This window comes from Canis lupus, chromosome 26 (assembly GCF_003254725.2).
Source record: "Canis lupus dingo isolate Sandy chromosome 26, ASM325472v2, whole genome shotgun sequence".
In the NCBI taxonomy this organism is placed as follows: Eukaryota; Metazoa; Chordata; class Mammalia; order Carnivora; family Canidae; genus Canis; species Canis lupus.
The window spans coordinates 17,617,265-17,752,000 of NC_064268.1; the positions used below are offsets into that span (position 1 = coordinate 17,617,265).

Genomic DNA, 134,736 nt, shown 5'->3' on the forward strand with positions numbered 1-134,736 from the left:
TCTGCCCCCACCACTCTGCAGACTGATCGCTGGCCACGGCCCAGTGGCCTTCGGCCTGTGTGCTAACGTGACGGCGTCCACCTCTAAAGAGCTGGCAAAGCAAGTGGGGCACGGAATGCCCAGCAGTGGGTGCCAGGAGCTCCCGGCCGGCTTCCTCGGGGCTCTGTGCCCGGCCAGCGCGGGAGGAGGCAGCCCGTTTCCCTCCTAAGGGAAGGAAGGAAGGAAGGAAGAACAAAGCGAGAGCTACAGAACAATGCCACAGCTGAGACACCATCTGTGTTTTCCTTCTTTTTTCTTTCTCTTCGTTTTTAAAACAATATAGTGCAGACTGCACTTCTCACAGTAGAATATAATGGTCAATTTTAGTATAAAAAAAAAACATTCTCAGAGATTTGTAAATGCACTTAGTGCTTGAACAGGCCTTGGAGAGATACAGTACCGCTTCCGGAGTGCCAGAGGGGCCGGGGTTTGGGGAATTCGGGCCTGGGGGATGTAACAGCGGGTGAGGGTTGGGGGGTGTCCCTGCCTGCCTCCCCCGCCCCTACCCTCAGTGGTGTGCAGCAGGCCTTGGAGGGCAGCTCGCAGGAAAGGAGTTGGATCAAGTCTCCCAACTAAAACCAGTAGGTTGCCTCCTTGCTGGTTCCCAGGAGAACCCTTGAAGAAGGCAGGGTAGGGTCCCTCTGACTGGTGTCTAAGATGGCAGGCCCACCGTTAGCCCCTGTGGTGCCTTTGTGCGAATAGGGGAAATGGCACCCCTTCCTCAAGATTCAGAAAATTGCCATAATAAATATACAAGTCTAGGATGCAAATGGTGTCTCCTTGGACAAGGTGCCCTTGTGCAGTGCACAGCCTGTACAGCTGTGCCCAGCAGCCCTGTAAGATGCGGAGAGAAGGGGGAAGGTGGTAGTACAGGGTTTGGAGAGATTGGGGACGGGGGTACAATTCTGTGTTGGGAAGGAATGGGAGGAGGGGAGGGAGGATCTAGAGGAGGAGGAGGAGCAGGGGGCCTGGTAGTCCTTGGAGCCTCTGTTAGAGTGGTCTTCACCTGGATTGGCCAATGGGGGACACTGTAGGCCCTGTGACTCCCTTTACCCTCTCTCTGCTCCTTTTCCAGGAGACTGGGGAGCTCGTGGGGGCAGGAGATGTCTGACCCCCGGGGGGCTGCTCTGACCCCACCCTGACTCTAGACCGTCACCTGTCCTCCTGTATCCCACCCTGGCCTGAGCCCCTCTCCTGGGAAAGCCAGAAAGAACCATTCCTGTTTTAAAGTGGTTTCTCTCTCCCTGCCTCTGCCAGCTTGGATGGAGGAAGTGGTGGACGGCAGTGGCTGCCCTGGGCCCTCCCATGTCCTAGGGCAGCCGATGGCAGGGAGGGGCTTAGGGGAGCCAGGTCGCCCTGCTGCTCCCCATCGGGTGGCCGCACGGCAGCGGCGGCCAGCCTGGCTTCCCTGTGGGCATCCACGGGCACTCGGGCACAGGGCGAGGTCGGGTGCCCCGGTGCGCCGCCCACCCTGTTCCGCGGCCTGCCTCCCCGCTCGGCGCCCTGTCCGTCTGTCCGTGCGGCCGCCGGGCAGGCCTTATCTGTAGACGGGCAGGCGGATGTGGGCGTGCTGGTGGTCGAGCAGCCGGGGCACAGCCACCGTCTCGTAGCCCTTGCCCAGCATCTGCTCCTTGATGCAGGGCGGCCGGATGTCATTGATGAGATACTCCAGCGACTGCAGGCTGCTGCTCAGCACGGCCGTGTTGCACACGCTCTTGCTGGGCAGGCCCGAGAGGGCTTCCACGGAGGGCCCCGCCAGCTCCCGGGCCGCCCCCGGCCCCAGCTCGGTGACCGCCACAGCGGCCGCCGGGTTGTAGCAATCGCTGGTGGGGGTCACCAGCACGCTGTTCCAGGGCGCGGCGAAGTACTGGCCCACGGTGAAGCCGGTGGGCAGCCCCATGCCGCAGTTGAGGGGCGACCCGCTGGCCCGCTCGTACACCCGCCCCCCGCAGGCCTCGGGGGACTTGCTGGCCACCGTGCCGCCGCTGTAGGCCCGCAGCGGCTGGGGCGGCGGCGGGGGCGGCTTCTGCGGCCACAGCAGGTAATCCAGGCCGCCGTCCGCGTAGCCCGCGGGCTTGGTGGCCGCAGCCAATGTCAAGGCCGCCGCGCTTCCCTGGCCCAGCTCGGCGCCCTTCCGGCAGTCGGGCAGGCCGGTGGCGGCGGCCGAGTAGGCCATGCCGGGGAAGCCGGGCACGGGGCCGTGCTTGGCCGGGCTGGGGTGGGGCCCGGCCACGGCCTGGCAGGCGGCGGGCGCGGCGCCCGGGGCCTGGCACTGCTGGTTGAGCTGGTACAGGATGCTGTGGATGGAGGGCAGGTTGGAAGGCGGCAGGGGCAGGCCGCGGCCGGGCAGGGGGATGACGGAGGCGGCGGTGGCGGCGGCCGCGGGCAGGCCGGGCGGTGGGGCGGGCGCCTCGGGCGGCTTGGGGTAGCCCAGGGGCCCCAGAGTGCTGGGCGCCGGGTAGGGCGCGATGCCCACCTGCACGGCCGCCGGCGACAGCTTGGTCCGCTTGCCCTCGGCGCTCTTGAGCACGCTTTTGGCGGGCCCGGTGGGCGCGGTGGCACCAGAGGAGGAGGAGACGGCGGCCTTGACGATGGCCAGCAGGCCCTGGTAGCCGGCGGCGTGCTGCGGGTAGGGGCTGTAGCGCTGGCCGCTGGTGTCATAGCCGTTGACGGTGCGGCCCAGGTGCTTGTGCTGGGGCACCCGGATGTTGGTGGGGAAGATCTTGATGGACAGCGGGCTGTTGGCCACCTTCTCGGCGTAGGCGTCCAGCTCGGCCGGGCTCGGGTAGCGGGACGAATGCATGGAGCTGGCCGCCGTCTCACCTGTCGGGGGGACAAGCCGGAGAGGAAAGTGCAGGTGAGAGCTGCCCCCCTCCTGCCCCGTGACCCGGGGAGGCCTCGAGGCCGTGCCCCCCCCCCCCCCGCCCCACGGTGCTCACTCTGCCCCTCCCTCCGTCAGTTCCCCATCCATCCCCTCGCTCCTCCACCTGTTCCTTCACTGCGAAGCTCTGGATCGGGTGTAAAGTCCGGGAAGGCAACCGCACACATCATAAGCTGAACTTTCACTGACGGAACACAGTCCTGTGACACCCCTGCGGCCCAGAGATGGGATATTCCAGAGTGTCCAGTCCCCCAGAGTCCCCCGCGGCCCCGCCCAAGCCAACAGCTGTCCCGACTTCTGACGCAGTGTCTGTAGGGTGGGGATGGAATCCGGCCATGCGTCTCCATCGGCATCGGCCTCTGCCACTTAAGGTAGTCTGTGGGGTTCGCCTGGGGGGCGGTGGGTTGTGCTTTCTCACTGCTGCGCGGTCCTCGTGTGGGACACTACGTCACAGTGTACTCATCCTTCCCACCGTTGATGGCATCTGGGCCGTTTCCAGTTTGGGGCCGATACACACAGCACCACGCAGTCTGGTGCACACAGATCCGGTGCGTTCTGTTGGGACTATGCCCAGGAGGGGGATCCGGGGCAGGGGAACATGCAGCTTTAGGAGAAAATGCCCCGCAGTTTGCCAAAGAGACTGTGCCAGGCCACACTCCCCTTACAGTGCAGGAGCTCCAGGGGCTCCACGTCCTTAGGGAGGCCACTCCTCCTATTTCTTCATTATCCTCTCTGTGCCCCCCTCCCTTCCCTCATCTGTAAAATGGGGCGATGATGACGTGCCGACCTCTACGGGCTGGTTAAGTGTGCAGCTACGTGCACAGAGCCCAGCACAAGGCCTGGAACGGGGCACCCGGAGAAGGCAGACAGAAGCGCTCTGCAGCCTTCCGCTGGCTGCTCAGAGGCCCTTGCTCAGCCAGGAGGCAGGCGAGGAGGGACTTCACCCACCTTGGCTGCTCAGCCCCTCCCCGAGGCTGCCCATCACCTGCAAGGCCAGCGTGGTGATAATCACTGCTTTTTCGGCACGCTGTCAGCATGGGGCTGAGGATGCACTTTGTGTGACAGGCTGACTGTCCTACTCTTGGTGGCACAACTGGCCCCTGCCATGGGGGAGGAGGGTTGCTGGTAGGCAAACCCCCCCTCCCCCACTTTCTGGCATCCAAAGCCCCTCCCTGTGTAGGGAAGGGAGCAGGGACCTGCATGAGATAGAGGGGAAGACCCCGGGCTTTAGAAGTGGTCGGCTGCATAGAATCCTGTCTGCTTGTGGCACTTTGTGGCTCTGGGCAAATGGCTTGCCTGGATGAACCTCAGTTTCTCCACCTGTGGAATGGGGATCATGATTGTGCCAGTCCTGTGGGGTGGCCTGAGGGAATGAGCAGAGCAGAGGGCGTGAGGCACACGGTCAGTATTGGAGGGTGGCGGGCTGTCTGGGCCATTGAGCGAGGGAGGCCCTCAAGGTCTCCACAGCACCTTGCCTTCCTCCTGCCCCATGAGCACCCCTGGGGCCCACCAGTGACCCCCAGTGCAGGGACTTGAGAATGGGGCTTCCCCACTTTGAGCCTCAGTTTCCTTATCTGTAAAAAGGGGGTGATGCTGCTGGGGACATTGCCTCCCAGGGTGGCTGCGAATTCTAACAAGTTGTGCATGGTGGGGTGTGTTAGTAGAAGCAGGTGCTCTCTACGCTGGGAGTGGTAACACCCTCCCCATCTGCCTGGGACAATGGTATCCTGGGGAGGAAGGGGCAGGGGCTAGCGCTATCTTTTTTTAAATTCAATTAAATTATTTGAGAGAGACAGCAGAGCAAGAGAGAGAGCACAAGCAGTGAGGAAGGGGCAGAGGGAGAAGCTGAGCAGGGAGCCCCAGCGAGGCTCAATCCCAGGAAGGCAGATGCTCAACCAACTGAGCCACCCACATGCCCTGGGCTGCCCTTCGTCTGACCAGCACAGGTGGGCCTGGCATTGTGGCTGGGGCTGAGGGCAGACCCCACCACCTTCCTCCCCATTAGTTGGAAGGCCTCACCCCACATCCCATCTTTCCAGAGCCTCACCCCCAATCCCCTTGTTGGGCTCAGCCAATCTGAGCAAAACGTGTGCTGCAATAGGAAGGCACAGGCATCTGGGGATACAGCGGAGCCTCATTCAGCCAGGCTTTGGAAATCAAGACAGCTTTCTAGAAGAAAGGGCATCCCAGTTAAGGCAATGTTGAAAGGGGTGAGGAGAGAGCAGAGAAACCTATTTCAGGCAGAAGAAACAGCAAAGGCAAGGGTCCAGAGGTGAGGAAGCATGTCCCGAGTGGGAACTGTAAGTAATTCAGAATGAGAGCAGATGCCCAGGGCAGACATGTGGAAGAAAGGGCCTGGGAGGGCATTGGGCTGGTGCAGAGGGGGCCTCTTCACTGTAGGGCAATGGTTCTCCCCCCGAGGGCACACTGGTCAGTCTAGTGATGTGTTCCATTCTCATACTTGGGTCAGGGGAGCCTCCACCCCAGCTACTGGTATCCAGTGGGTAGTGGCCAGGGATGCCACTGAACATCCTGGGGTGAACAGGAAATCCTCTCCACAAGGAGTGTTGGAGAAGCCCTGCCTGGGCCATCGGCAGCCAGGCAAGGTTTTAAGCAGGGGAGGGGTAGGGGCAGGGGCCGGCATGAGTATTAGAAAGGTCCTTCCTTGGGATCCCTGGGTGGCTCAGCGGTTGAGCATCTGCTTTTGACTAGGGGCATGATCCCGGAGTTCCAGGATCGAGTCCTGCATCGGGCTCCCTGCATGGAGCCTGCTTCTCCCTCTGCCTGTGTCTCTGCCTCTGTGTGTGTTTCTCATGAATAAATGAATAAAATCTTAAAAAAAAAAAAATAGAAAGGTCCTTCCCCTATACCCTGAGGTGCAGGAATGTGGTCTGACCTGGGCAGGGCAGCAGGCAGAGGAGAGGTAGGCAGCCCTCAGCCTCCCAAGGAGCCCAGGCCAGTGCCCCTCATCCCTCTGTCCTAATCCAGACCTGGCAGGTGGAGCTGACCCCTGGCGGGCCACAGGCCTCTGTCTTGACCCTGCTTGGGGCAGCCCCCTCCTAAGTGGCCTAAAATAAACTCAGTGTGGAGAATGGAAATGTCACTTTGGCCAACGGGGGAATCTTTCTCCGAGATTGGATTTAAACTACATTATACAAGCAATTTCATGGGCACTTAGCACCGCTCGGAGAGTCCCGCAAAAAAGGGACCAGCTCTTCATTTACCAGCCATAAATCAGCAGTTGCTATAATGAGCACAAAAATGTCACTTTTATGCAATTTTACAGATGAACAAAACTGGTGAAATTAACTGTGGTAACCTACTATAGTCAGCAAAAGCGGCTGCCGGGGAAAAAAAATATATCTGTATGTATTTTTGTTCCTCTTAAACCCTCTTCCCAAGCAGGTTTCTGCCATTGTGGTGTGAAAACTCATTTGTCCTCACCATTATACTTTCATTTGGAGTTTATCTTGAGTATCCAATGAGCCACCAACTGTGAAAATGATTAAATCTACAAAATCTATCTAATGGATGGAATAAATTAGGTGTTTAAAACCTTTAAGAAGAAGAAGAGAGGGGGGAGAAAAGTCCTGCCTATTACTGGTTCCCAGTTGCTGAGAGGAGACCGTCTGGGCCCCAGTGGGTCGGCAGGACTCCATGGGGGTGGGTTGGGCCCTCCGGCATTTGTGGGAGCCAGTGGAGGCTGCCCTGAGTATGAGCCAGGCTCTGCGTCCACAGCTTTTCTTGACGTCTCTTGTTTGGAGCACCTGACCACTCTGAGAGCCAGGGGCCCTCATTTTACAGATGAGGAAGTAGACCAGTTAAAGCATCTGGCAGGCAGCCTCCAAGGTCTGCCACACCCCCTTTGCAATCCTCCTCACCTCCTGGTACTCGTGCCTGTGTGCAGTCCCCTCCCAGTCCAAGCAGGGCTGACCCATGTGGCCTATGAAGTCCCGTGGAGGTGAAGCAATGTGACTGTCATGGAGGCACTGGGTTTTCCCGTCACTCACACGCTCAGATCACTTGCTCTGGGGGAAGCAGCCACCACAGGAGGATACAGAACAGCCCATGGAGAAGCCCACAGGAAAAGAAATGGGGTCTCCCACCCGCAGCCGTGTGAGGCAGCCTTCTGGAAGCAGGTCCTCCAGCCCCGGTCAAGCCTTCAGATGAGTGCAGCCCTGGCATCCTGACTACAGCTTCACGGGAGGCAAAGAGCAGAACTAAGCCACCCTGAATCCCTGACTCACAGAAACTGTGAGAGATGCTACGTGTCTGTGGATGTCTTAAGCCACCAAGTTTTGAAGCAAGCAGTTACACTGCAGTAGACACCTAGACCAGGCCCCCGGTCTACAGACGAGGAAGGGCACTCAGAGCTTCGTGAGACCATGCAACTGCTGGGGGGCGGAGCTGAGATGTGGCCCTGTTTTGGCTTCCTGCCAAGTCCCCTTCACCACCTGCATCCCCAGGAGGGACCTTAAAGTCTGCCTGGAGGCTCAGAGAGGTGGGAGGTGACCCGCCAGAGGCTGCAGGCCAGGCAGCTGTCATTCCCACCCTCGGCCTGCTCCTAGAGCCTGCCAGCTGGCTGCCCTGGGCAGGTCTTGCCTGGGCATGTGCTCAGGGATCTTCAGTGTTATGAATTCAAGTGCCTCTGTGTGGGGCATGGACCAGCCCCTGCAGGTCGCTGGAGTCCCTTGTCTCAAACCTAGCATGGGTGTCATGTCACTGTGGCCCTAGGAGTCTACAGCTCCTACTCTATGCCTTGTTCCTGAAGGGCTCTCTAAGCAGTGGTGAGGATAGGCGGCAGTGCTCACAGAGCTGATGTGTGGCAGCGAAGCGGGGGGCCTGTTGGGGAAACCCAGGGCCTATCTTTGATGTGACTCCCTCCCTGCCCAATACCCCTGGCTGGACTAGGGGACCCCACCAGAGGTTCCAGCAAGCACCTGGACTTGGTCACGGCAGCAGATTCTGATTGCCCTGGGTTTGTCCTTCTGCACCCCCAGACTTGGGCTCCCTGAGCTGGCCCACTCACTGCTGTGTCCCCGACGTCTACAGGACACATAATAGGTTTCCAGAAACATCTTACTGGACAACAAGGCTGTGTCCAAACAGACCCATCCCGGCTGTGGGCCTCTGTTCACTGCCAGCCACACTTGGGAGAATTAGTCCTTGGAGGAACCAAGCCAAGGAGACAGCCCCAGGAGAGCCGCTCCCAGAAGCCTCCCTCCAGCCTCGCATCCAGATGTCTTCCCGGGCCCTTGGCTGTGCAGGCTCCGCACAGGGCCACGGAGAAGCAGCCCCAGTCAAAGCAAACCGAAGTCCCTGCCCTCATGGAGCTGACAGTCTAGCAGGGGCGACGGTCATATATAGCACGTCAGGAAGCCACAGGCCCTGGGAACGAGGGCAGAGTAGGTGTGGTCGTTTTAAAACCTGCCCACAAATTCTTCGGCACTCCTGCCAGACCGGGGAGGCGGACTTTCCTTTGCACAAACAGGGAAGAACAGCAGCTCCGTTCTACTGAGGGGGATGTGGCAGACGTAGTGCCACGGGCTGTCCTGGTCCTGGCTGCGTGGTTACAGGCAACGTGGCTTCGCATGGAGACCCAGGTGGGTCTGTCCGTCTGTCGGGTGTCCGTCCCTGGAACCCAGCCAGTGTACTCGGGGAAGCCCGGGCCCCATGGAGAGGCCATGTGTGGGTGCTTGAACCAGCTGCTGGCATCAACCACCTGATGTGTGAGGAGGCAAGCCTTTGGAAGATTCCAGCCCCTGGGCCTTCCCAGCCCCACTCCCAGCAGCCATACCCCAGCGCTTGGCGAAGGCTCCCGACACCCTCTGCACTGTGCCCTGTCCGTATGGCCGGGCACAGCAGATGGCTGTCGGAGGCCACTGAATTTGGGAGTAATTTGTTATGCAAGCACCATAAGCAAAAGAGCAGGGCGTAGGGGGCGGGGAGGGACCTGACAGAGGGGTGCCTGGTGTGAAGGTGGCGTCTCTGAGAATGTGGCCCTTGAGGAAAGGCTGCAAAGTGGCAGAGTGAGCCTTCTGGCTATCTGACGCAACGGCGGTCTCAGCAGGGCCAGAAAGGGACCAGGTGTGTCTGGGGAAACCGAGTCAGCAGGGAAGGGTTGTAGAAGAGGGGGGAGGGCTGGGGCACCGTGAGGACCTGGGCTTTTCCTCAGGGGCCTAGGGAGGGACATGACCTACTCTGAGTTTTGATGGGACCCCTCTGGCTACTGGGTTGAAAACCGGGCAGGATGAGGGGTCTTAGGAAGAAGGCCCGGGAGCAACCTGACTGTTCCCACGAGACAGAGCACCCAGCAGATCCACAGCAGAAATGTACTTCGCTGGGCACTAAAATTTGGGTTCCAGAAGTCTGACGAAGCGGGCAAAGGTGTACAGTACAGGTACGTGGACAGAGAGAGGTTACAGGGGGGCCGTACCCACGAGCCCGCGGTCCCCCTCCCTTCCTCTCGAAGGGGCTCAGACCGAGGCTGGAAGTAAAAAGCCTGCGGTGCTAGCAGGGCCCGGCTGGTGAGGGCGTGCGCTGTTTCTTCTCTGTGCTTTTCTGCAGTCGCCAGGGCCTGGCGGTGACCGTGTGTGTCGAGCGAGGCTGGGGAGGCTGGGGATCGGGCACGCAGCTCTCCCTTCTCCCGGGCCCCGCCCTTGATGCCTGCGTCATGCCGCCTGCTTCAAAGCTGCTCCTCTTCCCTGGGCCTTGAGCAGCCCGAGGCCTCCCTGGCTCCTTGCCTGGGCCCCGACCACCACCGTCAGGCCGCCTCTGCCCCGGAGCAGAGCACAGAGGGCGGTTGGCAGCCTTCTGAGAAGGCATCATGGTGAGGGGGGCAAATGTGGGCTGAGCTCAAATCCCAGCTCTACCACACGCTGTGTGGCTTCAGGTGGGCCGCTACCCCTCTGTGAGCCTCAGTTTTCTTGTGTGTAAAATGGGGATACTGATGCTGGTCTTAGAGAGTTTTTATGAAGACCAAAAAGGGGCCTATTTTCAGGGTGCCTCTCTGTAAGACACTCCATTGAGCCCCTGTTTGTGTGAAGTCTGAACCGCTCAGGATGGCATTTGAGGTCTTGGTCATGTGACCCTGAGCTCCCTCTGCAGCCCTCCTTCCCACAGGCCCCTGGACACACACAAGGTGTCCCCTGGGCCAGGCACGATGTCAAATCCTTACAGCCCTGCCCTTCTGATGTCCTCACGGTAGCCTGGGATGTGGCCCTGGGTTCCAGAAGGGGAGGGGTAGACATTCAGGTAACAGGGTATCAAGTGAGGATTGCATATGTGATTCCCTGCATGTTTTTGCTGAGAACTGGAGGACAAATGGGCTGGGAGTGGGCCAGGGAGCTGTGCCCTGCCCAGAGGTGTGCACCCTTGAAGCTATGCTCAAACACTGAGCAGGGCAAACCACACACCACCAGTCTGAGAGCTCTCGTGGTACAGAAAGGATCCATGAGCCAAGTTCTGAGCCCCATCGTCCATTCCCTGGGCACCATGGATGCAATGGCTCCGGACTGTTGTCTCACACTGAGAAGCTTCCCCTCGGTAACCAAAAACTGGTCCTTTAGAGCACAGCTGGAATGATGCCTGCTTATGCTCACCTCAGGCAGACACCCTACTCATTGGTCTGTGTCCATCTGTCTCCCACACCCTGGTGGGAAATCCCCCATCTCCAGCTCCCTTTTCCACCCTCCTCCCGCAAGTTCCTGATCAAGAGTGATGATTCTGGGCAGCCTGGGTGGCTCAGCAGTTTAGTGCGGCCTTCAGCCCAGGGTGTGATCCTGGAGACCCAGGATGGAGTCCCACGTCGGGCTCCCTGCATGGAGCCTGCTTCTCCTTCTGCCTGTCTCTGCCTCTCTCTCTCTCTCATGAATAAATAAATAAAATCTTTTTTAAAAAAAAAAAAAAGAGTGGTGATTCTGAGGTTGGGTGGAGCTGTCCATACAGTGCCTGGTACACAGAAGGTGCTTGAATGACACGCTGGGAGAACGGAGCAAGAAGTGTTGCTCAGAGCCACCCCGGGCTGCTGGCTCTGATGCTCCACATCTTAGTGGGGATGTAAAACTCCCCTTCTGCCTGAGGCTCCCAGGCTGTAACTGTCCGTTGACTTCTCTTCTGGTCTATAGACCAAGGGCAAGCCTTGCTTTCTCATCCCTGACCCCTGGAAAATTCTGGAACCACAGCAGGTGCTTGGAAAGTGCTGCAGAGTCCAGTGAATCCCTGTTCTGAGGCCTCCAGGAGGCTGCGGGGGGCGGCAGCAGACAGAACCTGGACTCCCGAGCAGCAGAAACCGCAGCACCCGCCCTGTGAACTGGGCTGTCCCTGCCCTGTAGTCCCCATTAAAGTCCTGTCGGGAAATTTAAAAGCCTGGCTGGAAGCGCAGATGAGCTGTCACTGCCATTACGTTAATGTTATGGGCTTTTTACAGGTGCGTTACAGAGACGTGGTTATTAACGAGTATATTAAGCCAATTAAAAGCAGCCCTTTGAGTGGGATTTAGTGTTGCTGCAGGGAGACAGGAGAGCGGGACTCGGTGGCACCCCAGCAGGAGGGGAGAAGTGTGGGTGGAGGGGCAGGGGCTCTGCTGGAGAGACAGCGCAGGTGCAAAGCTCGGACTCTGGCTGGAGGTGGCCAGGGCAGACTGATGCGCAGCGTTGCCACATGCGGTGGGTGACCTTGGCCAGGCCACTTAAACTGACCCTCAGTTTCTCATCTTTAAGGGGATGAAGAGGTCACAAATCACAGGTGGCTGAAGTCCGTGTGATACTCTGCCCTGGAAGGCCTGTGGTACTCGCTCACCAAGGGGCAGGTGGAGGAGGGCATGGTGGGGGAAGATGCCAGCCCGGAATTCCTGCTCCCACGCTCTGGGCTTCTCCCACTGCTGCCCAGCTGAATGCCACTGGACACTGGTCTACAGAAGCTGTTCCCTCGGTGAGCCCTGGATTTTTCTGACTCTAGGACAGAGCTAACTGTAGCTTTCCCACAGGAGTGGCAGGACTCAAGGTGTGCCAGGCACACAGTAGGTGTTCAGCAGATATCATTTCTTATGCGGCTGCAGATTTTGCCTGTTGCCTCTTCCCTTCAGGCTGGGGAAGCCACAGGGGCATGACGCTGCTGAATGGGGGAGGGGTGTCCCTGGCTGCTCCAGGGGATAAGGGGTCCCTGAGCACAGGACCTGGCCCAAGCCCACAGGGAGGAGCAGTCCGCATCTGCATTCCCCTTTGCTGCCGACACTCTGCCCTTGGAGGTGGCAGCCTCCTGAATGCTCAATTAACGTGACACTAATTAGCTGGTGGCACCAGCAGAATCCCTAATGAGGCCGCCCAGGAAGGGGGTGGGGGAAGGCGGCTGGGCCAGGGCAGATGCAGCTGTCCTCTGGCCTCCACTGGGAGGGATGTGCGGAGGGACGAGGGTGGCTGCCAACAACCCTGACCTGCGCCCAGCCCACTGACCGGGCTGTGAATCCAGGCGCCCTAGTGACCAGCGGGGGTGACCTCAGGGAGGTGACCGCAGCTCTCTGCCCTCCATTTGCCCTCAGAGTATAGAGTGGAGATTAAGTGAGAGAATGCGTGTCAGAAATCTTGGTACATCACAGTCGCTCAGAAAAGGCTGGCCCCCTCCTCCCAGCTCTTTCTGGACCAGACGAGGCAGTGCAGGGTAGTGGTTATGCCTGGGCGCTGCAGAAAGGATCCTCACGTTCTCCAGCCCTGTGTGTACATGTGTATGCAGGCTCACGCGTACACGGGCGCAGATGCTAGGGGCGCAGCGTGAAGCCACATGTGCCCAGATATTCAGGGCCATCCTGTATACGAAGACCAGCAGGTGCTCACAGGCACACGTGTGTATCCACACATGCCTTCCAGGCCCCGGAGTGCCCAAGGGGTCCCTGCAGGCAGGGCTGGGGGCACTTCAATCCCTCTGCAGCCTGACCTTCCTATCGCTCACCTGTGTCTCATCTGCGTCTCACCTGCTCTCTCTTTCCCTTACCTGCTCCCTGACGGGCCTCTGAAAGCCTGCTCCTCACCGTCTCCCCGTGCCCAGCCTGCTGCACCGCCTGCCCGCTGCCCTTTGGAACTGCTGCCTCATCCCTCCTTTGCGCCTCATCCCTCCTTTGTCTCCATCCACCACCGTGTTGGTCTGACTCACCTGCTCTTTCCTCCCCGTGTGCCCTGCCCCCTCCCACATTCCACCCCTCCCCATTGTGCGCATATGCTCACTTGTGTGCGTGTTCTCTCTATCTGTCGCTCTCTCTGTCTCTCTCTCTCTTTCTCTGCAGCCACCTCCCTGGCTCTGTACTGGATGCTGGTCCATTGCAAGCGTGCTGCAGACACACTCTCTCAATTTTTGGCTAGTCCTGACTTTTTTTTATGGAGCATTTTGCCAAGCTGCAGTTTTTAATTTTAATGCGTTCCAATTTGTTTCCTTTGAGTTTTCTTTTTTTTTTTTTTTCCTTCCCCCTTTCCGTTTGCAAATCCTTCCTGGTGGATATTCCTCATAATTTGCTTCAAAGAATGATAATGGTTTTTCGTTGCAGGGTACCAGATTTTTAGTCTGTCTGGAATTTCTTGTTGTGTGTGGTGTGAGGTAGGGCTCCAGTGTCATTCATTCCATGTGGCTAACCAGAGGTTCCAGCAGTACATGTCCATCCCCACAGGTCTGAGAGAACTGCTCTGTCCCAGACTGAGCTCACATTGCACACTGGTCCATGCCTTGGCTCCCTCTGTCTCTGTACTCATCCCACCACCTCAGCCGTAAGCCAGGGCAGTACTAGCCTGGTCCCCTACCCTTATACTTCTTTGTCAGAAGTACCTTGCCCATTCTTGGCCTTTTGTTCTTATCAACTTCAAAGTCAGCTTTTCAAGTTACACACACATGGTCAGGATGTAAGGACTGGATTGATTTTTCCCCCTACTGAATCTCTGTCCATGTGCAGGATATATATCTATGTTTATTTAGGTCTTTTAAAAAAAAATCACTGAGTAAAGTTTTCTCCACAAAGGTCATTTACCTCTTTTACCAATTTATTTTAGTTCCTTAATGTAATAATACCACAACTTGGATAAAATGGACAATTCCTAGAAAGACACAAACTACCTGACTTATGAAGAAGTGGAAAATCCGAACAGACCTGTAACCAATAAAGAGGTTGAGTCAATAATCAAAACACCCCTGCCACAAATCAAAACCACAGTGAGATACCACTTCACACCTAGTAGGACAGCTAGAATCAGAAAGCCAGGTGGTAAGTTTTGGTGAAGACGTGGAGAAGCCAGAACTGCATACGCTGCTGGTGGGCACATATAACAGCATAGCTGCTTCGGAAGCTGTTTGGCAGTTCCTCAAAAAGTCAAACAGAGAGCTGCCATGTGCCCAAAGAATACCATGCTTAGGTTTACCCACAAGAGAAATGGAAACCTAGGTCCCTGCAAAAACTTTTTTTTTTTCCTGCAAAAACGTATACTCAAACATGCACAGCAGCCTTACAATCGCCCCAAAGGCGGAACAGCCCAAACGTTTGTCAGCTGATATGTGGTAAATAAAACATGATGTAGTCCATGCAAGGGGAGATTATTCAGTGATGATGAGGAATGAAGTATGGATACAAGCTACTTGGTGGATGAACCCTGAAAACACGGGAAGTGAAAACAGCCAGACACAAAGGGCTGCACGTCGTAGGATTCCATTTATACAAACTGTCCAAGAGACGCAAATGCAGAGAGAGAGAGACTTGGCAAGTTTAGTGGTCAGGCGGTGAGGAGGCCAGAAGAAACGGGGACTCATAGTTAATGGGTGTGAGGTTTCTGTTTGGGGCGGAGGAAATGTTCTGAAGTTTAATGGTGATGACTGCACAACCCTGAGAATTCACACTACAGAGTATTCACTAGTACGCTTTGAATGGCTGGAGAGCGTGGTACGTGTTACCATACACGTAATGCTGTTTCCATAAAAAAAAAAAAAAAAAGGTAATAGTATCTTTTTTAAAAATGCAATTGCCAGCCTTTTGTAGTTGGTGTAGAGTAGGAGCCAGCAAACCACAACATACAGGCCAAGCCTGGCCTGCTGCCTGCTTTTGTAAATAAAGTTTTATTGGAACACAGCCATGCCGATTCTGAGTGTCTGTGGCTGTTTTCGCGCTACCACCCGGCAGAGTGGAATAAGTTACCATAGAGACTGTATGGCCTACAGGGGTGAAAATATCAGGAATGTTACAGGAAATGTGTGCCAACTCCCGTTGTAGGGGAACACGACTGTGTTTGTATGTTGGCCTTATGTCTGCGGGCTTGGTGAATTCTTTTGCTGGAGTTTCTATGCAGCTAGTTTTACTTCTTTCTAATCCTTACAACTCATTATGTATTTTCTCTGTCTCACTGAGGTGGCCAGGACCTCTGCACAGTGTGGATAAGCAGTGACTTGGATCTTTGTCTTGCTCTGATTTTAGCAACCCTCAGGTTGGTTTGTTGTGGATTGCCCTGTAGAGAGGAAGTTGCCTTCCTTCCTAGTTTAAGAGCTGATTTTTATTTGTTAAATCATAAAAGGGGGCCAACTCCAGCTGGCTCTCTCCCAGCCCTTCATCTCTGAGCTGCTGTTCCTGTGGCGGGGGTGGCACTGGACCTTCCTTCTGTCCCCAGGCTGCACTCAGCAACAGCTATGTAATTGAATCTGCTACCAGAGGTTTGTTTTTAATTTTATTGGAATTTTAAATTGCTTTGTTTCTTCCGTATTTTATTAGTGTCAGTGGAAGCAGCTGCACCTGCAGGAATGCTCGTGGGGCTGTGGCTCCAGCCTTTTGGGGTCAAGGTTGGTGGGTGAGGGGTGGGAATTGGGGAGAAGAGCCTCCCCCTGCTCCTCCCGGGTTAGCAAGCCCTTCCTCCCCTGAAGATGGGAGGATGGGCGGGAACCTTTGGTCCCTTTGTGAGTATGGGAAGGGGGGGTTCCCTCCCTCAGTGGGACGTGGGGCAGATAAAGTGTGTGAGTCTGCTCCCAGGCCTTGGGGGGTTCTCTCTTGTACTTATTCTCACATCACAGTGGAGTTAACAGGCCCAGAGAGGGAGGGCCAGTCACTCACGTGTGCAAGACCACACACATGCACGTGCACGCCCCATTTAGGGCACAGCCAGATTTGACCCCCAGACCATCTCCATCTCAAAGCCTGTGCCCTGGAGGCTCATGGGCAGGAAGGGAGGGTGGGCATGCTACTCTCAGCTACAGAAGAGCAGTCTGAGGCAGAGAGAGGCTGTGCCACTTACCCAAGGCCTGGCAGAGCAAGGGTGGCAGCTCACACGCAGTCTCCTGGGGTGGCTGCCTCAGCTCTTCCCTTCCTGGATGGCAGATCCCCAAATGCCTCTCCCCAAGTCCCCTTGGTGCCTCTCTGGGGCTCTCTGCATAGTCTACACTTAGAGCAGCATGGACTCAGAGTTTATATATCAACACCATGATGAGAAAGTCAAATATTTATTAGGAGGGAAGGTCCTGAGCAGCTGAGAAAAACAGGCTTCTGTCCCAGGTGTGGGCAGGTCCTGTTTGGGACCCTGGGACTCTGGTCAGCTGGGAGTAGTCCAAGATCTTAGGCCTGAGGTAGGGGAGGGGAAATGGACTCCCCCCATACACGCACACACACCTTTTTAAATCGTTTTTCTCTCCAAGTCACTTTCTCTAGCCACCAGGAATAGGCTACAACAGTCAGCTGCCCAGGCTTCTGGACATAGGACCACTCATACTCCTGGCGCCTCTATCTGCCTGACCTCAGATCCCAGAGAGGTAAATTGTAGCCTTTTCTGGTTTGCTGGACATGTTCTGGGCACATGGGGCTGCTATGCCTTGTATAGCCCTGTGTCATCAGGCTGCTCTGATCCCACTTTATAGGAATGGAGGGAGGGGATCTCAGACTAAGCCACGTCTTTCCTCGACCAGGCTTTTGACATTACTGTCATAGGTGGTCAGAGCTGGATGGCTTCTTTGGTCCACCTGACCCTATCCCTTGCTTTATAGAAGGGAGAACACTGGCCCTAAGAAGCTGCCCAACTTGTCCAAATCATGATACACATGGCCCAATTGAGACCTCTCTCCTGTGGTAAGAAATGCAGTGCAGCCTATGGTCTGGTGGCAAAGCTCAGGGAGAGCCTTTCCTGTCTCAGTTATGCCTGAAGGCCACAGGCACAAGAGGGCGGGACTGCCCCAGAGTCATGCCCAGGAGGAAAGGGCAGGAGCCTTCTCTGCCAATGTCCAGGCCTGGGCCAGCAGCAGGGCACCCAATTCAATTTGCTTATCTCCCTTCCTGCCTCCCTCTTTCCTGTGCTCTTCAATTACAGGCAGAGTCACTATCTTTTCCAATAAGTGCAAAGATGTCAAAGGGCCTGAGTGAGCTGGAGATGCAGGACGTCCTTGGTGGTCCCCCACACTGTCTAGATCAAGCCTAGGAGCAGAAAGGAAGGACTAGTCCAGGTCGGTCATCATGCCCAGCCTCTGCCTCCAACCAGCAGCATAGGAGCAATTAAAGGTTAAAACACACAGATCCTTTGAGCCAGTAAGTCCATGGAATAATGTTTTTTGCACAAATATACATACATGTACAAAGATTTATTACAGCACTGTTCGGAATAGGAAGAGACTAGAAACAAATGTCTATCAACAGAAGGATGGTTTAAAACGTTATTCTTTATCCATGTAATGGAATACAATGCAACTGTTAAAAAGAATGAGGGTGAGATGGATATATTGGTAATTAAAAAAGGCAAGGAACTGAAGGGTGTGTGTGTGAATGTTTATACAAAAGGTATTTATTTTTAAAAAATTTTATTTATTTATTTATTCATTCATTCATTCATTCATTCATTCATGAGAGGCACAGAGAGAGACACAGCAGAGGGAGAAGCAGACTGCCTGCAGGGAGCCCAATATGGGACTCGATCCCAGGACCCCAGGATCATGACCCAGGCCAAAGGCAGACATGCTCAACCACTGAGCCATCCAGCCATCCCACAAAAGGTATTTATTGTTCCTCCTGCATGTGTGTTTTTTTCAGGAGGGTATTTAAGAAACTGCTAACACTGATTTCCTCTGGGAAGGAGAGTTATTTTTCATTTTAAATTCTCATGCTTTCTGAATTGGGGACCATAGACAATCTATTCAGTGAAGTACTTAATTTAACAAAAGAGAACATGTTCTTCCTGAAGGTTATATAAAGGAATGAAGGGGACTATGCATGAAAAATAATATTCCTTGAAACCAAAGCCCCGCCCCCAACCAAATCATCTGACATTGTTCTGTTTTTGATAAGGTAGACAAATATTTTTCTATACCCCTATCTCTGAAAGAACACCAATAGAAGACTTCAATTTTGAGGAATGTGGATATAATACCTTCTTTTCCTACAAATGCCCCAAAAGCAACATGCAACAAAAACACTAGTTCTTCCATTTTTTGGCAAAACTAGGAGAGTGCTAAACCCATAAACAACCATACATATACAGGGTGTCCAAAGCAACAGAGATCAAATGGAGCTGAGGGAGGAAGCATAAAGAGGGTGCCTAGCTGTACATTTCAGAAAGAGCCAGCTGCATACACTTCCTAAGTGTTATAGATATCCCTTTTAGATTTGTATAAATTTAAACAAAATCTAAACCCCCTTTGCTACAGTAAAACCAGGGATGTATCAGCTGGTTATAGACCTTCCCTATGCCCACTTGGTTCTGAAAAGCAAAGAAGGTAGGGCTAAATAAGAAATCCCCCAAATAAGCCATACTTGTAGGAACCAGTTTGTCTCTGAGGCAACTGGAGGGAAACAGCTGGGCTGAGAAAAACTCATCTCCTCCAGAGGTGAGTAATAAAATTGAACTAGCATGGTACTTAATTGAAAGGAAAATGAGAAAGAAGGCAAATTCTAAGTAATGGCTGGAAAAGCAAAAACAAAAAACCAAACTACAATCCACTTCCCATCAGAAAAATGTAGCCACAGATGAGATGAAAATTATAGCCAGATAATTTCATTGTGAAAGAAAAAAACTTTACAATTGTTTCTATATAAAAAAAAAAAAACACCACAAAGCAGATATACAAGAGTAGAAGGAAAAAACTCATAAAAGCAAAAGGGGAAAATAGAATGTACAAGAAAAACAAAAGGTGCAAAAAAAGAGCAAAGTGAAAGGGGTACACAGGGAAGACAGGCAAAAGACAGCCAATCTGTACTTAAACTAGAGTCCCCAAAGAAGGAAATTAAAATAATACAAGCCTTGGATCTGCCTGTCAAAAGGGCATGGTACTGTGTTCCAGGGAAAAGAGACTCTGAATGGCCAACCCCAGGACACATGCTAGTAAAGTAATAACATGAGAGACATGGAAAGGTCAAAGTGAAATATAAAGAAGGAAAAATCAGGCTTTAACTTCTCCATGGCAACAGTCAACATTAGAGAACAGAACATGGTCTGCAAAGATTCTCAAGGAAACAAAGTGACTTTCTGAACTTGTGGGAACTCCTGGAGTGCTGTTCACTTGAGGCCTTAAGCCATATGCCAGTGGACCAACTTTGGATCATGGGAAAAGAAGGCACAAGAACTGGTGGTGAGCACTGACCCTATTTCTCTAGGAGACAGAGAAATTACTGTGATCATGTAACCAGCATTACAAGTCCTGGGAACAGAGTAAGGGTATCACTAATAACAGAAGAGGGAAGGGGAAAGAGAAGGATGGCAGTAGAAGTACACAGATATCCTCGTATTTAATAGTTGTGATCAAAAGATATATTTTTAAAGTTTATTGTTATTTTTTTTAATTTTATTTATTTATTCATTCATGAGAGACACAGAGAGAGAGAGAGAGAGAGGCAGAGACACAGGCAGAGGGAGAAACAGGCTCCATGCAGGGAGCCTGACATGGGACTTGATCCCAGGTCTCCAGGATCATGCTCTAGGCTGAAGGCAGCACTAAACCGCTGAGCCACTGGGGCTGCCCTGTTATTATTTTTTAATAATCTTTTTTTTTTTTTTTTTTTTTTTTAAATTTTTATTTATTTATGATAGTCACAGAGAGAGAGAGAGGCAGAGACACAGGCAGAGGGAGAAGCAGGCTCCATGCACCGGGAGCCCGACGTGGGACTTGATCCCGGGTCTCCAGGATCGCGCCCTGGGCCAAAGGCAGGCGCCAAACCGCTGCGCCACCCAGGGATCCCTATTTTTTAATAATCTTTTTAAAAAAGAGAATTAAAAAAAATTTTTTTTTGTAATCTCTACACCCAACGTGGGGCTTGAACTCACAACTCTGAGTTCACGAGTAGCATGCTCTACTGACTGAGCCAGCCAGATGCCCCAAAAGATATCATTTAAAACTGATGTCAGGTAGGGACACCTGCGTGGCACAGGCAGTTAAGTGTTCTCTTAGTTTCAGCTCAGGTTTTCATCTCAGGGTCTATGAGATCAAGCTCCACATTAAGGTCCATGTCCATCATCAGGCTCAGTGCTCAGTGTAGCATCTGCTTGAGATTCTTTCTCTCCCCCTCTGCCCCTCCCATTTGTGCTCTCTCTCTCTCTCTCTCTCTAATAAATAAATCTTAAAACTGATGTCAAGTAATGGAGGCTTAGGGATGCCTGGGTGGCTCAGTGGTTGAGCATCTGCCTTTGCCTTTGGAATTCCGGGATCGAGTCCTGCATCGGGCTCCTGCCTAGAAGCCTGCTTCTCTTCTCTCTGCCTGTGTCTCTGCCTCTCTCTGTGTCTCTCATGAATAAATAAATAAAACCTTAAGAAAAAAAAAAGTAATCGAGGCTTAATAGGAAGGAGATAATTCTAAGAAAATGTAGAGAGAAAAAGGAAATACATTGATTTCATCATTTTGTTCATTCTAGGGACAGTAATAGATACTGTTCCAAAGAAATAGAGATCAGGTATTCTTTAAAGTCACACTAGAACAAAAACGACCTCCTTGGGATCCCTGGGTGGCTCAGAGGTTTAGCATCTGCCTTCAGTCCAGGGCCTGATCCTGGAGACCCTGAATCAAGTCCCACGTCAGGCTTCCTGCATGGAGCCTGCTTCTCCCTCTGCCTGTGTCTCTGCCTCTCTCTCTCTCTCTCTCATGAATAAATAAATAAAATCTTAAAAAAAAAAGACCTCCTTTATGATTAAAGGTACACAAGCACAGATCACACAGACCTTTTTATTTATTTTTTTAAGATTTTAATTATTTGACAGAGAGTGAGCAAGAGAAGCAGACTCCCCACTAAGCAGGGAGCCCAATGCAGGGCTTCATCTCAGGACCCTGGGATCATGACCTGAGCCAAAGGCAGACGCTTAGCCAACGGAGCCACCCAGGCATCCCAAGATAGACTTTTCAAGGCATTAAAATAAAGCACAAAATAGATCAGACACCTGTCATATCAATAAATGTAAAAAGAAAAAATTGTTTAAAAGTCATTCAGATTGTTTCACAAAGCTTAATTCAACTCTACTGTATATGAATCACATCTAAGTAATTCAGAAAGGCTGAAATGAAAGGACTGGTAAAGTTTCAAGGAAAATGTGAATTAAAAAAGCAGAGATTACCTACCATCTTAGATAAAACTGAACCCAGGTTCAAAAGTATTAAATATGGCAAAGAAAGTGCAATTCACTACAAAGATTTAAGATATTAATATCTCTGTGTTAAATGACATTGCATCACCGTGCATAAGGCCACAGCTCTAGGCGCTGCAAGAAGAAAGAGCCTGGAACATGTGAGTAGTAGGTGTCTAATTCATTTCTCCATCCATGACAGGTAAGCAAGGATAAGGAAGACATAACTAACATAATTAATGGGGGAGACATAATTCGTATACACCAAACTCTGAATCCCCCAAACAGCCACATTTCTTTTCAGGTCTCATCTGAAAAGTCTGAAAACTCACAAAAACTGATTACATCACAAAGGAAAATTCAAGTCCAAAAGAGTAGCAATCATGCACAACAATTCTCTGATCATAATGCATTATAACTAGAAATAATTAATTGCAGAAGCACCTACTACCTGAGTGAATAGATGGAACTCAAATGAGCCTTAGGTCAAAGAAGAAATCAAAACCACATTCCAAGAGATTTAAAAAATAATAAAAATATCTTCTATTAGGACCTATAGGATACAGCTAAAGTAGTGCTCAGAGAATTCATAGTCTTAATATTTCCTTTTTTCCCTTGTTAATCAGTATAGGGTTAAGCCCCTAACTCAGATTTTTAAAGAAATGAATACAAAGAATATTTTAATAAAAATAAAAGCATAAATCGGGCAGCCCGGGTGGCTCAGCGGTTTAGCACCGTCTTCAGCCCAGGGCGTAAGCCTGGAGACCCAGGATCGAGTCCCACATCAGGCTCCCTGCATGGAGCCTGCTTCTCCCTCTGCCTGTGTCTCTGCCCCTCTCTCTCTCTCTCTCTCTCTCTCTCTCTCTCTGTGTCTTTCATGAATAAATAAATAAAATCTTAAAAAAAAAGAGGGTCACCTTTAAAAAAAAGCATAAATTAATGAATTATAAGGTAGAAAAGGGTAATTACTAATAAATAAATCCCAAAGATGTATCTTGGGGGAATGGGAGGTTGGTAACCTCTTAACTAACTTACCCAATCAAGAAAAACAGGGTGGGGTGGGGGAAAGAAGCACAAAATATACTAGAAATATAAAGATGAAATTCTTTAAAAGAACTGTAAATTAATTTGTTCAACCTCATGCAAGTAAATTTTACAACTGGATAAAATAAATACTTTTCTAGATATAATTTACCAAACTCATTCAAGGGGCAATAGAACAATTATAACAGATCAATTATTACAGAAGAATCAAAGAAGTACTCCCCCACCCTAAAGAAAGGCACTGGCCCAGACTGTTTCATGGAGGATCAGATAATCCATTTCTACTTAAACTGTCACAGAGTATAGAGAAAGGAGGGAAGCCTCCATTTTCTTTATGAGGCAAACAACACTGATCATGAAACCCAACAAAAATTGTTCCAAAAGACTGAAGACTAATCTCACAGATGAAATTGCAGCAAACTCTTAAGTAACCAAGCCAATCCAGCAGTAGATAGAATTTAAAATATATGTATATATGTACATATATATGTATGTACATATATACACATATATAAATAAAATTTTTATATATGAGAAAGAGAGAAAGTGAGCGAGAGCACGAGTGGAGGGGGAAAGGCAGAGAGGGAGAAGCAGACTCCCTGCTGAGCGGTGAGCCTGATGCAGGACTTGATCCCAAGGCCCTAGGATCATCACCTGAGCCAAAGGCACACACGCTTAACCAACTGAGGCACCCAGAAGCCTCAATCCAGCAATATATTGAAATATGCACCATGACCAAGTGAGACTCAACAAGGAATGCAAAGATAGTTCAATGTTAAGGGACCTCTATCAACATTCCTATTAAAAGATCAAAGGAAAAAAATAAGATCGTCTTCATATATACTGAAAAGGCATTTGGTAAACCTCAACTTCTTGATTTTTTAAAATTCTTAATAAAACCGGAATACATGGGGATCCCTGGGTGGCGCAGCGGTTTGGCGCCTGCCTTTGGCCCAGGGCGCGATCCTGGAGACCCGGGATCGAATCCCACATCGGGCTCCCAGTGCATGGAGCCTGCTTCTCCCTCTGCCTGTGTCTCTGCCTCTCTCTCTCTCTCTGTGACTATCATAAATAAATAAATAAATAAATAAATAAATAAATAAATAAATAAATAAATAATTAAAACAGGAATACATGGACACTTATTTAACCTGATAAAACATCTGCCCCTGAAACCAGCATTTTGCATGATGGGGACATTCCAAAAGCTTCTCATTAAAGTCAGGAATGAAGCAAGAGTGTCCATTATACTATGAAATAAGACAAAGAAATTAAGGTATAAAACTTCCAAAGTAGGAGGTAAGATTACGATTTGCATGTGATAGAGTAACTGGAAAATCTAAGAGACCAAATGGAAAAACCATTACAAACAATAAAAGAATTCAGACGGGGCAGGAGTTAATAGCTTTTATAGAAATAACCGCCATTTCAGAAAGAAAAGACGAGCCAAAAAAAGGGTAACTATCTAGAATTAAACTTAAAATGTGCAAGATCTAGATGAAGTGAATATTAAAACATTCCCAGGGACACAAAAATATCTGAACAAGCCAAGGGTTTCTCATGGTCCTGGAGGCCATCAACATAAAAAAATTTCTTCCTGAATTACAAATTTCATGCAACCCCAGGAAAAAAACAGGATTTTTGCTCTTATTCAGATGCGTTGATTCTATAGTTGATACAGAAAATTTTAATAGCCAGGGAAGTTGTAGGGGAAGGGTGGGGACACAACCAGGAACAAGAAAGCACCACCAAATATTAAAAGGTGTTATGTGTGTGCTACGATACGAATAAACCTTGAAAACGCGGTAAGTCAAAGAAGTCAGTCACAAGGGGTGCCTGGGTGGCTCAGTTGGTTAAGAGGCTACTTTCAGTTTAGGTCATGATCCCAGGGTCCTGGGCTAGAGCCCCCCCATTACTTTGGGCTCCTGCTCAGCAGGGAGCCTGCTTCTCCTTCCCCCTCTGCTCCTCCCCCTACTTGTGCTCTAGTGTGTGTGTGTTCTGTCAAATAAATAAATCTTTTTTTTTTTTTTTTAAAGCCAGTCGCAAAAGGCCACATACTGTCGGGTTTCTTTCCTTTAAAGTCCAAAATAGGAATCTATAAAGAAGGGAGAGTAGGGGGTCAGGGATTGACTGCTGATCAGTAAGGGGTTTCTTCCTGAGGCGATAAAAACGTTATAAAATTGACTGTGGTGATGGTTGCAAAATTCTGTAAATATACTAAACACCATTAATTGTACACTTCACATGGGTGGGTTTTATGGTATGTGAATTCTATTTCAATATAGTTAATATATTTAATGTATTATAACTAACAATTAAAACAGCATTGCCCTAATGACTTAAATATGATTGGATCCATACCTCACACTTTATACCATGTATTTTAAAAATTAAGCCATAGGGCAGCCCTGGTGGGTCAGTGGTTTAGCGCCGCCTTCAGCCCAGGGCCTGATCCTGGAGACCCGGGATTGAGTCCCGTGTTGGGCTCCCTGCACGGAGCCTGCTGCTCCCTCTGCCTGTGTCTCTGCCTGTCTCTCTCTGTGTGTCTCTCATGAATGAATAAATAAAAATCTTTAAAAACAATAAAAATTAAGCCATAAAAAAACTAAATAATGAACTTAATAATCTCAGCATGAGGAAGGACTTTCTAAGTATGACACAAAATTTCCTTTTAGGAAATATAGATTTCACTTCACAAAGAAAATTTCTCCATGGCACAAAGACAAATGATAAACTGGGGAAACCATATGCAATTCAGATGACAGACAGAGGTCTAATTCCATCATATACAAACAGCTCCTGTAATTCAATAAGGATAAAAACCACCCAATTGAAAAAAATGGACCAAGGAGATGAATAAGTTCAAAGATAAAAGACTCCAAGATGAAAAGCTATTCATCCTCATTCATGTTAAACTTAATTTAAAACTACACTGTGATCCTGCTTTCACTGACAAGGTGACCAAGCCTAGAAATCTGCTACCATGCTGTGATGGTGAGCATGTGGGCAAACAGGCTGTCTCAGAGTCATCTGAAGATGTCACTCAGACCACATCTATCAAAATTACAAAGGTACAGACCTTTGACCCAGTATTTCTGCTTCTAGAAATTTATCCTGTAGGTTAATTCACACTTTTGTGACATGTACATGGTTGTGTATCATCGCACTACTTATAAAGGCAACAGGTCAAATAACACCCTTGCTGTGGAAAACTAAGTGGCAAAAGAAGGAAGAAGCTCTTTAGAGGCCGACCTATGGGACGTATGGCTAATTTAAAAAGGGATGCCCCAGGTGGGCTGGGTCATGCAGAGAACCATCTGGAAGGACACACAGGACAACACTGGCTGCCTCTGAGAAGGGGAGTGGGCAGCTGTGCAATAGGATTGAGGTGGAGACCTTTGTATAGCCGTCCATTCCTTTTGTACAGTGGACCACATGAATGTCCTATCTTGTCTAAAGATAAACATGTATTAAGAAAGGAAAAAGATGGGATCCCTGGGTGGCTCAGCGGTTTGGCGCCTGCCTTTGGCCCAGGGCGTGATCCTGGAGTCCCGGAATTGAGTCCCGCATCGGGCTCCCTGCATGGAGCCTGCTTCTCCCTCTGCTTGTGTCTCTGCCTCTCTCTCTCTCTCTCTCTGTCTATCATGAATGAATAAATAAATCTTAAAAAAAAAAAAAAAGAAAAGAAAAAGAGTGAGCAACAGTGCAAGTCCAATGATGAATGGCAACCAATCCTGTGCTCCAGGACAGAGCCAATAGGCAGCTGAGGGGGGAGGAGGAGAGAGAGAGAGAATCTTTTTTTTTTTTAAGCAAGAGAATCTTATGCAGACTCCATGCTCAGTGTGGAGCTGGACATAGGGCTCCATCTCACAATGCTAAGATCATGACCTGAGCTGAAATCTAGAGTTGGATGCTTAACCAACTAAGCCACCGAGGCACCCTGATTTTTTTTTCCCCCGAGAGACGTCAGAAATCCAGATTATGATGCAAATTTCACTGTTTTCAAATGTTTCCAAATACTTCCAATTTTTTAAAAAACCTATGGTGTCTAAAAATAATCAGATTAGATGGTTTAGTATTCCTGTCCTAGATGGTCAAGAAAGAAAAACTCTTGGAGATTACCAAGTCCAGCTCCCTAATTAGACACACTGAAAGAGCAAGGCCCAGAGAAGGGAAGGACAAGCCCAAGATCATACAGCAAACTGGGCCCCAAGCTGGGATCCCACTGAGGACTATTTGCTCCCACATTGTCCTCCTCTCGGCTAACAATGCAAGAAAATCATGGTGGGTGAGACAGACCTGGTACATTGTGGGGTCCCAGACAGGGGGCTGGGGTTGGGGGTCACACCCAGTAGGAGTCTGCTAAAAGGGGTGGGTGCTGTTGTGGAGTAGTGGTGCAGGACAGGCAAAGGCCTAGAACACAGCTCTGGGCAGAGCTGAGGTGGGCGGACGAGCTGGGGTTCAGATGGCATTACCTGCTGGGATCTGCCCCACAGAGGCCTGAAGTGGGAAAAGCTCCTGTGGACAGAGAGCAAGGAACAGAGAGCAAGCCCCTGTGCACTCAGTGGGCAGAGGAAAGCCAACAGGGGCGGGGGCTGGGGAGGCACGGACAGGGAGAGGGCATGCACTCACACTTGCGCAGCTCCAGGCTTTTGCTCGGGCAGGCCAGGTGTTGGACCGGTGGGTTCTGGGTCCTCTGGAGACAGGCCAGCATGGCTGAGCTGGGAGCCCGTGGTGGGGCACACTGTGCAGCAGGGTCTCTGTGAGGAGGGAGATGAGGTGCTTGTCACTCATGCCGCTCCATGCCCGCCTCCCACTGCCCCCCCCCGCTGGGAGATGCTTCCAGCAGCCACCCCGCTACCCAGCAGAACATTGAAGACTTTCAGAGCAGACACTCCTCCTTTCTCACCCAACAGATGAGGGCACAGCTGGAGGCATCAAAGGAAGGAAAGGCAAAGAATCCAGATCTCCTGAGTGGTGGATTTCCACCGTGATGGGGCCAGAACTGGTCGGTCACACATATCCTGGCCCTGCCCGTTGTGTGGGTCACCTCCTCCAGGGTGCTTCCTGGATGCCCCCAGGCCTAGTTAGAACCTCACCCCCTCAGCAGGTTGCCCTTCCAGCCAGTGGCAGCCTATGGCTCTCCTGTCACCCCCTGTGACTGGGTTTCTCTCTGCTCTTCAGCTTTGAGCTCCTAGAAGGCAGAGACCCCACCAGGTCACCTTTGGAAGCTACACGGGGTGGTGAGAGGTGGAGGGGCACCCAGGAACTGCCAGGGGATACATGAGTGTGCCAGTGTTGTTCTGGGGCATTCTCACAGCATGCCCTATAGGGAGACATCCAAGACGGTGTTCCTGTGAGAACGAGAGGCCTCCAACCCTGACAGGTGCTGAGACTGAGCCCAGGTCCTGAGGGCCCCGGGGCTCCCAGAACACAGAGCACCTGAGGAGCAGGGTGAGCCCAGGCCAGGCAGAGCCTGCCCTGGAGGCCATGAAGAGAGAGCAGGAATTTCTCTGTGGGGCCCTCCCTTCCTCTCTTCCCAGTAAGGAGCTGGAGCCAGCGGCCTGTCACCCCTGACATCCACCCAGCCAGGCCCTGGCCCCAGAGCATTCTGACCTGACCCCCTGACCCCACCCCACCCCACTCAATCACACCCCTTCCCTCCCCTCCCCAGGACCTGAGCTGCCAAGCTGGGCCAACTCAGTCCTCCTGCCAGTTCTTAAAAAAAAAGAAGAAAGACGAGGGGTGGGGGTGTGTTTAAGGGGGAAGAAAGGGGAGCTATTTAATACTAAACAGGTGTCTGGAGCCCTTAAATTCTGCTGCTTTCTTCTAATAATGAAGTATTCATGAGGAAAAGCCTTTTTTCACTACTTTCTTAAGATACTAATTTCACAACAAGCTCCTTGTTACGGCGCAATTATTCCAATCTTGAATTTCCCCGAGACGGTTGCAGCCTCCTGTCTGTCCTGGCCTCTCGGTAAATGAAAGACAATCACGTAACCACCTTTCATTATGCTCTATTTTACTTTCAGCAAAGGTACCCTGAAAGAAATGATTTACTCTGAAAGGGACTTTTATTCAGTTTCAAAACCAATTTTCTCCTATTACTGTCTCAGGGAGGAAAAAAAAAAAAAGAAAGTAGGGGGTGGATGGGGGAGGGGAGGTGGTTCTCATCCGCCCCCCCCCCCCCCATCTACCCCTCCCGCCAATCGCCAGTCTTAACGAAGCCACGACACAGAGCTGCAGTATCCACTTCCCGGCTTTGATTTCTGGTAATTTTAAAATATGCCATTACAATCAGGCAGAAATTATACAGTTTAAAAAGGGAATGAAGTGGGGTTTATTGCAGGGATGAAAGCCCTCGACAGCGGGAAGGAGGCACTGCTCATTGGGGACAGGGGACCTGGGCCCTTTAGGACACACCCACACACACACCCTACCCCACTCGGACACCCGGAGACACATGGGCATGACGCCTGTACACACACACACACGTCTCCCGAGATGGGCACAGTGCTGACCCCCCACACACACCACCAACCCCCCCACCCACAGTGCTGGGCCCTCCACACCCCTTGGTGCCCTCTCATGTACACGCAGGCTGTCCACTGTCATGCAGAACCACGTGCGCACCTGGAAGGGAAGAGGCTGCAGCCCAGAGTCCCCTTCTCCCTGCTCTGACAGAGGGTACAGAGGAGAGAGCCAGAGAAGGCCGGCCAGCTGCAGGTGAAAGTCCTTGCCATCCGCCGATGGGGAAACCCAAGTCAGAGAGAGGCAGCACTCAGCCCAGGGCCACCCAGGAAGCAGTGGCTAGATGAGCCTGTCCCCTTACCAGCAGGTAGCCCACCGGGCTGGTCTGGAAACCTGGAACCCACATATTCCTACCCTAGGAACCACTGCGTGTCCCCAGGGGAGCTACTGCCCCTCTCTTGTAAGACACGCTTCCTGATCCCTCCCAGGTCATTATCCACCAGCGTCCTGACCATGCCCATCATCCCCCCCATCCTCCTGCTGCCCCTGAGGGTCCTTTCCACCTCTTGCCTTTCACAGGTGCCAGGGGCCCAAGAAGCCCAGTCCCTGTCCAGGTGGTCCTCCACAACTCCCCACAGGCCACACATTCCAGCATGCTTTGCAGCTGAATGGGACAGGCTGCCTCATCTAGGGCCTCTCTGGAGTCCATCGCTGCCTTTTCTGTGGGGCTCTGGTTTTCAGAGTGCTCAGATGGTGGATGTCTAAGCAGTTCTGGGAGCTGAGAGGCTAACAGTTCAGGGAGTGACAGAGGATCCGCTAGAGGGGACAAGATCCATGTTAAGGCCTCCGCTCAGTGCAACTGCCTGGATCATTTCATCCCTTGATTCTGAAGGACCGGCAGGCAGGTCCCCAAAGCTGGAGAGACCATCTTCACTTGAAAGGGAGGGGTTGGGGATCCTTGGGTGGCTCAGCGGTTTAGCACCTGCCTTCGGCCCAGGGCGTGATCCTGGGGACCAGGGATCGAGTCTCACATCGGGTTCCCTGTATGGAGCCTGCTTCTCCTTCTGCCTGTGTGTCTGCCTCTCTTATGAATAAATAAAATCTTAAAAAAAAAAAAAAAAAAAAAGAGGGAGGGGTTTTTCCTCTCTGTGCCTCTAATCCCAATTCATTCCTCATTTTCCCAGGAACCCTGTACCCCGCTGTTGGGGCAGGTTGGGGGGTTAGCATGGGAGGGAACAGGAGCCAGCTGAGCATGATGATGAGTGGGTTACCACCAGTCCCCGCATCATCCCGACCATCTACAACAGGGCAAAGATCCCTCTCTCCTTGCCCTTAAATGTCTCTCTGACCTCAAGATAGAGCCTAACCTTCTTTGCCTATCCTCGCCAGCTCTCCTAGCCCTCCCTCCAGCTGGCTGCTCTTGCGTCCCCAAAACTTTGCCTGTGCTGGTCCTTCTGCCCACAGCACTCCCACCTCAATACATTTAACTCAAACTCTGGCTCAATTGTCCTTCTTCTGGGCACACCCCCCCGCCCCCAACAGTCCTAATCACACCAAGTTGTAATTGCCAATATTCATGTCTGTCTCTCTCCAATGGACTGTGAGTATCTCAGGGGCAAGGACCATGTCTTATTTGTCTCCTTCTCCCAGTGCCTGGCAAAGAGTAATCATTTAATAAATAAGTGTTGAATGACTGGCTGAATCAATGAATCAGTTATTGTCAGATGAAATGACTGAGGCCCAGAGAAGCCAAGCATCCTGCACAAGGTCACACAGCAAGCTGGGGACAGCAATGGGTTAGGCAGCTAACACATTTATGTTCCTCTCATGACCCCGCCCTGCCCCCACTCTGCTTGGCATCATCCCATCCGCAGAAAGCCAGCTCCTCTGTGGCCCCACCCTGACTCGTGACTCCCCCAGCCAGGGACCATCCTGGGAACACTGCTCATTTTGAAACCCTATCTGCAAATCAGGCTGTTTATAAGCCCAAGGTCTTTTGTGACTTTAATAAAAAAAAAGGGGGGGTGGGGGGGAGGGAGGGAGAAACTGTCGCAAGCCTCAATGATTAGAATGCTTTGGCATCATTCCTGACGTGGGGGCTGATAAGACGTCTTATCTCCCAGGCACCCCTAGGAAAAGGTCCCCTCCACCAGATAACGCCCCCAGCTGTCGATATGCCCTTTCATGGCTGAGGATTTAGATAAAGGAAATGTGACAGGGGAGGGGAAAGAAAGGAAGGAACTTTCCAAGTCCGAGGAGGAATTGAGTCTGTGCTGCTTGCCTTGGCAGAACAATGCAGAGCAGAAGAATGTCTAAAGGCTGTCTTTATTTTTATTAAAAGAACGGGGGGAATTGGGGCCTTTGGCCTGCCTGCCTTTTGTCATCTCTCCCTGCCTGTCTGGCTGCAGGGGGCCTTGGGAAGCCCCCAGCCGCTGGGGGAGGGAGGAGCTCACAAATAACTACACACACATTAGTACTAATAATAGCGCTACCCATTTATCGAATGTTGCTTCTGTGCCAGGTCCCACGTGCATCCTGTCCGTTACACCTCACCGCAGCTTCCTAGCAGCCTCTGTGGTGGGTTCTGTTTTTAGTCCCATTTCACAGATTAAGAAATGGTCACAGAGAGGGGAAGTCATCTGCACAAGGTCACACAGCTTTTAGGTGTCACCCCGACCAGAGACTGCACCCTCAGCCTCACACACGTGTGGCTTCTGCCCCTGGCCCCATCATGGTGGTGGTGGGGGCCCTCAGCCCCCAGCTCCTGGGCAGCTGGGCAGGAAGGAACGGAAGCAAAGGCCTACTTCTCCCCAGTGCCCAAATCCACTTTGATTCTACTCCAGCAGGGGCTGGGATCACAGGGAGGGAGGTAAGGAGGGGAAGGAGGAGTTGGGGCTCCCAGGAGGCCACTTACTCATCCCATAAACATTCACGGAGGACAGCGTGTGAGGCCTGCATTGGGCAGAACAATACTGAGAGAAATAAATCGCAGACCCTGCCTCTGAGAGAACCGTTCTGAGGTGGCTGTCATTTACTATCCATTCACTTACTCATTCATTCATTCATTCGTTCATTCGTTCAGGCAGCAAACAGTCCCTGAACATCTCTTGAAGGCCAGCCCTGTGCCATGTGTGCTGTACAAAAATCAGTAAGAATGTCCTGTCAAAGAGAACAACCAGTAAGAACTGACTTCCTTTTCTCTAATCCAGCCCACTGAAAATGAACTTCCCTGGCTTCTCCTCCAGTTGCTATTTCCCTAAAGTGGCAGGTGGGCAGAACTTTCCCTCATGCATCCTGCAGGTCAGCAGTCTACCCCTTGCCAGGCTGGGCTGGCCCTAGCGCAGGGCAGAGTATGAGGACATGCCTGGGCTCCAGAGAAGGCCGAGGCTGTGACCTCCTGAAGGCCACAGCTATACCACTTCCAGCCCCTGTCCTTCCCTACCTCTGGAGCTACCCACTCTGGCCTCGCCGGCTCTAGTCAAAGCCAAAGACAAGCTCTGGCTTGGAGAGGAAGGTCATACCAGGCCAATGTCCAATGGGAGTAGGATTTCACAAGGGAGAGCCAGCCCTGGATGCCTCAGGGTGGCACCTGCCCACACCAGGACTCTGACTGGCTCAGTGATCTAAAGGAAGTCACAGTGCTTCCCTGACTCAGTTTTCCTCACTGAATCTTGATGGGGAACAGCCCAATGGATGTTGTAGGAGGGGCTTTCAGCTTAGACATGAGGTGATATTACGAAGGGTTTTCAAACAATCCAGTGTACTGTGTTCAAGGCAATGGGCTAGGTCCTCTGTTGACATACAGGGGGGGTTCTAGATGCAGTTTGTGCTTGAGGGATTTAGAAAGTTGACCTGGGATGAGATAGGGAGCTGGAAAAGCCCAGCAGTTCACATAAAGTGCTCTGCTAGTCCTTGGGGATGCCCACAATACTCACCTGGATACCCCTTACTGGACAGGAAGCCTTGTTCTCCTTCCCCCTGTCTTGGCCACACAGGCTGACCCCAAATGCAGGGAAGAATGTGAAGTGATGGGAGGCCCAGGCCTAGGGAAGAGAATGAGCACTGGATTGGGAGCCTGAGTCTGATCCTGGCTTTATAGCCCTGAGTCACTTTTCTGTGACAGTCCCCAGTACCACAAGCCAGGCCAGCATGACGCACAGAAAGCTCAGTCCTCCCTAAACGGTGAGGGACAGGAGATTGCTTGCCACTAGCCAGGACAGTGCAGCAAAAGGACCCTTGCCCAGTAGTGCCATAGGGAGTCTGGGTGCACAGCCCCTCCCCCACAACAGGAGACTCCACCATCTTTCCTCTTCCCTCTCTCCCTTCCTCCATCTGCCTCCCTGTCCTAATGCCTCCCTTTTTTCCTGATGTCCCTCTTTCTCATTTTCCTCCTAACCCCACTCTCCCCTATTCCTTCCCTCTCTCTCCCTCTTGCCCCCCCAATCCCACTCAGTCTCTCTGCAAGGCAGCCAGAGTAAAAGCCCACCCCCAACCCCCTCCTGCCGCTCCCTCCCCCATCCCCGTTCTGAGCCTGAGGCCTTCCAGGGGACCCTGTTAATAATTAAATGTTAATCTAAAAAGCAATTTGAGCTGCGGCTAGGCAGATCTGGTTAGAGATTACATTAGCATGGAGGAGGCAAGGGTAATTTTCTTTAACCCCTTTCCTGATCTCTCAAGCCCGGGAATCTTCAAGTCACACTGCCACTGCTGATTAAACTGGCGCAGGGCTGGGCTGTGGATAAGGGGTCTGTGAAAAGTGATTATTTCCCCACTGCCATTTGGGCTGCAGCACCAGAAGGGGATTTTCACTTTTTTTTTTTTAAAGGTTGGGGTGGAGGGGCATTGCCCCTTTCAACAGGAGGCCTCATCTACTGCCAGGATTATTGCCACATCCATCCCCATCCCCACCCCCATAGGGCCACAGGTCTCTCTAAAATGCAAATCTGGCCATAAAGCATACCTGACTCCCTCTGTTCCCAAGACAGAGAGACGCCAACCCTGGGCCCCAGGAGACAACAACTCTCCATTCAGTCTGGGCCCGGCCCTGGGCCAGGCACTGGAACCAGACAAGTGGGTAGTCCTGGGCCACCAGGAGACACTAAAAAGTGAACCAATAATCACGAATGCCAGAGGGCAGGCAGCCACAGCCAGAGCCCTGAGGGGGGCATAAGCTTCTCACTGCCACACTTGCAGGCCTTTGCGGGTGGAATTCCTTCTGCTTGCAAGCACTTCCTGAATCTCTACTCGCCCCCTTGAAAATCTACTTGGCTTTCAGCTGAAGCCCAGGTTCCTCAAGGGCTTCTCAGAGACACACAAGGTGCTTGATAAATGTTTGATCGGTAATCGAATTGAGTTCCCCATGTGGCTCTCTCTGATCCCTCCTCCATGGGTTTATGGTGCTATGACCAGTGACCGTGCACAGCGGGCCCTCGGGAAGCCACCTCCTGAGGAAGGATGGGCGAGAAGCTGGCTCACGTTGTTGAGGCACTGCAGGGCTCAGAAAGCGGCCGGGACCGAGGGTGCAGCCTGGGGTGGGAGGCCCTCCCGCGCGCTTCAGCACCACGGCCAGCTCCCAGTGACGCAGTCCTGAAGGGGCAGGGCGGAGCCTGGGGCAGTGACGTCAGTCGCCATGGGAACTAATCCTGATGTTATCCGCCCTGGGCGGCGCTCCAACCTCTAGAGAGGAGACAAATTGAGCACCTACTGTGTGCGAGAGGCTGGGGCAGTAACAAACCCTGATGGAGGGCAGGGGGCATCAGATGGCAATTACAAGGCAAGCAAACAAGTGGTAGCCATGATGGGGCCACCCTGGCTAGCCTAGGGATGTCACAATGAAAGGACAGCCCCGCTGTCTCATAAGGAGGGTAACAATATTGTTCCAGGCTTTGGATCCTGGTATCTGAGCTTTATCCCTCAACTCTGATGTCTAGGGCACATCCAACTAAGACTCAGTTTCCTCCTCTGAAAAAGGGGTTAATTCCATGGATTGTACAAGTGTTTAGAGCACACATTGTACAAATAAGGTGCTAAGGTCATAGTAGTACCTGCCCAAGTGGTAGCTGTTATTAGTATTGCTTATGATTATCAACAGGTAGGTAGTAAATAGCCAGGTGAAGATGGGAGGAGTAGGGGTCCCCGAAGCTGTGGACGGCACAGGCAAGCACACTAAGACTTGAAAAAAAGTGGATAATGTGAAGAACTTGAAGCAGCTCCAGGAGAGATGCAGCCCTCTTGGTAACTAGGAGCACATGTCTGTGTTAATGCCAGGCAGGGTCACCAAGGCAGAGAGAATAGGGACAGGGAGCCCAATTCCAAGGTGGCAAGATCCACTTGCTGAGGACAAGTGCTGGTTCAGGGCAGGGAAAGACTAAGAGAAGGTGCTGGGTGGGTGGTGGGCTCACAGGAGGGCTTGAAAACCACTCCCTCTGGTGATGGGGTGAGAGGGCAGCTGTTGCCACTGGCATCAGACCTGGTTGGCCTGCTCCCAGAACCACAGGCCACCCAGGAGCACCTAGGGAGTGAATGGGGGCAGGGCTTGTTCTCACAAAAATGAGCCTTTGGGAAGCCCTGGCTGGGGAGCAAAACCACCAAATCTCAGACTCCCCTATATGGCTTCCGGGATCGAGTCCCACATCAGGCTCCTTGCATGGAGCCTGCTTCTCCTCCACCTGCCTATATCTATGCCTCTATCTCTCATGAATAAGTGAAATCTTAAAAAAAAAAAAAAAAATGTTATCAGCAGAAGGGCCCCAACCCAGTATTTTTGTTGGAGGTCATGGAACCTTTGTGGAGGAGCGACATACAAGTGGAGACCAAAATGGTAATGGGTGTTACTAGATGACTCCACAGGTACTGGGTCCAGAAGGGGGAACATTATGTAAAAGGCAAAGGTAAGACCCCTCATGGAGGTGGAAGGTACTGGTGCTCCCACCCATCCTCTCATCTATCCCCGTGCACCCCTCAGCTCCTTGCACCTACAGTTCAGGGTTAACCCAGCAACAGGGAAGGAGAAATCTAATAATCAGAGTAATAATAGGAGCTGGTTTTTATTTTTAGTGTTCCCACGGGCTCAGCACTTTACAGACATCACCTCATTTAACCCACCTCACAACCCAGAGAAAGAGAGGATTACTATGGTCTGTGTACTGGAGAGGAAAGAGAGGCTGGAGAGGGTTGGTGGGGGCTGTCCAGGGCCGCAGGGCGATCAGTTAGCTGGTGGAGGGGGTAGGAAAGCCCAGCAGAAGAGGGCCTGGGCCACAGTGCTTAGGAGATCAGGAGACAGAAGCCCAGGTTGGTGGTGGGTGGGGGTAGGTGGAGGGGGGATGGGAGGTGTCTGACAGGAGGGCTGGTCTTGACTCTGAGCCAGGAGCCAAGGATCAACAGCTGCTTCAGAGGGATCAGGCTAGAACAGAAATGAGTACAGCCTTTGGAATGGGGGCAGGGAACCAGGACAGGGCACTCTGGCCCAACACCATCAACATATTTACTTAAATGTTAACCCCCCCCCCCCCCCCGGGCGAAGCCCCACTTGTGTGTGGGCCAGGCATCCTTTGCTGAGAGCTGGGCTGGTGGTACCCTAAGCGCTCTCAGGGTAGAGCAGCTCCCTTCAGCATCATCTGTCCACAGGGAACCATGATCTTAGCACCAGGATTCTGCAGCTGGACCACCTGGGTTCAAACCCCAGCTCTGCCACAGCCTGCCTATGGGACTGTGTTTATCTCTAGAGAGTTTGATTCTTTTTTGTGTTTCTAATTTTTCTACAGTGATTGTGCATCCTTTTTTTTTTTTTTTTTTTTTTTTTTAAGTAACTTTTTAAAAAGGGATTTCTACCACAGATCACCTGGAGATGAGGAGCTGGACATATTGTAAATTCTTGGACCTGACAAGGACCAGCTGCTCAGGGAGTAGACAATGACCAGAGAAGGGATGGGTGGAGGGAGAGGCAGGAGCATGAGAAGGCCCAAAGGCCTTGAGATCCAGGAGTGAAGGGAAGCAAATCTGGTCTAACCAACCCTCCAGCAGGTCCCTCCTACAACTCTTCTATGGCAGACCGGTGCTCTAACTGTATGCCTCATTGCATCCCAATGTCCCAGGGCCTCTTCATGTTATCCTACAGCCTGCAGGGGCCTTCTCCACTCAAAACTCCCCTACTGGCTTCCATGGCATTTCTAACAATACCCTGTAAGGCTGTGTGAACCCCTTCCCCACTCCCTGCCCACACTGTCCCTCTCCCCTTGCTTACCCTGGGGTCTTCTTACAGGCCAACCTTGGTTTCATCCCAGGACCTTTGCACTTACAGTTTTGTCTCTATCCAGTGCCCAGTGCTCTCCAGTAGGAATATAATGTAATTACAAACTTTCTAGTATCCATAAGGGAAATTATGGGTTTGGTGTTTTGTTTTGTTTTGTTTTTGGTTTATTTTTAAAGATTTTATCTTCCAGTATTCCAGTAATCTCCACACCCATTGTGGGGCTCAAACTCACAACCCTGAGATCAAGAGACACACACTCTCCCAACTGAGCCAGCCAGATGCCCTGGGAAATTATGTTTAATAACATATTTTATTTACTCTAATATATTGAAAAGTTATCACTTCAGCGTGTAATCAATATTTAAAAATAACTAATGAGATACTTTATGTTCTTTTTTTTTCCTTCTCCATTAAGTCTTCCCCCCCCCCCCCCCCCATTAAGTCTTTGAAAGCTGGGGTAGATTTTACATAAGAGGGCATCAGTTCAGAAGGGGTGACAATCTCCACATCAGCTCTAACCCTTCATTCACACAACTCAAACATCACCTCCTCCAAGAGGTCCTCTTTGACCACTCCAACCACTATCCCATCCTGGCTGTAGTTCCTTCATTGTCGTTACCACTCTGAAATGATGTTATTGACGAATAGTTTAGCATCTGTCTCTTCTACTGGGGCACAGACTCCACTGTGTTTGCACTCTGGGGCACGTAGCACATAGGTGCCCAGGGTAGGCAGGTGGTAGGGAATGGGCATGGGCCCCCAGCACCCTGGACTGTGTACCTCATTCCCAATTCTACTCGGTGAGGAGAGGCAGAGGCCTGTGTGTGTGTGTGGGGGGGGGGGGGATGCTGAGAGGGGGAGGATGTGCACACACACATACCCACAGACACACACATAAAGACCTCCACCCCCTCCCCTGCTTCTGAAGAGCGGGCCCAGAAGATGGGCCTCCTTTCAAAATCAGCCCGGCGCGGAAAAACAGCTGTGACAGCACAAAGCCGAGATTGAATCAGCGACGGGCCCGATTGCCTGGTGACGGTTACAAATGATCTGATGTGGAAAAGACAGGATCAGATGTGTGCAGAACAACGGCTGCTCTGAGCCCCCACATGCCAGACAATGGGCTGCTGGGCGGGCGGGTGGGCAGGTGGCTCCCAGAAGCCCAGGCCAGAATGTGCCGATCGGTGCGGGGCCCAGAGCAGGCTTAGCATGAAGTGGGCCCTTCTGGGCCAGGACTGGGCTTGGCCCTGTACCCTCACCTCCTCACACAGGGCCCACTTGACCAGGACGGTCACTTACACAAGGCAAAATCAGACACACCCCAAATGCCCAACACCTAGGAAGAAAGTCCTCAGCATGAGACGAAGTGCTGAGCTCTGGGCAGATGGATGACAGCTGAATCTTTCTTCATCAGACTCATTACCAAATACTAAAAGATGAATTTTACTTTTGTAATGGGGGGGGGGGAACTTTCTCCCTACTTCTTACACCCCACCAGCCCCTAACTTCTGCCTCAGAAGGGTGGGCAGGTGTCCTCTGCCATACATAGCTCTGCAACAGCCACTGGAACCAGCTCTTACCCTACCCCCAAGAGGCAGGGCCAGGGGATGAACCTCTGTGTGAGACTCCCAGGCTCTCAGCCACTTAGTACTGAATGTCAACTTCTGGTGACCCTCTCCACTACCCTGTGTGAGAAAGCTGGGTCCCAAGAGACCATGGCTTGCCCAAGGGTGCACATCAGGGAGGCGCTGAGCCTGGGGCTTCACACACCTATCTCTAGTTTCTATACCAAGGCCAGGAACAGAGTAGATGCTCAGTAAATCCCACCAGAGGGATGCACTCAGCCTTTCCTTCTCGACCATTGTTTCTACCGCCCAGGGCTCACAGCTCTCCTCTCTGGTCACCTGCCCTGGCCCCTGGGGTGTCTCCCTCATTTCACAGCACAGTGTACCTACCACCTTGGTCCTATAAACCCCTCTGCTCATCTGGAACATGGAGAACCCACAGAACCAAGTGTGCTCAACAACACAGGTGGGTGAGTGGGACATGGGCTGGGCAGCAATCTGAGTCCCATCCTTAGCAGTGTCATGGAGCTTAAGGGCTGGGAAGCTTCTAGAAATGGAGGAGAGGGCTCCTTAAGAGGTCTGGGCAGGGGGCTGCTTCACCCAGCCTCAAGCCCATCCCGAGAAGTATGGGCATATCCACACCTCCTGTTCTCCAGAGGCAAGGAGAGGCTCAGAGAGGACCAGGGTTTATCTAAAGCCACTTGATGGGGTCCGGAGGTGAAGCCAGGTCTGCTGCACTCTGAAGCCCATGGCAGAGCCATGCCAAGGGAAGGTTGGGATTCCAAGTGAGCACCCAGTGTCCTACTGGCCACTCCTGCAATGGGCACTGGGTCACCTCCCCTGGATGCCACCCTGGCCCCGAGTAGTGGGCATGACTGCAGGCCAAGAGGCTGATTCCAAAGGGGCTAGCTACCCTGAGTACAATGGAGTTAGTCTTCTACCACCACCACTAGGATGGTGTCCTACTGGGCCTCACGCTCCAGAGCTGCAAGGTGCTGCCCCTTATCAGCAGTATCCAGAATGGCTAAAGCACAAACCCAGAATCCTGGCTCTGCCACTTGCAGCAGGATTCTCTTGAGGAAGTCACCTGGTCCCTTGGGGGCCTCAATTTCTCCATGTGAAAAATGGGGATAGAAACAGTACCTCTGTCACCAGGCCATGGTGAGGACTAAACTGGATGATGGTATGTGGAGTGCAGTCCCTTACTCAGTGGGGCCCTCTTAGCTCCTCGAAATCCACCAGTCACTGGGCAACCACTATGCCTGCAACATCATCAACAAGGGCTAAGGGTGATAGCAAATGGCTTCAAGATGTGAAGGGATTTTTCCACAGCCAGAGCAGAGCAGGGTAAAGGGACAGGGAGGTAGAGGCAGCCCTGTCCTGGAGACCCTTGAGACCTAAACCCCAACTCCTTCCAGCACAGTTTATGCTCAACTCCCAGGAACAAGCCCCATAAGCACCAGAGCACCTGCAGTGCCAGGCTGCGGGGCCGATTAGGCACACGCCCAGCAACCTCAACCCCGGTCAGAGGGAGCCTCAAGGGAGCCCAGAGAAGAAAGGTCATTCCCAGGAGGAAGGGGGAGCATCTCAGCCCCTTGACTGTGTGCTTGGGAACTGCACAGAGCACAGAGGCACCCCATGGGCTTCGTGAGTCTGATGAGCCAGGTCTTATAGGGCTTACTGAACGGTAGGGTTGGGGTGTGAGGGTATTCTGGGGGTGGGACCCAACCCCATGGGCAGATGCCAAAGGCAGCACTTCGCAGTTGTTCACACTGAATCTTCCTAACCTCCGTGATCATGACCACCACGCCCACAGCCCCTCAGCATAAGAGAGAACATGGGTGGGCAGTTTGGGTGGGTTATGCAAGAATGGACACAGCCTGGAGGGGTTGGGGTGGGGCAGTGGGCTTGAAGGCCAGGCTCAGGTCTTAGCATGTTATCCACAGACCAGAGGAAGCTACAGAGAACATGCGGTGGTTACAGAGAAGACACTGGAGCTGGCCTATCTGGATTTAAACCCCAGCTCTTCCACTCACCATCCGTGCAGTGTTGGGCAGGTCAACTAACCTCTCTGTGCTTATTTCCCCCATCTAAAGGGAGGGGCACAGGTCAATGAGGCTGAATTTTGGCACACAATGAATTTCACATGTTCAGTAATTGGGGGGAAAAAAAACAAACCCTGAAGGCTGATGGACTGAGACAGTGCCTAGTCGAGTTTGGGGACAATCTGGTCGCTGGGCCCAGGGCACATTTTGACTCAGGACAGTGGGCACAGACTGGCACGGCCCTGCCAGGGGGTGCCAGGCCCGGGGCGGGGGTTGGGGGGCTGGCAGCGGCGGTGGCGGCTCAGGGCCTTGCTGCACACAGAGTGTGCGCGCGCACGGCTGTGTCTGTTGCTGCAGCAGCTTCTATGCAAACATGTTAATTTGTTTTCATTTTGTGTTTTTTTTCCCTCGCAGGATAATTGGGTGAGTTTGAAGTCTTGGCGAGGCTGCTGATTATAGCTATTTGGGTGGTGCCCTCGCGGGGCTCTGGGCCCTGCCTCCTGCCTCTGGCAGTGAAGGCGGCGTCTGGGGGTGTCTTGAGGGGTGCACGGAGCTGCTAGATTGGCTTCTGGGGACACAGAAGGCATGACATCCTGGGACCCACACCTCATGCTCCCCGCCCAGACACCACCGTATTCCTGAAGGGTGCAAATCCCACCCACAAACATCTTTTCTTTGCCCTGTTTGCTACAGTGGAAAAAATAAACTGTGACATGGTTGCCAATATTTAAAAGAAAAGAAAAATAAAATTTCACCCCAAATTCTCATTGTCTGGTTTGCCTTGAAAACAAACAAAAATTGGCAGCTCTGGAACCTCTGAGCCCACATTCCCATGAGGCCTAGCAGCAGCTGCTTTGTTCATCATGTCACCTGGTTGGCCCCTGTGGGCACCTGAGTTTTCCACCCTGGAGATGGGCACAGGCTTTGGGGTTGCATGGTCTGAGGCTCAGACCAAGGCTCTGCCCTCAGAAACTGTGGTCTCCGCCAGTATCTGCCTTCCTGAGGCTTTTTTCCCATCTGGGAAACCCCTGCCTCGCTTTGGGAGGCTTAAAAATAAGATGGCTGAGATTTCGGGAGGAGAGTTGGGACTTGGAAGGGTTGGCTCCCTTTCGGAGAGGGTAGGCTGGGGTGGGAGCTTCCTGTTCCCAGGTGTCCTGTACTCGATCCCACCCTGGGACAGCCTCATCTCTGAGCTGTTTTGTATCTGTTTCTTCCACTGGGCAGGGACTCGGTCCCTGAGGCCAGGGCTGCGTCTCTATCTCGGACTTCACTGACAGCCTACTCTGTGCCATGCTGTAGCAGAAGAGCTGGGAGAGGCATAGGGCTTGGGGCTCTGGTGGCAGGAGGCAGGGTAAGGGACCCAGGGGGGACTCCAAGTCCCACCCGGATGGAGGACCGCTAGGGGAGTGTCGAGCGGGACTTACTCTGCTTGGAAGGGATGCATGTGTGCTGGGGTGTGCATGTGCATATATACACATGCATGCATGTGTGTGCATGTTGGGGAAGGGAACAAGGGCAGTCCCAGGGGAAGCCCTGGGCTGACAAAGGCACAGAGGAGGGAATGGCCTGGTGGGTGCAAGCTGGATCTGGCGGGTGCCACGATATGCCATGGAAAGCCAGGTGGCATTTGGGCTGCCTGGGGGTGTTCTGGGCCTCCCACAGCACAGAGGGGACTTGGTCTGTGTCTATAGTGGACAGCTGCCCGATGAGAAGAGTGGAGGTCAATAAGAGACTAAGGATTGGGCCTTCCAGGAAACTACCTGCCCTGTGTTCCTAGGACTCTGGACAAGTCACTTCAGTTATCTGAGCCTCGGTCTGCCTATCTGTGAAGTAGGGCTATGGCAGGGACCCCATGAGACAATCCCTGCCATGTGTTGATGCTCCTAAGACTTACCCCACATGCCTGCCACCTGCACACTGCCTCAGCTTGTCCTCTTCCCTCTCCTAGAAAGGGGTAGGGATGCCAGAGAGCCCAGGCCACATTCATGCAGCCTGACCATGTACAGGCTCTAAACTCAGCACTTTACCTGTGTCCTGGCACGTCTCCCAAATGCTCCCTAGGGGTGTATTCTCTTCCATTCCCATTTTTAAGCTAAGGAGACTGAGCCTCTGAGAAAGGTTAGTGGGTAGGGCAGCCCTCAACGAGGTCCTGTCCTCAAACCCCACTAAAGCTACAGCTGCTAGGGCAGAGTCTGGACAGGAAGGAGGGACAGAATGGACGCCTGGTGCCTGCCCATGGAACAAAGGCAGCCAGCAGCCTTCCCAAAGCCGCTGCAGCAATGGAGACGGGCACCTCAGGTCGCAGCCCTGGTCCCGGGACCAGCAGGGTACAAAGGACAACTCCATGGAAAGTAAAGGCATTGAAGCTGGTCAAACGCTGGCCCTGTGAGCAGCTGTGAGTACGGCACTTTCCCTGTCCTCTCTGAGCCTATGTCTTCATCTGTAACGAGACTACTGCCAAAGCTTTGCCTGCAGGGTTGCCAGAGTGTCTGGCCCCATGCTGGCGCACAGTAGGCCTACAGCCAACCAAGTTAATGACTGCCCTTGGCTTCTCTAACAGCGAGGTCCCAGAAAACAGGAGCAGGCAAATAAATGTCGGAAGGTGGCGGCAGGGGAGATAACAGGCTCCCTGGCCAGTCTCCGGGGGGTGGTGGCAGACCTCTGTGGAGGGCTCAGGCCTCCCCGGTCACACAGGGTGGCAGCTGGCAACATCCCCTCCCCCACTGAGCACCACACAAAGGGGCCTCTATTCCCTGCTCTGAGCATTTATCTCTGGCCGGCTGGGCCGCACCGCCCTCTCCCCACTGTGCTGGTGGCCCTGCCTGGCCCGAGCCTACCCAAGCCTACACAAAGGCCGGTGTGTCCCTGCCAAGCCAGGCTGGACTTAGAAGACCCCATCCACAGAGAGCGAGAGAGCTCAAAATGGTCCTGGGGCAGGTTCATGGTGTATAGTGAGGCCTCATGTCCAGGGCCATGATGAGGAGCTGGCTAGGAAGGTGGGGAAAAGATTTTGGAGCAGATGAATCTGATTGTGGCTCCATCTGTCCTGAGCTGTGTAACTTAGGTCAGCATGGACCTCAGTTTTCTCATCTGTACAATGGAGACAATGCCCAACTCTCAGGGCTTCTAAGGGCTCAGTTAGGCGAAGCCTAGCACACAATCAGCACCCCGGAACCAGATTAGAGGTAACTGGGGGAGCCTCACCCTGAAAGCCTGGTGGGTTCAACCCCCTGGGGAAGGAGGGGGCACAGCAACCCCTGTAGACCACTCCCTCCAGCAAGATCCACGTACACTGGTGCTGACCCACAGGCCAGGGTATGCCCCCTCCTGCCTGAGCCCCTCTGCAGGCAGTAGATCACGGCAGTTATTATTTATGAGAACATGACTGTGTCCTAAGACTTTTAGATCAGTCATCTCCTTTCAACCCCACTGCTCCACTGAGAGGTGGCATACCAGCGATAGGCTCTGGAGCCCAGCGAGCCAAGTCCAAATCCCAGCACCACTTCCAGCTGTGAACCTCTTCGTGCTCCCTGGGGACAAGAAGTGCAGCCAATCCTCGTGGGGCCTGTGCAGAAACCCAATGGGAAGCACCTGCTCCATGCTCTCAGCCCGGGGCACAACCTCAGTAAGCCTGAACTCCCCACCGCTAAGCTGTCAGTCCTAACTCACAGATGAGGAAACTGAGGCCTAGCTGGCAAGCCACATGTGCCTGGTGTGCAGGAGGAGGGCGACAAACCCAACAGATCACTCAGGGTTTGAGGCTGAGCCTAGTGGACTCCCACTCCCCCTCTTCTGCCTGAGGATGCTGCAAACATATTTTGGCAGTTTTTTCTCCTCTTACAGCTGTCCTCAGCTCAGTGGGCTGTGCGGCTAGTGCAGGGTAGGGTGGGAGACCCAAGCCTGGAGCCTGACCCGTCCCCCTGGCTGACCTCCAGGAGCCCTCACCCTGCCACACAAAGTCCCCCTTCTCTCTCTCCCGCCTTCTTGGGACGGCCAAGTGAGCAGCGGAATACCAAGTAATTAAGTCGGCGCACACCATCCGGGCGCCCAGGAACACTGTGGAGTTTCCCTTTTATGTTTATAGCAATTGTATGAAAATGTGCAACATGGAGCGGCACCAGCTGACAAATGAGACGAAACAGACAGGATTCCGGGCCGGCTTTTTTCCGGGCCTGATTGGCATTAATTGTGAGCGTTTACAAAGCACAACTCGGCGCCTGACATTTGCTTCAAGCGAACATTTCCTTCTAATAGTTTTAATGATTACAACGGGAGCTGGTGATCACTGCCGGGCGGGGAATGGGCTGCCTGGTGCCTGGCCTGGGCTCCTGCCAGGGGTCTGACCAGTCTGTGCTTGCCTGGGTCCCAGGGGTCCCACTTACCCGGGCTACCTGTTGCAGGAGGGCTGCACCAAGTACCAGTCCTGGGGCACCAGGACCCCCCACATGGGGCCAAGCTGCTGGCACAAACTGAGCCGCCAGCTTACAAGTCTATGGGGAAACCCACAGGCATGGTGATCCTGAGTGCAGACCTGGGGCAGAAGGAGGGAGAAGGGAGGAGGGAAGAGCAATGGGATTTGGCTGGCTTGGTTCTGAGGCTGGAGGGCCTCAGTTGCCTCATCTTATGATGTGGGTTAGGAAGGATCCCACAAATGCTGACAGCTATTTCTTTGCCATGTGACCTTGGTGAAATCCCATCTGTGCTCTGGGCCTATCCTTCACCTACAAGGCGAGTGGCAGGGATGGGGTCAGCTCAAGTCACACATCAGCATTCCACTTCCAGCTGCAGGACCTCGGGAGACCCCTTGGTCTGAGTGTGTTTTCCTCACATGCAGAATGGAGTTCATAATCACCGCAGGCTGCAGAACACTTCCTGGACTCCACCAAAAAGGGTGCAAAAAACCCTGAATCTCTTGGCCAGCCAAGGGCCTGTATCCCATTTCCTCCCGGTGAGTCCTCCAAATACCTCACTCACTCACATGTCCACTCAGTAAACATCAAGTGTCCTGATTAGGAACCTGGGAAGGAGGGGTGCCTGCGGGGCTGAGTCAGTTGAGCGTCTGACTCTTGATTTTGTCTCAGGTCATGATCTCAGGGTCAGGCAATAGAGCCCTGCATGGTGCTCCCTGCTCAGCACAGAGGCTGCTTGAGATTCTCTCTCTCTTGGGATACCTGGGTGGCTCAGTGGTTGAGCTTCTGCCTTCAGCTCAGGGCGTGATTCCGGGATCCAGGATCTAGTTCCGCACTGGGCTCCTTGCAAGGAGCCTGCTTCTCCCTCTGCCTGTGTCTCTGTATCTCTCAGGAATAAATAAAAAAATCTTAAAAAAAAAAAAAAAAAAAGATTCTCTCCTTCTCCCTCTGTCCCTCACTCCATCCATACTCACTCTCTAAACAAAGCAAAGACCTTCCCTTGAGGAAATGAGATGACAGACATAGATGCATTTTGGATGCATTATCCCATTGACTTCTCCCCATTTTACAGAGGGAGCAACCAAGGCACAGAGAGGGAGGGAGAAATGAAATCTCCCAGTCGTGATGAGGTGGCCTGGCAATCAAACCCTGGCAGGCTGCCTCAGAGCTGAGTCCTTTCAGACCCACCTGGTGACCAGCCTACTTGGGCCCTGGGTGGGAGCCCCTTCTGAGGGTCTGAGAACAGCTGACCTATGAGAGTGGGGTTCATCTGCCCAGCTGGGATCCAGGAGGCCTGGACCACCAGGAAGAAGGGAATCTGTAGGGCCGGGCTAGGATAGAAATGGAAGAGGAAGCCCCTCATCTGGGGGCCCCATGACACCATTCTTTCCCACATTTCCATCAATGCTGGGCAGTGCCCCACTCCATGACAAGTCCTGCTGTAGAGGCCAGGCAAACAGCATCAGTGAGATGGCTGCAAAAGGACAGAGGGTCCTTGGACAGCTATGTGGCATGTGCAAAGGCCCGGAGCTGTGAAATTACCCTGGGGGGTACGAGATGCTGGCAGTCTGAAGAGGCAAACTGAGTGGTGATCAGCAGTCGGCCCTACCCCATCCGGCCCCCTGGCTTTGCCAGGCCCACTCTGTAGGAAGCCCCCCGGATGGGTCCCTGCTCTGTGCTTGGCTCCAGCCAGCTAAACCTTGGCAACTGTTCCTTTTGGAGTCAGTTTGGGGTGTGGGGCAGGGAGAATTTTTTTTTTCTAAATGGGGATTTTTTTTCCCTTTTGCATATGGTGGCACAGATGGGCCCATGATCCATAAAAACTGTTTGCAATTAAACTCCCACTTTGCATGGCTGGATTTGTCAGTTGTTTGAACCTCGAGTGTGGGGTTGGTTCCACACTGACAGGAAGATAGGACTCAGGGCAGGGTGGGGCTGGATTCTGCAGGATGGGCGGAGGCCCAGGAACCTGCTCTGGGCTTGGGGCCCGAGCTGATGGGGTGTCATGACAGCTGTGCCAACTCCCTCTCTGGGCATCCCCCAGCCCTCGCCAGGAGTCGGAGTGTGGCCAGGCGGCTGGGGTGGGGCTTGGCAGGGTTTCCCAGCCCAGCGGAGACTTGGCCAGTGCTGGGTGCCCTGGCTGTGGGGGTAATGAGGGGGGGAGAGAGAGGAGCTAATCACCACTCAGCCCTGCCAGAGACTGGGTCTGGGACAAGGACAGGCAGGAGGGTGGCTGGGCAGTGTGAGCCATAATGGGGGTCCAGCAAGCGGAGTACCATGGCAGGTTCAAGGCTGAAGAGCCAGAACCACTGGCCCAGTTGGCAGAAAAGTCTAGGATGGTGCCAAGAAGAACTGCCAAGAGCCAGCAGAACTGGATCCTTCTTCATCCCCGGGGGAACTGGACCAGTCTCCTTATGCCTCCGTGAAGCAGGTAGAGAAATCAAGGCAGACACTATGTCAGGGGCCCGGGATGCCCTTGCCAAACCAATAGGCTCTGCCTTTGGGAGCCTTTTCAGAGGGCTTCTAGAATGGGGACAAGGGGCCTGCACCCCTTTACTACCCTTGGCCTCAAAATGCCAGCCTGCCTCCCCAGCTGCCACCTGGGGATGCTTCTTGTTTGGGTTAACAAATGCAGCATTTGGCTTTGGGAAATCCTGAGATCACTAATAATTGTTCCCTGATGAAAAGAAATAAGGCCCTGATACCCCCTCCCCCCCCCCCCCCCCCCCCGCCCCTTCCAAGCGAGGAAAGAAAAGTCATAAAAATAGCTTGTTATCTCACCTATTGAGGCTCCGACTGGATGTTACTGCTAATTGGGTATAACATCCTTGTCTTGTTCTCTCAGAAGCTAAATCAAGAAAGCGCCACTGCTGCGAACTAATTATATCTCCGGCCTGCAGCCTGCAGCTCGTCTTTCCCTTTATTGAGTTAAAAAATGGTCACGAACCTTCATCTTTTATCCCCCCCAAGCACCGGGTCCAGGCTATCTGCATCCGGGGCGGGAAGGTCGAGGAGGGGCTGTGGGTAGGGACAGCAAGGTGTAGAGTGCTGGGAGGGAAGCCCCTGCCCCTGGTGTCCGTTTGGCTCCCTCCCCCAGCCACCACCCCAGGCCTCTGGCCTCTCTCCTCCTGGCAGCAGGGCCCACTGGGAAAGTCAGAAGCATGTCAGTCCGGTGGTCAGTCTGGTGAACATTTGTTTGCTTATTCATTCAATGCTGCTCTAGGCTAAAGCTTCTGGTAGACCGAGGTAGCCCCAAGCACCAGCTAACCTCACCCTGGGTTCAAGGAAATGCTGATTAAATATACTGAGATGAGCTGGGATCATTCCTCTGCTCAAAGAGCTGCCACAATTCCCTACCATGGAGTCCAAATGCCCAGAATGGCCCTGGCTCCTTTCACAGTCCCCCATGTCTCCATATTCCAAACAAATCCAGACATACTGGTCCCTCAACCCACACTGGGTCAACTCCTGCCTGCCTGTCTCTGAGCTGCTTCTCAAGCTCTTCCTTTTACCCAGAGGTGGGCCTGTCCCTTTCTTAGAAGCTCCAGCTCTGCCTGTCAGAAGACCACCAATCTTTAAGGCCTTTGAGGACACCTCCTCCAGGAAGCCTGCCCTGCCAGCCTGCCACACTCAGCCTGGCTTCAGGCTGTGAACCTCGAGACCTGAGTGGTCAATGTCAATTCAGCCACTCAGCAAGTGCACTATCCTATTCTGCTTAATGGCTCTGAACCTCGGTTTTCTCATCTCTAAAATGGGTTAAGATTTCTTCCTAGAGGTGCCAAGAGGCACACTGTAGGTGCTCTGCAGAATGATGAATGAGAGAGTATCCATGAAGGACCAGAACTCTCAGAAAGAGCTCACTAAAGGCTGTTACTATTATGTAGGATGAAAGCTTTTGGAAGCCCCCCAGGGCACTTGAAGTGAGCATGCACTCGGCCACTTGCACACAGGTCTCTTTGGAGCTGGAGGGAGGCAACACTCTTACACCTCAACAGCTCCCGCAATTGTAGAACAACCTATATCCACAGAGAGAACCTGCCAGTGTCCCTAATTCTGGTACCATATGGAGATGGGCTGGAGCGACCTCTGAGCTCATCGAGGCCAGGCAGGCAAGCAGGCTTCAGCTCACAGGCCCCACTGATTGATTGGAGCTGCCTGCCCAGAGCCCTGGAAAGAGCCCAAGGTCAGGGGAAGAACTCAGCAGGGGAAGAGGGCAGCAATTGATTGGCGATGTCTGCCAAGGGCACAGCGGTGGAAGGCAAGCCAGGCCTGCCACAGATTTGCAATCCTTGACATTTTACAGAGGACGCAGCTGAGGCTGGGTTGAGGTGGGAGGTAACTCACTCAAGGTCATGCATCTTATAAAGAAAACAGCTGGGCCAGATCTGAGTCCCTGCTGCAGCCCCTGCCCAAGGATCCTCCCAGGACAGCCCCACCCAGCCCAGGGTTCTCACAGGAGGAAGACAGGCAAAGCTTGCATGGACAACCAAGGGCATTCTGTCCACCTGCCATGTGGCCCTGGGCCATCACTTTACCTTGCTGAGCCTCAGTTTCTTCATTTATACAATAAGGATAAAAATACCCTCCCCACAATCCTATGAGGATTAAATGAGAGAACAAAATGTCAAAGCAGGAAGCTTAGTCTGGAGCACAGCAGAGGCCAGGAGTGTCCTGTGATTCCCATAATAGGCAAAGGTGTTTAGACAGAAATCTCCACCAAAGCCAGCAATCGAAAATGCTGCCACCTCCTCCCCCATGGAGCCCTCCCTGGCTATCCCAGCTGGTAGTAATAGTTTCTGCCTCTGATTTCCTAGCACGCTTTGAGAATCTGCGGCCCCAGAGGGCAGGTGCCATATGTGGCTTGTTTACCGCAATGCCCCTGCTCCTGGCATAGGGCCTGCACACTGTGCATTCTTGTACTGTAGTGACCAACCCACTGCACTGTGATGGTGTGTCTGAGGCCTCACCACCTTTTAAGGTAACTGGGCTTGTTCATTTTTGCGTCCCCAGCACCTGGCAGGGAGCCTGGCACAGAGCAGTGAGAGCTCTCTGAATGAACGGATGAATAAAGAGTAAAAATAGCAGCTCCTGTTTACTGCCCACTTGCAATGGGCTCCTGCCAAGCCTCACAGCTGCCCTCCAAAGCAGACCCCTGGCCCATCCAACAGATGTGGAGATTGAGGTCACGAAGATGCTGAGGAACAGGGCTAAGCTCCAAATTTCAGGCCCAGGAACTGGAGGCTGGGAGGCCCTGCCACCTCTACCTCTCCCAGCACCAAGCTCAGGCTTGGACCTTGTGGGGCAGCTGCCCCTGCCTTGGCAGTGCATCCTGGAGCAGACAGCTGGCAGCTGGACTTCCTCCTCCCCCTCCTCCTCCTCTTCCTCCTCCTCCAAGGGAGGCCCCCTTCCCCACAGACTCCAGGTCATTAAGTTCTGCATCATTAAGTCCCTGTCCCCAGGAGCCTGTTCACAGCCAGCCTCGGCCTTAGCCCCTGACCTCCCAGGCCTTTGTCCCCTGTGCCCTCTGCACAATGGCAGGGGCTCCCAGGGCCCCAAACAGCTGCTACGGCTGGGATACTGGTTTGCTGCGGGACCAGGGTGACTGACTGGGGCCTGTGCCTGAGCCCACCCACTACTGAGGGGCTCACACTCACCCGAGCACTCTGCGTGCTCAAGCTCATCCCACCCACAAGCCTGGGAGAAAACTGCTATTACTTCCCTGAACGGACGAGAAAAGTGAGGCCCAGAGAGGTAAAGAGACTTGTCTGAGGACACACAAGCAGGGAGAATGCAGGAGCCCAGGGTTCCATCGCAATCTGCAACTCCCAAGGCCCTGCAAAGGTTGCCAGAATGACCTGTCTGGCACCCATATCATCTCCCACCCCTCCCTGTCAGATGCCTTTGCTGCCTTCAGGTTGTGGTTCCTTTGGACACATCAAGTACTTAGCTTAGCACTCAAGGCCCTGCACACTCTCGTTGTTTTTCTCCCTTTACCTCTAGCCTCTTACAAGCTCCCCCTGTCCTTCCTGGTCATTTGTTTGAATATCAAAGACCCTCTGCCAGCAACATCATCATTTACTCCACGCAGTCCTCAGGCCTGAGAGCAAAAGCCCCCTCTGTCAGGAAGTCTGCCATGACCAGCTGCAGTTTTTTCCTCCTCCAGCCCTGCTCTGGCTCTGACCAGAATTCGACTTAGTTGCAGATTCATCTTCCTCCCCGTGGAGGCTGTGGGCCATCTGATACCTTAGAGCTCTGCCACATAGGCGGTGGCCAGAAGGGTGCCCTTGCCCAGACCCCGAAGTGGACCCAGGGGGTGATGGAGGGGATAGCTGGAGCCCAGGCTCACTCTTTCATCCTCTTCTCACTGGCCATGCTGTGTCCTGCATCCCCACTTCTGGCCCCCAACCACTTCACACTTGTGCTCCTTCCTGGCTCTGTGACCTTGGGCAGGGAAGTAGCCTCCCTGGGCTCCTTTTCTCCCCGGTAAAACAGGGGTAGTAACAGCCCCTGCATTTCTTAGGGCAATGACATACATCCGGGAAGGTCCCCGACAGGTGACCTCTACCCAGGAATGCTCACTATTATTATTTCTGTCTGCGCCCTATCTGGTGGCCAGCACATGAATTTGGGGCTCAGAGAGACTAGCGTTCCAACCGTTGATTGGGTATTTGATTCTGGGCTGGTGGCTCATTCCTCCGGGGCCTCTATTTCCCCATCTCTGAAATGGTACTAACTCCGCCCACACCAACGCGACCCGGGTCTGGGAAGCTCTCTTTTGTTCAAGGCCAGGCGAGGCATGCAGGAGGCCCTCGGATATTTCTCAACTAACGAATCAGTGGTCCAGGTGTAAGGAATCCATCCCCCTTCCAGCCTCCTCCCCGCCCACCCCTGCCTCCAGAATCCCCTTCCCCACCCCCAGCCCGTGCAGACTAAAATAGTCATTAGGCAGATTTCAAAAGATGTCAGTAGCTTATAATTATAGTCGACATCCTTCTGAGATAAAAGTGATTACCTTGGATGCAAATCACTTAGCAACCAATCAGGGCGGTGGGCGGCGCCCGCGGAGGTGACCGGCCGGCGTGCAGCCCTCCGCCCGCAGTCCGCCCGGCACAGGCGGGGAAAGCGCACAATAGCTCTTGACACGCAAATGGGTTAACACAATAAAGGCGGCTCCGGCCTCTGCTGGGGGAGAGCAGCCATCCCCGGCCCGCGGGAGGTAATAAAGCGGCCCTTTTGTGCGCGCCTCCTCGTTCTCACCCCCGCCCCGAGCCCGGAGGAATCGCCGCCTGATTGAATTACGGTTCATGAATATGAGCTGCTCCGCTTGCTTCCTCCGGTTGGTGAGGGACTGGAAGGTGGAGGGGGCCGGGAGCGGTGGGGGGTGGGGGGTGGGGCTGGCCAGGCCCCGGCTTCGGCCCCGTAGGGAACTCGGACGGGAGGGAGCCACGTGTGCTCACCACGTGGGGGTGCTCTGGGTAGGTGGCTGGGAGAGCCAGTCGAGAGGAGTTGGAAGGGTCCTTGACTACCCTGCAGTCTGATCTGTGGCTCCAGGAGGGACAAGGAGAGCCATTCGAGGCTCTGTTCTGAGGATGAGGCTCAGAGAGGCAAAGCTACTCACCCAAGGTCACATAGCCAATAAGGGTGGACCCATTCCACAGCCTGGCTCTTAACCATGAGACACTGCCACCGCTTGGGGTTAAGCAACCCAGCCTAGCCCCTGGCCAGAGCAACTGTGAGGCTCAGAAGGGATAGGGGATGGGCTAGCTTACGAGCTTAGGTGGAATTAGACAAGTGGTGAGGATTACTGGGGGAGTTGGGGTAGAGAGTGGAGGGAGGGAGCTAACCTTGAGAGGAGACTGGTCAGGGTTACCATCCCCATTGAGGGAGCCCTAACTGGGTCCTCTCCCCTGGTTAGCCTCTCCCATCCACGAGTCTCCAGGACACGCCCACGCTGGCACCACCACTTCCCCTCATCCAGCACACCCCAGCACTCACAGGCCACATTCAGTGCCCAGAACACTCTTTGCAATCCTCTGCCTGGCAGATCCCTACTTGTCCCGAGAGTCACAGTGCACTCCTCCTTACAGGGCCCTTGCCAACCTTCAGGCTGGGTCAGGAACCACATCTACCAAGGTTGGCACTGACTCATCCACATCCTTGACTTCCCTACCAGCTGAATGCCCACCAGGAGGGTCCCTTCAGTAGGTGAGTGCAGCCTCACACCTCTCCCTGAGGGGAGCCAGAGGGGCAGATGACAATGAGCCTAGGGCCAGCTCTCTCAACCCTTCCCTCAGTGCTGGAGAAAGGCGTACCAGGGGTGAGAGAAGCAGTCTGTCCACAAGGCCAGGGCATAAGTTGCTACTCAGGTCAACATATCTTGTAGGTAATCAAGAAGCAGGATTCAAACCCAGGTTTCAGTGTGGGAAGGCATGCTGGTGAGGCCAGACTCCTACCATTGCCGAAAGCCCCCCACTGTTGCAGAGACCCTGTACAACAAGTGGTGTAAGGCCTCCCCTTCACCCCAGAGGAAGGGGACTCTGGTGCCAAGGCACTTCGGAGTCAAACCTCTGCAGCTGCCTGGCTGAGCACCTGAGCCTGTTTCCTCATCCGCAAAATGGGCCACAGCACACAAGCCACTCCAGCGGTAACGGTAATTGAGATCCTATACAATGCCTGGCACACGGGGAGACGCGGGTAAGCTGGCACTCCCTCCTGCTCCTCGCCTGGTGCTACTGCCAAGCCCAGGGAAGGGAACAGAAGGAATTGCCCAATTCTGACAGCCTTTCCCTCCGCTTTGGCTGTGGAAGTGTAAATACTCCACGGAGGACCTCCAACTGCCTGTGTTTGTGGATCTCTGGCGCACACTCCGGGTTTGTTTCTAAACTGGGAAGCTTCGAGAGGCAGTGCAAACAGCCCTTCTGCCCACCTCTCCCACTTCTCCCCCCATCTGCTGTTGCTCTGTCCTTGGAAGCCTGTGTGTTTAACGACACCATTTCAGCTGGAAATATCATCTCCCTGCCAAGCCCCCAAAAGCAGCTCCGCTGATATTTATTGACCTGTTAATCTAGCTGGAGAGCCTGGTAGGAGAAGAGAAAAAATGCTGGCTGCATAAAGACTGGGGTCGGGCTTCTCATAATGACCCCCCCCTTCCCTCTGTTCTCACCCCACCCTGCGCAGAAGCAGTGACACAGTTCTCTAACCTTTCCCTCCAAATGTGATCACAGCAGTTTCACCCACATCCGACAACAGGAGCAATTGCCGACAACAGGAGCAATTGCCGGGAGGAACTCAGAAGAGGAATCAAAGAACCCAACAGCAGGATACTGGCTGGGGGGTTCTCTGGGCCTTCACAAGGCACAGGGCCAGTGCTGGGGCGTGTGGGGAAGAGGGCTGGTGCCTGAGTCCCATCAAAGCTGGCCCCTGGCAGGGACACACTTTTTTCAGACCTTGGCACTGCCGGGCCTGACTTGCCCTCCATTCACTTAATGAGCACCACACTGTGCCTGTCAAAATCATCTTAAACAGCAAAAGGAGAGTGGGGCAGACAGGAGTTTAGGCCTGGCCAAGGCCCTTCATCTTGGGGTTGTACAGCACGGGGAACCCCTGGACTTGAGGGGTTGCAGGCAGCAGCTCCTCTGCACTTTCCCTGGCTGGGGGAGCACACTTTTGCTGATCAGAAGTGGCCTCTTTTAAGGTGGGGTGGGGGGGGGGCACATCTCTCTGGGAACTCCAGCTGGCTGGCTGGGTGTATAGTGGGGTTTAAGGAGATCTCCATAGCATCCCTTCTGAAAGCATAAAGTTGCTCTGTTTGGCAGTCCTGAGCCCCCAGGCAGTGCCAGGCTATATGGGCAAAGCTGAACACCTGTCCTTGAGGGGAGGAGCATCCGCAGGGACAGCTGGCACTGCTTCCCTCCCCCACCTCATGGAAGAGCTGGGGATTTAGGTCAGAGGACTGCAGTCCAGGGTGGTGGCGAATCTGCCTTCACCCCTCCATAACCCAAAGGCATCCAGTCTTGCCCCTGGTTACCACGACCCCGCCCCCTCCGACCCTGGGTCAAAGCACATCAGGTCGCCACGGCAACCCCAGTGACGTCAGAGGCCTGGCATGACGTCACGCTGTGGCCCCACGGGGGAACCCACCAACCTTGCCAGCTTTTTTGAAGAAGGAGGACTGTTCGGGAGACTCTGCTGTGTTCTAGCTTTGGAGGGGACGATCCCCAAACGCAGCTACCTGCATGGTTGGGACTCCACATCCACCTCTGTCTGAGCTGAGGTCCCCTGAGGACCTCAGAGGCTGCCTGGGAGACCCCAAGGGTTCCATCCTGGATACCCCCCTCCCTGGCCCTCCAAGACACGGGAGTTCCCAGGGCATTTTCGGATGACGGAGCTGCTACCTTTGTCTGCTGGCTTTAGGGGTGGGGTGACCTTTCCTCTCCGGCATACGCCTCGCCCGGGGCTCCGTGGAGTCCCCCCAACGGGCCCCCAACCTCCTCGCCGGCCGCCTGGCCTGTCTGGACAAGTTGTGTGTGAGAGGGGAAGGGCTGGGGGGAGACCAGGAGCAGCGCTGTTCCAAGATTCCCAACAGCTCGGGGCCCCTTTATTTCCGACCCGGCCGCCCCGACGCCAGGGAGTGCCCCCGGCCCCGGCCCGGAACCAACCGCGCCCCGAGGAACTCACCGGATCCGCCAGGCCGCTGAAGGGCACCAGGTCTCAGCGGCGACGACTCTCGGCCCGCCGGGTCGCAGCCATGCGGAGGCGGCGGAGGCTGCCCGGGGGCGCGCCCCGGGGGGGCCGATGCCTCTCTCGGGGCGGAAGGGGACGCTGTCAGCGACGGTGGTCCTGGCGCCGGCCCGCGCCGTCCGGGGGCGGGGGCGGCGGCTCTCCCGGCTCAGCGTGGGTCGTGCCCGCCCGGGACCTGGGCCGCGCGGGCGCTCAGGCGGCGCATCCTCGCCGGGGCCTGTGCTCAGCGCGTCCGGCGGGCGGCGCTGCGCCTCCCCTCGGGGTCCCGCTCAGGGCTGCAGCTCGGCCCGCGCCGCTCCCCGGGGCGCCCTCTCCGCCCGCGCCGGGAGCCCGGCGGCCGCGGCCCCTCTCGCGGCCCCAGCCGCAGCCTGTCTTTGTTGCTTCCTCTCGCTCGACCGCCCGCCCGCGGCTCGCAGCCCCCGGTCCGCCCGGCGGCGGGAGGGGGTCGCCTCCTCCGGGGTTACACGCACCTGCAGCGGCCCCGGCCCCTCGCCGGGCACGCACCGGCCCCCGCAGGTTGCAAAGAGCGGCGGCTAGAATGCACCGGCCCCTCCTCCTCCTGCTCCTGCTCCAAGCCCTGGGTGTGGGGGGAGGGGAAGCTGGAGAGCAGCGGCGGCCGCGGCGGCGGCGGCGGCGGCGGGCGGCGGAGGCTCGAGGCAGTCCCGGGGGCCTCGGCGCCGCCAAATAACCGGTCCGGGTGGCGCAGGGCGGACGTGGGGACGGCCCGGGGCACGGCACAGCGGGCGTGCGAGCTCGCGAGCTGCAGCAGGGGTGGCGCGCGCCGGGCTCTCACGCGCCCATGGCCCCTGGCGGCGCGCGGGGGCTCCCGGGGCCTCAGCCTCGCGCCGCCTGGCGCGCGCCGGCGCCCAGCCTCGCCTCAGGCCCCGGTGCGGCGCGCAGCGTCCGGCGGGCGGCGGGCCCGGCTCCTCACCTCCCTCGGCTGGAGCACGCAGGCTTCCCGCGGAGCCGCCAGCCCGGCCGTCCTGCCCGCTGCTCCGCTCCGGCCCGACTGACAGGCGCGAGCGCCGGCAGCGGCCGCGGCGTCTCGCCCCCCGCCCGCCCCCTGAGGTCCGGCCCAATCAGCGGCGGCCGAGAGGCGGTTACCAGGGTGACGCGGCGCCGCGTCCTGCGGGGGGCGGGGCCGGGGGCCGCCACGCGCGCTTTTCGCGGCAAAATTCAAAGGCCGGCAGGGCGGCTCTCCAACCTCCTCCCCCAAGCTGGGGCGAGGCGGGCCCGGCCTCGCAAGGACTGCAAGTCCCGGCATGCAGCGCGCCGGCGCCGGGCGGAGGGGCCCCGACATGAGGCGCAGAGCGTGCTGGTATTTGTAGTCCCTTTGTCGGGACCCAGAGGTGGAAAAACAAGTATCCTTTATTGAGCACGTGTTTGGGGCAAGGCACTGTGCGAAGAGCATTCATTATCTGCTAATCTGGAAGACAATTCTACGGGGAATTTATTAAAAATAGTAGCAAGCTACCACTTATGTAATTACATACTCTGCCATAATGCCCACAACAACCCTGTAAGGTAGATAGTATTATCCCTATTTTACAAATGAGAAAACCGACATGGTAGGTACTATTATTATACTCCCAGCTTATAGAGGAAATTGTGGTTAAGAGATGTGAAGTGACACTTTGTCCCGGAGTGTTTTGCCCCAAGATATTTTTCGGCAGTGAATGATATTTGGCATCACATTTGAGATCTGTGGACCACTGACTATACACCCAGGCACTGTGCTAAGTTCTTTACAAAGTCCACTGCGTGGTATCCACACCACATATATGGGAAGCAGGCCCCGATATTCTCCTCCATTTAACAAATGGGGAAATTGAGGCACAGTATTACCTGGTGCCAAATTTTGAGTCTATCAAACTGTACTGCACCTTGCCTTTTACTTTCTAAGCAGCTTCATAGGTTCTCAGTAGGTCTGACTGATAGCCCATGGTGGCCTGCTGTAAAAAGTCCCATTTTACAGCTGGAGAAATTGAGTCCTGGGAGGGATAGTTCCCTCAGTTGCCTTGTGTCCATCACACAGCATGCTGGGGAGCCAGCTTTCCAGGAGAGACTTCAGGATCCCTACAGAGATGCAAAGCCACAGAACTCCTCTGACCACTCTCAGGCTATGTCTGTGTGACCCCATGGAATCCCATGGAACTTGAGTGGGATTCCATCCCTGTCCTTGCTAGCTGTTGGCTTTGAACATTTACCTTCGTGGCTCTGTGCCCCAGTTTCTTGTCTATGTATCATAATTCCTATCCGAGGGAGTGGTTGTGCGGACAAAAATTATTGCTGGAAATGATTCGGAATCCATTAAGTGCTTAATAAATGCCAACTGTAGTCATCCAGACCTGGAAGGCTTTGAAGAAAGACCCTGGTGAGTGTACCCATGAGATGGGCTGCTTTTGGGGTGGGAGGCGGGTAGCTAGCCTACTTTTAGGAGCCAACACACCTCTACCCAGAGCCTGGGGGTGGGGGGGTGCCTGTGGTGGAGCTCCAGGGCCGACCAAGTAGGCCACCTGCCTCCTTATCTAGGGCAGGAGCTGGCCCTGTTTCAGGCCCTCGAGCCTCTGCCATGAGTGCCATTCCCAGCAGCTCCTGGCTTCATTGCCCTGCTCTAGTTCTCCTAGGCTGTCTCACCCAACCTTCTTGGAGTTGGAGTGGGGGTGGGGATGTACATGGGAACTTGATCCAGCTGTTTCCACTAGCTCACTCTGCTCCAGGGCCCAGCCACAAGAGCTGCCAGTGACGTCAGGGCGGGTTACCCGGGCAACGCACTGGGTGGACCCAGGGTGTGGACAGGTGGGAAGAATATGGTGCAGCACTCCAGCCAGGTGCAATGAGAGGGATGGTGACAACCAAAACCCTGGGAAGAAAGAGAGAGCAGGAAGTGGAGAAGAAGGCTGCAGGGCCACACCATCTATTTTCTATAATTTAGGATTTTTTTTCCATCGTCAGTTAACTATGACTTGACACCTACTATGTGCAGGGCACATGCTCCATGCTGTTTATATCACATATTTCTATCTCCTTTTACCTTCACAGCACCCCGGTGAGGTCTGTTCGATTACTGTACACATCTCATAGTTGAGGATGGCCGTGTGACTGGCACAAGGTCACACAATGACAGAACCAGGTCCCAAACGCTAGAGCCTCTGATCTTGATTTACTGCACCCTATGCCAGCCACTAATTGACTGGGTGCAGCCTTGAGGGCAAGTTACCTGTCCTCTTCAGACCTCAGTTTTCTCTGTTGTAGAATGGAGGGCGGGACTAAGGACCCAGCCCTACCAATCACACTCCCTTGAGGTGGCACTCCTCCCTGACTCAGTGGCTTCCAAAGGTCTCGCTGTGGTTCCAATGCACAGCGGGGGGTTTAGAAGGTCTCAAAGGGCCCCTCCGTCTCCAAAGGTCTGGGAGCCCATGATGCACTAATGGTGGGATTTCAGACTGGAAGGCAGCTGCATAGGTGGAAAGCCCAGTCTTTCAGGTGCCCCTCATACCCGTCCAGGCAGGTAAATGGCCTCACAGATGCTCAGCTTATACCCTCCCACACTCACGCTCACACTGCCCACCTCCCTGAGGTCAGGCCTTCCTGTCAGTGCCCCCCAGGTCCCCAGTTCCCAGCCTTGATCCGGCCTCCCCTTGCTATGGTCATGTGCAATAACTCTGCATTATGTGAATGGAGACAGTGTCAAGATAGATTTGCCACGGTCCACAGAACCACCAGGCAGGCCAGTGCTTGAATGCTGGCTGCAGCCAGGGGTTCAAGAGGCCCTGAGGGGGTTGGGGGACAGAAAGCATCTCAGTCTTCACAGTCCCTTTATACCTCCTACATTCCAGCCTTGCTGAAGTGCCTGCAACATCCTCCCAGGTGTCTCTCTGACTTCCAGGTCTCTACCCATTCTGTCCCTTCCACCTAGAATATCCTCCCTTCAGGTAGTTGACTTTTGCTTCTCCTTCAGATTTTAGCTAGGGTATCCCCTCCTCCAGGAAGCCTTCCTTGACTACTGCCCTCCAGGTTGGAGCACTTCCCCCTTCATAAATGTACTTTGTCTGTTTTATAATGACTCACATATTTGACGGTCTTTCCCACCAACCTGAAGGCTCTGGGAGACCAGGGTCTGCATTTAAACTGTGTTAGCCCTAGCACAGCCCTGGTATATGGTCAGCACTCAATAAAGTTTAGTTGAATTAATCTCTGAATCCATGAATAAACATGGCCCAGGTTTTCTTTGTGGTGGAGAAGCAGAGAGAGGAGGAGGAAGTGGAATCAAGCTGACTGGGCTTGAATCCTGACTCTTCAGGTGATTAGTCATGTGACTCATCTGTGCCTTGGTTTTCCCCATCTGTGAAATGGGGTTAGTTGTCACATAGGCACAGCTCAAGGGGTCTGGAGCCTGAAACTTCTGCTCCCACTCTCCCATGTATGTAAGGTTAGTCATGCCTGTTCCCTCTTTAACTCTGTTCATTCTTTGATTCATTCATTTCATTCATTCATTCAATATCTCCTAAGTACTTGCTCTGTGGCAGCCACTAGGGATTCAGCAGTGACCCAAACAGTCCTTGACCTTGTGGGGCTCAAGTTTCATGGAGGGACAGATAAAACAACCAGCAGTGATCATCCAGGGTAACAGGAGAGGGAAAAGCCCAGAGCAGGCACCTGACCCAGCCGGTGGGCTAGTGATGGTAGAAAGGCTGATCGGCGGCCCTGTGGAAAAATGAGTAGGAGGTAGCCAAGGGATGGGTGAGGGGGAAGAATGATCCTGGCAGAGCGAACTGCCAACGCAAAGGCCTGGTGTCCCAAGTGAGGGGGCTGTGACTGTCCCAGGAGTGGAGGTGGTCAGAGGCTGAGCTGAACTGGGGAGGGAGGTGAGGAAGCAGAGGCGAGTCTTTGTCCTGGTGGGAGTGGGGGAGCAGGCCTGCCCCAGCCTCCCTCCCCAGCCCCCACCTGCCTCACCTGCCCTTGTTGCCATAATCTAGGCCAGAGCCTGGAGGGAGCCGAGCCCCCATTGGTGCGCACCACGTAGGTTTTTCAGAGATAATTTAATCAGAGCTATTAATAAGCAGAAAAGAAAGAGCTCTTTATGCTCCTCCTGGAGAAAAGGAGAAAGAAGCAGCACGTGTAACCTTGTTATTCACCCAGCTCTGCCCACCACCCCTTCCCCCCAGTACCTGGAGCCTTTCTCTAGGGCAGGCCCAGAGAGATGGGGCCAGGAGCCCAGGGGAGGGGGGTTGAGGAGGCCCACGTAGTCTCAGGGACTGGCCCCTGCCACGCTCACCTCCAGCCACTTTGGCCTCCTCTTGATTGCTGACAGGCGCCAAACTAGTTCCCCCTGAGGCCTTTGGTCAAGCTGTTCCCTCTGCCTGGAACATTATTCCTCCACTCTTTGCATGACTGTCTCATTGTCACAGTGTAGGTCTCAGTTAAATATCACCTCCTCTGAGAAGCCCTTCCTGACCACCCCATCTACGGTTATTCTCCCCAGAGGCCCTTCCTTTGCTTTGCCTCTGGAGTACTTATTACCGTCAGCAACTCCCTGGGCTCTTGTAAGTTGACTTGTTTATTTTCCATCTCCCTGTCTAGATGGTCAGCTCTGGGGCCGGGAGGACTCTTGGTCATCATCCTCAGTGCTATATCGCCAGCATCCTGTGTGATCACTTGCACACATTAGGTTCTATGTCGATCTATGTGGATGGAATTGGAGAAGGTTCAAGATGCCCGGAGAGTTCAAGATGCCGGATATCAGCCAGAAGGTGATGGGGTCCCTTCCACCTGGGAGAACCCAAGAGAATCTAGGATTCGTTAAATCCCCTTGTTTCACCCCTTGGGATTAGGAGGCCCAGAGAGGGGAAGGCACTTGCTCCAAGTCACCCAGTAAGTTTGGGCCAGAGGTGGGACTTGAGCCCAGAGCCCTCTGAGGGCACACAGTTTCACTTGAGTCTCATCTCACACACCAGCTCTGTGTTGAGGATTCTGAGGCCTCACCCGGGTTCAGAAGGGAACAAGCGCTGTGCTACCATCAATTAGTGATATTTGCTGAGTCTGGGGTTAGCCGTCGGGAGAGCTAGTAGCCCACAGGCTATTCTGTGGGCAAAGTTTGAAAGAGCACTGGACTGGGAGCCCAGGGTTTCATTCCTTCAATCAGCACCACTGTCTTGTCATGTGACCCCTAAGCCAGGCAGCTTCCCAGAGCCTCAGTTTCCTCAACCAAAAGTTGTGACTACTTACTGGGGTGCTGCCTATTTCAAGGAAGGACTATAATGAGAAAACGAGGACAACTATGTCCAAAAGCACCTAATGGGTTCTACAAACATAGCCAATGATTATTAGCGTAAAATAAAGTGGCAGCAGTGATAGGAATATGCATCTAGCGAGGCCCCACTACAGACCAGGCACCACTCCAGGTGCTTTGCATACATGATCTGCAAACCTTGCAGCAAGCCCATGAAGGGGAAACACAGGCCTGGGTTATAGATGTGGACTCTCTACAGGCTGGCATCAGTGGCCTTGCTCCAGGTGGCACTGAGCTCCTGGGTGTGCCGCACGAGGATCTGAACCCTGATGTGTCTCTGCCATAGGTTTCTGACTCAGGGAAATGGGGGCTGGATGTGGGAGTGGTCCCCAGGACCCCTGCAAGGTTGATCTCTGCTCCTCTGGCCTGGCTGGGCCTGGTTCTCCCAGGCTCTGAGTGGCAGGCAGATTTCCAGGGGATTAAACGCAGCCTGCCCGGCCTCCCCCACCCCCCACCCCGCCCCAGCCTGGAAAGGCCAGCAGGGCCTCCCAAGCCTGCCTGGCAGATCTCCTTTTGTACAAAAAGTTATTGACTTATCAAGGTTAAAATACATTCAGCGCCGGCCAATAAAACAAGGATACCGCCGCATCCCGGCTGTCATGCGCGGCCTGGTTTTCATGGCAACAGGCTCTCTCTGCACATGAAACGGTTCAGTTGTGCAAAGTTCAGGCGTTACATAAACAGGGAGTTAACAACAGCAGCAGAAATCAATGTCTAGCCAGGCATGGCCTGGGGAGATAGCATTGATTGGGCCGTATGCTGTCGATAGGCCAGGTCCCTGCTTCCTGCCCAGTTGCCTTGGGCTCCCTCCCGCGGCCCCAACCCCTGGCTCAGACCCAGAAAGCTCCAGAAAGGTGCCTCCACCCTGGCCCCGGAGCCCCTTTCTGGCTGGGATCCAGCGGGGAGGGGATCTGCTAAACTGTCTGCAGCTGTTTTGTAAACCATTATATGGCTCAAAGATGCCTTAAAATAAGTTCACCCCATTATTAATAGAAAAGGCATCCTCTTGCCTTTTGAGCCATCCTCGTGACAAAGGAAGATCTCACTGCTTCTGTGTTTAGCCATAAAAACCACCCATATTGCAAGATGTGCCCCAATCAGGTCAAATAGATCAGGATATGAAACCAAACTGGCCATGCGACCTTGGGTAAGTCACTTCACCTCTCTGAGCCTTGGCTTCCTGTTTTCTAAAATGCCAAGAGTGACATCACCAACCTCATGGAGGTAAGAAGGAAGAAATGAGGGGACACATGTAAAGCACCTCGCTTAGGGCCTGTGTCAGGAAGCTAATCCTCTGTGTCTCTCTCCTACTCTAGATTCCAGCACACACCTAGATGGGGCAAAAAGAAACGGGAAACTAGGAAGTGATATTTGGGCTCAAATCCCAGTTCCTCTGTTAGCTGTGTGACCTTAGCCAAGTCACTTTACCACTCTGAGACTTGGCATTCATTCCCTTATATAGTATGGGGAAAAAATGTCTTTGCAAGAGAGAAGAACAAAATGAGCTCAATGTTCTGGGCATGCAGAAAGTGACCAGTAGAGAGTTATCAAATCAGATCTTTCTTTCAGTCTTTCTTTCTTGCTTGCTTTCTTTCTTCCTTCTTTCTTTTCTAAGATTTTATTTATTTGAGAGAGAGAGAGAGAGAGAGAGAGAAGCAGACTCCCCGCTGAGCAGGGAACCTGATGCAGGGCTCCACCCCAGGACCCTGAGATCGTGACCTGAGCTGAAGGCAGACGCTTCAGACACTTTACCGACTGTGCCACCCAGGTGCCCCCCTCCAGTGTTCCAGTGTCAAATCTACTCACCCTCGAAGAATGGAAGCTCTCATGGGATTTCTCTCAAGAAAGGGAGGGCTCCGGAGAAAAGAGTTATTTGTTCCATTTACCGGAAGGTTCTTAAGGACAGGGGCCTAATCTTGTTCATCTTTGTGTGGTAATGCTTGGTACAGAGGCCAGGTCTACAGTAAGACCTCCGTGCGTGTTTGTTGAACAAAGTTAAATACCTCTGGAGAGCTGACCAGGCCTTCTTTATCTGGCATGATAGCATGGAGACAGGGCGATGGCTAGGATGATTTAGGATAGGTTTGGGGGTGCTTCTAGACATACTGGGTATGGCACAGACAGCCAACTCACTGCTGAAATTCATATCTCCTTCCATGGGATGAAATGGATGCTGGGAAGCAGAGCCCAGTGGGAATAAGTAGCTCGAGGCCACATTTCCAGGCATGGCTGAACGAGTAGCTTTTGCCACTGAAATGTGAGCAAGCATAGTGTAAGAAGTGATTATGCCTCTTGTACACAAGTTTTCTCTTCTGCCCCAAGGCAGACAATTGACCTTCCTAGAGCAGAGCAGGGCCAAAAGATGGATGGAGCCTGGGCCCCTAAATCACTTGCGGAGGAAAGTTGCCCACCTGTTGACCAACAACAAAGGCTTTGAACTGTTATATGAGAAATGAACATCTGTTGAGTTGCACCATTAAGATGCCAGGGTCTGTTTGTTATAGCAGTTGTGTTGCTGTTACAAATTCACAGTGCTTCCTAGAAAGGACTCAGAACACTGCTCCTCTCTCCCCGAGGCCCCCAAACACACACAGACACACACACACACACACACACACCCGGGCACAGTCCTCTCCAAGTCATGAAATTTTACAGAGCTGAGAGGGGATCCTTGTTTTTTTTTTTTTGTTTGTTTGTTTTTTTAAGATTCTATTTATTTATTCATGAAAGACACAGAGAGGCAGAGACACAGGCAGAGGGAGAGAAGCAGGCTCCATGCAGGGAGACGACGCGGGACTTGATCCCAGGTCTCCTGGGCCGAAGGCAGGCACCAAACCGCCGAGCCACCCAGGCGGCCCAAGGGATCCTTGTTTAATAAAGCAAGGTACAATAAAACATTAATGGTATAATCCAGGTAGTGGATATTTAAGTATTCATTGTCTTTCAACTTTGCTGTATGTTTGAAATGTTTCAAAATAAAATAATTGAGAAAATATCTATTCTTATATTTTCAAACTCTTCCTAGGAACCTTTTTTTTCCCTCAAAGATTCCATTCATTCATTCATGAGAGAGAGGCAGAGACACAGGCAGAGGGAGAAGCAGGCTCCCTGTGGGGAGCCCAATGGGGGATTAGGTCCCAGGACCCCAGGAACACGACCCAAGCCAAAGGCAGATGCTCAACCACTGAGCCACCCGGGTGCCCCTCTTTCTAGGAACCTTAAGATTTTAAGAAGATATGTCAGGGACCACTATTATGGTGGGGGTAGGCTGAGGAAACTGGTAAATGGAGAGCTCTGGGTTCCCAGCTCCATCCTCTGCCCACCCACTTCAACTAGAGCAGGGTCAGTTTCATCGCTTTTTCATATTGGAGTTCTGCATGTGATTTTAATTTGAGAAAAGGTTTCCACTGTTCTAGCAATAAAAGCCTGAAAGCCACTGAGTTCAATCCTCTGGTGTGATAGATGGGGAATCTGAAGTTCAGAGGGGAAAGATACTTGCTCCAGTGAGTCAGTGACTGGGCAGGAATTCACACCCAGGTCTTCTGGTCCCCAGGACAGAGTCATTCTCCATGGCTTTCTGGAGGTTCTCCGGGGGTCTCCTCCCTGGGGGCTGCTTGAAGGCAAAGAGGGTGGTTGAGACACCAGGCAGGACTCCTTCATGCCCCACACCCTCTGGTTAGAGCCCTCTGCCTTTGGCTTTCTTATATGTTGGGGTCCAAGGCATTGACCAAAGCATTCTGCAGGTGCGGAATGTCTGCCTGTGAGGTGGTGGAGGAGGCCACTGCAGAGGACTTCAGTGGGGCCAAGGATTTCCTAAAGTGGGACCCTCCCCCCTCCATCCCAGCATCACCTCCTTCTCTCTAGCTGGGGTGAGAAGATGGATGGGAGGAGGCAGGGCTGGGACAGACCACTCAGGAATGATGGATTTGGGCCCTGACCAGAAGCTCCAGGGTCATCTGGGGCCATGGGCAGAGGTGACAGGTCATCTAGCCAGGGCCAGGGAATCAGCTTGGGGGTCTGAGGGTTAGTAATGGAAGGAGTGGGGTGTACCCTGACCCTGGAACTCCTCTAGTACCAGCTGTCTTCTTCATTCATTCTACTATTCCAGTGTGCCAGCCCAGGCCTGGGCTGATAAATGGATATTATAAAGCCAATGATTGGTCACATGTCCTCGGGCAGGTCCCATCATCCCTCAGAACTTCAGTTTCCCACTCTAGAGAATGAGAATAATTGCACTCCTAAACTGACTGTGTATGCGATGCACATGACACAGAGCTTGGTGTGAAAAATTGGTGACCCTCCTCCCCAGACTCCCAATCAGAGGAGAAGGGTCATGTTACCCCATCCGGACTGTTTCAGGGAAGATGAGCATGGGTTCAAATCTTGACTCCGTGTAGTAGCTTTGTGACCTTGGACCAAATCACTTCCCCTCTCTGGACCTTGGTTTTCTCCTCTGTAAAATAAGCTTTGTAATAATAGTAATTTCCTTATATCTGATGATTGTGAGGTTTTATTGAGTTAACGTATTGAAAGCATAGGGGTGCCTGGCCAGCACAGTCAGTGGAATGTGTAACTCTTTTTTTGTTTTGTTTTATTTTGTTTTTTAATTTTTATTTATTTATTCATGAAAGATGCAGAGAGAGAGAGAGGCAGAGACACAGGCAGAGGGAGAAGCAGGCTCCCTGTGGGGAGCCCAATGGGGGATTAGATCTCAGGACCCCAGGATCACGACCCAAGCCAAAGGCAGGTGCCCAACCAGTGAGCCACCCAGGTGCCCCAAGAATGTGTAACTCTTGACCTTGGGGTCATGAGTTGGGGTCATGATGGGTGTAGAACCTACTTTTAAAAAAAAAATCGGGATCCCTGGGTGGCGCAGCGGTTTGGCGCGCCTGCCTTTGGCCCAGGGCGCGATCCTGGAGACCCGGGATCGAGTCCCACGTCGGGCTCCCGGTGCATGGAGCCTGCTTCTCCCTCTGCCTGTGTCTCTGCCCCTCTCTCTCTCTCTCTCTCATAAAAAAATAAATAAAAATAAAAATAAAAATAAAAAAAAATCTACCTATCTATCTATCTAGACTCTGAGTCTATCAGCAGTATTAACACTATTGAATATCAACCTAGTGCTAGAAGAGACCTCGCAGACCACCTAAACCCAGCCTGGTGCTTGTATGCCAACTCTGACCCATCAGAGGGAATGCCTAGAGCTCCGGTGGACTGGCTTTGCTCTCTCCTCTCTGGGCCCAATGAGAACCGTACTGCAATTGATTAGCAATGCCTGCCACGGGCAAGGTTGGGAAGTGACAGGAGGTGTGCCTTCTATTGGCCATTCCCAGGCCGGTCCAAGCCTCCCCTTGTACAGGTGAAGAAACTAAGTTTCAGAGAAAGAAATAAGACTTGCTCAAGGCCACATGGACAGTCACAGACATGGCTCCTGTTCCTGCCTTCCCGATTCCTCACTGGGCCCTGGTCTGTGTCATTTAATCCTGTGGAGAAAAGTCATTATTTCTCCATTACATTTCTCAGCCTGTTTTCTGGAAGGGAGTTAATTGATTTAAACTTTTCCAGGATGGTTCTCCCTCCTCCTCCCCTCCCCTGGGCCCCCGATTCTATTATCGCTCTGCCTTTCGGAAATGAGTAGGTGGCATTTGTGAGGACAGGCACAGAAGTCTCTAGGCAGGGCCTGCAAGCGGGTGTGAAGAGTGTGGACCTTGCCTGGGGCTGGGTCTTCTGGGGACCTCCACAGCTAATGATAGTAACTGCCAGGATTCGAGTGTGTGGTATTCCTTATCCTCATGGCAGCTGCCACGAATGCTGCGAGCTTGGCGCGGCTCAGAGCCATCATTGGCCAGTCACATCCTCCTAATTTTTTTTTTTTTTGAAGATTTTACCCATTTACTCATTAGAGGCAGAGACACAGGCAGAGGGAGAAGCAAGGCTCCACGCAGGGAGTCCGACATGGGACTCGATCCCGGGTCTCCAGGATCAGGCCCTGGGTGGATGGCAGGCACTAAACCGCTGAGCCACCCGGGCTGCCCACATCCTCCTAATTTACAGAAGGAGAAACCGAGACACCAGGATAGTCCCAGAACTGGGATTCAAACCCAAGACTTCCTGGCCCCGAATTCTCTGTTCTTTACTGTTTATAATCACTGCCTCCTTGGCTCTGTCAAAACCCGGTCATCCCAACCCTTTCAGATTGTCCCTCCAGACTCGTGGGCTTGGCTGAGGGCTGGTCATTGATACCCCACTTGATGGGTAAGGAAGTCGAGGCCAAGCTGTGGGAGCAGGGTGTGTGATGGATCCTGAGCTGTGGTTCAGGCAAGTGGGGCCAAGGCTCTGTCTTTGTCCCCAGGGGGAAGACACAGAACAAGAGAGGCTCCAAGTAGGGTTGGTGTGGCGGTCCTCCTGACCAATTCATCTTCCAAGCTGAAATATTTATTTATGCACCCCATTTAATCAGGATATGCCGTAATTAGCGGCAGATTTGTGCCTCCTGCCTGTGGTATTATTTATTTCGGGTTCTGGGCAGCCACTTCCCTGGGCCGAGTGTGCACTGGGCCTGGATTTCAATCAGATGGGGCCATGGCAGAGCTGTCTCGGGGGACATCACGGCGGCAATGCCCCCCTCGGAATGATAAATGAGCCCGCAGACAGCAGAAATGCTGCCCAGCTGCTCTGGGGGGCTGGTGTGCGCCGCGTGGGGAAGGGGTATTCTCACCAGTCTCAGGATCCTGTCACTGAGGAACTCTCCCTCCCCCAGTGCCAGACAATAGCCTGGCATCCCCAGCCTCAGACAGAAACAGCCAAGAGAGGCAGCACCATGCAGGCCCCACCGCTGTCCTGCTTCTGGAGTCCCAGGGTGGGAAGGAACTCGAAAGGGCCACCTGTCCCTCTTGCTGGCTTGGTTCACATTTCTATCTCGGCATCTCTTGGCCTTGACTGTGGGGAACACACTCTTCTCCTCTCAGCCCCCATGGCTCAGAAGTTCCTTCTGCTGTCTAACTCTAGTCAAGGTAAAAGCATTTACAACTCTGCCCCCCAGGTGATCCCATGAATACCACCCTTTGAAGCTGTCTACAAGGAGGCGGAAGATACAGGAAGGGTGGGGAGTGTGGGCAGGGATTCTTTGGTCGCTAAAGGGAGTGGAACAGAAATAAAAGCCAGCTTTTATTGATTTGGCCTCCTGTGCTAAGGCCTTTATCTGTGTTTGGGTGAGTTTCTTGACCTCTTGCTGCCTCCGCTCAACCATAAAATGGGGATAACAGCAAGGAGCTACTTCCTGTGGTTGCTTTGAAGGTTGAGTTAATACACATAGAGCCGCTAAAAAGTACCCAGCACACAGTAGGTGCTCAATAATTGTGCACTCTTGTTATTATTTGGTGGTTAATTATTATACTAACCTGGCAGGTGAGACCCACACCATTTTACAGATGAGAAAACCGAGGCCAGTGGCCAGTGCCTTCCCCACGAGATGGCCCTCATCATCCTCATTTTCCAGCTGGGAAACTGGGGTCTGGAACATCAGGGAGCCCCTCAAGGGCTGCATCCAGCATGGTGAGGGCTCTGTGGGTGGTCCCCTCCCCTGCTTTGCCTTGGGACTCTTTTGCAAGACAGGGGCAGAGGTACTGACCTCACCGGGTGCTTTGGAAACCAAGCGAAGGCATCTACGGGAGGCACCCAGGATGGGCCTGGCAGGGAGAGAAGCCCGGTCGGGGCTGGGGGGGTGAAGCTCGTACTCCAGCCACAGAGGAGGTGCGTCCTGGGGTTGGCTCAAAGGTGCTCCAGACGAGTGTTTCCTGGGTTGTAAAATGATCGCAGCGAAGCTGGCACAGCTCCCAGGGGTCTGATGCCAATTAGGCCAAATGCCCACAGGGGGAGCCCATTGTGGCTGGCCTAGTTGGGACAGGGTTTGAGCCGAGCTTCCACCAGGGACGGCTGCTTCCAGGCCAACTGCCCTAATGAGGTCAGTGAGAGATGTGACTGTAACAGGTGTTGGGGGGACTTCATTTTGCAGATGAAGAAATTGAGACTCCGCAAAGACAGGTGACATGCTGGGGGCACAGGCTGTAAACCCTGATAAACAGCCCCCTGATGCCCACATCCACCAAGCTGCTCCGGATCCAAAGTGTCTTTGCTGTGTGGCCTTGGGCGAGTTACCCAACCTCTCTGAGCCTCCCTTGCCTCAGATGCCATAATGGGAGTATTGCCTTACGTGGGGATGGGCATGGGGGCATGGTGGATGTGAGAAGCACTCTGCTGCTCAGAGGACTCTGATCTTGAAATGGAACAAAGGAGTTTTGAGGGGGAGGTCCCTTCTGTGTCTATACCCTATCCCTTCTCACTTTCCCCAGGCTGTTCCCTCTGCCTGAAATGCCCTTCCCAGCCCCCATTCCAGGCTAACTTCTCATGGTTCGGGTCCCAGCTCAACTGTCACCTCCACCAGGAAGCGGTCTCACTGCCCTTCCTCCACATATCGATTGAGTTTCACTTCTGCTCTTCCTTGCCTCTCCTTGATCACACCGGACTGTGTCACCTGCTTTCTCGCAGTCAGTTCTACAGGGGCAGGGACCCAGGCGATCTGGTTTTACACTGCAGCTGTGGTGTCCGGCATGCAGCCTGGCACATGGTAAGTGGTAATAAACATTTGTTCAATGGCTGACTCACTCACTAAATGAGTGGATGATGGAACCGATTAATAGAATTCACTGGCATGCTTCTATGGTCTGAATGTGTGTCTCCCTAAAATTCATGTGTTGAAAACCTAATGCCCCAGGTCATGGTAGTGGGAGGGGGGGCCTTTGGGAGGTGACAAGGTCCTGAGGGCAGATCCCTTGGGAATGAGTTCTGTGCCCTTATAAAAGAGGCCCCAAGAGCCCCCTCGCCCCTTCAGCCATGTGAGGACACAGTGAGAAGTCTGTATCCCAAAAAAGGGTCCTTGCCTGACCATGCTGGTCCCGACAACAGACATCAAGCCTCCAAAACTATGAGAAACAATTCTCTGTGGTTTATAAGCCCTCAAAGCTCTGGCATTTTGTTAATAGCAGCCCGAACAGAGTAAAACACCTGCCCCCCGCCCCTGCCCCAGGTCAACCTCTGCAGAGAACCCAGAAGCTGGCAGCTGGAGTGGCAACAGCTCAACCCAAATCCCCATCGCAGGAGGTGCACTGATGTAAAGCCAGGTTCTCTCTCGGCTCCGGGGGCTCACTGGTTTCTCCAGAAAGGCCAGGCCAGGTAGATGCTCTGGGGAGAAGCCGGCTGTGGGATGCTTCCTTTTGGCACCTATGCGAGTGGCAGAAAAGGCTGGAATCGTGCAGGGCCTGTGTTTGAATTCCAGTCTCAGTTCAGCTGAGTTGGGGGACCACAGGCAAATGCCTTCACTGCCCTGGGCTGAAATTTCCTCATCTGGGAAATGGACTTGTCACCCTGAAGCTGCCGTGTGTACTGCAGGAAGATCCGAAGTACGGGGCAGGAGGATACGTGCAGGCATAGTCTGTCCCACATCTTGGGTGCCTCCTCACCCAAGGGAGGGCCCAGGCATCAGCTCCCTGTGTGCTGGTTTGGGGGACCCTCATCCTGTCGATCCTGTTCCTCCCTCCCTTTTTTCACAGATGCTCAGTTCTCCCTATGGAAACTCCCACTGAGAGAAGAGCTGAAAGTATCCATGGTCATTTACTGAGCACCTACTACGTACCAGGCACTGGCTGTTCCTGCCCTCATGGGATCCTTCCCACTGCCCCCCATTTTACAGATAAGGAAATTGAGACCCAGAGAGGGAGAACAGAGCTCCAGGACTTGAACTCCCATCCTCCCCACCCCACCTCTGGAAACAGCTTTGCTTTGAGTGATGGCTCTGTGGCCCCTCTGACTTCACAGAAAACATAGATCAAAACACCCCTCCCAACTGGGGCCCTACGGCATGAGGGCAGAAGCGGAAGTTATCTCAGGAGAGTGGGAGCCAAAGCAAAGCAGCCCCCTGTAGAGACCACTGATTATGATTATTGTGTCTGATTAACAGTAATAATCACCCAGGAAAGGTTTTGAGCCCTGCTCATGGGGCATGCCCACACATCTGCCTTAGGACAGGTTCAAAATGTAGCTTCATTTTACAGATAAGGAAACTGAGGCACAGGAAGGTGAGGTGGTTTTTTTGGAAGGCACCCAGATTGGAAGGGGTAGCACTGGGATTTGGATCCCGGTAATGTCCAAGCTTATGCTCCTTGGCCAGAGGCCTTGTATGGCAATGTTCAGAAAGCCATTGTTGATTGACTGAGTGAGTGACTGAAGGAAGGAAGGAATGATTTAAGGAATGAATGATCAGCTCTAGGATGCCGACAGACTAAGGGGCTGGCAGAGGCTGGAGAGGAAACTCCAAGTCCAACCCAACACCCCCTCACCCTCCCGCCCCAGACCTCCCAAGGGGTAGAGGTGGGTGGCCATCCGGTGGCAGAGCAGGGGTAGAGGCCTGACTCCCCCAGCCTCCATCCTGCCCCTGAATGCTCACCCTGTTTGTGACTTATTGTTTAACTTTACAAGCTCCTTGGCTTTTATGAGGGTTATTTATAAAGCTCTGGGCTTTGATCCGCAGCATAAAAAAGCAAACCCCTGTGTCTGAAACTGTCACCAGAGATTAGGGAGCCTTTGAAGTCCCCTCCCTGCAGGCAGCACCCGCCCAGCTTCCACTCCCAAGGGGCCTCTAAGCCTGGGAGCCCTGGCCAGGGCCTGGAGGCCCTCCTTTAGGGTGGAAGTAGCCCCTGTCCAGATAACTGACAGGTAGGGGTCCCCTTCCTCCCCTACCCTGGAGCACTCCACCCAGCTGGGCACTGTTCCCAGTTCCAGTCAGGACTGAGCCTTCCTGATCTCCAGATGTTGACAACATCTGTCTTTCACGTTTATGGACAGCCAGAGGCTGCTATCTCACATCCCTGAGCCCAGAAGTCAGGACTGTGGGGGTTTTTTAAATGGATTATTATTATTACTGGCTTATTAGGAAGGAGAGGGGGAGGGAATGTAAATAGGCAGGTAGGGTAGAAAGAACAGCTCTAGGTGAGGCAGGTGACTATCCCCTTCCTCCTAGTCCTGGGGTCTAACCTTCTCTCCTGCCTGGTAGAGAGGGACCCCTCATTAGTTTCTCCCCTTCTCTCAGTGAGGTGACAGCTGGAGTGGTTTGGGCTACTTTGTGGTAGGGGGCTGGTAGAGAGAGGGAACCAAGTAGCCAGTCTAGAGAAGCAGTGTTCCCTGCCCCCTACTTGGGTCACAGAGGATCCTGGAGGGAGGAACAGGATGACCCAGCCCAGGTCCATTCCAACATTCCCAATGGCCTGAGTGTGTCTAGGACTTATTTCCACTCCTCACCCCCCGCCCCGATCTTGAGGGGCCTCCAAGCACCTCAGTAGCGAGCAGGTGAGGAGGTGAAATTCCAGCCTGTCCTCGCTCTGAGCTGGGTGATCTCCAGCAAGCCCTTGCCCTCTCTAAGCTGCCCTTTCCCTATTTCCAAACTGGGGAGTCTCATACCATGCAAGGTGGTATAGGGATTAAACTAGGTCATTCCCAGAAGCATGGGGAATGCTTGGCAGCCCTGGAAGGATCCAGTCCTGGCTTCTTTCTCCAGACCCAGAGTAGGCGATGGTGGAGTCTCAACCAAGAGAATCCTCAGCCAAGGCCCTCTGTCTGGCTCTCTGCCCAGGTGTCTCCCAAACTCAAGGCCTGGCCTCAGCTGGTGGAGGAGGCAGCTGCCATGACCATCCAACTGGCCTCAACTGCCACCACCTTTACCTAATTGCTGTTAAAGATCACGGAAGAGGAATGTAGTCCCTCCCTACATGGGGGAAAGGCAACAACTTTGCAGCTGGTGTGTGCAGGGTGCTGGAGGTGAGGCCATGTGAGCAGATGTGTGAACAGATAAGTGAGGAGAATGAAGTGGTGATTGAATAGTCAAATTGTGATCCCCTGATACCTGAAACGCTACTCAGAGATGCAAAGGAATGAAATCCTGAGATAGGCAGTAATATGCCTAAATCTCAAAAAACAAAATCAAACCAAACCACAGTATGTTTGCACCTGCTAAGCTAGCTGCCTGCAAAGCTGCTTTCCTGACCCATCAACCCACCTCATTCCCTTTCACGGGGCTAAACTCCCCCTCAACCTTCAGAGCCAGATTCAAAAGACTATGTACTATGTGATTTCATGTGTATGAAATTCCAGAAAAAGACAAAAAGCAGATGGAGGATGGCTGGGGGTGGGGGTGGGGTGCAAAAAGGGGGCAGGGGCAAAGTGTATGGATGGGAATAGACGACAGAGGGGCAACAGGGAAGGTGATGGAAATGTTCTATACCTTGATTATGGGATTGTTTACATGACTGTATTCATTTGTATACAAGCTGTATGCCTTCGTATACATTCATATATCCATCTAGTTTCTTGCTTACCATCAGTGAATTTGGTTGCGTGTAAATCACACTTTGCTAAAGCTAAATGATTAAAGTAGAAAAAAACACAAGCAAATAGAACACTACTAGTCACAGAAGAATATAGGATCAAAAAGTAAACAAGTAAAACTCTCTCCTACCTTCAACTCTTCTCCCCAGAAACGACAATGCATTCCTTTATTAAGTCACTCAATTAATCTTGTTTGACTATCTACTATGTGTCAAGCACCGCTGTAGTCACTCTCAATAATTTTATGTATATGTGTGTGTGTGTGTGTGTGTGTGTCTTTCTGGAAACACTTTTTGGGTACACTTTGCTTTTAGGTGAATGTGAACAGACAACAGCCTATTTTGCACATTTTACTCATCCAAAGCCCAGCCTAGGGAGAGGTGTTTTTTTTTTTTTTTTAAGATTTTAATTATTTATTCATGAGAGACACAGAGAGGCAGAGACAAAGGCAGAGGGAGAAGCAAGGAGCCCGATGCAAGGAGCTCCCTGTAAGGAACCCGATGTGGGACTCGATCCCAGGACCCCAGAATCACAACTTGAACCAAAGGCAGAAGCTCAATCGCTGAGCCACCCAGGCATCCCAACCTAGAGAGAGTTCTGTGTGAACATATTTACATCTCCCTTTGCTTTTATTTATTTTTTTAAAGATTTATTTATACATAGACACAGAGAGAGAGAGAGAGAGAGAGAGAGGCAGGGACACAGGCAGAGGGAGAAGCAGGCTCCATGCAGGGAGCCCGATGTGGGACTCGATCCGGGTCTCCAGGATCAGGCCCTGGGCTGAAGGTGGCGCTAAACCGCTGAGCCACCGGGGCTGCCCTCCCTTTGCTTTTAAAAGGCTGTTTGTGGGTCCACTGAATGGTTGAACCAAATTTATTAAACCTGTCCCCCTTTTAAAAAAAGATTTTTATTTATTTATTTGACAAAGAGAGAGCATGCAGGGGGAGCAGCAGACGGAGAGGGAGAAGAAGTTCCCTGCTGAGCCCTAATGTGGGGCTCCATCTCAGGACTCTGGGATCATGACCTGAGCCAAAGGCAGACGCTTAACTGATCCACCCGGGTGCCTCTGCATTCCATTTTTTATCATATACAGCACTGCAGTGAACATCCTTGTACAAGAAGGTGGCCTTATTCACAAGGCAAACTCCTGGAGGTCAAAGAATCTTTACATTTCAAAACTTGAAAAAATTCAAAATTTAAATCTCTCAAGTCAGCCCTCTATTTGACATTTAGGTGTGTTTCCACTCCCCTTAGAAAATGAACCCAAATCCCCACTCATGCCCCTATTGGCTCCTCCAGCTTCATCTCACTCTGCTCTGGCCAAGCCGATCTCTCCCACCACAGGGTCTTTGCACCTGCTATGCCATCTGCCTGCAAAGCTTCCTCCCTCCCTCCTGTCCCCTTCACCTGCTAAACTCCCCCTTATCCTTTGGACTTCATCCTACAGGAAGAAAGCATCACTTTGTCTAGGGAGCCTTCCTGCGTGCTCTGACAGGCCATGTCTCTGTTACAGCTCTCAGAGACTCTGTTCCTGACTCTGCTTCCCTTTAAAGCACTGATATTCATTTATAAAGAAATTTGTTTTGGGGGTGCCTGGGTGTCTCAGTTGGTTATGTGTCTTGACTCTTGATTTCAGCTCAAGTCACGATCTTAGGATCGTGAGATGGAGCCCTACCTCTGCTCAGCACTGAGGGGATCTGCTTGAGATTCTCTCTCCCTCTCCCTCTGCCTCTACCCTGCCTAGCCTCTATCTCTCTAAAATAAATAAATCTTAAAAAAAAAAAAATTTTGTTTTTCTAAGACCCTGTGAACAATGCCTCTCTCCCCACTAAGCTATGAGCCTCGCAGAGCAAGTCTTGGGTTGGACCTCAGCGTGCAAGTGATTGTTTAAGGAAGTGATCCCATGGGAAATGAATAAGGGAGTGGGGGAAGCAGGACAGGGAACGGGAGAAAGCCAAGTAGGGTGCAATTTCAGGCAAAGCCCCATGGAGGGTGGCTTCCCCTGATCTCATTCAAGAGCTTGGGAGCATGAGTGACACCACACAGTTATCTTGACCTGATGCAAGGGAAATGGACTTTTGCCTGCTGCCAGCCATTGATTAAGAACTGCCCCAGCACACCTGGGTGTCTCAGTGGTTGACCGTTTGCCTTCAGTTCAGGTCATGATCTGGGGTCCTGGGATCGAATCCCACATCGGGCTCCCCGCATGGAGCCTGCTTCTCCCTCTCCTATATCTCTGCCTCTCTCTCTGTGTCTCTCATGAATAAATAAATAAAATCTTTTTTTAAAATTTTTATTTATTTATGATAGTCACACACAGAGAGAGAGAGAGAGGCAGAGACATAGGCAGAGGGAGAAGCAGGCTCCATGCATCAGGAGCCCGACGTGGGATTTGATCCCGGGTCTCCAGGATCGCGCCCTGGGCCAAAGGCAGGCGCCAAACCACTGCGCCACCCAGGGATCCCAATAAATAAAATCTTAAAAAAAAATTAAAAGAACTACCTCAGCATGGAGATGAGGGGGTGTCCACCCCCTGGCTCTCTACACAGGCCAGCAAAGTGGCTCCAACAGCAAGAAGATAGTTCTTTAAAGGAGTCACAAATGTAGTAGGCAAATGGGAGAAAAGTACGGGAAGCTGGTAGGCACACAGAGATGGCCAAAGGGCCCCAGGGGATGTGAGCCAGGCACTAATTGTACCCATTGAGGTGATGTCTATTTTCTTCACCATCCCAAGCACCTAGTATAGCTTGGCAAAGAGCATGCACTCAAGAGAGACTTGGTCAATAGGCAAGTGCATAAAAAAGTAAACATGGTGTAGGGAGCACCTTCCGGCAGAAAAGTAACAGTGTGAGTGAAGGCTCAGAAGTGGAAGCAGACGGTGGTGTTATCAGTCCAATGAGAACCAATTGTGACATTGTTAGGAACTGTGATCTGGTTGTGAAACACAGGATTTCTCAACTGGCACACCGTAATTCAGTCCAGTTCTGATGCTTCACCACCTGGAATTAGCCTCAGACTCCACGGGTGAAGGGCCATGTATCCCAACAAGACTGCAAGTTTGGGGGTCCCTACACTCGAAACCAAAAGGGGGAAATTCAGGGGAATCCCCAGAACCGCCTTTGCGTTTGATACATTGCTGGAACAGATGGTAGAACTCAAGAAAGCACTACACTTGAGATTACAGTTTTATTATAAAGGATCAAATCAGGACCAGTCAAATGAAGGGTGAGGGTTCCCAAACTCAAAGCTTCCGTGCCCTCTCCCCGTGGAATGTGGGCTCATCGCCTTCCCAGCCCATCAGTGCGTTCACCAACCAGGAAGCAGTACAGAGCTTTGAGGTCTGGCATTTTTATTGGCTTTCCATTACCTAGGCATGTTTGGTTGAATCCCTGGCCACATGACTGAACTCAATCTCCAGGCCTCCCCACTAATTGGGGAGGGGGCCCTGAAAGCCTCAATCTCCTGATCACATGGTCTGTCTTTCTGTTGACCCGCCCCATCCTGAGTCACCCCATCACTTAGCATAAACTCAGAGGTGATCCAAACAGCTCATGAATACGTATAGACGCTCCTATCACTTCAGAAAGCCTAAAGATTTAGTCTTCTTCCAGGCACCAGGGACAAAGGTCAGCCACATTCTTTTTACACAACACACGGTGATTATTGACATTTAAATTACATACACTTACAGCTAAATCAATCATTTGACAAACAGTAGTAAATATTCAAAACTCATCATTTCTTAATGTCTTCCTTTTTTTAAAAAAAGATTTATTTATTTATTTATTCATGAGAGAGAGAGGCAGAGACACAGGTGGAGGGAAAAGCAGGCTCCATGCAGGGAGCGATCCCATGGGAGCAATCTCTCTATGTGGGACTTGATCCTGGAACGTCAGGATCATGCCCTGGGCCAAAGGCAGGTGCTAAACCTCTGAGCCAGCCATGGATCCCTCTTAGTATTTTATTACATTTTGTTACTATCTATGCGCTTGAGGTTATTTTTACCTATTGCATCTCTAGGGTGGAAATGTTACACAGTGAAATCTTTTTTTTTAAATGATTTTATTTATTTATTCATGAGAGACACATAGAGAGAGGCAGAAACATAGGCAGAGAGAGAAGCAGGCTCCTCACAGGGAGCCCGATGTGGGACTCGATCCCAGGACCCCAGGATCATGCCCTGAGCCAAAGGCAGATGCTCAACCACTGAGCCACCCAGGTGCCCCTACACAGTGGAATCTATGCATCTCTCTCCAAGCCCACATTCACCAACATGTTGGTAGGTTTGAAATCAGAGCATCTGACGACTGATAATTGGTAATTGTCAAGTGTTATGAATCTGGGCTTAACTTATTCTGCATTGATTGTCTACAGTTAGCAATGGAGAAGATGTTAACACAGATGAAACCCCAAAGTGTGTTGTGTTTATAGCCATTACCTGGGAATAGCACAAGAAACATAGGAAACATTCTTCCAGTATTCAAAAATCATTATGCAGTTTAGCAAAGGAGTTGCTTACATCACCGACACGAGTGAAGTTTTGACATCCACTTTCACCATTCCACTATCAACCTGCCCATTAACACTCAAATGAAAAACATCAACCCAGATTCAAGTCTGAGCTACACTTGTTTATCACTTCCCACCATAGGCTGGCAATTGACACCAGAGTTCGGCAAAAATTAACGAAAGCGTTTTATGAGAATCAATCCATTCTAGGAATTTACAATAAAGACAATTGTAGGGCAGCCCCAGTGGCTCAGTGGTTTAGCTCCACCTGCAGTCTGGGGTGTGATCCTGGAGACCCCGGATCAAGTCCCACGTCGGGCTCCCTGCATGGAGCCTGCTTCTCCCTCTGCCTGTGTCTCTGCGTCTCTCTCTCTCTGAATAAACAAATAAATCTTAAAAAAATAAATAAATAAAGGGGCGCCTGGATGGCTCAGTGGTTGAGCGTCTGCCTTTGACTCAGGTCGTGATCCTGGGGTCCTGGGATCGGGTCCCACATCGGGCTCCCTGCATGGAGCCTGTTTCTCCTCCCTCTTCCTGTATCTCTGCCTCCCTCTCTCTGTGTGTCTCTCATGAATAAATAAAATCTTTTAAAAAATAAAGACAATTGTATATTTTGCTATTATTTTAAAATTGTGTGCCACATGTCAATATCAATATCATATATATCAGTAGAAGTTATATTCATACACACACACACACACACACACACACACACACCTATCATGTAGATACTTTTTCCCCCTGGAGAAGTGGGACTAAGCTGTGATCCGGCAGGCTGGATGGAGGGGAAGGGCCAGCATGCCTGAGGAGTGGAGGTTGGACAGACGAGGTCCAGTTCAGATAGTGCAGGAGCCTGAATGCAAGATTCAGAGAGGGAGACAACCTAGTCTAAGTCACACAGCTAGGAAGTGGCAAGCTGGGTTAATATGAGGGTTATAGTGGGGTCCTCCCTCTGTCCTGGGTCCTCTGCTTCCCCTCCTGCCTGAGGCTCCAGCTCACATTTTAGGGGCAAACCTGGAGGGGTTTGGGTGCATGACGTGAACCCAGCCCAGCCTGGGAAACCCACAAACAGAGCCATTTGTCAGATCTCTGAGTGCCAATGAGTGTGCCACGAGCCTGATGAGTCCCTGTGGCATGGCGGACTTGGGGGAATTAATCAGGCTGGAGGTGGTGGCAGGAAAGGGGAGGATGGGGAGGAGAGGGGAAAGGTGGCCATGGATGCTGAATGCTGGAGGACCTGGGTGATCATTCCTTACATGTCCATTGGGCTGTCTGGGGAGGAGCAGCCACAGCTCCTGGGAGATGCTGGGCAAGAGGGATATTCTAGAGGGTCAGGAGGGCCTGCTCACCCTTCCCTAGAAAGATGGTACTGGTTTTTAGGTCCAGGTGGTTCAGGAAATGGCCACAGATGGAGCACTGCCTTCCATGCCTGGACTTTAGAGGGTAGAGGGGGTGGATGATAGGGGGTCATTGGGGTAGGATGGGATGTTCTCCTGCAGTTGAGCAGAACGGACAAAGTCCCATCCCCCCCCCCCCCCCCCCCCGTTGGCCCCAACTTCCCTAGGAGAATGTACTTGCCTTTTAAAATGTGTTTCCATCAGGAGTTCAGGGAGCCCATGAAGGGGCTTTGTTGGCGTTAGGAAAAAGCATCCTGTCTGGGCAGACCGATTAGGAAAAATCACCCTTCCGGGTACAATAATTACCAAAAGGCTGCATTTTCTCTAGGCTCTTGAAGGCTCGTGGTACAAGCCTCAGCTGAATTTGAGATACATTTCATCTCCAATCCCACTGCGTCAACCAAGTGCCTCTGGGTATAGTACAACTCAACAAGTGTGTCCTGCAGCCCTGTTCCCACCTTTGGGCCGCCGGGGACGGCCTCAGTCCCCTGCAACACCATGGAAAGAGCATGGGCTACAGAATCAACTAGCACTGGGTCCGAATCCCAGTACTGCCTCTACTGTGTGTGTCCTCCCACTCCTCTCGCCGGACCTCCATGTCCTCATCTTTAAAACGGGGATGGTAACAGCTCTTCCATCCCAAGGGTTGGGGATGATCGAAGGGGATGACATGTGAGGCCCCTCAGGAGTGTTCCATACATATCTGGGCCTGAATTCCCTGGTATCAGCCCAGATCCTGGCCTGCACCCTCCTGAGAACCAGGTCTGCCTGTCTCTCTCCCTGTGGCAGGGGAAGAACGGGGCTGGGGTCTGATGACTAATGAGGCTGGTAGATGGACCAAGGACTGAGCCTGGAGTCTGGGGCAGGATAGCATGTGACAAGAGTCTGGACCAGACCTTCAGAGTCCTTGGGTTTTGGGGGGTCATGGACCCCTTTGGACATTTTTTTTAAAGATTTTATTTATTTATTCATGAGACTACATAGAGAGGAGAGAGAGAGAGGCAGAGACACAGGCAGAGGGAGAAGCAGGCTCCATGCAGGGAGCCCGATGTGGGACTCCATCCAGGGTCTCCAGGATCACACACTGGGCTGCAGGCAGCGCCAAACCGCTGAGCCACCAGGGCTGTCCCCCATTGGACATTTGATGGAAGCTATAGACTCTCCACTCAGAAAAATGCATCTGCACACACACAGTTTTGCTTAATATTCCTGGGGCTCATGAACACAGTAAGACCTATTCATGGATCCCAAAGAACTCCCACCCTATAAGCAGCAGGTTCTTCTCCACCTCTCTCCAGAGGGGCCATCAGGGCACTGGATTCTTCCCCAGGGCAAGAAGAGGAGATGGAAGAAAGGAAATCTTTATCTAATGAGCTGACTTTACATGTATTAGCGCATCTAAGGTTGTCAGTGAACCCTGAGTTATAGTAACTAGTCCCTTATGACAGATGAAGAACCTGTCTCAAAGAGTCGCAGAGACTTGTGCAAGCTCACACAGCTGGTGACAGGACCACGACTTGCATCTTCGTTGTCTGATTTCAGAGCTGTTCTAGTCAAGGTGAAGGCTTTTTCCTGACAGGCAAATGCCTTGGTTATGCCTTTGCAAGGAAAAAGAAGGGAGTCAAAGGCCTGGTTTTTCTGTTCTTTCTGTCTGTTCATCTATCCATTTATCCATCTCACCTAGGCACCCATCCATCTCCATCCATCTATCCATCCATCCACCCACCCATCCACCTACCAACCTGCTCATCCATCCATCTACCAACTACAAATCCTTTGTTCATCTTTCTGTGTATCCGTATCATCCATCCATCCATCCATCCATCCATCCATCCATATATCCATCTATTCATCATTCATCCTTCCATTATCCGACTATGTTCCCTTAGCACCTCCTCAATGTGAATTTCCAGAGATAAAGATAAAAGAAAGCATCATCTTTGCTTTTAAGAACTTCTGGGTCTCCAGGGGAAGATGAGATACATAGATTATTTTCTCATATGTGTCTTCCCTGCCCTACCCTAGGGTGTCAGGAAAAGAAATGTGGGAAATGTTGCCTATTAGATCCCCCTCTGGGTGATTCACTACTCACATTATTAGCACATTAAAAGATCTGACAAGTCCTACAGTCAAGAACTCTTTTCAACCCTTTTCAACCACTATTACCCCAAATGACTTGTCTCTAGAACCTATTTTAAGAGGATTGCCTGTTAAAAATCCCGTGGAATGAGATTGTCTCAGAATAGATTTTGGAAAATGCTGATAAACCAAGGAAGAGAGAACCAAGTGTCACTTAAAAACTACAGAGTAGTATTGGATTATAACCCAAAATATAAAATAAATATCCACGAGTCCATACCGATATAAATAAATGACTGATGGATTGGCAGAATTAATATTGTGAAAATGTCAATGTTACCCAGGGCAATATACACGTTTAATGCAATCCCTATCAAAATACCATGGACTTTCTTCAGAGAGTTAGAACAAATTATTTTAAGATTTGTGTGGAATCAGAAAAGACCCCGAATAGCCAGGGGAATTTTAAAAAAGAAAACCATATCTGGGGGCATCACAATGCCAGATTTCAGGTTGTACTACAAAGCTGTGGTCATCAAGACAGTGTGGTACTGGCACAAAAACAGACACATAGATCAGTGGAACAGAATAGAGAATCCAGAAGTGGACCCTGAACTTTATGGGCAACTAATATTCGATAAAGGAGGAAAGACTATCCATTGGAAGAAAGACAGTCTCTTCAATAAATGGTGCTGGGAAAATTGGACATCCACATGCAGAAGAATGAAACTAGACCACTCTCTTTCACCATACACAAAGATAAACTCAAAATGGATGAAAGATCTAAATGTGAGACAAGATTCCATCAAAATCCTAGAGAAGAACACAGGCAACACCCTTTTTGAACTCGGCCACAGTAACTTCTTGCAAGATACATCCACGAAGGCAAAAGAAACAAAAGCAAAAATGAACTATTGGGACTTCCTCAAGATAAGAAGCTTTTGCACAGCAAAGGATACAGTCAACAAAACTCAAAGACAACCTACAGAATGGGAGAAGATATTTGCAAATGACATATCAGATAAAGGGCTAGTTTCCAAGATCTATAAAGAACTTATTAAACTCAACACCAAAGAAACAAACAATCCAATCATGAAATGGGCAAAAGACATGAACAGAAATCTCACAGAGGAAGACATAGACATGGCCAACATGCATATGAGAAAATGTTCTGCATCACTTGCCATCAGGGAAATACAAATCAAAACTACAATGAGATACCACCTCACACCAGTGAGAATGGGGAAAATTAACAAGGCAGGAAACAACAAATGTTGGAGAGGATGCGGAGAAAAGGGAACCCTCTTACACTGTTGGTGGGAATGTGAACTGGTGCAGCCACTCTGGAAAACTGTGTGGAGGTTCCTCAAACAGTTAAAAATATACCTGCCCTACGACCCAGCAATTGCACTGTTGGGGATTTACCCCAAAGATACAAATGCAATGAAACGCCGGGACACCTGCACCCCGATGTTTATAGCAGCAATGGCCACGATAGCCAAACTGTGGAAGGAGCCTCGGTGTCCAACAAAAGATGAATGGATAAAGAAGATGTGGTTTATGTATACAATGGAATATTACTCAGCTATTAGAAATGACAAATACCCACCATTTGCTTCAACGTGGATGGAACTGGAGGGTATTATGCTGAGTGAAGTAAGTCAGTCGGAGAAGGACAAACATTATATGTTCTCATTCATTTGGGGAATATAAATAATAGTGAAAGGGAATATAAGGGAAGGGAGAAGAAATGTGTAGGAAATATCAGAAAGGGAGACAGAACGTAAAGACTGCTAACTCTGGGAAACGAACTAGGGGTGGTAGAAGGGGAGGAGGGTGGGGGGTGGGAGTGAATGGGTGACGGGCACTGGGTGTTATTCTGTATGTTAGTAAATTGAACACCAATAAAAAATAAATTAAAAAAAATAAATAAATAAATAAATGACTGAATCAATGAACAAAAGGGAGAATATACAAATCCCCTGTGTAGAAGAATTCCAAATAATTTATGTAGATACTCTGCTCTCAAGGAGTGGGAGTGTAACTCCCCGGTCCTTAAGTCAAAAAACAGTACATACAGTAGGCACAAAAGAAGTGAAGAAGCCAGACAAATGCTACTCCAGCCACATGATCATGATTAAGATCAATAGCAATATCTCGAATTGCTATGCTATTGCTATGTACCCTTGATGTGATGAGAGTGGCACTTTACCTCTGTGGTCTTCCTAAAACACATAACCTCAGTCTAATTATGAGAAAAATATCAGACAAATCCTAGCTGCGGTACATTTTACAAAATACCTGAACAGCAATCCTCTGCATTGTCCAAGTCATCAAAAACAAGGAAAGATCCAAGAAACTGTTGCAGCCAAGAGGACTCTAAGAAGTGACAACTGAATGCACTGTGGTACCCTGGGTGGGATCCTGAAACAGAAACAGGACACTAAGTAGAAACTAAAGAAATCAGAATAAAGAATGGACTTTAGTTAATAATAATGTATCAATATCAGCTCATTAATTGTGACAGATGTAAGATGTTAATAATAAGAGAAACTGGGTGTAGGGCATATGCGAAATCTTTGTATTATCTGTGTAATTTTTCTGTAAGTCTAAGATTGTTCTGAGATTAAAAATTATTTTCGAGGCGCCTGGTGGCTCAGTGGGTTGGGCGGCGGACTCTTGGTTTCGGCTCAGGTCGTGATCTCAGGGTCGTAGGATCGAGCCCCGCATCAGGCTTGGGGCTGAATGTGGAGTCTGCTTGTCCCTCTCCCTCCCCCTCTGGCCCTCTTCCTGCTTTCTCGCTCTCTCTCTAAAATAAATAAATAAAATCCTTTAAAAATTATTTTAAAAATAAGTAAATAGAGAAACAAGTAAATAAAATTGAACAAGCGAAGCACAGTGTTTGGGAAATGGCCTGGGGAAGACAATATTCGTGGTTGGGAGAAGAGATCTGCAATCAGAGAAGCCTGAGTTCTACAGCTCACCTACTGTGTGACCTTGAGCAACCTGCTTAATCTTTCTGAACTGGTTTCCTCGTCTGTAAAATGGGGAATTTAAAATGCCAACTATCAGTTGATTTGGATTAAATGAGGCAATGCATATAGAGTGCCAGGCACCAAGAAACATTGTGGGACTGTTAAATATACTAGCTTGTTATTTTTGGCAGGTGAGTGGAGGACCTGGGAAGGCTGCAGGGAGTGGGAATATTGGCACCCAACCCTTGGAGAATTGGTAAAATAGAAATAGGTTTGGGAGTGGAAGATCAGTTCCCCTCAAAGCAGAGAGGTCTTTTCCTCCATCCTAACTCCTGCCCTTTGGTTCCAGAGCAAGGCTAAGGGGCCTGGGAGGAGATAGAGACCTCACAGATAGGCTCCTGACTTCCCACCCTAGCTATGGCCAAGGCTTGCCCTTCCGTCTGCCAGGGTCTCTGGGCTAAGTAATCGCTAATTCCTCCCTGATGAAGCACCTGTATCTGTAAGCAAATGAGCTGGCAGGTGGCGGCCCGGATAAAATATGACCTGCTCAGCAGGGGATTTGCTTACCAGTCGGGAGGCAGCCCATCCTGCTGCCTGCAGCCTGGAGGCCTCCAGGAAAATGCATAAATCACCGGCGCCCGCAGGGCAGGTGGGACCCGAAGAGTAAATACCCCCTGCTCAGTCCCCTGGCCGCAGGTCTATGAATACTTTCTCAGTGGCTTGGAAAAGAACCAGGAAGGGGGGGGGTTGGTGGGAATCAGGAGACTAGGGGAGTTCATTCCAGCTCCGCCACAACCCCAAGCTGTGGAGCCTTGGGCAAGTCACTTCCCCCCCTCTGGGCCTTAGTTCTCAACTCTCTCAAATAAGAAGCAATCTTTCCCTCGGATTTGCTCCAAAGAACATAGAAGAAACTGTATGGAGTATTTGTTGTAATTCTGATTGCTACCATGTTGATACTATGTTGCTCTGGTGAAACCCAGGTGAGAGCTTAGGGGCTGGTAAAGTTCCCGTGGGCTGGTAGCTTTAGGGAATTACCTTTAAGGCTATAGTATCAGTTGGCAGAAAACTGATCAGAGGCTTTTGCAAGGAGACACCATGATGTACAGAGAAGCAGAAGTGCCAGAGGCATCAGAGCTTGATTTGAATCCTACAGCTGCTGCTTGTTAGCTGAAGGGACTCGGGCCAGTCACCTTTCCCCTCTGATCCTCAGTTAAACTGATCTATAGAGCAGAATGAAGAACACGATCTTTTAGGTGGTGGTTATAAGGTGTAAATGAGATTACATTCCACAGTGCCTGGCTCATAAGTAACCACCTGATAAAGGCTAGTTCTTCGAGGCTGAACCAGGTTTATAAATCAGATTTCCTAACTTTCTACTCAGCTCCTTGCTGAGACCTCAGAAATCTTGGGGGAATCTCCAGGCCTCTGTGAGCTGAATCACTGCCCCCACCCCCAGTCCCCTGCCAGGAGACTTCTGCAACTTGGACCTGGAAGACCCCTTGGGAGGTGCTCCAGCCCGGAGGCTGCGGGGACTGCATGATGAAGACAGAGCCGTTTGCTAATACCATGTGGCTGCTGTGACAGTCTGTTAATGCCATTTACAACGTGCTGTAATTATGTCTCACACATGCTGGCGGCCCAGCCAGCAGGAACATTCCCTGGGAGGGGCCTCGGAAAGATTCCTTTAGCAGGATGGGGGGTTGGGCTTTTTCAGGAGGCTGGGGGCTAGGGGGTTGGAAGCCTCTCTGAAGGTAGAGGAATTCCTCCCCTTGCACAGACCTACTTGCCTATCCTGGGCACCTGAGAAAGAGTTCACCCTGGCTTGGACCAGTGGTTTCCACCCAGAATTGCTATGGAACTTTGGCCAAGTCTTGGTTCCTCTCTGGGCCTCAGTATTCTCTTCCATAAAATAAGGATGTGGCGAAAGACAAATGTAGTTCTTAACACGTGTTGTGCATCTCCCTAGAAAACTGCACATAATCACATCCAATCCCATTGTATCCTGCATTTTCGGGGAGCTCACTGGCCACTGAAGCTCATTATAAAGTGCCAATGACCGCAGGCCAAGAAGCTCAGTTCTAGATCAATTCATGGACCCACTACAGATATATTTCAGCCTGTTTCTCCATCTGGGTTGTGAGGTCTCTATCTGCTGGATGCTGCTGCCTGTTGTTTGAAACATAGGTGTTCATGACAGTTAGTTGCTCACTCTAGATTGGGCTCCTTATCATAAAGTGCTCTAAAGGCTTTCTGCCTTGAATTTAATGGGACAGCTAATTTCTATAATGCTGCCCCAAACTCTGACATTCCAGGATCTTGGTGGTAGGTGATGTGCATTATCCTTGAGGTTTGGTAAAAAGGCCTCAGCTTTGGAGTCAGACAGGTCTGAGTTACAATCAAGGCCCTTCAGGTGCCTCACACAGGATAAGCGCCCAACACATGCCAGTTCTTCTGCTCTCATCACCCCACCGCCACCACCACAGCCATGCTGAGCTCAGACCCTCCTCTTCCTTTCTGGAGGAAGCTGAGAAGGAGTCTTGGGGAAAAGCTCTCGGGAATGGAGAAGCCTATTTCCAAGTCATTAGTCCCCCAGTGTCGGGCTGCAGGATGGATTTTGATCAAGAGCGGGGTGACATTTGGCAAAAGTTGCTGATGAGGGATTGAATGATTAATCGTCATGACAACCGGGCTGGAGTAATGACAGGGATGCGATGGCGCCCGAGTTAAACACAAAGCGGCCCCGCGAGCCGGGGCGGTAAATTACTAGGCATGTCACCGCTGTGCTTTTGGAGAAAGCGGCCGTGCGTTCCTAATGAGAGGTTAACTGTGTCCCCAAAGTAATTACAGCCGATTGAAGAGGTGGCTGGTAATTAGAGGATTAGCAGTGATGAGGCTCACCTGCATGGTTGCCATGGTGACAGAGGGTGGGTGGGGTAGGGAGGAGAGGACGGGTCCGGACTCCTCCCCAAGGCAGGTGCCAGAGACCTCTTTAATGGTGCCAGCCTTGGTGTCCACGACCCATGCGACAGGCCCAGGAGAACTGGTGAGCAAGCCCCAGGGTTCTGCCTCTGGTGGCTGGGCCTCAGTCTTCCCATCTGTAACGTGAGGTCTCGAACCCATTCAAGAACATGGAATAACAAAGCTGGAATTCTGGAACGTGCTGGTCTAGTCACATGACGTGTCTTTCAGACTCCAAATAGTCTTTAATTTGCCACCCTCCTCCCAAGCCTGGCATTGCTGGGACCCAGGGAACCATATGCAAATCCCACTTCTTGGCTGAGTGGCTCAAAGTCAAGAGTCTGAGCATGAGCCCCCACTTCCTCACCTATGAAATGGAGAGAACAATGGTTCCTACTTCCAAGGGCTGTCTGGAGAATGAAGTGAGATCGTAACTGCAGAGCCCGGGCAGCCCTGGTGGCTCAGCGGTTTAGCGCCACCTTCAGCTCAGGGCCGGATCCTGGAGACCTAGGATCGACTCCCACATCAGGCTCCCTGCATGGAGCCTGCCTCTCCCTCTGCCTGTGTCTCTGCCTCTCTCTCTCTCTCTCTCTCTCAATCTGTTATAAATAAATAAATAAATAAATAAATAAATAAATAAATAAATAAATAAATAAATCTGCAGAGCCTGTAGGACAATGCCTGGCCCCTGCAAGAATTCTGTAACTGTTAGTGCTTATGGTCACCTTTATAAACACCTCTTTTTTTCCACTGACCTGGGGTAGCTGGGGGCAGAGAAGGGCCAGGGACCTCAATCTTTTGTTGGGGAATGGCTGAGCCCTCCCACATGTGACAGATGACAGGAACTCTAGGTGAAGATAGTAGGTGCCCACTTTTTGCTCACCTGCTGTGCATCCTTGGTCAAGTCTCTTTGTGTCTCTGAGCTTCCTGATTCCTGCCTGGCTGCCTCTTCTGTTGGGAGTAAGGAATAAAATGCTGGATTTGTGACACCTTCAGTATGTGCCAGACCCTCACTTGGTAATTTGTAACTATTAATTAATTTGATTCTCCACATAACCCATAGAATAATTATTTTGCCCATTTTTTAAAAACATGTTTTATTTTTTAAAAATATTTTATTTATTTATTTATTTGACAGAGAGAGAGAGCACAAACAGAGGGAGCAGCAGGCAGAGGGAGAGGGAGAAGTAGGCTCCCCACAGAGTAGGGAGCCTGACACAGGGCTCAATCCCAGGATCCCGGGATCATGACCTGAGCTGAAGGCAGACACTTAACCATCTGAGCCACTCAGGCACCCAAAAGATTTTTTATTTTTAAATAATCTCTGTACCCAATGTGGGGCTTGAACCTACAACCCTGAGATCAAGGGTCACATGCTGTACTGACTGAGCCAGCCAGGCACTTCAATTTTTCCCAATTTTGAGAGGAGAAACCAAAGGCCCAGGGAGGTGGGATGACTAGCCCAGATGCATACAGCTGGAGTGAGTCAGGATATGAATCCAAGTCAGTCTAAAGTTCTTACACTTTCTACCATACGAAGAAGCTACTTTACATCCCAAGGAGAAGCCAGGCCCACCGCCTCCATCTAAGGGGCTGGGTACCCCATAGATGAAACTTTGGGAGAAGTCTCCCTGGGATTAGCCAGGGATGTTATGACATCACGAGGGTGGGGCTATCACCATGATGTATTGTGAGGCAGCAGCCCTGGCCTCTAGTGGAGTCTGCACACACCAGATTGAGATGCCGAGGGGTGGGGATGGTGACAGCAAAGTCCCCAAACTGGTCCCTGGGCTCCGGCCTCAGTGAACCGCTGAGCACAGTGGCTTAATTATTCCATCCATAAATGATAAGCCTCGTTCATTTCCAGGCCTTCATGACAAATTTATGTCCTTATTTCATGCGCTTGCTGCTGACCTTCCCGGGGATGGCAGGGAAACTGGTGTGGGGGTAGGGGGGCCTTCCTGAAAGGTGCTGTGGGACACTCTTGCTGTCATAGCTGTGGGGCCTCATGTCCTCTCCTGTCACCCGCAGGAGCAATCGTGGCCTCTGGCCTGTTGCAATTTACAAACCCTTTTCTCTGCTTGGCTACTTCTGGGAGGTGCCGGAGTGTGAGATAAGGGCAGAGCCTCTGGAGTTAGAAAGACCCTAGTTCAAGTCCAAGTCTGCTACTTTTGAGCTATGTGATCTTGAGCATGCGTGTTTCTCTGTCTCTGTCTCTGTCTCTGTCTCCTGGAGGAGGTAAAACACCTGCAAGTGTTCTGCGTGTAGTAAATACTCAATATTGGCTAGTGGTTATTGCTACTCTGGGGTTTTCACATCCGATTTGATTTACGGATTTGTCTTTTGGAGGTCCTGCTTGGGGCCTGGTGATCCTGGAATGGGCCACATCTTAAAGTAGAAGGACATCCAGATTTGGCCGCCAGGCCCTGCTTCTCTCTGAGCAGAGGAAGCTACAGAAACCGCTGGTGCATGAGCCCAGCCCTGAGTAATCAAGAGCCCGATTCCGGCATTGGTCCCACCTCCCACTCGGAGCGGGCCTTGGGGACTCCCACCCCTTCTTCGGTTTTCTTATTCATCACAGGGCCTACCAGCATGGCACTCCTAGTTGCCATGGGCCAGATGTTCCAGCATAATCGAGGAATGCCAGAATCATCTTTTGGGGGCCAACTTCTGGAACCTACACAAGGCCCCCCAGCCTAGGCTGGGCTGACAGGCTCTGAGTGGCGAATGGGTACCACTCATGGAAACACAGGACCTTTGAGCAGACCGGCAGCTGAGAGCACCTCCTCCAGCCTCACGCTTCACAGACGACAATGCTCAAAACATGATCGCCATATATGAAGTGCTTACTGTATACCAGGCACCCCGGTCATAGCTTGCCCTCCATTTGTCTCATTCATTGCTCACCACAACCAGATGTGGGCCAGGTGTGACTGACTTCATTTATAAAGGAAGAACACAGAGACTCAGGGAAGGCCACACAGCACCACCCGCCTCCAGGTCCAGACCCTTCCCACGTGGATGCACCAAGAGCATTTAGTTGCATGTTCTTGCACGGGCGCATCTTCCCGTGTCCGTGCGTGTTTGCGTGGATGTGCCGATATAAGGAGGTGGGCATGCCCCTTGCGCGCACACGTAGTGCCTGTGCATGCCATTTCTGGAGCACCTGTCCTGACTCCCTGTCCAGTGCTCTTTCCTCTGACCCTGTGCCATTCAACAAAGAGCTGGCTGGAAACGGAGCCTTTCAGCTTGGGGCGTGCCTGGCTTCCCGGGGTCTAAGGGAATGCGTTTCATTTGCATACTTATTTGCATGCCAGGGCAGTCCCCCCCACCCCTCAGCAGGGCCCAGCCTGGGCTGGGAAAACGTGTGCAGGTTCCTACACTGCCTGTAAACTCCATCGTCAGCCATCCATCCAAGGCGCGGTTTCTACGAGCTGGTTTCTATCATTCCCTCCACTGTGTAGATCACGGAACTGAGGTTTAGGATTTCTGGGCCAAGGTCATGATGCCAGCAAGTGGCAAAGCAGGGTCTGATGCTTGGTCAGAGAAGCCACATCCAGAGGTCTTTTCCCAATCCCACCCTGCCTGCAGCCTTGAGGTGGACGTGGAGGAGTGAGCCATTGGGAGGGGCTTCAGGGAGAAACCACAGAACCCTGGGAGTATCCCTTTATTCGTGTGTGTTACGAGTGCATGGTTGTAGAAGGGTGTGTTTAATCATCTTTCAACAAAATGACTCAGCCTCTTATGTGACAGGTTCATAAACAACAATAATAATAAATGGCATAACAAACACATAGCCAGTGTGCATCGTGCACCAGGCTGGTGAGTTCTATTAATGTATTTAATCCTCATGACAACCCTGGGAGATGGGAACCTTATCGTTCCCCTTTACATATGGGGAAACAGAAGCACAGAGAGGTGAAGTAATTTGCTCGAGGTCACACAGCCAGTAAATGGCAGAGCTGGGATTCAAACCCAAGCCATTCAGGTCCACGGTTCATGGATCCAGCCATACCACTCTCAAGCTGTGCTGCTCCTAGCATGATAGGACACGTGATGGTGTAGGGGCATGTCTTGGCTGGGGCTGCCACAATAAAATACCATAGAATGGGTGGCTTAAACAAAAGAAATTTCTTTTCTCATGGTTTAGAGTCCAAGAAGTTCAAGTTTGAGGTGCTAGCTGATTCAGTTTCTCTTTTTTTTTTTTTTAAGATTTTATTTATTTGAGAGAGGGAGGGAAGGAGAGAGAGATGCAGGCTCCCTGCTGAGCAGGGAGCCCAACGCGGGGCTCCATCCCAGGACCCCGGGATCATGACCTGAGCCAGAAGCAGATCCTTAACTGACGGAGCCACCCAGGTGCCCCTAGCTGTCAGTTTCTGGTGAGACCTGTCTTCCTGGCTTATAGACAACTGCCTTCTTGCTGTGGACTCCCGTGGTCTTTTCATGGTTTGCATGCATGGAGAGAGGCAGAGCTCTATCTCTGGTGTCTCTTCTAATAAGGGCATAATCTCTTCATGATGGCCACACTGTCATGACCACAGTTAGCCCTTAATGCCTCCCCAAGGCACCATCTCCAAATACCATCATACTTGGGGTTAGAGCTTCAACATATGGAGTGGGGTGGGAAAGCCGCCAACAGTCTATCACAGTATGTATGCTGTACACATGTGCACACGTACATGCATGAAGATGCATGCACACATGAATGTGTTTGTATTTCCATGTGCATGTTCATATGAAAGTACCTGTGGGTATAGAAGGATGTAGACGTATATTCATGTGTGAGTGTGTGCATGTAGGCGCGTGCCAAGCCTGCACATGTGTACATCTGAGGGTATGTACATGGATCTCTAAGAGGCTGGGGAACTTCATCCCAGTTCAGCCTTTCTGCCCATTAGTCCAATAGCCCCAAGAAAACTGGGGTCACACAGAGGGGGCTTGAGGTTGGGGGGCTTTGGGTAGTTAGAGCCTAAAGCTAGTGCTCCCTGCATCAGCGGGGGAGGGAATCCACCTAGCTGCTCATGCCCGTTGTACTGGCCTCCAGGAGACATTAATAATAGATCAGCAAATTCCAAATGTAAATAGGGCAATCAGGCCCGAAAACACAGACATTCATCACCCAGATACAAATTACGCTGCCGGCCTTGATGTAATTACTGGAGTTCGGCTCGCTGCATCGAGCCACCCCACCCTGTGTCCCAGCACGTTCCTTTGTGCTGGTGGTCTCCCCACCGAGGAGGCTCATCCACCTGACCCCAGAGGGTATCTCTGGTCACAGTCAAAACATCTCTAGTTGTCCTAAGCAGGTATGAAAATAGAAAACCCCTGGGATTCTTGGGCTTTGATGACCGAGCTCCAAAGTTCATGGGGCAGACATTAGACAATGAGTCAGATGCCTGCCTCAATGAGTAGATGTCCTACTCCCCAAGGTGGCTCCTTGTTCTGAAATAACTTGTTGTGTGACCTTGGGCAAGTCACTCACCCTTTCTGAGTCTCAATATCCTCTTCTATCCAAAGAAGCTAACAATACAAGAGCTAACAGTATAAAACAAGAAAATACAGTTTAGGGCTTTGCAGTTAGAAGGATCCGGTTTCAATCCCATCCTGTTGCTCTTGAGCTGGCAGATCTTGGGCAAGTTTCTTCCCTACTTTGAGCCTCAGCTCCTTTACCTGTAAAGTGGGTATAAGGGTGCGTATCGCATAGGATTATTTTGAGGAAAGGATAAAATAAGATTTTTCTTTTCATCGGTGAATTTAACTCATTCACATTTATTGTGATTATAATATCACATATAAAATATATATCAATACATCAAAAAATCTGTATCTATATTTAGTGATTATACAATTACATGTTTTATGGCAGACTTCTTTCTTGCCACATTTGTTTATGTTCCCTATTTATTAGTCTTCCTTATGTTTCATTCTTTACCATGGCTGTTATATTAGTCATCCATTATTCCAAAACGTAGTGGCTTACCATAATAACTGTTTAGAATCTCATAGTTTCTGTGGGTCGGGAACCTGGGAGTGGCCTAACATGGTTCTGGTTCAGGGTCTCTGACAAGAAGTTGCAGCCATGATGTCAGCCAAGGTTGCAGTCTCATCGTAAGCCTTGAATGGACTGGAGATCCTACTCCCCAAAGTGGCTCCTTAATCCCTCCCTGTGTGGATCTTCCGGTGGGGCTGCTTGAGTGTCCTGATGACATGGCAACTGGCTGCCCCTAGAGCAAGAGAGGTAAGAGAGCAAAGCAGAGGTTGTAATGTCTTTAATGACTTGACCCTCATAAGTCACGAGCTTCATGTCTGCAGTGTTGGTCACACAGGTCCTAGTCCCTCCATGTGGGAGAGGACTGCACAGCAGGTGGATACCCGAATGCAGGGATCACTTGGGCTAACTTGGAGCTTGGCTACCACACCTGCCTTGTGTTGGATTGAATGATAGTGTATGCAAAGCTCTCAGCCTGGGTACTGGGAGGAATCCATTAATCTCTGTGACCTCAGTGCCCGGCACAGTGCCTGACACAAGACTAGGAACCAACAAATGACAGGATGGCGAGAGAAGGACTGCAGCAGAATCTGGTAACCTCTCTGCAGAGCCGTTTCCTAGAGACCAGCAGGCTACTTGTACCCACATCCCCCTTCCTTGCCACTGCCCAGGCTTTGCCACGGAAGGCTGGGAGCTCCTGCCTTCTGTGAAGCTGAGAGGAGAGTCTAGACCGAAAGCAGTTTCCAGGCCTGTCTCGTCCCAACTTTACATTGATCAGTAATTAAACACAGCCTCCAATTACTATAACGTTTGGCGAGGCACCAAGCTCGCGTGAAACCTTGCAATAAACATCTGCTTTATAAATTGCCTCTCAGTGGAGCGCACCAGCGGGGTTCTTGGGGGTTGGGGAGAGAGAAAAGCAGGGAGCTGGGGAAGGGAGGAGAGGTGAGGGAGGGAGAGGGACAGACGGAGAGGGGAAGGGGGGCCTTCCAAGTGGTGGGAAGTGAGGCCCATCATTCCTCTACAGAATGCTCCCTCACCACCCTGCGAGGTGGGGGCCCTGAATTTAACCTAGAGCTGGGGAATCCTTGTCTCCCGAGATTGTGTCAAGAGCTGCACACATATCTAATGCAAATTACTTTTCTGTTGCTTTTTCTTTTTTCCCAAACCCATAACATCCCACTCACCTGTCATTTACATTTAGAGAGAGAAACATAAAGATTTATTAGCTACACTAGCAGCCTCTGTTGGGGGTGAGAGAGTCTCTAGGCTGCAGAGGAAGAGGAGGGTTCATGGTTTCTTACCACCGTCTTGGAGCTCCACCCCGCTGGACACACTGTCCGCTGAGCCAGAAATGGGCTGGTATACCCCACTCTGTCTCCTTCAGGCTCTTGCTCACAGAGACCACAAGGAGAAGGGAACCCCAGGATCGGAGGTCTGATGGAACTGGGCAGAGGGTTGGCTCAGCTCACTGAGACTTCAGGCAAGTGATTTGACCCTTTGGGCCTCTATTTCTGCACCTGTGAAACGGACATAAAACCCATGGAGGTGGGACACCTGAGGGGCTCAGCAGTTGAGCATCTGCCTTTGGCTCAGGGCGTGGTTCTGGAGTTCCAGGATGGAGTCCCCACAGCATTGGGCTCCCTGCAGGGAGCCTGCTTCTCCCTCTGCCTATGTCTCTGCCTCTCTCTGTGTCTTTCATGAATATATAAATAAAATCTTAAAAAAAACAAACAAACCCATGGAGGTTTGAGAGGATTAAGCGAGCAGTAGAAGCGAGGTAGTACAGTGGGTGGGGCAGGAGCTCTGAAGCCAGGCAGGCCAGCTCCTTGGACACGTCCTCTTTTTCAGCCCCCTCTGAAAATGGGCAGGTAAGAGTGTCAGCTCACAGAGGTGCTACGAGGTCTCAGCTGGGTGTGCTGCATGGTTGGCACTTAAATACCAGGGAGCTAGGACTCTCCAGGGCCTTCTGGGCTCTACCACCCGGTCTTTCCTCCACCATCTCTTCCCACCACTTGGAGACCATGCTTTACCCCTTGCCTGATGTGCGAGACCTGGGCTCTCCAGGGAAGACACTTTGATTGATCTGCTGTCTCTACCACTGTCCGCTCTCCAGCCAGCCTGTTTGCTCCCTTAAGACTGGAGGAGATCGAGGACTTCTGGCAGGTGGGGATGGGGGTGAAAGGGAGGACTGTCTGAGACCAAGCTGCCAGCCTGGGGAACCCCACAACCGCCCAGCACAGCTGAGATGAAATGAGATATCACATATGTTAATGTCATTATGGTCTGAAACCCCACCTGGGGGGTGTGGGGCGTGTCCTTCTCCCTTCCTCCACCCACCTTGTCCAGGTAAGATGCGAGGCAAGGTGAGTGGGGCCACCGCCCATCTCTACATCCAGGTGAGCTGCCAAGGCTTCAGAGTCCACCATTAAGAACCCATTCCTTGGCATTCGCATTGATGCTTGATCTTTTTTTTTTTTTATCTTTTTATTTATAAATGAAAACAGCCCCCAGAAGGCTGCCTGAGGGAATCCCTTCTACCTTTAGCAAGAAATCATTTATGAAAGGACCTAATCTGAGAGTTAGTGGAGGACAGTCATCTTAGAGCCAGGGTCGTGGTAAATATTTGATGAATGAATGCACGAGTGAATGAAGCCTAAACTTTGGCACTGGCATCACTCTTGGGATGTTCACTATACGGGAGTCCAGCCTCACTGCAAACCCTTTTTCCTGACACACGAAGCTCACTGCCTAGAGGGCAGCCTGGTCTGTCTCTAGACAACTCCAGGCATTGAAACATATTGCATATGTTGAGCTCAAACTCACTTCTCCGAAGCTTCTCTAGGGATCGTCTTGCTCCTGCAGCAGGGCTCCGAGGTCAACAATCCTAAATCACAGATAAGCAGTTGCCAATAAGTTTTGTAAAAGCTTGCCCTGCCATGTCAGGTGTTTATCAATGAAACCGACATAGCAGGTGAAGTTTTTATTCTGGTGAAGCTGTCAGCCCAACGCAACACACAGGTGCTCCTGTGAGTGGGAAGGTGGCACAATTGTAACAGGAACTCATCCGAGCCAGGTGCCAGGCACTATTTAAATGCTTGCACATCTACTGCTTCCAGCACCCTGGGGAGTTAGGTGCCAGGAAACCGAGACTCAGAGAGGTCAAGCGACTTGCCCGAGATCCCACAGCTGCAGGGTGATCAGGGCAGAGATCTGAACCAGAGTATCTTGCTTCAGAGTCGGGGCACCCAAGCCTTATACAAAACTCCAGTCGTATTTACTTTTTTTTTTTTTTAAGATTTTGTTTTATTTATTCATGAGAGACACGGAGAGGGAGGCAGAGACACAGGCAGAGGGAGAAGCAGGCTCCATGAGCGGAGCCCGATGCGGGACTTGAGCCTGGGACCCTGGAATCACAACCTGAGCTGAGGGCAGATGCTCGACCACTGAGCCACCCAGGCGTCCCCCAGCCATATTTGCTTGTGGATCAGGATTCTTTTGATACTGGACAACCCAAACCAGATGCAGAAATAAATTTGATGGGGGGCTGAGACAAGACAGCGGTTGTCATACCTAACTCCGGATTTCAAATATTTATGTCTGTCAAAGCAGCCTCGTTGTTCTTCCTAACTGGCTTTATGAATAAATATATGTCATTTAGCCCACTTTTGGTTGTGACAGAAAATCCCACTAGCTGGAGCTTAACAGGTCCGGTAACAAGAGCCGCCAGAGGTGGGGCTGGCTTCAGGCACAGTATGATTCGGGGGCTCAACTTTTTGCCATATCTCAGCCTTTCACAGTATTGGCTTTGTTCTGAGACTGACAGTGAGCTCTGGTGGCTCTAGACTTACATTACCCCCATCCCAGGCTCAATACCAGAAGCAAAAAGACCTTCTTTCCCTCTCCAGTCTGCATGGAAGTCACAAGCCTGACTGGCCCACACTAGTCACAGTCTGATACCTGAATCCTTCCTTGTGGCAGAGAGATAGATGCCTTGGGCATCCATGCCCACCTCTGGTGTGGAGGTTTTGTCCCCAAGAGGGGGGACAAAACAATCCACCCCCCCAAAGGGAGATTGCAGTATTGTCACCAAAGGAAGGAGATAGGATGCTACAAACACGCACTGGGTATAAATGTCACATCTGGAATGCCACTAAAATGTTCTAGTTCCTGTTTTATACAGACTGCGTTTCCATTTAAGATTTTATTTGCCAATGAATTACATACCTAAAGACTGTTTGAAGGACCACTGGCCTATAACATTTTAAATAGCTTCATAGGGTTTGTAACAAGGATGGGCATTAATTCACCAACTGGGGTGGCATGCGAGGTTTGCCATTTCTCCCTAGGATAATAACAATAGCATGATAACGTTACCGTTTGCTGCGTACTTGCTCTGTACATACTATTCATACCCAGTACTGCTGCAGGAAGGTGACACTCAGAGAGGCTGAGTGACTTGCCTAATATCGCTTAGCTGGTAAAGGGAAGGTTGAGAACAAAAGCCAAGTCTGCCTGACATCAAAGCCAATATGTTCTTGGTTTAAAAATGAATAGTTTTGTATGTAGAGATGTAATGGTTGGTTGTTGCAGGAAAATAAAAAACCAATTCAAACAATAGGGAGAGATAAAGGAAAACATTAAAACTACCCCCTTAGGGGCACCTGAGTGGCTCAGTGGTTGAGCATCTGCCTTTGGCTCGGGTCGTGATCCCGGGGTCCTGGGACCGAGTCCCACATAGAGCTCCCTACAGGGAACCTGCTTCTCCCTCTGCCTGTGTCTCTACTTCTCTGTTTCTGTGTCTCTCATGAATAAATAAATAAAATCTTAAAAAAAAAAACCTACCTCCTTACATGGAACATTTTAAAGAATTTTAAACTTTCATCAAAATTGTAAGAGTCATACTGCACACAGTACAAAGTAAATTAAACTAGCACATAAATATATGAAATGAGACCCAAAAACTGTCTCCATCCCACATCCTTTGGTCTCACTTTTTAGAGAGAATCACTGTGAATAGATGCTTGCTTAGCTCTTTCCATATATTTTTCATGCACATTAAACCCATGTATGCTTTCCTTTAGGTAAATAGTAGCACACTGGAAATTTTGGTTTTTTTTATTTTGCTCAGTAATAGCTCGTATACTTCCTCCACTACTGGTCCACAGAGAACTAGCTCATTCTTTTCCCTAGCTGCATAGTACTCCACGTAAATGAATGCACTATAATTTACATTTAACCAGTCCTCTATCAATGGACACTTAGGTTGTTTCCAGTTTTATGCTTTGGTTGCTAGTTTGTTAAAGATCGACATGAATATCCCTATATTTTCTCTTTGCCTGTTTGGTTGCACAGAGTCTGCTTCTAGGCTGTAACCACCTGCTACCTAGCCCTCAGCTACATGGCCACACTCCCTGTGCCAGGTTTGGCATCCCCACCAACCTCTGCTTGGAGGATCCTGCGGGGTCGGTGGGGGGCCTCCTCGTGTTCTAGCCAGTCTCTGCTCTGTCTCCTCTGAAGGTTCGGCTCAGAGCTCTCAATGTCTCTATGATGAGATAATTTACATTTTCTGTTATTTTTCTTTTTCAGCAAAAAGGGGGCACTTAAAGTGAAATATCTCTGGACACACTGTTAACAAGGATCCATAAAAGTGAACTGTTCACCTTGTCTGTTGGCAGGCGGTTATGAAAAATCAATAGTACACAGAGGAACCCTGCCTGTCGCATCTGAGCTGGTCTATTTAGTGGTGTGGACAGGGCGGGAGCTGCCTGGCCTCCTCAAACACACTAGAGGGAGGCTGGGACGTTTGCAGGCGTGGGGCTCCTGGACCCGAGTGACAGCTCAGGTCAACAGTCAATGAAGAAAATGCATCATTTGCCCCACAGTCTTACTACTTTCTTCCCCAATATTACCATGAGACCATGGCTCAAATGCCATGTCTTCTAGAAAACCCTTTACTCATTCACTCACCAAACACACACGGAGGCTCCTGCTATGTGGCAGTCCTGTGCTGGGCACACAGAGGTCCTGAGCCCAGAGGCTCAACATATTTCCTGCTTTCTGCATGATGAAGCCAGGCAGGTAAACAGGAACCCACCACAGGGACAGGGTGACATGTGCTTCTGTAGGGAACACTCAGGACTGTGGGGGCCAGAGGAGGCCCCTGTCCCTGCCTAAGGTGTAGGGTGCTCAGTGGAGGCTCCCTACAGGGCCTGTGTCTGCGCTCAGAGCTCAGGGAGCATGAGGGTGAATCAGACGGAGTATAGGAGGAAATTCTTGTTGAGTAGAAGGAATAGCATATACAAAGGCCCAGAGGCGAGAGGAGGGAGGTCAGGTGGGCCTGGGAGCATTAGAGGTTTGATCTGACTGAAGCACACATGCACAGAGAGCAGATGGGATGGGAAGGTGACCAGTGGCCCGCCACCGAGGGTCCTGCAGACCCAGGTGAGGGCTGACATCTCTGATGGCGGTATTTGGGGGTGAGTTTTAATTTCCCCTTGAAACTGCCTCAAATTTCTTAATTTTTCCGTAGTGAATCTGTGTTACCTTTATAATAAGAATTTTTAAATAACAATAAAAATTCTGTAGAAGGAAAAAAAGGAAGAATGATAGTGATAGTGGTAGCACTGGTAATAATAATGGTGGCAGAAACAGGAATCGTGGAAGGAATAGTGGCAGTGGTAATAGTAATAGTAGCAATAATGGAAGGAAAAGTAGTAATAGTGGGAGTAATAGTGATGGTAGTAATAGTAATAGTAAACAGTGGTGGTGGTAATAGTAATAGCAGAAATAGTACTGCTAGCAGGGGTGGTGATAGTGGTAGCGTTAGTAATGGCGGTAAAAGCAATAGCAGCTGTAGTGGTAACAGTGCTAGTGACAGTAGTAATGGTGGCAGCAATAGTAGTATTAGTGGTAACAAAAGTAGCAATAGTGGCAGTACTAGTAGCAACTGTGGTAGTACTAGTAGCAGTGGTGATAGTACTAGTAGCAATAGTGGCAATAGTAGTAGTGATGGTGGTAGTAATAGTAGTAGTAGTTCAGACTCACCTTGTAGGCAGAGGAGGCCACTAAAGGGAAGGGAAAGGATGACAGTTTAAGTTCCAGAAGACTCAGAAAGATGACTAGTGTGGAGGTAGGGCTGAGCTAGCCTGTCCTAGCCCTGTGAGGTGCTGGGTCCCTGTTCCTGACCATCTCCTCTTAGATAATTCACTTGAGTGAAGTGGTCCATTTCCAGAATATCCCACCACACCATCAGCAACTACACTTTGCAGTTAGTCAGATTCAGTCATGGCTGCTGTGTGGATGGAGTAAGGGTCTGGAGACACAGGCCTTGCCAATGCCATTTTTCCAGCATCCAGAACCTTAATTTTCTCTGTCTCTTAGAACCCTCAACAGTCAGAATTATTTTCTTCTTTTTTAAGTATATTTTTAAAGATTTTATTTATTCATTATAGACAGAGAGAGAGAGAGAGAGGCAGAGACACAGGCAGAGGGAGAAGCAGGCTCCATGCCAGGAGCCTGACGTGGGATTCGATCCCAGGTCTCCAGGATCACACCTTGGGACAAAGGCAGGTGCTAAACCGCTGAGCCACCCAGGGATCCTGAATTATTTTCTTCTATCTTTTGTTTTCTCCATCTACTCATCTCCTACCCATCACTCATCTATCTCTCCGTCCGTTCATCCATCCACTCATTTATCCAACCAACCAACCATCCATCCATCCATCACTCATGCATCCATCCATCCATCCATCCATCCATCTATCCACCCATCTCTCGCCCATGCATTCATCACTCACCCATCTATCCATCTGTTTATCTACCCATCCACCCATCCCTCTGTCCATCCATCACTCATCCATCCACCCATCCATCTATCCACTCATCCATCTGTCTATCCATCCATCCATTCATCCACCCACCACTCACCTATCTGTCCATCCATCCATCTATCCATCCTTCTGTTTCTTTTCTGTAGTAGGAAGATCCCTTGATTAAGGTTCACCATATGTTAATTTTTGGGTAGTGGAAATGTGAGTGATTTTCTTCCTCAATCTTTGAACTTTCCCATATTGTTTGAATTTGTACACCACATATGTTTATATAAAAACAATGTATTTGTAAAAACAAACAAGCGTATCAGTATAAAAAACACAAGCCGACATTTCAGAATTCTCACCTTGGTGCCAGCCAGGCACCTCTACAGAAGTCTGACTTCTCAGAGACCGTCATGCTGCGAAGAAGCCCAAGCTAGTTAGGTGGACAGGCTGCACAGAGAAAAGGGAGATGCCCTGCTAGCTCCGGTGGCCCAGTCATCAGGCCCAGGCAGCAGGTATGGGAGTGAAAGACCATCTTAGACAGACATCTCAGCCCCAGCATATGCAACTTGGAGAACAAAGGAACTCATTGGACAGCCAGAACCGAGACCCCAGACACATTTCTAGTCATTCAAAGACCCCAAATTAGGACCAGTCATCAGTGAGCAGATATAAGCTGTCCTACTGTGCCCTGCCTTGATCAACATACACAAAAATTGTTCACACACACATGTGAGCACACACACACTCACATGGTTTGTGTAGATCAGTAAAGTCCCTTTACTTTTCTGGTCTCACTTTCTCTATCACCGGAGCAGGAGTCAGATGGCAGTGTGTGATCACACTGCTGGTTTCCCCCAATCTCCAATCTCTTAGCCACCGTATCTGGAAGGCAATGTCCTGGCAAGTATAACTTGGGCTTTGGAGTCAAGGTCCCAAGTTTAAGCCTTGGCTGTGGCATCTGTGAGCACATGACCTTGGTTCCCCATGCAATGCTTGGCTTTTTTTTTCTTTTCAGTTTTGCTTTTCTATGTTAATGAACAATACGTGATGTTAGATGTCATTGCAAACGGAACTGTGGCTAGCCCTGCACAGTTTATATTGCTGGTACTCTTGATGGTTAGAACATGTTTCGGCAATAGTAAACATTTTTTTCCTTCTGCGAAGTTGTTGGTGGGGAGCAAACGATGCCTTCCTTGCCTGGAGCCTGGATTCCCAAACTACTCCCTGAGAAGCACACAGACAGAGTGGGCTGGTACAGCCTGGGGCAGCCTCGGCGCCGACCATCCAGCCCCGATCAGGATGGAATGAGGATCTTGGCCAGGGCATCCCTCTGCAGCCCATGAACGCCCCCCCACCCACCCACATACACCACAACTACTCACATCCCTGGTCTGATTAGAGTCAAAAGGGCAAGTAGGGGCCAGATTAAATATGTGTTGATTATTCGAGCCTGCGCTCCTGTTTATTTCTCATAAATAAGACATGAGCCCTGTTTTCCACCCCCCAACACACACACACACGAGCACACACATATACACACTTCCTGGGGATGATATTTATTGTATGCAAATCAGAAACTGAACTGGGAGGAGAAGTAATCACCTGTTTATCAGATGGCGTGCGGATGGGGCGGAAAATAAGCTGGGATAATGGTGCTGTATCTATTTGTCAGAAGATTACACAGACCTAGGTCTGGATTTGCCGTGCTCTGGACAAGTCAAGGGCTGGCCCTGCGACCCAGTGTCCCCCTACCTGGTCAGGTCCGCCCAGTGGCGTTTGTATCCAGGAAGCACCAGAGTGAGGACCTGATGTCTGAGCTTGGACAGCTGTTTGCAGGAAAGACCTTGGACCTGCAGGAAAGGCTGACCTGGTTCACATGCAAAGTCTGCTGCTCCTTGATATGTGACCTTGAGCGCGCTGCTGCACTCTCTGGTCTCCATTTCTTCAACTGTTAAATGATGATGATGATACTTCCAGTCTTGTAGGGTGTTGGGAGCATGAGAAGGTGCAGGTGTGTCTGGAGTGAGGCACTTGAGGTCACTCTAGATCTTTCTCTCTAACTCACTTCCCATTTCTTTTTTAAAAGATTTTATTTATTTATTCATGGCAGACACAGAGAGAGAGAGGCAGAGACACAGGCAGAGGGAGAAGCAGGCTCCATGCAGGGAGCCCGACATGGGACTCGATCCCGGGTCTCCAGGATCACACCCTGGGCTGAAGGCGGCGCTAAACCTCTGGGCCACTGGGGCTGCCCTCACTTTCCATTTCTGCTTCCTAACTGCTTCCTGCATGTGAGCACTGCCTGGCCCCTGGAAGAGCCTGGCCAATGCCGTCCTTGTTCTGCTATTATTCAGGTCTCATCATGTCTTGCAGATGGCCATCTTGTGGGCTTCACTGTCTTTTCTCTGTCCTCTCCAACCCGTTCCTCACCCTCTGGAGCACAGAGGGGTCTTTCTTTTCTTTTAAGATTTTTATTTGAGAGAGAAAGAGTGAAAGAGAGCACAAGTAGGGTCAGGGGCAGAGGGAAAGGGAGAAGCAGGCGCCCCCTGAGCTAGGAGCCCAAGTTGGGCCTCAATCCCAGGACCCTGCGGTTATGACCTGAGCCAAAGGCAGACACTTAACTGACCGAGCCACCCAGGCACCCTGACAGGGCTCTTTCTAATGTGAAAATCCCACTATCACATACTCTCCTGCTCAAAAGCCTGCTATGGCTTCTCAGTGCTCTCAAGACAAAGAAATCCACACTGCCCCCCGCGTGCCCCATGAGGAGCCCAGGCCCAGACCTCAGCAGCCTGGTGACTGTCTCCTTCACCAGGCTTCAGCTTCTCAGATCTTTATTCAGGTCCTTAAACATGCCAAGTGGTTCCTGCCCCAGGGCCTTTGTCCTTGCTGTGCCCTTTGCCTGGAACCTTCTGCCCCTGGCTCCTTTTCCACGATGCTTCTGAAATGTCACCTCCCCAGGGAAGCCGCTCCATCTAAATTAGGTCCCCTGCCAGCTATTCGTCCTCTCTCAGAATCTTGTCAGTTTTCTTCATGACACTGATCACAATTTGTCCTAATGCTATTTATTTGGGTTTACTGGATTCTGGCTGCATCTCTGGCAGTCTGTGAGCTTTGGAGAGCGGGGCTTGTATCTGCTTTGCTCACCACGGTGGTCCTGATCTGGTGCATCACCGGAGCAGCTGCTTCGCGGACGCCCTTTCAAGGACTGTGGATGTGACCAGAGAGGCAGAGGGGTGCTCTGGGCTGGGGCTGCGTGCCCCAGAGGGGAGGGGGCTGGATGCCTGGTGCCCTGCCAACTCCAGGCTCCCCCACCCTGAGAGATGTTTTCTTGCCTCTCCCTAATGGCCTGACATATAGGGTCCCAGTGATAAACCTCCCTATGATAAAAGATGCAAAACTAACATCTGGCGGTTAATTAATAAAGAGCAGCGGTGTCTGGCTGGGGCACGTGTGTGCTGATGTTGGCATTTTCTTCGCCCACCCCAAGAGATGCTGACACCGTGTTCGAAAACGGGGTGGGGTGTGTGTGTGTGTGTAGGGAGATCGATTTGGAACAGGCCCTGCTGACGAGGCTCCCGAGGGTCAGGACACCCCCTCGTCTCTCTAGGGAGCTGATGCCCAGTCCTCTACCAAAGGGTTACGGGTGCTGGGAGGATGAACGTCTTGTATTGAAGACCTATTATGTGCCAGGCTCTGTATCTCATTCGTTCTTCCCAGAAGCCTCAAGAGGTGAATGTCTCTGTTCCCATTTCCACACAAGGAACCCAATTTCCATGCAAGGAAATCCAGGCCCAGCTGCCTGCCCCGGAACCTCGACTCCTCTTACCCACTGAGAATCAGGGGTGCCGGGCAGTGCCAGACAGGGAGTCACTGGGGTGCCTGTCACAAATGCAGACTCCAGGGCCCAGTACCCCCTGGAGTAGGGCTCTGGAGTCTGTATTTGTAACAAGAGCCCCATGTGATTCAGGAGTGGGTAGATTAAGTATCTCACCTTGGAAAACACTGGTCTCTTAAATATTGTCAAATGCTTACTGAGCACCTGCTATAGGCCGGGCCCCAGGCTAATCCCAGTAACACTTAGGCAGTTAGGATGGATGCCTCCGTTTGACAGACAGGGCCCAGAGAGGGAAAGGAACTTGATCAAAGCCACACAGTGAGGCAGGCAGGCTCCAACCCAGATCCTCTGACTGCTCCTGGCCTCAGGGCTTCCCAGCTGTCTCCAGCTCGCCCCCTGGGAAGAGAGAGGACCCGGCTTGCAGCTGGAGGAATCACTTGCCAGAACTGGGCCACTGAAATATTAATAAGGCTGTTCCAATTACTACTTGGGACACTTACTTGGGGCACCTTGGCAGGCCTGGTCCCTAACCTCAGTTGAATGTGAGTACCAGGGGGACTTTGAACAAGAAGTGGTTCTTGTGGTTCAAGAAGCGGCTGGTTCCCCAGGCTTCTTGGACTGAGCAACAAGTAGTTGTACGAAGTCCTGTTTGATGTGACGGAGGAAGTGACAGCTGGATAGCTCTCTGCATTAACCAGGAGGCTGGGGTATGGTGGGGTGGGATGGGAAGGAGGGTGGCCAGCAAGGTGGGCTGGAACATGGCTCTGAGGCTCTGGAGAGGGGAAGACAAAAGGCTCCAGAAGGCTGCAAGAGATTCTTTCCCCCACCAAGATCTTATTTATTTGAGAGAGAGAGAGAGAGAATGAGCGGGGATGAGGAGGTACATAGGGCTCAGAGGGAGAGGTACAAGCAGACTCCCCGCTAAGCGGGGAGTCAGATGAGGGGCTTGATCCCAGGACCCCGAGATCATAACCTAAGCCAAAGGCAGATGCTTAACTGACTGAGCCACCCAGGTGCTCCAGGATGTGAGAGATTGAAATTAGAGCAACCTGTGTCTGAGTCCCAGCTCCCTCTCCAGCTCTCTGTGGTGCTGGGCAGGGTCTCACCTAGAAACCAGGCATCTAAGGGGCCTCCCAAGGCCGTGGTGAGGACAGAACAAGGTACTGGCTGTGCACTAGGGCTTGAGTGCAGCCCAGAGTTACTCTGCGAGGCTGGGGTTTCAGGCAGACAGGTTCAAACCTCAGCTGTGTGAACGAGGCACCTCGCTTGGCCAGGCCTCAGTTTCCCCATCATCCCTACTTACAGGGTCCTTATGACTGTTCCATGATATAAAATGCTTAGCATAGGGCCCACCCTTGGCACAGACACTATGGTGCTGACAGGTGTGTGGTTGTCTTCGTTCTACTGTTCCCACTGTGATATTGGGAGCTAAAGGCCCCTGTTGCATGCCTGGTTCAGGTTTTCCTGTCCCAGCTGAGCCCAGTCCGTGCTCCACGTGGCCCTCCCTGCTCCAGGATTCCCATTCGCTTGTGTCTGAGGGCAGCATGGTCACCCGCCATGGGAGGGGGCGCCAGCCAGCCCAGAATCACTCGGCATAATTGAATTGTTACCGACATGCCCTGGTGACTCTGGCCCACATCCAGGATAACGCTCCCAGGGGCTGAACCGGCTCCCCCCTCGGAGACCTCCTGGCACCCTGGAGGGTGGATCCGTCAGGCCAGGAGTTAGGGGGCCTGTGGCGATTATAGGACACGTGAGTATGTGGGGTCCCTGCTGTGCCACCTTGGCCAAGTCCCTTACCCTCTCTGGGGCTGTCTCTGTCCCTCAAGTCAGCTCCCGTGTCTGTGCCCGAGTCTGGGGCTCATTCGAGGCTCTTCTCCCATCTCCGCCAGCTCTGGCCCACTTCCCTCCCCAACCCTGCCTCCCAGGCTCCCACAGCAGCTAATGCTCACTGCCTGTGAAGTACATCTTGGCATTACCCCCATTTTTCCGCTGGGCAAACTGAGGCTCAGAGAGGTAAGGTCAGTCACATGCCCAAGGCCCACAGCCAGGGAGTTATCAGATCCTGCACTTGCCCCGGGGTCTGATCCCCCCCAGCAAGCCCTCCCGCCCCCCTTTCTGCCCCACCTTCCCCTCTCCTGGACCACGGAGCACCACCTTCCCCCTCCCCCGCCCCCTCCCAGGCCTGCCCTGGGCAATCAGGTTCTTCAGATATGATTTGGGATTCTAATGAACGGAATGATTTGGCATTTAAATAATTATCCACTCTCTAACTGTTAGTGCTGCTGAGTCGGGAGAAATTTCCGCATCTTATTTATGAATATGGTTTTTCCCCCTCATCGGGTGGAGGTTTCCCAGCCACCCCCTCCCAGCACCCCCTCTCTTAAATGCCTTTCCAGCGCGCGCGCCTCCAGTGGAGCTTCCCCCACACGAGCCCCTAAGTGCCTATTAACAACGTCTCGCTTCCGCTATCAGCACCCGTTCACGCCCCTTTTTTATCTTTACATTTCAATATCATTACAAATCCTAGTGTTATTCAAATTGCATCAATTATTCAATTTCTCCTCCCGGAGTGGAGGCAGCGGCTTCCCAGTGGCTGAGCAGGAAAAAGCAAAGGCCTTTCAAGGAGGGCTTGAAATTCACGGGGGATTCAGCCGGCTTCCATTAACCTGGGCTTTTTGGCTCCCACAAACCATGGCATTGATTAAAACACACACACACACACACACAGTTTCAATTTGGTTTGGGGAGAAAGCCTGCTGCCGAGAAGCACTTGAGGAATGGTTTGGGAGACAAAATGCTTTTGCTGCCCTGGCATCTTCATCCATGGAGCATTTATTGAGCTCCTGCTGTAAGAAGAGCTGCCACCACTTCACCACTTATTGAGCACTTACTGTGTGCCAGGCACACTAGGTCTTTTTTAAAATATATATTTTATTTATTTGACAGAGAAAGAGAGAGAGAGAGAGAGAGAGAGAGAGAGAGAGCAGGAGCAGTAGGAGCCCCAGGCAGAGGGAGCTGGAGAAGCAGGCTCCCTGCCCAGCAGAAAGCCTGACCATACAACCGCATACATGGGGCTTGATCCCAGGACCCTGAGATCCTGACCTGGGCTGAAGGCAGATGCTTAATGGACTGAGCCACCCAGGCGCCCCCACCACTAGTTCTGTACAGATCCCTCTGTCTTCAGGACAAGCTAGTGAGGCAGTTTGTATAATAAGACACTGAGGCTCAGAGAGGGGAGGTCTCTCGCCCAAGGCTGGACAATGGTAGAGACTGGCTTTGTCTTCAGGACGTGGCCTCTTAACCGTTACGCTATCAGCTATGGTGGTCGGGTTCGTGGTGACCCCAAGGAATAGGCAGCGAAGGGCTGGAGGGAGTGGAAAGAAGAGAGAGTGAATGCTGCTTCCCCCCCAGGGCCCTTTTCTGAAGAATCACATGAGAAATGTTTCACTTCTCATTACTCACCAAAGCCAGGTTTTCCCCTAAGCACCTGGTAGCTTCTCAGCTTATGGACACTGAGTCACATAGTGGTCCCATTTCTCTCTTTGCTTGGGCTGCCAGGAGACTCAGGCCCACCACTCACAACCATACAGGAACTTGTCCCGTCGCCACCCTGGTCCGCTCATCTAGGCCTTTCCTGTTTGCACATGGTGGTGTATGTTTGCAAACCACTTCTGAGCCTTTTGGAAATGAGGCCAGCTATAAGCACTTTTTAAGAAAGGCTTTTAAACATCCATCGTGAAGTGTGGACTTTATACATGTTCTCATTTAACCTTGGCGAGGGGTTTATTGCCACTTCACAGATGATGAAACCGAGGCCCAGGGAGGCTATAAGACTTGCCCAAGGACACACGGTACGTGGCAGAACTAGGACAGGAACAGAGTATGCAGCCCCCAGCACCACCTCCTCCCATGACCCCGGGGGAGACGAAGGCCAGGAGTGTGGTCCTGTCCCGGCTCCAATGTCCCTGCTGTGCTCTTGGTCTGGCAGGAAGGTGTCAAGAGAGAGCATTTGATCACGAGTCAGTGGATGCGGACCCCCACCACCTTGCTGTGTGACTATGGCTCCGGGCCTCAGTTTCTCCCCTGAACACTGTTGGGCTACCCTCCAAGGCTCCACACAGCTCTAACCTCGTGTCACTGTCTGTGCCTGTTTTACCAGCGCATCCATCGGCATCTAAGCCATGGTCGCCACCCCCTGAGGCAGGTGCAGACCCTGGGGAATTGTGTCACCTGGTTCCCAGGCTTTCCTGACGCCACCAAGAGGAGGGAGCAGCCGTGGTGGTGACAGGGCTGTGACGTGCGCCTCCCACACCAGCCACCTGCGCGCTCCATGATCCTGGGTCTCCTGGCAGGCAGCACCTTCCTAACAAGACAGGAGCTCCCAGGATGGGGACAGAGGTGGGGTGAAGCAGGGAGAGGCTGAGATCTGGGTGGGGTTCATCCCTTCGCCAATTCCAGGGCTCTGGGCCTAGGGTTCCAGGCCCCAGCCTGGCCTTGGAAGGTCTGGGCTCCCAGAAGGCAGTAACATCCTAGATTGACAGGCGCTCGGGACTGGAGGCGGGGAGCTCCCCTGCAGGCGAAAGGTCCGCATTAATGGAGCACCTACTAAGTGCATTACTTTCCACCAGAGGCTGCAAACTAAGGGTCCACCCATCAAATTCAGGCCACAGATGTGGTTTCTCTAGCTCACGCTGTGCTTTTAAAAGGCTCAATTTCATTTTTTTTTTTTCTGGCACTTACAAATAGAGAAATCCTACATAAAATCAGGATTTAGGTTTCTGTAGGGTAGTCAGACCATCGGGCACTGCTGAGCCCTTTCCCCACAAGATTGCTGGGTGTTTAGGTATAGTTTGGCTTTCCCTGGTCCCACCCTCCCCCCACCCGCTGCCAGTTCCCACCCAGCTCCTTCGTCTCCCTTACATCACCTGCCTGGCCACCGTGGGCACCCCGAGTACTCACCCCCTCTTATAACCATGAATACCTTCTGGAGGGGGGTGTTATTATTCTCATTTTATAGATGAAGAAACAGAGCGCCTCCAGGTTATACCCAACACACCAGATCTCACAACGGGTAAGCACTGGGGGCAGAATTTGACCCCAGCCCTCGGCCCTCCAAATCCCTCTTGCTTCCATGGCGCCCCACTCTCCCCCAACCAGCGAGGCGAGTACAGGCAGCCCCAGCAGCTCCCTTTGCACCCCAGGTCCCTAATCCTTGGTGCCCTCGGGTCAAATGAATGGCCTGGCACATCCTTTCTAATTTTTTTTTTAAGATATTTATTTATTTATTTATTTATTTATTTATTTATTTATTTATTTATTTATGAGACACACACAGAGAGAGAGGCAGAGACACAGGCAGAGGGAGAAGCAGGCTCCATGCAGGTAGCCTGACGTGGGACTCAATCCCGGGACTCCGGGACTCCAGGACTACACCCTGGGCCGGGCTGAAGGCAGGCACTAAACTTCTGAGCCACCAGGGATCCCCCTCCTTTCTAGCTTTAATGGGAGGTATGGCGATTGGAATTTGGGCTCCCTGGGGTGGGAACCAGGAATCTAGCCAACCACACTGAGCCAGTGGTCGGGCTCTGCGCTGGCAACCTTGAAATACCATCTCTACATCCTCATGGCTCTGCAAGAGATTTAACAGATCCGAAAACTGAGGCTCTTCCACCACCCTCCACAGCCCCCGCACCTCTGCCTTCCTTTTAGCTGTTTGATGTGTCCTGCCCTCTTTGTACTTCAGGGCCTTTGCTCATGCTGCCCTTCCCCCCCCCCCACCCGCAGCTGCCCTACCCCACCTCCCCCGCCACCCTGCACGAAGCATTTATCATCCTTCAGGTCTTCCTGTCTCTCTGAACAAAGTCTGGCTCCACCTTATTATCTCTTAGGGTTTCCTGTATATTTTGTAGTATTAAGAATGACAGTAGGGACGCCTGGGTGGCTCAGTGTTGAGTGTCTGCCTTCAGCTCAGGTCATGATCCCAAAGTCCTGGGAGTGAGTCCCACGTCGGGCTCCCTGCATGGAGCCTCCTTCTCCCTCTGCCTCTCTCTGTGTCTCTTGTGAATAAATAAATAAAATCTTAAAAAAAAAAATGACAGTAAAGCTAAGACTTACTGAGCACTTTCCACGAGCCAGGCACTGTTCTAAGCAGTTGGATCACATTATCTCACCCTCTGAAGTGGCTGTGATCATTGTCCTCATTTTACAGATGAGGCCATGGAGGCACAGAGGTTAAGTAACTTGCTCAAGGTCACACAGCCAGTGTTGAAATTTTTACCTTATGCTGTGTGACTATTTGACGTCTACAGGGACTCTGCCCTGGGGGACCTGCTTTTGACAAATAAATATGCTTTAAATGCATGAACTCACCAGGATTATGGCTCTGAATTCCATGCCCATAACCACAAGGGTATATGACTTTCACTTCCCTCTCCTGCCAGAGTGTCTCACCCCTGGAGCTGCCCCTGGATCCAAGGAAATGCTAAGTTCGCTGGCCTCTCACCCCCTCACCCCCAGTATCACCAGTGAGAAGTGAGCCAGACAGGGTTCAGTACCTCAGGAGGGGGTCACACCCCTCACCCCACACCCCTGCCTTATAACTAACTATTCCCCCTCCCCTAGGCAGGCTGGGGCCATGGACTGGCCTCTAGGAAATTCCCAAGGAGCCCCTCACTCCCCCCTTGTACCTCTCCTTCCTCACCGCCCTCCCCTGCACCAGTTTACTGCCAATGACAGTCAGATAAATGGCTGCTGTCAGCCAGGCCGGTCCCACGGAAAGGCGTGTCGTGTGATGTATGGCACCATCTTCTAGAACCACAGGACTCACTGCTCAGGGGCTCCGAGGGAGTGTTCCCCCACCCCTGTCAGCCTACGACCCTGGGCCACATCTGGGCTTCGGGGTCCCCCTCCTGTTCAGCCCTGGGGATGAGTCTCCCGTCAGACGCAATTACTGGGGTCTTTAATCACACGCTGCTAAGAGCCTGGCCCACTCCCCTACTCTTTGGGCGGCGGTGCAACCCCAAAGCCAGCCTCTGTTCCTGTCTGCTCTAGGTATGCCCTCCTGGATTATTCTGGGGCTCAGGGGGCTGTGTGAGTAGTGGCTATTGGTCGGACTCTCAGCTTCTGGCCCCAGAGGGAGGAGACCCAGCCAGCCCAGCCCCCAGTAGGGCAGCTAATGAAACTCTGGTTTATGATCGTCTATCCCTTCGGTCAACTCAGCTGACGTGGGGAGATCAGGGCCTGTAATGAAGCCGCTGCCCCTTGGGCCCTGCCAGCAGCCCCTGGGGAGGGCTGAGGTATCTGAAGCCACCGGTCCTCATATTTCAGGGGGCACCCAAATGCTCTCTCCTGCCCTTGGACTTCTGCCAGCTGCCAGCAGGTTTGTCATCTTTCAAGTGGGATTAGTGATAATAATAGCTAGCACTTCCAGAGTTCTGGGCAAATGTTTTATATGCAGCAAAACCGCTGCCATAATATTGAAATGTGGGGCTAAAGTATTCAATTGCCTACAGTGCAAAGTCACATGTGGTGCTAACCAAATGCCCAGAGCCCGCCAACAGGAAGACTTGGGGTACAGATCCGAGGCTATTCACACTCATACCATGAGCTTTTACATTTGGTCCCCGAAACTACCACCTGAAACTACCACTGTTACCCCATTTCACAGATGAGGTAGATGGAGGCCCAGAGAGTTTCACAAACCTGCCCGAAGATACACAGCCAGTAGATGCAGGACCGGGATTTGAGTCCCGGAGATGGGGCTCCAGAGTCCCTGCTTTGGCTGCCAACCCAGGCTGCCTTCCAGAGCTAGAGGAAAGACCCAGTGAGAACTAGCAGGTGCAGAGGTCCCTCCGCCCACTCTCCTGCTCTGGGCACCAGTATCCCGGGCAAGCGGGTAGGTAAAGACAAATGCTCTCCTAAATGTTCTTTTTTGTAAATGGTGTATTGAGCACCTACTGTGTGCCTGTACAGTGCGGCAGGGAAGGAGGGAATGCGAACAGTCTGGGGGCTCCCAGGAGCGAGCTGACCATGAGTCTTCATCAGTGCAGGCTGCCATAACCAAATGCTATAGACTGGGGGGTGGGTTAGACAACAGATATTCATTTTCTCATGATTCTGGAGGCTAGAAGTCCAGATCAAAGTGCCAGCATGGCCGGCTTCTGGTGAGAGACGGCTGCCTTCTTGCTGTGTCCTCACACGGCGGAGAGAGAGAGAGAAAGAGAGAGAGAACACACAAGTTCTGGTGTGTCTTCTTAGAAGAGCACTAATTCTGGGGCACCTGGGTGGCTCAGTAGCTGAGCGTCTGCCTTTGGCTCAGGGTGTGATCCTGGGGTCCAGGGATCAAGGTCCGCATTGGGCTCCACACAAGGAGCCTGCTTCACCCTCTGCCTGTGTCTCTGCCTCTGTCTTTCTGTCTCTCATGAATAAATAAATGAAATCTTTAAAAACAAACAAACAAACAAACAAAAAAGAGCACTAATCCCACCACAAGTGCCTTACCCTGATGACCTCAGCTTAAATCTTCCTTCCTCCCAAGGAAGCCACCTCCAAATACCATCCCATTGGGAAGTGAGGCTTCAGCATAGGAATTTGGGGATGATGCATGGGGGGCACATTTCGGCCCACAGCACCATGTGTTGAGGAGACAACTTTCATATGGGGAACTGGGTGGCTAGGTTCCATTCCTGGACTCCTGCTGCCTCACTGGAAACTTGCAGAACCCCCCGTTCCCACATATGAATGTGGCACAATTGTGGGCACCGAAGTTATAGCAAAGAACAAGACAGACGAGGTTCATGCCTTCTGTGGAGGGAGAAGGCAGCACACAAGCAAATAGAGAGGTGCCAGTGCAGTGCAGAGAAGAAAATAAAACAGGGGGACAGGACAGAGAGTGGTCAAGTGGTCAGGGAGGGTGGCTGCAAGAGCAGGCCAGGGGGCTGAGACATGAGGATGGGAAGCCAACCCTGGGAAGATCTGGGGGCTCAGCATTGCAGGTGAGGGGGAACAGCAAAGGCAATGATCCAGAGGTGGGATGGAACTAAAGATGCTTGGGGAATCAAGAGAGGGCTCAGGGTCTGGATCAAGAGCAAGGGACACACATCACTCATTGTCCTTTGTTTTTTTTTTTTAAAGGTTTTACTTAGGGATCCCTGGGTGGCGCAGTGGTTTGGCGCCTGCCTTTGGCCTAGGGCGCGATCCTGGAGACCCGGTATCGAATCCCACGTCCGGCTCACGGGGCATGTAGCCGGCTTCTCCCTCTGCCTGTGTCTCTGCCTCTCTCTCTCTCTCTCTGTGTGTGACTATCATAAATAAATAAAGAAAAAAATATTAAAAAAAAAAAAAAATAAAGGTTTTATTTATTTATTCACGAGAGACACAGGGAGAGAGAGAGGCAGAGACACAGGCAGAGGGAGAAGCAGGCTCCCTGTAGGAAGCCCGATGCAGAACTTGATCCCAAGATCCAGGGATCACACCCTGAGCCAAAGGCAAACACTCAACCACTGAGCCACCCAGACGTCCCTACCTGTTGTCCTTTGGACTGACCCTGGACTCTTGGCCAGAAAAGAGGGTGAACAGCCAGCCATTCGATGAGGGGGTGGCTGGTGTGGCCTACTCCATGGGGCCTATAGCAGTCAGCTCAGCTGCTGTAACAAAAGAACCACATGCTGAGGGGCTTACACACAGAAATGTATTCTCTTGCAATCCTGGAGGCTAAAAACCCCAGGTGTCAGCAGGCTTGGTTTTTTGGAACCTTTCTCCTTTGCTTGTAGAGATGGCCTGCTTCTCCTCCCCGTGTCTTCACGTGGATTCCCCGGTGTGTGTCTGTGTCCTAGTCACTTCTTATAAGGACACCAGTCATGTTGGAGCAGGTCCAGCCCACATGACCTCATTTTGCCTTAGTTACCTATGGAAAGGGAGTATCTCCAAATAGAGTCACATATTGAGGTCCTGGGGCTTAGGGCTTGAACATATGAATTTGGGCAGGGGGCAGGTGGGGTGGGACACAGTTCAGCCCCTATTGGTGGCCCACTCATGTCCTCTCACCCTTGTCAATGGGGTGCCCATTGGTCCAGCCTCTAGCTAGCAGCACCTACAATTCTCCACCCAAAGGCTTTCTCTGAGGCCTATGTTGTCACCTGTAAGCCAAGCTGGAAGTGCTGGGGAATTCTCGCTCTCAGGGTCACCCCAGTGGTGATGCGGGTCGATTTACAAATATCTGTAAACTATACGCCCGCTCTGAGTCTGAGCTCCTTGAACACGCTCACAGCCTTGGGAGCCCATGCTGAGCTCCAGAGTCCCCAGGGGGCATCATGCACCCTTTCCTGGCGGCCCGCTCCCCTGACTCGCCTCCCCAGGAAGAAATCCTGGGTAAGCTTCATCTCCAAAACAGACTTGCAGTCACACCCTTGTCTCGGGGTCTGGGGAATCAGCAGTCCAAGTGGATGACTTGTCCCCACCCCCCCCACTCCTCCCCCCGGGCCCCAGGAGCTTGGAGATAGTGAGAGCTGTTGAGGACAGTCCTTGGAAAGTGGCAGGCACAGCAAACGGGGTCCGGGCCATAAAGCAACAGTCGGAGCCACCATTCATAGCACTGTCTCCTCCTCCCCAGGCATGGTGCCTAGTACTCTAACCAGCCTCCGGACCCACCAGTCAGCTCCACATGGTGCAAATTCTACTCTTAGCCCCCTTTTACAGATGGAGAAAATGAGGCTCAGAGAAGCTATCACGTTCCTGACGATGCAGAGCGAGGTTCTCAACCAACACTATCTACTGCCGTGCAAGGTTAGGACCTCAGACGCCCCGTGTCCCAACTTCCCTGGGGTGGCAGCTGCTCAGGGCCCCCTTGGTGCTCACTGGGCCAGTGACAACTCCTCGCCCCGTGTCCTCCCCCCACCCCCACACAGTCGGGACTGTTATCTGTTTTGTGCACGGCCTGCGCCCGTCAGGGTAATGGACTGTGCTTGTCCTAGCGGAGGTGGCCTCTGGCAGGGATGATGTATGAGGCGCTATTGTTTGATATGAATGCATTAGGCGACATTCCCGATAAAGACTTTACCAGCAGAGCCGTAGGCGCTGGCAGCAGCCCCCGTGGAGGGAGGCGGGCAGAAGCAGAGAAGCCGGAGTCCCCATCAAGCAGGGCTCCCGGGGACCTGGAGGCGGGAACCAGCAGCTTGCAGGGAGGCAGAGACCTGGTCACTTTTGCTTTTAAACTTTTGGATCGTGAGCTGCGTGTCTCACATCCTTGCAGGCAGCAGGGTATAGACAGTGGGTCTCAGATTCACTCAGGACGTCAGAATTGCCCTGGGAGCTGGCTAAAAAGGCAGGGTCCTGGGTCCTGGCCTGGATACACTGAAACGGAATCTCCAGGGTGAGGCCTGGTATTCTTCCTTTTCAAACCAGTTCCCCCATGAATCTAATATAGCTGGGCCAGGACCCTAACATGGTCCAAAAAGTGGTATAGGATGAAGAGAATTTATTTATTTATTTTTAAAGATTTTATTTACTTATTCATGGGAGACACACAGAGAGGCAGAGACATAGGCAGAGGAGAAGCAGACTCCCTGCGCGGATCCTGATGTGGGACTCGATCCCAGGACCCCTGGATCACAACCTGAGCCAAAGGCAGCCTGCTCAACCCCTGAGCCACCCAGGTGCCCCAATTATATCTCAATTTTTAAAAATGCTTAAAGTCACAGATTAGGATGGGGGAAGCCAGAATCTAAGGGACAGTGAGCAAGGCCAGAGGGTAGATGTGGCCAGGGCCGGAGGCTCTGAGGGCCACTGGATGGACTCCAGCTTTATTGACGGAGATGGGAGCCAAGGTGGGTTTTGAGCAGAAGAGTGGCATGCTCCCTCATCTCTGGGAAGGCTCCATCTGGCAATTGTGCTGACAGTAGAGTAAGGGGGGCAGGTGGGAGCAGGAAGGCCAGTGACCAGGTGCAAAGGGGCAGGGTTTACAGGTGGATTGGCTATGCAGTGTGAGATAAAGAGGGGAGTCAAGGCTGACACTGAGGTTTGGGCCTCAGAGGATGGCTGCTTCTGGGAAGGATGGAACTGCCACTGACAGACAGAAAACCATGGAGGGAGCAGAGCAGGGCTTCGAGGCATCCAGAGCTCAGTTGGGAATGCAGTAAGTCTGCAATGCCACAGGAGAGGCGGAGAGAGCGGCTGGACACATGGTCCTGGCACTTGGGGGTGACAGGCACCAAGCACAAAGATGGTGGTTAAAACATGAAACAGGATGAGATGCCAGGGACCCATCAAGGCAGAGAGAGGGATGGAGAGAGCAACAGCCCAGCCCAGGGTCTTCTGTACATAGCAGGTGACATGTCATCTCTGTATCTCTAGAAAGGGGGAACCCTAGCACTTTTAAAAATGAAAATCTGAGAGGCACCTGGGTAGCTCAGTCAGTGGAGCAGCCAACTCTTGGTTTCAGCTCAGGTCATGATCTCAGGGTCATGAGATCAAGCCCCACGTTGACTCTGCATTGGGCAGGGAGTCTGCTTAGGATTCTCTGTCTCCCTCTGCCCTGTCCCTCCCCACATGCATGTACTCTCTCTCTCTCTCTCTCAAAAATAAATAAATAAATAAATAAATAAATAAATAAATAAATAAATAAATATAAGTGAAATGTGAAGGTGCCATGTGTATGAGTTTCCTGTTGCTGCTGTAACGAATGACCACAAACTTAGTGACTTGGAACAACACAGGTTTGTTATCTTATAGTTCTGGAGGCCGGAAGCCCAAAGCGAGTTTTATGGGGCAATAATCAAGGTGCAGAACTGTGTTCTTCTTGGTTGCTCTAGGGAACCATCTACTTCTGTGCCTGTTCCAGTTTCTAGAAGCCACCTGATTTCCTTGGCTTGTGGCCCCCAGTCACTCTGACCACTGCGTCTGTTGTTAACACCTTTCTCTGACACTGTCTCTTTTAGGGACCCTTGTGATGACATTGGGTCCAACCGGATAATCCAGGATAATCTCCCCATCTCAAGGCCCTGTACTTTTTTTTTTTTAAGATTTTATTTTTTTATTCATGAGAGACAAAGAGAGAGAGGAGAGAGGCAGAGACACAGGCAGAGGGAAAAGCAGGCTCCATGCAAGGAGCCCGACATGGGACTCGATCCCAGGACTCCAGGATCACACCCCAGGCTGCAGATGGCGCTAAACCGCTGTGCCACCAGGGCTGCCCAAGGCCCTGGACTTAATCCCACCTTTAAAGTCCCATTTGCCATGTAACATAACACCGTCACAAGTTTGGGGTATTGCAACATGGACATCTTTGGGGGGCCATGTTCCCCCCACACCATTCTTCTGCTTAGAACCCTCCAAGGACTTCTGTTGCTCTCAGGATGACACTGAAGCCTCTCATGTGGTCTCCAGAATGGTTTCCCCTGCTGCCTCAGCCCCATTTCTTGCTTCTCCCCACATCCCCATTGCCATGCAGGCAACACCCCACTGACCTTCATCCAGATCCCGGGTCAGCTTTGGCCATCCCTCTTCCTGGAATGTTCTGGAAGAATCAATTAGATTTTAACCCATAGTCACGTCCTCCCAGAGCCTTCCCTTGCTGCACCTGAAGCAGCTGTCTCCCTACACCCCATTGTCACTTTGATCCTAATAACCCGGGAAGGGGTTCTGCTCTGGTTATGTTTTGGTTTTGGGGAGAGGCTGAAAAGGAAAAATATACACAGAAAAACTTCCACAACTCTGAGAATGGAAAATCCTGACTCCCTTTTAGGTACCAACCACATGTCTCCCAAGTAAAATGCAGCCTGGCCTCACTGTTGCTACATTTCATCAATTCCAGGACAGGCATTTCTTCACATGTGACAGTCTCTGACATCAGGGTGCGTCTCGTAGCAGCGGTGGTGGCACCTGCCTCCTCCCCCAGAGCCAGCAGGGGATCTTCACACCAGAATAGCAAAATGTTGGTAAGTGTTGGTAAGTTAACTGATGGGTTCTTGGGAGTTCATCATTCTATTTACACTTTTTCATGTGTTTAAAGGTTTCCATGGGGCACCTGGCTGACTCAGATGGAACAGCATGTGACTCTTGATGTCGGTTTGTGAGTTCAAGCCCCACATTGGTTATAGAGATTTCTGAAAGAAAATAAAATCTGAAAAAACCCACAACAAGTTTCCAGGGCGCCTGGGTAGCTCAGTTGCTTAGTGTCTGACTCTTATTAATTTTGGCTCAGGTCATGATCTCAGGGTTGTGAGATCGAGCCCCACGTCAGGCTCTGCTCTCGGCAAGGAATCTGCTTGAAATTTTCTCCCTCTTCCTCTGCTCCTCGTTCTGTGCGCGCCCTCTCCAATAAATAAAAAGTTTCCATAATAAAAAGGAAAGGTTTCTCAAAACAAACAAAAATTCCTACAGGTCACTCGAGGCTCTACTTTAGAGTAGGAAACACCGAGGATGAGAGAGGTTAGGGGATCCACCTAGATTTACCCAGCGAGCACCTAAGTGCTAGCCCAGGATTCTCCAGGCCTGTCTGATACTCAGGGATATGCTTTTTCTCCTGGCCGAACCTCCCCGTAAAGCTCTTCCTCCAAATATTCAGGGCTTCCTCTACCTCTGTGTCCCTGGGTCCTCAGCTGGGATGATCATCCTCATACCCAACTCTGCATGTTGAGAACTTGCCCATATTTCAATCAATAGTCATTCAACATGGCTAGTGTGAAAAAGACAAGAAATAACAAGTATTGGTGAGGATGTGGAGCAAAGGAACTCTTCTGTACTATTGGTGGGAATATAAACTGGTGCAGTCTCTATGGAAAACAGTATGGAGGCTCCTGAAAAATAAAAAACAGAAGTATCATACAATCCAGCCATTCCACTTCTGGGTATTCATCCAAAGGAAATGAAAGTACTGGGATCCCTGGGTGGCACAGCGGTTTAGCGCCTGCCTTTGGCCCAGGGCGCGATCCTGGAGACGCAGGATCGAATCCCACGTCGGGCTCCCGGTGCATGGAGCCTGCTTCTCCCTCTGCCTGTGTCTCTGCCTATCTCTCTCTCTCTCTCTTTCTCTCTCTGTGACTATCATAAATAAAAAAAAAAAAAAAAGGAAATGAAAGTACTAACTCAAAAAGATATATGCATTCCTCTGATCATCACTGTGTTATTTACAATGGAAGATATGTAAGCAACCTAGCTGTCTGCCCATAGATGAACAGATAAAGAAGATTTGGTGTATGTCAATGGAATATATGTTTTAGATTTTGTTTATTTGAGAGAGAGAGAGAGAGAGACTGCACACAAGCAGGGGGAGGGGCAGAGGGAGAGGGAGAAGCAAGGAGTCTGATGTGGGGCTTGATCTCAAGACCCTGGGATTATGACCTGAGCCAACGGCAGAACTCAACTGACTGAGTTCTGTAGGTGCCTCTGTATCAATGGAATATTATTCAACCTTAAAAAGAAAGGAAACCTTGCCATTTGCAACAACATGGATGGACCTGGAGGGTATTATGCCAAGTGAAATAAGTCAGACAGAGAAAGACAAATGCTATAAGATCTCACTCATATGTGGAATCTAAAAACCAGACCAAACAAACAAAACAAATCAGAAACAGGACTCAGAAATACAGGGAACCAACTGGTGGTTGTCCGAGGGGAGGGTGTAGGGGGGAATGGGCAAAATAAATAGGTGATGGGGCTGAAGAGGTACAAACCTCAGTTGTAAGATAAGTCACAGAGATGAAAAGTACCGCGTGGGGAATATAGACAATAATATCGTAATAACTTTGTGTAGTGACAGATGGTGACTACACTTGTGGTGAGCCTTTCCTAACACATACAAACATCGAATCATTCTAGTGTACACCTGAAGCTAGTGTGGTTTGGTGTGTCTACTTTGATTAGAAAATCGTCATTCGGGCAGCCCGGGTGGCTCAGTGGTTTGGCGCCGCCTTCAGCCCAGGGCGTGATCCTGGAGACCCGGGATCGAGTCCTGCGTCGGGCTCCCTGCATGGAGCCTGCTTCTCCCTCCGCCTGTGTCTCTGCCTCTCTCTCTGTATCTCTTGTGAATAAATAAATAAAATCTTAAAAAAAAAAAAAAAAGAAAGTCGTCATTCAACAAACATGTATGGCACAACGGTGGTATGCTTGGCCCTGTGTTGGGGGCTGGGGTTCAGCATGAACCAGACAGACATGATCCCGGTGCCCAGGGAGCAAATTCCCAAATGTCACCTCCCAGAAACCTACCCCCTTAATCTCAGGATGCCTACCCGCAGTCTGCCACTGAGTTCAGCTACTCCACGGCCGCCTCCCCCACCGGAGGGTGAGCACCTCGGTGTCAGGGGTTGTGTCCCACTCGCCCAGAGTCCCCAGCGCCTGGTGCAGGGCCTGTGAAATTGAGTGGGTGTGTGGCTGCGAGGGTGAGGTGCTGGTCCTATATACAGTAGGTGCTTAATATGGGGTGCCACCCATCCATGGTGGCCCTGCTGCTTGGGTCAGGAGGGGAAGAGGAGGTCCTGGTTCCTAACTCTGACCTGGGGTCAGGGAGAGAGGCCGAGCCCACACATAGTCACACATGCACTCACACAATGACACACACACGTACATGTGCCCTTATAAATTTATCCATACACATATGCTCACACATGCACAAGCACATACACAGGTGACACCCTTTCTTGGTCAGGTGCGAGGTGAGACAACGAGGCAGAGGAAGAGTCGAAGCTCTTGGTTCGGGTCCTGGCTCATATACCTCTTAACAGGAGGTCTCAGTTTTTTCATCTGTGAAATGGGGATGACACAAACGCCCCTCACAAGGACGTGGTCAAGATTAGGTAAAGTGACAAGGGTTGATTTATGTAAGAGTCTGGCCCGCTCCATGGTGGCTCCTTGCTCCTCACTCCCCTGCTGGCTCCGGGGCTCCCAACTTGCCGTGGGGGACAGAAGAAGTGTGGAAAAGAGTGTGATGGTGACTGTGGCTCTGGCTCTTGCCTGTGCCCCTCCCCACGTGGTCCTCTTAGCCACGTGGTCAGCTGATGCTGTCCTTCATCCCCAGGAGGTGTCCCCTGCCTACTCTTCCACCTTACAGGGCCTGTCCCTTCTAAGCCCACATCTGTCCCTACCTTGATTCCACAACACAGGAAGAGAATCCTGTGTCCCATGCATCACGAGCACAAATGCACTTTACAGAAGCTTCTATTTTTTTTAAAAAAAGATTTATTAAAAAAAAAATAATAAAAAAAATAAAATAAAATAAAAAAGATTTATTTATTTATTCACGAGAGACACAAACTGAGAGAGAGAGGCAGAGACACAGGCAGAGGGAGAAGCAGGCTCCTCGCAGGGAGCCCGATGCAGGACTCGATCCTGGGTCCGGGGATCACGACCTGAGCCAAAGGCAGGCGCTCCACCACTGAGCCACCCAGGCGTCCCTAGCAGAAGCTTCTCAACAGAGTGAAGCTAGCAGTGGGGCTTTCAGGTGTGGATGGGACCAGCTCCTGCCCACCCGCCCGCCCCAGGCCCACCCAGGGTTCGGCAGGAAACAGACTGCAGTGTGGCGGCTGCAGATGTGGTTGTTAGAGGTAATTTATGCTCCGTTTACACAGGCTCCAGATGTCACGGGCTCCTCTGTGGGTTTATCCAAATGCCAGGGAAGGAGGGAAGGGCTGGGGGCCGAGGCTGCAGCCCCCTCCCCTGTCTGCCTCCTCTTTCCTGGTCCTGCTCAGAGGACAGCATTCCAACGAGTGCCCCGACCCCCGGGGAGGGGCTGTCACCTGCCCTACGGAGCCCAGCCCTGCTCCCCGAAGCTTCTGCACGGGTTAGGTCATGGGCTGTGAGCTCTGTGAGATCAGAAGCCGCGTGCCTGGGCCACTCGGGGTCAAGGAGGTCCTTAGCAAGTGCCTCCAGTAATGGGGTGACAGACGGTGTGCCAGTGGCTGTAGTGGGAAGAATTGGATCCTCCACAAAAGATATGTTGAGGTCTGAGTCCCCAGTACGTGTGACTGGGACCATTTTTGGAGAAAGGATCTTGGCAGATGTCAAGAAGTTAATTTGAGGTCATGCTGGATGAGGGTGGGCCCTAACCCCAATGACTGGTGTCCTTGTAAGCTGAGGGAGCTTTGGACACAGAGTAGAGAAAGCCGAGTGTTGGCGGAGGCAGAGCCTGGGGTGACACATCTACAAGCCAAGTGACATGGAGGACGAGCCGCAGCCGCCAGAAGCTAGGAGGAAGGTAGGGAACGGTTTTGACCTCAGCGCCTCCAGACGGAACCCACTTTGCTGATAGCTTGATTTCAGACTCTGGCCTCCAGATCCACAAGCGAACACCCTTCTGTTGTCAGAAGGTATGTGGTTGTGAGGCTCTGTTGCCACAGCGCTAGCGAGCTAACCCAGCGGGAATGAGGGGCAGTTGTGTCACCGGCCAGCCCGGCCAAGGCTTCCTCCTTGGGGGCTCCCGAGCCTCTGCCCTGTGTGGGGCCGTCACCAACCCCCACCTGGAGCACTGCATGGGCACCCCCGAGTCTCCCTGACTCAGGCTCGTCCCCTCCATCCGCTCTCCCCCCGGGGCCTCTTTCCAACTCACAACCCGGGGTCTTCCCTCTGCTTCTACCTTCCACCCACTCCCCAACCATCTGCTCTGGCTCCCATCCCCTGCAAGTGCTCCCCTCAATCCTAGACATGCACCAGGCAACACTCAGAGGGCTCTTTGGGGCATCAGATGCGGTTCTAACCCCTTCCTTGCAACTCTCCCTTTCCTTCGAATCCAGGGTGGCCTCTCCCTTGCTTCCCTCCTGTCTGCTCCGCTTTCTGTAGGTGTGGCCTCCTCTTCTGAATGCAGGTGTTCCTCGGGGCCCTGTCCTACTCCCTCTTTTCTTTTTCCTTTCACACGTGGTGGTAGTGATGGTGGTGAAGGTGGTGGTTGTGATGGCGAGGATAGTGGTGGTAATGAGGGGTGGTCATCATGGTGGCGGTGGTGGTGGTGGCAGTGGTGATAGTGGTCATGACGGTTATGACAGTGATGGTGGTAGTGTTGATGGGGACAGCGCTGCTGCTGCTAAGAGATTTCTCAGCACAGGAAGTATGCTAGGCCAGGCTCTGCCAAAGCTTCCGATTTCCTGGGGCTCTATACTGTGTTTTTGCATGTCCACCTCTCTTCTCTCTTGTCTTTCTTTCTCACACACACTTGCACACGTGCTGTATTCACTTGCTAGGGCTGCCGTAACAGAGTACTCCGCACTGGGTGCCTAAAACAATGGAAGGTATTCTCTTGCAGTTCTGGGGATCAGAAGTACAAAAATCAAGATGTCAGCAGAACCATGCTCCCTCTGAGATGCTGGGTGGAATCCTTCCTTGCCTCTTGCTAGCTTCTGGGGGCGGCCACCAATCCACAGCATCCCTCCGGACTCTGCCTCTGTCACCACATGGTGTTTTTCCCATGTGTCTCTGTGTCTTTTCTCCTCTTCTTAAGCCACATTGGATGAGGGTCACCCTAACATCCTCACCTTAACTTGATGACATTGGCAAAGATCTATTCACAGATACTGGGGGTTAGGGCTTCACATATTTTTTGGAGGACACACTTCGACCCAACACACACACACACACACACACACACACACACACACACACTTCTTTTCACCTTTCTATCAGGCTTCTATCGTCTTCAGACCCCACCCCATGTGCTATCAAATATCTGCCTTTCTGGTTATCTCTTACCTGTCTGTATGTCCCTCTTCTCTTCCTTATTTCATTCCTTCTTCCCCTCAAGCATTCACTGAGCTTCGCTCTCTCCCAGGCTCTATGCCGGAGAGCTGCAGAGACAGAGGTGACAGGCCTGGGCCCAGTCTTCAAGGAGTTCATCATCACCATAGGGAGTGAGGCCTCATGAGCCACTGAGCAAACCCTCACCAGGGCTTTCTGGGGGCTCAGGAGTCTGCAGGCACATTTGATGCAGCCAAGCCAGCCTGTCCCGGGCACCCTGTGCCCCGCTTCTCTGCCCAGGCCGTCCTGTCTCCCACTCACCTCTCGGGCCCCAACTCCTGAGGCCGCCCTGACACCCACCTGCCTCCTGGACGGCCATCCCCTAGGGCCAGCGAAGGCTTCTGGGGGACGCGCCCCCCATCTGGCACACACGTACCTCTCTGCCTCCCACCCTCCTGCTTCCGGAGCACGTCTCTCTTGAAAGAGGCTGCAGATTGCCCAGCCTGTCTCTGGGCTTCGCATTGAAAGGGCTAAATGATATGCTGACACCTTAATTACGGCCCATTGTCACGGAGCTCTGCGGAAATCGCCGGAGTGATCCCTGGAGAATGGGCGCTAACAGGCCCGTCAGAGCCTTTGATTCCCGTGGCAGATTGGAAGATGACACAAATGGTGGCAGCCCCGGTGTGACACGTGCAGGCAACCCCGGTGTGACACGTACAGACCGCCCCTCTCACACGTCTACCTGTGTGGTCGCCGCAGGCCAGGGGTGCTGAGGCCCAGGAGTGCCAGCGATGCCCCCGCCCCCACCCCACCAACCCGCCTTGCCATCGTGGCCTGGCCAGAGGTTAGCCTGCACTTTCATTTCTGCTACCCCGGCTTCAGTCCAGTAGAGCAACCCCCCAAACATCCCTCCACCTGTCACTTCCCCCCAAACGGTCCTCCACCTGTCACTTGCCACCTCCACCACCACCATCATCATCACCATCATGACCCCCACCACCGTCATCATGACCACTATCATCACTGCCACCACCACCATCAGCACCATAATGACCACCCCTCATTACCACCACTATCATCATTTGCTGAGACCTACTAGTCCTCCCCTAAGCTAGGCATTGCTCCTGGAACCCCGACAGATCTTCACCACGACCCAGGCAGTGGGGACGACTATGCTCCCATTTTACAGAGGTAATGGAGGCTCTCGTGTCGAAGCCAACTGCGCCAGGCCACCGGCCTGTGAAGGGCTCCCAGCCTGAGCCTTGGCCGCTGCAGGACACGGCCACTGTACAGATAGTGACTCAAGGCTCAGGGTGGTGGTGATGGTGGTGGTGGTGGTGGTGGTGGTGGTGGTGGTGCTGGGATTTGTCAAGGTCATTCGGGCTACTCTTGGCAGATAGGGGCCAGGACCTCACTCCCAGTCTAGGACTCTCTCTCTGCCAGGCAGCATTTTGCAAAGTGCATCTGTGGAGGATGTTGACAATAATAATAACACAATAACAGCAACGACCTGTCATTGAGGTTGACAAAGCATGGGCTCGGAGTCTTCGGCCCCAGGGGATTTCAGCTCCACAGTCGACTATGCTGCCTTTATGAAGATTATGTGAGCTGCTGCAGGGACAGGAAGTCTGGACCCGGGAGACCTGGTGCCCCCTCCTGTCCCCACCAGCTCACAGCCCGCAGAGGCCAGGGGGCTGATTCCCTGGCAGGGATGGGCAGAGAGAAGCCATGGTCCCTTCTAAGGCAGGCCTCCGACCTTGCCCACCCTGTGGACACCCCTCCCTCTGCTACCCTTTCTGGGTGAGTGAGGGGTGGTTCTGGGCACCTGATAATCCAGACTTGTAAAATCTAGCTGTCGGGGCACCTGGCTGGCTCAGTCAGTAGAGCATGTGACTCTTGATCTCTTTAAGCACATAGATTACTTAAAAAAACAAATCTGACTGTCATAATGGAATCACAGGTGAGAGGACCTGCTGACACCACTAACTGGCCCCATCGGCTGGAAAATTGGCAAGGACACCTCTGTGCAGAAGAGACACTCATTCAGCACCCCCAGGACAGGTGGACCTGAGAGGCCAAGACCCCAGGTAGGTATGCAGGAGCTGATTGACAGCACCCATGCTGGGACAGGAGACAGGGCAGCAGGAGATGTGCCAGGTGCCCTCACAAGCTCTGCTAGGGCAGGACCCGCCCTTGATGGTGACCGTATTTCTGTCTTCTCCCAGGAGTCCCAGCCTCAGGTGGTGGCTGGTGTCCCACGCACACCCCACACCATCCCTGTGGAGGTTTAGGAAGAGGCAAGAACTCCATCTGCAAAGCTCAGGCCATGTGCCCTGTGCCTCACAAGCCAGGGGTGGCCAGATGCCATTACCATTTCGCAGAGGAGGAAACTAAGTCATGCATCCTTTTGGCAAAATTACCGAGTGCCTGCTTCGTGCCTGGGCATGGGGCCCCATCAGGGGACAAGACAGGCAGAACGCCAGCCCTCAGGGGACTCATAATACCCACAAATGGGACTCGGCTTCTGGTTGCCTCTCACATGCAACCAGGAGGAGGCAGGACCAGGTTGAGAACAGGTTGAGGGAAGGGACTTAATCCAGCAGACTGCAGCCTGGCTCTGTGACTTCAGCAAGTGATTTCGCTTCCCAAGGCCTCAGTTCCCCATCTGCAAAATGGGCACCATAATGACACCTCCCCCACCCAGGGCAATATAGTCAGGGCCTGTCCCACTCCAGCCCCTGCCGGCAGAAGCACCAGCATTTACAGCTGACACAGCATTTCCAGGACCCTTCCCACACCCAGCAAAAGAGAATGGCTCCCAGCGAGGCTTCCCACTCCAGCCTTGCCATTTCACGTGGCCTCTGCCAGCCCTGGGAGGTGCCGCGATCGTCCTGTTTGGCGGATGGGGAGGCCAAGCCTCCGAGATGGAGTGACTTGCCCGGAGGCCATGGCAGATAGCCCAGAATCTATGATCAAGAGTCACATGCTCTACTGACATGCTCTACTGACAAACTCACATGCTCAGCTCTCCCCGCCACCCCGCCAGCCGTCCTCACCACTCTCAGCCCAGGCTCCTCTCTCCCACCACCCAGGAGAGCTGCCAAAAAGCCATCAGCAAACCCAGTAAGTCCCCTCCTCTGTATCTACCCTGAGAAGTGAAAGCATATGTCCCTGTCAAAACTTGTACATGAATATTCATAGCTGCATTATTCATAACAGCCCCAGAAGAGTCAACCTAAACCTCCCGCCCGAGGAACAGATAACACATCTGTACGGTGGAATATTATGCAGCCCCAAAAAGGAATGTAGCATGAGTACGTGCTACAACATGGATAAAGTCTGAAAACATTATGCCGAGTGAAAGAAACCAGACACGAAAGACTACTTAGTGTGTGATTTACGTTCATATGCCTGGAGTAGGCAAGTCCATGAAACGGAAAGATTAGTGGTTGCCAGGAGCTCTGTGTGTGTGTGTGTGTGTGTGTGTGTGTGTCTGGATGCTAATGAGAGTTTTCCTTTTATTTATTTATTTACTTTAAAAGATTTTTATATATAAAAAAAGATTTTATCCATTTATTCATGAGAGACAGACAGAGAGAGGCAGAGACACAGGCAGAGGGAGGAGCAGGCTCCCCTCAGGGAGCACGATGTGGGACTTGATCCCAGACCCCAGGATCACGACCTGAGCCGAAGGTAGATGCTCAACTGCTGAGCCACCCAGGCATCCCAGAAGTTTTCCTTTTAGGAGAAATAGTGAAATGTTCTAAAATTGTGGTGCTGGTTACAAAACTCAGATACATTTCAAATGTGTGTGAATTGGGGATCCTTGGGTGGCGCAGCGGTTTGGTGCCTGCCTTTGGCCCAGGGCGCGATCCTGGAGTCCGGGGATCGAGTCCCGCGTGGGGCTCCCGGTGCATGGAGCCTGCTTCTCCCTCTGCCTGTGTCTCTGCCTCTCTCTCTCTGTGTGTGTGACTATCATAAATAAATAAAAATTAAAAAAATAAAAAAACAAATGTGTGTGAATTATATCTCACTAAAGCTGCTGCAAAAACCAAAAACCAGTATGCATTAGCAAGTGGATCTCTGGCCGGTCTCTGAGATTCACTGGCTGCGCTGTGCTCAGGGGAGAGCCCACCTAGCACAGCCCAGGAAGTCAGCCAGGGGATCTACTGCCAGAGATCAGTCCTGAACCTGGTCCACTATCCAAAACCCATTCCATGTTCCAGGCCCTGTACTGAGGCTGGGGACTCAGTGGGGAGCAAGGGACGTGCCCTCCCTCCAAGAAGCCTGGGGACAGACCGACAGATGGGCAGTGGTGGGGGGGGTGCTGACCAGGAGGCAGAAGTGACAGCCCAGTGTGACATTGCCAAACTTGGGGCAAGAACAGAGAAGAGAGGCCCCCTGCCTAACTCAGCCCCGGCCCAGGACAGTCTCCCGAGGAACCAACTTGTAGACAGAGACCCAAAGGAGCGAAGAGAACTCAGGAGTGGAAAAGTATTCCAGGCAGAGGGAACAGCAGGTGTGAAAGCCTAGAGGCTCCCAGAGAGTGTGGCATGTTCAGAAAGGGAGGGATGGAGGGAGGGACTCAGGAGGACCCCTGGCTGAGATGAGAAGCCCGATACCGGGATCTACAGATTCCCTTCCCAGGGCTACAGCCAGCTCCCTGCCCTCTGGGCCCTACTTGGGCCAGGGCACCTGCGACCCACAAGGGAGGGTGTCCGGCCCACCTAGCCAGGGTCCCCCCACCGCCTCCACTGCCTCCAGGGGCCCCTCCCAGCCGCTGCTCCTGTGCCCTGTGAGTGTTAATCACAGCAGAGAAGAGTGAAACTAAATTTTAATAAGACATCTCTGGGATGTCTTAAGCTGCATTTAAAAGCCCCTAAGCCTCCCTCCACGGGGGCGGCGGGGGGCGGGGGGGGGGGGGAACCCACTTTAGGCAAGGTAAATATTTATGGCTCCACCTGAAAAGCCAGGCCCATCTTTCATGCAGGATTTTAACAATATAGATCACGCTGAGAGAGAGACCCAGAGGAAGATGGAACCTTGGGCAGCCACAGAGCCAGGGCCCTGAATTATGGACACCAACCTGTCCCCAACTTCTTGTTTTTAATTAAAAAGCCCTTTTCAGTAATTCCATTAAGAGGCAGCTGTGGTTCGAGAGTTTCCCTGCTCGTTCTCTTTAAATTATAAAATGTCCCGAAGGCTCCTTCCAGTTTCAGGGGCCGGGCAGCAGGGTTAGGGGAGTGTCAGGATTCAGGAGGCTCTGGGTGCCACCCCCCCCCCAGCCCCTCAGCCCCTCACCGCCAGCCGCTTCTCCCCCACCCCCAAGGCACTAGGACTCTCCCAGTGCGGCTCAGCGCCGCTGGGTGCTTCCCTCCCCACCGCCCCTCTCCCTCCCCACAGCTGCAGCGCAGGTCAGAATGCAGAGGCCTTGTTGGAGAGTGGAGGAAACTGAGTCTCAGAGAGGAGAGGGAACAGGCCTAAAGTCACACAGCCAGGACATGGTGGGGCGGGAACTCAGCCCCAGGGCCACCTGACTCCAAGTCCCCTATCTTTGATGCCTCCTCTGAGGATGACAGGGAGGGCTGGGTGAGGGATGGAACACCCCAGGGCCTGGATCAGCACAGATCTGGGTTCCAGGGAGAAGGGCCCTACCTTGGATTGCCGGTAGCATAGCACGCATTAATTCAATAAAGGCCAGGAGCTGGGATTCGGAGCTGAGAGATGAACATTGCCTGTCCTTGAGGGGCATGCAGCACCCTCCCTTCTGCTTATGTGTAGTTTGCCTCCTCCTGGAAGATTTCCCTGACTACCTCAGGTACCATTCCTCCTTCCTCTGGTACTCAGACCTGGACCTCACATTCATTCACCTCCCTGCCTCTGCCATCCATCCTTCCACTCAACTATTCTCCCACCCATCCCATCCATCCTTGCAATCATTTATTCTCTCCTCCATCCAACCATTCACCCTGACATCCACCCCCCACCCTTTCACACTCATCTACTCACCTATCCACTCATCCACCCATCCATCTTTCCACTTATCTATTGTTCCTTCCTTCCTTCCATCCATCTGTCCATCCTTCCATCTGTCCATCCATCCATCCTTCCTTCCATCCATCCTTCTGTCTGTCCATCCATCCATCCATCCATCCACCCACCCATCTATCTGCCCACCCACTTATTTACCCGTGTACCTACCCACCCCCCCTCCTTCCACCCACCATGTATCCACGATGAAAAGCAACAGGCACCTCTCAAGCCCCCACTATGTATCACCCAATATGTCTCCCTCATCTGATTCTCACAGCGCCTCTGCCAAATAAAGTCCATCATCTTCATTTTACAGGTGAAATGGAGAAACCGAGGCTCTGAGATGTTTATGTTGCTTGTCCGAAGGCAAGGGAATGGAGAGTGGTTATCTCCTTTTAAGCATGATGACCAGCCACTTACAGTGGGGTGTTTGGTCCAGGAAGAGAGGCCTGCCAAGTCCCAGCAGGTGGGTGGGCTGCCCGGCTCCTCTCTCCCAGCACCACCGCGTGGGTGCCGCTCTGCCTCTCTCCCCTTGCTCCTGGGTGGGGCGCTGGCTGCTAGGGCCATCTCTCATCCCCAGAGTGGTGCAGGGCCCCAAACACAGGGTGCCCATTGTACCCCTCCCGGGAGCACAGGCTCCCCATTGTCTGGAGGAAGCTGCAGGTGGGTTCCAAGCTGCTCCTGAAGCCCAGCGTCTATCATTTGGCTTTGATTGTCACCATTGTGCAGCCACAGCGGCCCTTTGTCTCTGACACAATGTCTCTCTTTGCCTGCCCAACGCCCCCCCACCCCAGCCACGGCAATGTGCACCCGGGAGATAGAGAGAGACTGGGGAGGGGTGGGGGAGAACAGAGCCTGGGAGTCCAGAGACCCCAGAATGTAACATCCCCTCTCTGAGACTCAGTTTCCCCCATCTGTAAGACAGTCATTCCTGCCACGCCTCATTCATATGGGAGACAATGGTAGGGGATGGAGGGGCTGGTCTGAGCTCAGATTTGGTCCAACTCTGTTAAGCTCTTGCTGTGTGGCCTTGGGCAAGCCATTTGCCCTCTCTGAGCCTATTTCCATGTCAGCAAAGGGAGAACCGAGAGGACCTTAGTGTGAACAAAGAGGGCCCACTCCTGTGAGACGCAGCCTGCAACTGCTGGCCCAGGGCCAGGGCTGAGGCAGAAGCTGCCATCCCCACCGTTGTCATCAGTGGTGGCAGCGGCAGCCCTCAGACCCTGCAGAGCTCTGTGCCATGCAGGGCATTCTGCTGTTTCTGCCCCACTTCCAAACTGTCAAGCCCTCTCTTAGGCTATCTCATGTCTCAGCACAGAGAAGTTAAGTGATATATCTAACGTCACACAGCGAGAGGTCATCCAGCATCAGTCCGGCTCACAGGTCCTGTCCCGAGCTCCTTTTCCCCCAGTACAGGAGGCCTGAGCCATGCTGTGGGGCAGGGGCCAGGGCTGCAGGGTTCTGCAGCCAAGGATGGCCTGACAGGTGTCTCCCTGGCCTCATCTGGTTGAGTCCCCTGAGGCCTGGAACAGGGGATGGATGGATGGAGGGTCCCGGGAGCCCCACAGAGGCACTAGAAATAGCTAGGCGCAGGGTGCCTGGGTGGCTTAGGGGTTGAGCCTCCGCCTTTGGCTCGGGTCATGATTCTGGGGTCCTGGGATCGAGTCCTGAATCAGTCTCCGAGCAGGGAGCCTGCTTCTCCCTCTGCCTATGTCTCTGTCTCTCTGTGTCTCTCATGAATAAAGAAATAAAATCTTTAAAGAAAAGAAAAGAAATAGCTGGGCTGGGGTCCAGGATGCAGGACCCTGCTGCCCCTGAGGACGAGGAGGTGTTGGGGAGACACGTCCCCCTGTGTGGAGGCATGACAAAGTGACCGGGAGTCAGCCCAGCTCTGTTCTGCGTGGGCAAGGACCGTGGCGTCCTTGGCATCTTGCCTCACGCCGGGGCTCAGGTCTGGGCGCGGCTGGGCAGCTGGGCAGGGTGGCCGGGGCCACAGACGCGGGTCCAGCAGTCCCCCAGCTCTGCCAGCACCCAGTGCCCAGCACGCATCCTCAAGTCTGAGAATGCATAGTCACAGCCCCTCCTGGGGGACAGCCCTGCCTGGACACAACAAGCTCACCCCCATGTCACCAGACACAGATAGAGGGTGTCACACAGGCATGTCCTAGAGGCACGGATAAACGGTGTAACTGCAACCATGTCATCCCTGTCGACGCAGCGCCTGTGACCTCCACTGGCGTGATGTGCAGACACAGTAGCATACACAGCGCGGGTCATACCCCATTCGTCACACGAGAACATGTGCAGCTACGACCACACGCACATAGTCACACCGCGTGTCCAGAGCCAGGAGGCCAGGACTTCCCCAGAGGAATGCGGAGGAATGCAGGGTTTAATCCTGGCCCCGTCCCTCCCTTTGTGTGCCCCCATCCCAGTTTGGGTCTCTATCTCCTCCTCTGGAAAAGGGAGAGAGAACACTACCCACCAAGTTACCCTGAAGCTTGAGGGAAAAAATAAAGTGTGCACAGGGTCTGGCAGAGGGCTGGCATACAGCAGGTGCTCAATAAAGGTCTGTACCTCCGGTGTGATGAGAGCTGTGGAAGGCCCAGCCTCAGAGGAGGTGTGCGAGCCATGGTTCTCTGGTTCTCTGCGGCAGGCCACAGACGTGCGGTGCTTCCGTCGTCTCTGCGGGATGGGAGCCCCTCAGGATTTCAGGGGCTGCCTCAGACGGAGGAGGGGCACAGACAGAGGGCCCCTCCACCCCTCCCCCACC

General features: G+C 52.0%; 1 protein-coding gene and 2 long non-coding RNA genes across 9 annotated transcripts; 1 reads left to right on the forward strand and 2 right to left on the reverse strand.

Moving 5' to 3' along the window:
- Positions 1–275: 275 nt before the first annotated feature.
- FAM222A (family with sequence similarity 222 member A) lies at positions 276–56,862 on the reverse strand. 7 transcript variants are annotated; one of them, XM_035706357.2, is made up of 5 exons: positions 55,920–56,862; positions 32,908–33,015; positions 27,134–27,261; positions 3,027–3,131; positions 276–2,862 (listed from the first exon to the last, which is right to left on the reverse strand). In XM_035706357.2, exons 3-5 carry the CDS (start codon positions 27,213–27,215, stop codon positions 1,577–1,579), a joined length of 1,473 nt encoding a protein of 490 aa, XP_035562250.1. In that variant the 5' UTR covers positions 27,216–27,261; positions 32,908–33,015; positions 55,920–56,862; the 3' UTR covers positions 276–1,576. The 7 variants fall into 7 exon arrangements, with proteins under 7 accessions (XP_035562250.1, XP_035562251.1, XP_025330050.1 ...); XM_035706358.2 differs by lacking the exon at positions 55,920–56,862 and adding an exon at positions 52,255–52,384; XM_025474265.3 differs by lacking the exon at positions 55,920–56,862 and adding an exon at positions 33,933–34,645.
- On the forward strand, positions 52,432–67,275 carry LOC118352370 (uncharacterized). The gene is made up of 3 exons (XR_004809388.2): positions 52,432–52,578; positions 53,330–53,447; positions 61,566–67,275. It is a non-coding gene; the product is annotated as an uncharacterized LOC118352370 (long non-coding RNA).
- A 14,346-nt stretch (positions 67,276–81,621) lies between these two features.
- Positions 81,622–86,882, reverse strand: LOC112676321 (uncharacterized). Its single transcript, XR_003146438.2, has 3 exons — positions 86,702–86,882; positions 84,993–85,115; positions 81,622–82,210 (listed from the first exon to the last, which is right to left on the reverse strand). It is a non-coding gene; the product is annotated as an uncharacterized LOC112676321 (long non-coding RNA).
- Between the last annotated feature and the right edge of the window lie 47,854 nt (positions 86,883–134,736).

Bases quoted from the DNA above. Each gene is read 5' to 3' on its own strand.
- FAM222A (XM_035706357.2), bottom strand. From the start codon at position 27,215: ATGCTGGCCTGTCTCCAGAGGACCCAGAACCCACCGGTCCAACACCTG. The intron at 3,132-27,133 runs GTGAGTGCATGC...TCTGGGCCGCAG, and splicing joins AAGCCTGGAGCTGCGCAAGT to GGGTGTCACAGGACTGTGTT. The intron at 2,863-3,026 runs GTGGAGGAGCGA...TCCCCCCGACAG, and splicing joins GCTTCGCAGTGAAGGAACAG to GTGAGACGGCGGCCAGCTCC.